This window comes from Aethalodelphis obliquidens, unplaced genomic scaffold (assembly GCF_003676395.1).
Source record: "Aethalodelphis obliquidens isolate GAN/ISIS:26980383/991018 unplaced genomic scaffold, ASM367639v1 scaffold9, whole genome shotgun sequence".
Classification (NCBI taxonomy): domain Eukaryota; kingdom Metazoa; phylum Chordata; class Mammalia; order Artiodactyla; family Delphinidae; genus Aethalodelphis; species Aethalodelphis obliquidens.
The window spans coordinates 31,607,803-31,721,018 of NW_020837953.1; the positions used below are offsets into that span (position 1 = coordinate 31,607,803).

At 43.7% G+C, this 113,216-nt stretch overlaps 1 protein-coding gene across 6 annotated transcripts; it reads right to left on the reverse strand.

The window, feature by feature from the left end:
• Positions 1-391: 391 nt before the first annotated feature.
• On the reverse strand, positions 392-73,425 carry WDTC1 (WD and tetratricopeptide repeats 1). 6 transcript variants are annotated; one of them, XM_027109548.1, is made up of 16 exons: positions 73,404-73,425; positions 53,967-54,114; positions 52,489-52,572; positions 20,864-20,910; positions 20,309-20,420; positions 17,354-17,544; positions 14,729-14,911; positions 13,416-13,510; positions 12,968-13,083; positions 11,580-11,655; positions 10,884-10,992; positions 9,915-10,088; positions 6,590-6,825; positions 4,977-5,157; positions 3,844-4,036; positions 392-2,414 (listed from the first exon to the last, which is right to left on the reverse strand). In XM_027109548.1, the coding sequence occupies exons 2-16, from the start codon at positions 54,012-54,014 to the stop codon at positions 2,217-2,219; spliced, it is 2,043 nt and encodes a 680-aa protein (XP_026965349.1). In that variant the 5' UTR covers positions 54,015-54,114; positions 73,404-73,425; the 3' UTR covers positions 392-2,216. The 6 variants fall into 6 exon arrangements, with proteins under 6 accessions (XP_026965349.1, XP_026965352.1, XP_026965350.1 ...); XM_027109551.1 differs by lacking the exon at positions 73,404-73,425 and adding an exon at positions 72,558-72,987 and having other exon boundaries at positions 10,884-10,989; positions 17,354-17,541; XM_027109549.1 differs by lacking the exon at positions 73,404-73,425 and adding an exon at positions 72,558-72,987 and having other exon boundaries at positions 17,354-17,541.
• Between the last annotated feature and the right edge of the window lie 39,791 nt (positions 73,426-113,216).

Genomic DNA, 113,216 nt, shown 5'->3' on the forward strand with positions numbered 1-113,216 from the left:
AACAGAACACATTGCATGTAGCAAGCGTATTATTGTGTAAAACTTATGTTCAGTATATACATACAAATTAGCGTGGGTGTCTTGGGTCACAATGTAAAATGTGTATTTCTTGTTTGGGTTGTGATTTTAAAAGTTTGAAAAACCGCTAAGACTTCAACCTCCTTATTTTACAGATGAGAAAACAGCCCAGAGAGTGAAAGCTGATTATTATTGCAAATCACAGCCACCAGTGCCGGGCTCTGCACTTGGCCCTGCTAGGCTGGTGACCCTCCAAGGCAGGCCCTATTCTACCCAGTAGAGGTGTGGTTACTCAAAGTCACAGAGCTACAGAGGTGAGATACTCTCACTTTGATCCCAAGACGCATTTGCACCCCACAAATGCCACCAGCCACACCTAGAACAAAATGGTTTTAATCAATTGCGTCACCCTCACTCTCCTGGGAGCGGAGCAACAAAAAGGCTCGGCTCCTGCCCCCAGAGGACAGTAAGGCTTATGTGTCTCTCCACACGGCAGGGCCCAGGCTGGGCAGGCAGGAGGCAGGGACAGAGGAAATGGCGGGTGGCTCGAACACAGGAAAGCAAAGGGGCCCCTGCTAGTCCTTGGGCCCCAGGGCCCAGCCCCAGTACTCCCGCTCTCCCCTCCCGGCTGGAGAAAGGTCGTGGAGAAGAGACAGGGGAGCAAGTCCCAGCAGCAGGAGAAGCAGCAGCAGCTGTTTCCTTCACCAATAAATATACTTCATTACCAAGCTAGAAGAGAGGGGTGGGAAGAGGGACGGGGGCGGGGGGGGGGGGGGGGGGGAGAGGAAGGGGGAGAGGCTGCCACCTGTGTTGCTGGGATTAAAGCAATGACGAGATGGTGCCAGACCCCCACCACTATCCTCACCACCCCCCACTCCCACCCCTCATCTTCTCAAAACTGTGAAAAAGCTTTTAACATGGCCCTGCTGTCTACAGGGCTTTTCTGAAGGCTGGCCGAGAGGAGGCACCTGGCAGAGTCAGGGCGGAGGGAGGGAGGGAGGGAGGGAGCGAGGGAGGCTGCTTCTCCCCAGAGGCTGCAGCTGGAGGGCTGGAGCCAAGTGAGCCCTGAGGGGAGTGAAGAGGGAGAGGGGAGGAAGGATGAACCAACTGCGGGAGCAGCTCCTGAGCTGAGAGCCAAGGGGGCAGAGAGGGAGGTCTGGTGAGTGGTGGGGTGACCGCTGCATCCAGTGTAAAGCTCAGGCTGCTGAGGAGGGAGGGGCTGAGTTAGGGGCTTCCCCACCCGAGTGGCTCAGGAGACCCACCCCCTCCCCCCAGAGCAGCAGGGGACAGAGAAAAGCCATCACTTCTTTGGTCTTTGTGGCGGCTCAGCATGTGGGATGGGAGGGAGGGCACGGAGGGCCTGGAAGGCTCCTAGCAGGGAGTGCCATCTCAGCAAGAGGAGGCCTGGCTGGGAGCTCTGGCAGGAAGGTCACAGTGAGGCTGAAGAGCGCCCGAAGGAAGAGTGGCCTCCAGGGTGCACAAGGGCTGGCACGGATGGGTGGGAAATGGTGGGGCGCCCCACACTGCCAGGGCCCTTGGGAAAGGCTAAGCCCCCGGGGTGGCCAGCGAGGGCAGGCGCAGGACCCAGAGCCAGTGCCTGGGAGGAGGGCAGGGACGCTGTACTGCAAGGAAGCGGTGGCTTGACCTTGCCCCTCCAGGGCTCCCATCCTTACTTCTGTTTCCACCCTGACAGAGTGGCTCTGCAAGGAAGGGGGCACCCTATGCTTTTTCAGAACCTTCCCTGAAGACCAGGAGGGAGCTAGCCTTGCCTACCAGAAGCGAGAATGGTAACAGGTCAAGGCTAGCCCTTATGGACTGGGAATTCCACTCCCCTTTCTGCTGCCAACTGAAGGGTAGGGCAGTCCTTGAAGACAGCTTCAGCCCTTGCCTCCCCACCCGAGGCAGGCCGGAGCCCTCCAGGGACACGGAAGTGCAAGGTGGTGGTGGGCATGTGGAGGGGCTTCTCCTCCTGCTCTTCTGCTCAGGGCTGGGGCCAGTCGAGGGGCAATTGCCCTAAAGTCCAAAAGCCAGCAAGTTGTAGCAATCCCCACCCCCAATGCCAAACTAACAAACAAAAACAGTGAAAAGGAAAAAATGGGGGGAAGGGGAAGACAAACCAAAACAGAACCCCCTGACCTCCTGCCCAGGGGCGGAGGACCCAGCCGGTAGCAGGGGCTGGGGACCAGGGCTAGGAGGGCCTAGCTGGGCCGGCACTGCACCTGGCCCTCGGAGCTGTCCTCATCGTCAGAGGCCCCAGCACCCGCACTGCTCAGGCCTGTGATCCGATAGCCCATGTTGAGCAGCATCACCTCCAACGGGTCCGCATTCATGCGCCGCTGGTTGGCCTGGGAAGCACCCTCCATGTCCTCCACAACTCGGCCTGTGAGGTCTTCACTCTGTGGGGGGGAGGCACACATACTACTGGGATATATGTGCAGGGGAGACACACACACAGACTGAGCTATACGTATGGAGAGGGTATGTACATACCAGGAGATGTATATGGGTATATCCACGTGTGTCCATGCATAGAGGGGAATGCATCCTGGGATATGTATGGGACAAACACACACACACGTGCCTACACACACACACACACACACACACACACACACACACACACACACCCCAGGACACCCCAGGCTGTATGTGAGGGAGATGACACACCACACGGGGTTGTACATACTGGGGTTGGGGGGCACGTGGTAATATACACTTGGAGGAGACACAACACACTGGGATATAAACTGGGGGGAATACACATAGCAGGGTATACACTGGAGACCCCACGCTGGAAAATGATGAGGACATACCACATCAAGACATATGCGGGGAGCACACCACGTAGGGTTATATATACGGGGGTGGCATACATGGACATAAATGAGGGAGGATTCACACCAGGATATGCTGGGCACACAAACTCTATACCTGAGGTGGGAGCACAGATATAACTCCCCCCACCCCACTCCCAAAGAGGATTCCTTTATCCTCCTTTTCCTCTCCCCCCAAGGAAGGGTCCTATAGGGTTTCTCTCTTTAAAATTCATAGAAAATTAGACACAGCTCTTGACTTCTGTTTTGCCAGCTGGGAAGGGGGAGGAGGTGGGGCAGAGGGCAGGGGGCCAGGCCACCTGACTACCCACACTGACTACCACACCGTCCTAAGTGTCCCTGTGGGCCGGACACACCACAGGCATCACTTCTTTAATCCTCAGAGCAACCTTCTGAGGTGGTAATGTCATTCCCATTCCAATGTACAGATGGTGAAAACCTGGATCAGAGATGGTTGAGTCCCTCAGGCAGTAAGTGGAGGGACCAGGATTCAAACTGAGGCCCATCAGACTCTAAAACCTACGTACTTCTCGTGTGACTGAGGGACAGGCCTCCGCACAGCTTCTGGGGGACACAAGGCAGTGGTATACGAGGGGCAGGGTACCTAGGGAGCCTCTGAGGTACCGTTCTCATCAAGTGGTGTTGGAGCTGATCTGGTTCCCTCCCTGCCCTCCCGCACCCAGTCCTCGGTTGCTGTTTCCCATATGTGAGTCTCACCTGTGCCAGCTGGCTCGAGGATATGCCCCTGGAAGGCAGGAGACAAGTCTTGCCCCTGGAATTGCCCACTTCATGTGGAGCTTTCAGAGCTTGCTGGCTCCCACCCTGATGCAGCCTGGGGCCCTGGGGTGAGAGCTCACTCATCCTAGCAGCTCCTAGCCTCTGTGTGACTCACTGCCCTTCCCAACCCTCATGGGCTCAGCTGGAGGCCTCACGTAGGGTCCATCCCTACCTTCCTCCCTGTCTGGCATCTGCCACCTTGCCGCACCCTCACCTCTGGCCGGGGGTTCCACAGCCGCACAACGGGGTCGATGCCGCTGGTGGCCAAGAAGCAGTAGCTGGGGTGCGGCTGCAGGCAGTTGACGATGGACTCGTCCCCCTGGAGCACGCGGACCAGGTTGGTGGTCTCCTTTTCCCAGATGAAGAAGGAGCCGTCATCAGAGCCACTGACGATGTATTGAGCGTTGCTGGCGGGGGGGCAAAGGGCAGGGAGGTCAGGTGGGGTACTGCCCTGTGGCCTCAGGCAGAGGCTGCATGGCTTAGGGAAAGGGAGAGCAGGGAAGTCTGGAGCCACTCGGCCCCCCGAACTCTGGGGTCTTTACCTGACTCGGAACTCCCATGCACACGGTAATTCTCTCCACACTGCAGAGCGGTGTCACAGCTCAACTGTTCTCTTAAACTCAGGGTCAGGGACTGCCTAGGTCTCTCCTACTTACTCTCCCCCGAAGTACATTATAAGCACCCTGGGTGCCAGGACCAGATGGTGCATCTCTTAGGTCTCTGGGAACACTCCTGCCTAAGCCTTCCCTCAGTAGTCCTAGCCTTCCTGGATCCAGACCCTGAAATCCTACAGCACATCTGCCCCTGATACACCATTGACGTTTAGAAGGGATCTTGACGGAGACTCTTAATTCACATTCGTGTATCTCGCCTACCCAAAGAAAGTACAGCATCTACAAAGGAGGGCTGGGGGTGATGGTGTCTGAGACATGGGCTAGGTCCCTCAGTACTGGGGGCACAGTTCTAGGCACAAAAGATTGCCAAGACTGACAGCCTATGAGGGTGCCTGCCCAAGGCTCCAAGCAACCAGATAAAGAACCCAAGCTCTGGCACGTGGGCGCACGGGGAGCAGGAGGTGCGGGTAAGGAAGAGTCCAGGTGCTGCACTGGATGCTTCCTGGGTCACCTCATTAGTCCTTGTTATGGCCCCTTGAGTGGGGAGGGCTGGTTTCATTTCATAGGTGAAGAAACTAAGACCCACTGAGATGAAGCCATTTGCCCAAGGGTACAAAGGCAGAGCTGGGATGTGAGCCTTTTCCGAAAGCATTGTGTCCCCATGCCCCCCACCCCCACCCCAACCCCCTGCTGCCAACTGGGCTGTGCCCTCCTCCTCTTCAGGGCCTCAGACCTGCCAAAGAAATTGGCTTCCTTGATGTCTGTGGTGGTATTGCAGTGGCCACAGTAGCGGAACTGATAGTCGTAGCTTCGCTCCCGCAGCACCATCTCGTCCTCTGAGATGGAGTCCTTGCGGCTCGTGCTGCGGAGGCGGACGGGGCCGCTGCCACCACCACCAGCTCCCTTCTTCTCGTCTGAGGGCAGAGAACAAGGAAAGGTGAGAGTCCTGTCCCTCTCTCGCCTCCCCCACTTTTTCCCCACCCTTGACCCGGTTTTCGGTCCAAGCAGTAAGCAATGTAGGGCTACCCGTCTCTAGCTCTTCCCTGGAAAACTGGGAACAACTATGAGAAAGAAGCATCTTTGGATCCTGGCCTTGAGGGTGTTCAAGAGGAGACCTCTGATGCCAAGAGGGCCTTGGCTTAGGTCCCTGAATAACGTCTGGAAGCCCCAAGGATGCACAGACCCAAGGTCTGTTTCTGTGGATGTGAGAGGCAGGGAGGGGAGGGTAAAGCACTGCCAAGAGAGCCTCGAGGGGGTGATTTTTCTAAATAGATCCATAGCTCTGAAGGCATAAGGTCCAAGCCCTCCCTCTCTCGCAGACAAGTTGTCATGGATCCAAATGAGGTACTAACCGGTTAAAATCATACCTGTATTCTTAGTGCCCTGTTCCTGCCTGCTTCAGGGACTTGGCACGTGCTGGTCCCTCTGCCAGGAACTCTTCACCTCCCACAGCTACACTCTGCATCTAGTTAACTCTTCCTCTGCATCCTCAAGGTCTCAGCCTGAATGTCTCTTCCCCAAGAACCCCAGGATGCCATCAAGCCCTCCCCGCCACACCTGCACCCTAGCAGGGCCGCAGGGCATTCTTTATTCCTCCATCGCTTGGTTCCTTCACTAGGCTACAGACTCATGAACACAGAAATTCCATCTGACTTGTTGCCAGATATATTCCCAGGACCCAGCACAGTGCCTGGCACTGTTCAGACTAATGAATCAGCCCATGGTTAGTAAACTGCAAAGGAGACAGGGAGGATCCATGTCTGCCCTCAGTGAGCTTCCCTCTCGTGTTTGTAGACCACACAACTACCTAGTTTACTCTCCAGTGCTACCCAGGTGACCTGGGCAGGGCCTCGAATGCTCTCTGCAAATAGGCAGCAGGTTCGGATAGGCTGTGCTTTGCCCAAGGTCACATGGTTTCACATGGCAGAGCTGAGATTGGAACTGAGGCTCCACACCTGCGCCCAAGGCATTTCTGCTGCCCTGTGCTGCTGTTTCTTTTGCACCCAGGCAAACTGGAGCAAGTGCACCCCAGCCAGTTACCCTGAACTCAGATCCCAATGGAATGGCCAAGGCCCTGTCTGTGAGCAGAAGAGAATGACCTGCGAGGCACACTGGGCTCAGCTGACTCCTATCCTGAGTCCCAGGGGGAATACACCAGGTGCCTTAAACATGTTATTGCTAATCGTTGTCTCAAAGAGACCAAGTGACTGTCTCAAAGTCACGTGGCTTCTCAATCAGTACGCAAGCCTAGGCCTCTCCTGTCTCAGAACTATGTCCTCTCCAGAATGTCACTGTAGCACCGCAAATAGATAGAGTGACAGCAACCCCGCCTCAGTGCCGACTCACCACCATCATTTTTGGAGAAGAGGGCGGCCGTGATGTCGCGTCCCAGTGCATCACAAGCGCTGCTATGGGCCTGCTCCGGGAACTTCCCTTTGAAATCATCCAGGCACTCCAGGGCCTCAGCCACGTACTTGAGCTCAAAGAGGCATCGGGCCAGGCGGAAGTGCGCCTTCAGGTGGCATGGGTTTAGGGAGATGGCCTTGAGGCAGTCCCTCAGGGCATCGTAGTGGTCACCATCCCTGGGAAGGCAGGGGAATGTGGCTTGGAGGTGGGGCCACGCAGCAAGCAGGGAGTCCCCATTCCGTCTCCTGCGCTTCCTGCGTCCACCCCAGCCCACCTTTGAGAGATCTCAGGGAAAGGGTACTTGGGGATGAAGAGAATCCTGGCTCAGCCCAGGCCTTGCTCCCCAGGAGACAGACTACGTTAAGAAGGCAAGCCAGGAGCCCCGAGGTCTTGGCAGGGTAGGTAGAGGGTGGGAGGTGGGTGTGAGGCAAAAACCAGTGTCCGGCTGCCCTCTGCTGGACACAGCGTGCAACTGCGCACCCACTCACCCCAGGCACCCGCAGCTCTGCAGCAGAAGGCCTGGCATCTTGCCCGCCTCAGGCTCCCCAAGCTCTCCTTCTCCCTTCCTCTATCCACCTCCTCAAATGCCCCCGGCTGGCCTTCAAAGCCATGTCCAAGGCGGGGGGCCCTCAAGGACAGTTCTGTGCTCCGGGGAAGCCAGAAGGGCCAGGCTGGGGACTCAGGGTCTGACCAGCAGGCAGCAAGCCCTCAGCCAGACCCCCCTCTGTCCTGGCTGACTGATCCACAGCAGCTGTGGCCTCTACCTCCCAGGGCTGGAGGATGGGGCCTGACAGTCTGGCAGAGTCAGTCCTCTGGAAGCTGATGGCGGGGGTGGGGTGGGGGGCGGGCAAACACCAGGAGCTCCAAATCACCCACACTGACTTCTCCAAACTCCCGAAGCATGGATACGGGGAAGTGGGAATGGTTTTGGGGGGGTGGGGAGGGGCCAAAGAAAAAGCCCCCCCTTCTCCCACCCTGTGCCGGAATATAAAATACACCTTCCCCCAGCTCCACAGACCAGTTCCCACCTCTTATCTGGAGAGCCAGGCGGGTCACAGGAGCCACTTCTCCTTTGGGAGCTGTGGGGGTTTTTTTTGTTTTCCTGCTGGGTTGAGGTGGGCCTAGGACCCAACTGTGCTACGCAGCACTCCCTAGAGCTGACGTTCCCTCCACCAAGGAAGGCACAGCTCACAGCTCCCCTGCACGAGGCCAGAGCAGGCCCAACATGGGAGCTATCCTCCTGACCCTCCTTCTGCTACAGCGCTCAGAGGAAGCAGCCGGTCCTTGGAGCGGCCATGCTCAGACCAGGAGCAAGCAGTGCAGCCAGGGTGGGGGCAGGCAGGAGACAGAGTGCTTCAACGGCACGGCCTGCGTCAGAACGGGTGGCTGTGACGAAGGAGCAGGCGCTGTTTGGAAAGCCAATTACTGCCTGCAAGGTGGCCCTCAGAGCTCCTGGAGAGAGCCAGACCAGAGAGCAGCCAGGTGCCAGAGGGTGACCGCTCCCACTGCATCCAGGAGCAGATGGCAGCCCTGGGGAGACTGGCCCGGGACAGAATGTGACATTCTGGGGGTCACTGGCAGGCATGTGGGGCTGGGGAGAGAGCAGGCTGGGCCCAGGGCTCACCCACCCAGACTTACTGCCAGATCAAGCTCCCTGAAAAGACAGCCCTCAGCACAGCCTCTCCTGCTCAAAACTCTTCAGAAGCTGCCCATCGTCCACGGAATCAAGGCCAAAACGCCACTGCTCTGCATTCCAAGTCCTTCCCAGGCTGGCCCCAGGCTACCTCACAGACTCATCTCCTGCCAGTCCCAGCCCAAACCCTCTGCTCCAGCCAAATGGATTTGTTGTTCTGCAAACAAGCTCTTCAGTCAGCCCCCCACCCCCACGCCTTTGTTCACACCATTTCATCTCCCTGGGAATGTCCTTCCCCCACAGTCCCCTCCTCCTTGCGTCTCCGTCTAAGCCTGCTGACGCGGAAAGCCCATTCAGACATCACATCTTCCTGGTGCTTCCCTGATCCCCAGTTAAAGTGACCTAACTTTTCTTGATGCCCACAGCACTTCACCTGATCATTCAAAGACTTACTGCTTCCTGCCTCTTTGGTGATGAAGCATGTCCACATCTTTATCCCCTGTCCAGAGACTGGGCACTCCGGAGCACAAGAACTCAGAGTGACAGAACTTTGTGTCCCTAGTTCCTAGTGCATAGTAGGAATTCAGAGAACATGGTGAGGATACCCATGGATTGGGAAATCATCAGTCTCTCTTAGCAAGAATGCAGGAATGAGGCAGCTCTTAGCCTAGAGCCTGATTGAACACCACTGCATTCTACCCACCTGCTGGGAAAGAGGGGCAACACACCTCAGGATGGCCCCAAAGCTGTTGTCTCCTGGGGTTGGCTGCCATCTGAGCCCTTGGCAAGCTCCTGATGCCTGAGCTAAGGCCCGTGGGGGCAGCATCGTTCCGAACCCCCATCCACCATCCTGCTGACTTGGGTGGGTTTCTTAAGCTTCCCTCTCTGGCCTGACTAGTTGCAGCCAGACGATGGCACACCAGCTGGCCTGTCTGTCTGGGCAGAGCCAAGGGATGCCAGACGGAGCAGAAATGGCTGTGGGCCCAGCTTTATCCATCTCCCATCCTGGCCCTGGCTGGGGGACGGGGTCTGCCTGCCTGCTTGCCTGCTGGTGCTGCAGGCAGAAGGGCCAGGGGCCCTGGTGGTCTCCAAAGATAAAGGGTTCTTCAGGATGTGGACCTACTACTCCCTTACCACCAGCCACTACAACTCAGCAAGACCCACAGACAGCTTTGGATGTCTAGGATCTTGTTCGTGTTTGGTCCAAACGGTCCAAGAGCATAGGAAAGCAAGCCCCAAGGTCAAGGAGCTGCAGAATCATTTCAAACAGATACCAACTGAATTCACCAAATGCCTTATTTCCATCTAGCAAGATTCTACTGCTCCTTCAAAGTCCAATTCAAGGCGCAATTCTCCAAGAGTGGGGATTAACCATTCTCCCAATTCCTACTTCCAGTGGTCACAGCACTTCCTAACAAAGCACCATGTTGAAGCTACTTGTGAACATGTTCCACTTAACTGTGAGCTTTCTTGGTGTTTGAGGCTTCCTGATTAATGAGTCAGGCACTTGCCCACCACTAACCTGGAGGTGGGGAGGAGAAGCCTGGGCCTAAGCAGCCCTAAGAGGCAGCAGGATGTCACTGCTACCTTCCATGGATGCCTCAGCAGCTTGTTCCCATCAGGCCCACTCACCACTTGCGCTTCATGTAGGCAGCAGCTCGGTTCCCGTAGAGCATGGCGTTGTGAGGGGCCCTCTGCACGGCCTTGCTGTAAAGCTGGATGGCCTGGGTCCACTGCTGGCAGGCAAAAGCCTCATTGGCTTGCTGTTTCACACGCTCCAGGTATGGGGGCAGCTCTACCTGGGGGCTGTGAGGGAACAGAGCCAAGTCAGGCCAACCAAGGAAGGCCAGAGGAGCCTCTCAGTAAGTCTGTAGCCCTGCCTGAAGGCCACTCAGGTTTTCCCGGTCCCTGGGATCTGCACTGTCATCTAAAAGAGGGTACCACTCCTATCCTTGGCCTGGGTTATTGTGATAGGTAATGGTCACAATTCCAGATGCTCTGAGCCAGTGGCGGGGGGGCGGGGTGGAAACAGGGAGAAATGAAGCTGTCCTGGACAGGTTTAATGGAATTCTTAATCAAACTCCTGGGCATGAAAGTAGCTGACACCTACAGCCTCCATGCTGAGCCGAACCTCGTTACCATCCAAGTGCCTCTCATGGATCTCTCTATAGATAATTACGTTTCTCTCAAGGGCTAGAGGATCTGGACACCTCTGTATCCAAAGCCCAGCACAGGGCCTGGAAGTGAACAGAGGCTAGAAGATGCTATGAATGGAGAAAATATAATGGGGGAGGCCCGTCTGTGTGGGACCCCTTTATAGGAGGGAGCCCAGTGCTAAGAGGAGCTAGCCCCTGGGTCCTGGCGCCAGCTACTGGTATCAAGGGACCAGAGCTTCAGATTGAGCATGACTGGAGTCCTACCAGGAAGAAGTGGCACTGGGACCACTAGCCACAGTCCAGAAGCCTCTTTGCCCCAGTCCCCTGACTCTGGGGTGTATGCCTGGGTGGGGGTCAGGAGGAAGGTTTACAGGACATGCCCTCCCTCCAGTCCAGTGGGGTGTAACTGGGGCTGGGAAGGTTGGGAAAGTCAGGCTGGCCTCACCTGACATGTCCTCTACTCTCTGGCAGCCGGAAGCCGTTGCTGTGAAGGTGCAGGCCATTGGACACACCGTTGGACACACCATTGGTGGACATCTTGCCATTCTGAACTTCTGGGAGGGGGTGGGCAGAAAGGAACAGCAACAACTTAGGAGGAGGTTCTCATTTCTCCTCAGCAGCCCTCCAGCTTCCACCACAGGGTCTGATGGTTCCATTGTGGGGCTATCCCCCCAGGGTAGGTCTAGTCCCAGAAAGCAGGCAAGGACATAAAGAAAAGCCTGTGCGCCCTCTGCTGGCTGAAGCGGGACACAACTTCAACTTGGCATTAGCTGGGGGTGGGGATGGAGTGGGGGGTGAGGAGGTGCCTAAAACAACTGTAGGTCCCAGGAAGAAATCAATGAGGAGACTGGTCCAGGACGAGAAGGGAAAGACAATTACTTCAGGCCCTCAAGAGCCAAGCCACGGAAAGAACCTGCTTTTTCGGAGGGAAGTGAAAAGGGCTGTGACGCAAACCCCTTTGACAGACCTCTCTGACCTAATATTACCTTCCTTCTTACTGTACAGGGTTATTTCAGAGAATCTACTCCTTTTGCAGGATCACAGCCAGCACAAGGTAAGTGGCAGGCTTCTCAGCAGAGGCACTGTACACTCATGCTCCCCAGCAGAGATGCCCTAAAGGATACCCGAAGGGAGAACTTACCCCCTGAGGAGTGGCATTTTCTAGGCAAGAGGAAGGTGTACGGCCGCTGCTTGTAAGTCAGGTCAAACAAATAGACCTAGAGTGCAGGGGTCAAGAAAAGAATGGAGACTGTGAGGCAAGAATGTGGCTGGACTGTGAGTGAGGCCTGGGTGGCTCCCAGGAACACAGCTGAGTGTTGAGCAGGGAACCATCAAGTGAGGGAGAAGGGGTGTTTCTACGGAGCAAACCTCAGGCAGGAAAATCTCGCCAGTTCCTGGCCCTTAGGGTGGATGGCCTGAAATACTGTCATTACTTCGAATCACATGTTTATTAGGTCGACAAGGTCCTCAGAGGTCTCATGTTATAGATGGGAAAACTGAAGCCTCAGAGCAGAGAAGCAATTTGCCCAAAGTAACACTGCTAGTTACTTCCCTCAGTAAATAATAGCTATTATTACTTACTATTTATTGAATTCTTACTTTGCTCCAGGACCTCTGCTAAGTGTTTTATATGGCTTTTTTTCATTTCATCCTAGAACTGCCCCCCCACCCCACGAAAAGGTACTATTATCATCACCCCCTGAACAGATGAAGAAATGTAGGCTCAGTGTTTAATTAATTTATCCAGGGCCATAAAAGCAGAAGGTGGCACAGTCAGGACCCAAAACCGAGTCTGTCTGGCTCCGAACCACTCTGCTAGACTGCCTCGCCAACTCATCTTTATGCTACCTTTAAGCCAGGTGACAGCTAAGCAACCTGAAGCCAGAGCCCTCTTCTGAACTCAAGGGCTCACCTAGTCTCCATCCCATTTCTCTTGTGTCACACCTTGACTTTAAATGTCATCAACGGTTTCACTTGCCATGTCGCTCCCATCAGCCTAGGATGGATCATATTTCACGTTTGTTTCCCTCATGTTCATGATAATGCTACCCCCAGAGTAAGTACTCAGTGACTTTGTAGAGTAAATGAATTTTTGCAAGGCTTACTAAATATCCTGACTGAGAGATTGTAAACAGAAGGGTTAGCAACCTGCCGTTATCAAAGAACACTTCCCAAAGCTGGCCCCAAACTGCAGCCTGGCTGCATGCTCTGAGCCCCAGGATTTCCTCCTAGGAAGATAGAAGATGAGGAAACCAAGGTTCAGGAAAATGAAGAGAGTTGTTCAAAGTCACAGTACACAGCTAGTAAACAAAAGGCCAGCATCTGGAGACAAGTCTGTCAGTTCTAAGCCTGACGCCTCTCTGGGAATATTGCAAAGATGCCATGGCACTTCCACATTTCACAGTAACGTCATTTACAATGAGGCTTCTTGTCTGCCTCATGGTAGGGGGTGTGGGGTACACAGCCCTGGCTGCTGGGTACGAGGGTGGGAGGGGGAAGGGCAGGGCCACGTTGGGCAGCCATCCATACCTGCTCTCCTCCCATGTTGACCAGCAGCTCTGTGCCATTGGGGCTGAAGGTCACATAGGTGGCGACCAGCACTCTCAGACGGTTGTTGTAGTCGGGCAGCTTCACTGGCAGGTGACCTGCAGGGAACAGCCCTGTTACCCTAGTGTGAGGCTTCCAATCCCTCCCAATGTTGAGCCCTTACTATATGAACTGGGCCAACTGTGTTATATGCTTTATCTCATTGAGTCATTACAACCCCATTTTACAGAAAAGAAATTAAGACTCCTCAAGGGTAAGTAATTTACCAAAGGTTGTAGGATAGCTGGTCACTGACAGTCATCAAAGCCCAGGTCTGTCTGATTCTAAACCCCTTGCTCTTGGTCACCATGCCATGCCGCCTCCTTGCACTGCCCCACAGACAATCAGCACCCTGCCAAGAGTTTAGGGCCCGAGTTGGGCTGAGCCCTACCTGCTACGTAATACTGGGCTGCACCATCCGGAAGGGGCTTCTGCCGGTCACAGAAGGTGTGCACACCTGCTGAAGGGCTCTGCTTCATGCTCTTTCTGGTGGGAAGGCAAACCATATAGGTTATAAGGCCTAACAGTACTCCTGGCTAGACCATACCACACTTCCTGGAGAAAAACCCAAGTGTATATCCCTGGAGAGATACAGGAGGAGGTACCTTTCTTCCTTATCTCAGCACCCCCAAAGGTCCACCAACTAGACAGCTGTGGACACATATATTACAGTGCTTTATAAGTAGGTCCCGCCTACTTGTCTTGGTTCATGGCCACCCTATTACTCCCATTTTACAGATGAGGAAGCTAAAAGCTCAAGGCCCGCCCTAAGTCATGCAGTGTGTGCAGAGCAATAGTGGTCACCCAAATCCACAAATGAAAGTAATGCAGGCCAGAAGTTTCTGCACTTGTCCCAGGAGTCCACTGAAAACCCAGGCTGGCGGAGCCGCTCAGGTCTGGGACTTCTGTGGAGATTCTGAGTATATTCTACTTTTGTTTAAAAAAAAAAAAAGAATAAAAAAAAAAAAAAAAAAAAAAAAAAAAAAAAAAAAAAAAAAAAAAAAGAATAAAGTAGAATTATATGTACAAATAAAGGAATTACATGTATAAGATTATAACTCTGTACACACACTCATAGTGAAAGAACAAGCAGAAAATACTATATACAGTGATTTCTTTCAGGTAATGGAGTATGGGTAATTTCTTTAATATACTTTTCATATTTTCCAAAATAAGCATGGATTAAATTTTTTAAAAAAGAATCACAAAATTACAAAAACCCACCTCAGGGCTTCCCTGGTGGCACAGTGGTTAAGAATCTGCCTGCCAATGCAGGGGACATGGGTTGGAGCCCTGGTCCGGGAAGATCCCACATGCCGCGAAGCAACTAAGCCCGTGCGCCACAACTACTGAGCCTGTGCTCTAGAGCCCGCGAGCCGCAACTACTGAGCCCACGTGCCACAACTACTGAAGCCCACGCGCCTAGAGCCTGTGCTCCGCAACAAGAGAAGCCACCGCAATAAGCCCGCGTGCCGCAACGAAGAGTAGCCCCCGCTCGTCGCAACTAGAGAAAGCCCGCACGCAGCGACGAAGACCCAATGCAGCCACAAGTAAATAAATAAAATAGATACAACATTAAAGAAATAAAAAATGTAAAACAAAAAGCAAAAACAACCCACCTCAAAAAGAAGAGGGCATGGCAATGAGGGAAAGGGGCAGCAGGTTCCGGGTCCCCTTGCCCACGGGAGGCCGCGCTATTCATACCTGTGGTTATGGATCATGCGAATGTCATAGAGCCTCACAAAGGGCCCACTGGCCCCCACTGCCAGGCAGTTGTTGTCCTGGGGGTTGACGGTGAGGCACTTGGCCTCTACCAGCTGGCCACAGTACTCTGTCAGGTCAATCAGCACCTCCGAGTGTTTGCTGTTCTCCCGAAGGTCATACTGGCTGTGAGAGAGGACACAGGGGGTTGGGGGTTGTGTCCATGGGTGGAAGGCAGGGGAGAAGCCAAGGCCCAAATGCAAAGGAATTGGGAGTGGCTTTGAACCTGTTTGTAAATAATGTCAAAAACTACTCCCATTTCTTGAGTGCCCACTGTGTGCCAGGCACCTGTAGTAGGCTTCACACACATTCTGTTTTATTCTAACATAACTCTTTAAGGTAGATACTACTAACCCCCTTTTTTTTTTTAACAGATATCAATATTATTGTTACTAAGTACTATTACTACTGACTACTAACACTTAGTGAGAAATTGCTTTGTGTCCAGTATTGTTCCCAAGTGTTATACATGTATTATCTAATTAAATTCTCACACCATCCCTAGGTACCACTAGAAGTTCAAAGAAGCTAAATAACTTGCCTGGACGACACTGCAGTAAGTGCAGCACTGAGATAGTGCAGAGCTGGAAAGATTGCATTTTAACCCCTCTGCTCTGATCCTTGATTAAGAATAATTCTATTCTTAACCTAGTTTCTTGCAGGAGATGAAAGAAGTATAGAGGTGACAGAAAAGAAAATCTGGAGATCATCTAAGAGCTACCTAGAAACACCAACTGCCAGGACAAGCCCAAGTCCCATCCGGGTGGTAAAGTCAGGCCAAAACATCCACCCAGCGTCAGCACACTCCTACTGGGGAACTGCTTTGATGCTGGGACACAGGCACATCCAGAGAATGGCGAGGGCATCATTCATGTGCTCACCCACCTCCGCCTAAACATCTCCAATAATTTCTTCATTGTTCACTTATCTTTCTAAGCCATCCTCACCAGACTGCTCTTCCTAAAATATTGTTTTTGTTGCATCACTTTCTTGCTCAAAAAATTGCAGAGATTCCTCAATACTTTTAGCATGAGTTTACTCTTTGTTTACTTCTATCAAACTACTCAGTCTGGTTTTCAAGACATGATTTCACATACCTCTCCAACCTTGCTCCTCAGTTTTCTAAGTGTGGGTCAGTTACAGCCTCAGAACTGTGTCCTGTATGTGGCACGTTTACCCATGCCTTCACAAACTCTGCTCAAGCTGGGGAGTCCACTCTGCTTTTCCTTGCCCATCCAAATCCTGTCTATTCTGGAAGGCCAGCTTGTGTTCACCTTCTGCTAGGACTCCTCCCCTGACTGTGCCTGCCCCTAAGTGCTTAGGCTCCTGCCCCATGCCCTAGGTTCTTAGCCTCTACCTGCTGCCCTGGCACAGTCTAGTCAGTCAGGGTCAACCAGCGCAACAGAGAGTTGGACCCGCCACCGACCAAATGCATTGTGTCTGCTAAGTACTATGGCTAAAGTTTTACGGGCACTATCTCAATTTTAATGCTCAGGCCAACAAAAGAGATATTATGATAATTCCCATTTTATAGATGAGGAAACTGAGGTCCGGGGGGTGAAGTGATTTGCCCCAGACACTGAATGACAGAGGGAGGACTTGACTTGATCTGTCTGAGTTCTAGTTCATGTATGACTAGACACCCCTCTTCCTCTGTAACAGGGAAGAGGGCACAAAGTCCCATAGCATCTCAAGGAAGGATATTAAAGCAGATTGTGGAGATAAGGAAAAAGTTCTAAGGTTATATGTGAAGAAAGGAGCTAAAGAAAGGCAATGAGACCATTTTAAGAAGAAGGGAAGTAGAGGCAAAGGTGTGACGATATAGGCCAGTGAAAAGGGGGAGAGTCCACTTAACCATTTCTGGCTGGCTATGCCCCTCCCAGGAATATGCCCATTGAGCGACTGTTCAAGGGAAATGTATCAAGTGCCTCTATGTGCCAGGTATTGTGCTGGGCTCTAGGAACACAACCAAGGACAAGAAAGACATGAACAAGATGGACAAGACAGACAAAATGCTGAGGGAGTTTACTACTCAGTGAGGGACACAGACAAAAAAGTAAACCATCAAGTAAATAAAATAAAAGAACTATAGAGGGTGATTAGAGTTATAGAGGATACAATTAGGGCACGGAGACAAAGGACAATGGTGGGGGATCTATTTTAGATAGGATGGTCAGAGAAGGTGCTTCTCGGGAGGTGACCCTTAAGCTGTCTCCTTAGGGTAAGAAAGAGTTGAGAAAGAGCTGGGACTGAGAAAACCAGTTAGAGGGAACAGCAAGTATGAAGGCCCAGAGGAGGCAGATGGTGCATCTGAGATGGTGAGAAAGCCAGTGGGCTTGAATGTTGCTCAGGAGAGGGTAAGAAGTGGGGAAGGTGAAGAATAGGGTAAGTAAATCAGTGGAGTTTGTTCACTGCTAACTGTGCTGGGCAGACAAATGAGTCTGGAACTCTGTTGGAGGGAAGGAGCCAGGCCTGTGGAAGGAAGCAGTAGGGCAGATAGGATGGGGGAACCGACATGGAGTGGGAGCCGGGGAGGCACAGGCCCCACTCCCTGCCTCAGGCCCTCACCGGATAAGCCCATCCTCAGCAGCGCTCCAGAATGTGTTGGGCCACATGGGCGCCGTGGCGATGCGTTTCACCCGGTTTGTGTGGTCTCCAAACATGTGGATCGTCTCCTTTACTGTCAGGTCGTGGACATGCACCTTGGAGTCAGCTGCCCCTGTGATCAAGATGCGGTCCCCAGCGTGAGGCAGGAACTGCTTGGGAGAGATTGAAGAAGAGGTTGGCAGGTGGTGGGGCTAGGCCACAGAAGGAGACCAGCCTGGATGTTAGCACCTTTTTTTCCCTCTCCACATCAGATAAGAAAACGAGCCCATCCAAGACAATCCGCCAAGAAAACTTTGGATCTCGAGCATCAGCCTGTAGGCCCAAAGGTCAAAATCAGGATGTACACCTTTATTTCGCCAGAGCGGTCCTGACCTAGGCCAAGCTGGACTACCTAAGGAACCCTCTTCCTCTGATTCTTCCCCAGGTAAGAGCTGAATGGATGATAATCATAGCTGTTACCACTTACTAAGCATTTACCATGTGCTAGACATCGAGCAGGTAATTTATCTTGTTAATACTTACAATAACCCCATTAAAAATTAAGGTTCGGTACTAGCATTCAGGAGGACTGTCAATTCAAACTCAAGTCTGTCTGACTCCTATATGCCTCATGATGGCTACTTAATAACCTGGGGGTTAAGAAATAAATTAGTCTTGAAATGAAAAGGACTTTCAGTGTTATAAGGGAGTGGGTGTTTTAAATTGGTTCAAATATTTCTGGAGAACAATCTGGCAATAGGTAAGAAACATAAAAACTATTTCTATCTTTTGACCTAAAACTTCCACTTCTGAGAAATAATTCTAAAAGAAAAAAGGGGCCTATGCAGAAATGCTCCAAGTAGCGCTCCTTATAATGGCAAGTGCTGGAAATGGCTCAAAAGTCAGAACTTGGGGAAGGGCTGAGCATCAGAAGAATACATCTTTATGTGGCCATTATTCAAAAGGACAACCCCATCATTCTGGTGAAGTTGAGAACAAAATATTCCAGATCACATATGGCAAGGTCAAAATAGCCACAAACATAACTTTGATTAATAATTTTTAAAACGTATACAGTTCTATCACCTAGTGTTTAGGAAGAAAAATATTCGGGTGTGGTGTTAGTTGAGTTATTCTCTTCTTTCTTAAGTTTGAAAGATTGAATTATCTTTTTTTCTTAGTTGAAAAGTTTCTCCCAGCCCACAACAAGGCAGAATGGGTGCTGGGGTCTGGGGGGGTGGGGGAGAGGGTGTTGACATTTTCCTGCATTTAAGTAGCTAAAGCCCCACTTGACTTTAACAATTCACTCTTTCCACATGCACTTCTCTAATAGCTCACCAGCATAAGGGCTAGATGACACAGATGGAATTTGATCATTTTTAGGGACAACTAGTAGTCTTTAATCTTGGCTGGAGACAACATATACCCCACGCGCAATAGAAATAAACAGGAGAACCCTTGGGAAGAGCTTGTGGCCACTGCCATACTCGTTCCACACTATAGATGCCACCAGGGGGAGCTCGTCGGTTAAATAAATAGATCTGTGGTGTTTTATTACCAGAAGAGAGAGGAACCCTTTTCTATACCTTTTTATAACAGAAGAGAAGGCTGAGAGTCTGTGAATATAAGTGCCTTGCCCAAGGTCTTACTATTAGGGAGTATCAAGGTCATTGTCCAATTCTGGTCTCTGAACTCAACATTTTGTTTTCTATGATGCCAAACTGATAGCTTAGGTCCCTTCCCCAGATCTGACCCCACAGATTTAAACTGGACCTAACACTTTTCAGGGGAGGAAAGCAGTCTCTGTTCATCATGCAAGAGGTGAATCAGCATTGTTCTGTCTCTCAAATCACAGAAATTCATCTAGGATTGGTCCCTGGAACAGGAGATGAGAATCAGAGCTTAGGAAAGAAGCTCTGATGAGTGAAATAAGTTGGTTTTGAGCTCTTGAATCTTCTTCTTCAGGTATCTTGTAATTCATCTTGATATTAATTAGGAAAACATTTCTTAGATTAGTGAGGCTTTCCAAAGGACAGCCTCACTCTCACATACATCCATTACAGAATTTCAGAGCTGGAAAGACTTAAAGGTCATTTCCTTCAGCCTTCAACCTAGCAGATGGAAGTGCCCAGTGAGGAATACCTCAGTGCTAGGACATTTACTACATCCTCAGAAGGCCCATTTTACCTTTTTCAAATATCTCTAAGCATTAGACAATCCTTTCCTTCATCAGGCCTACACTGGCTTCTGAAAACTTAAGTCACTATTCCTAGGTCTGTTTTCTGGGACCGAGAGGCACAAGTTTCATGTCACTTCCCCGTAACAGGTCTTCAGAGGTCTGAAGTCCTTTAAGTCCCCTGCCTCCCCTCTTCTCAGCTCAACTCCCCTAGACCAACAATCAGAGACTCATTTCCTATGAAAAGTAGAACAGCTAAAATCACCTGTGACAGGTGCTTTTTAAATCAATCATCTCATTGAACTGTAACATCAGCGCTGTGGATTGCTACTTCCTTTTTTAGTTAAATTATTTATTTACTCATTTATTCATTAACGTGGGGGATTTTCCTTAGCTACTTCCTTTTTACAGATGGGTAAACAGGCCCAGAGGGGTCAGGTGATTTTCCCAGTTCACACAGCTTCCAAGGAGCAGATGAGGGAGTCAAACACAGGTCTGCCTGCTACTGAAGTTCATGCTCAGAACCATACCTCCCATCATCACCACTCACATAAGTATAAATTTATTTGGAGCTGGCCTCTTGGCTCTAAGAGAAGAAGCAGAGCATGGAAAAGAGACGGAATTTCAGGAATCACCAGCAGATGCTCAGATCACAAAGATGTCTGTGACCCCAGGGTATACATGGGACACACACATGCAAACACAACCACGTGCACAGCCCAGTCACACTGTCCACTTGCTTTGTGGCTTATCCTGCTCACCTTGACAGAAAAGATATTTGCAGTGTGTCCTGTGTGCATGGAAAGCAGCTTCTTGTGGTGCAGCGGGTCCCACACAATCGTGTGCTGGTCATCAGAACCAGAGGCCAGCAAGCTGCAAGTAGAGAGAAAGAACAGTTCTGACCTCTCCTCAAGTTCCTGCCCCCACTTCCTCTATCCCATGTTTCCCAGTTGATAAGGACTTAGGCTACACAGAACTTGAAGAACAGTAGATGTCACAGAATATAAGGTTATCTTGTAAACAGTGATTGATTCTCTTCTATTTTGTCCTGAGAATTTCTCATCATTCCTTAAATACAATAGCTTATCAAAAAAACAGGGTTTGGAAGGTCATTCAACTTTCCATCTATCTGGAATTCATTGTTTAACTGTGTATTGATAATGATGAACTAAACTTAAGTACATAGCACAGAGCAGCAGTCTCCACTCTTGGGTCCACTCTTTTCCTTAGATCTACAAAGAGGAAGGAAAGTCCCCTTCTCCCAACCTCCCCATACCATTCTCCAGCACCCCCTAGGTGTCAGAGCTCATACTTACTCTCCTTTCTCATTCCACTCCAGACAGTTGACACATCCTGAGTGACCCTGGGGGAGCAAATGGAGAGGGACAAGAAGAGAGTCAATTAGAGGTTCTCCTGGATCACTCAACATCAAGAAGTGGAAGTGAACAGGTAAAACAGCCTTTCTGTCATCAGTGTTTTCCAGGCGTATGTGAGTGACCAGGATTGAATTAAACTGCCTGGCATTTTACAATATATAAACTACCTTCATATTCATGATCTCACTTGATACTGAACCCCTCTGAGCCATAAAGGGCAGATTTCATTGATCCTATTCTGCAGAAAAGTAAACTGAAGTTCAGATAATAGTAGTAGAAGTTATATCCAAACAAATTTCTGCTCCTACCACTAGAGGGGACATGTCAACAGTCCCTTCAAGGGACACCCCCTCAGCCACAGAAAATCTGGCAGAGGGCAACTGACTGAAAGGCAGCCGATTAGCTAGAAGGCGGTTCTTCCATTCATTTGGCACATATTTAATTCATCGAGCACTTACTGCATGCCAGGTACTGTTCAGATGCTGGGGGCAGAGCAGTATACAAAATAAATCTTGTATTTAGATCTTCTGCAGCTTACTTCCAAGTAGGTGGAGCCTGGTATAGTGAGGTAAATTAAGCTTGGGGATTTGAATTGAGAGACATGGAGAAGTGAGGCAGTTAATGACAGATACTGAAGTTGAAAGCATGTGCGGAGAGAAGTCATGGCAAAGCTAGAAATAAGAGGAAACAGAATCCATGGAAAGCAGAAGGTATGAAGTGGCAGAAACTAGTCTTACATGGGAGAAGGAGAGAACAAGTCACTTCCATTCCTACACTCTGTTCTTTCTTTCCTTCACCCTCCCTCATTCCTAATGGCACCTTGATTTTCATTTCATTATCTGCCCAGCCCAAATCAGACCATGTGTAAGTTCACTGTCCTTTCCACACTGATAGGTTCAGGAACTTAGATCTAAGCCAAATTGGACACAGCATTCACTTGGACACAGGTATTGGCTCAGAAATGAGCCTGTGACCCCAATCGGATGCAAGGGGACCAGTTGCTGGGAGTGTGTGGAAAAGGAGTTTTCTCATTTTCAGGAGAGAGTCTATGAAAGGGATGCCTTTCTTCCTCTGGATGCTGGGTGTCCTAATGTGACTCCGGGACTTGGGACCACGAGGGTAGCCAGCCTGAGAGTGAAATAAACAGAGAGAGGAAAGCCCAGCCAAGGGAATCACAGAAAAATGGAGCCAAAGTGACCAGAGTAACCAACCCTGATGCCTACCCTACTCCTGGGCTTCCAGTCATTATTGTTTAAGGTCACTTGAGTTGGGCTGTTACCTGTGGCCCAGAGCATCCTGATTAACTCATTCTTCAGGTCGCAGTTTATCAGCACTTCCCTCAAGATGCCTTTCCCACCCTGTAAATCTGGGAAGGAGGCACATCCTTCCTGTGGGCTCCTACTGCCACACTGTATTATGGCTCTGTGTTGACATGGTTATTTTGCTTCACCACACTGAGCTGCAGGGAAGTGGCCTCTGTGTACTGTGTTCACTATATCCTCTAGGCCAGGTACAGTGCCTGGCACATATCTGCTGCATAATGAACAAGTGAGTCCAGGGGGACTAGTGGGAAGAATCAAGAGACAAGAACAAATCTAATTCCCTGACTCTCTAGGCAGAAGGGGCTTTTCCTCTGCCTTCTCCTTCCTTCTTACCCATTGTCCCAAAAAGATTCTCATTTGAGTTGATCCTCATTTCTTTCTGGGTTCTGCACTTAAATACATTATTGACACATTCATTCTGTTCAAACTCGCCAGACCACTTACTGACCTGAGGCTTCTCACTTTCCCACAGCACTTGGTGGACACCCCACACGACTCTGTTCACTCTTTCTGGATCAGAATCATTTCTGGCCTCACCCCTCTCATTTTCCTACCAGGCTTTAAATTACTTGTGCCCAGGGCTCAGTCTTCAGTTTGCAACTTCCCAGAGTACCGAGGGCCTTGAACGAGTGCCACTTACTGAGGGTTTACAAAGAGCGAGGCACAGTACCTTGCACTTGGGGTAGGGAGAACAACGGCCCCCCTACAAACGTCCATGTCCTGATCCTCTGGAACCCATGAATATGTTATGGTAGGTGGCAAAAGGGACTTTGCAGATATGATTAAGGTTAAAATCCTCGAGGTGGGAAATTAGCCTAGATTATCCAGGTGAGCCCAATATAATCACACGAGTCCTTAAAATCAGTGAACGTTGGGACTTCCCTGGCATCCCAGTGGTTAAGACTTCGCCTTCCAATGCAGGGGGTGCAGGTTCGATCCTCGGTCAGGGAGCTAAGATCCCACATACCTCGGGGCCAAAAAACCAAAACATAAAACGGAAGCAATATTGTAACAAATTCAATCAAGACTTTAAAAATGGTCCACATAAAAAAAAAAAAAAAATCAGTGAACCTCTCCTGGCTGCAGAGAGTAGAGAGATGTAGGTGTGAAAGGGACTTGACCTGCTATTGCCGGTTCTGAAGATGGAAGAAGGGGGTCACGAGCGAAGAAATACAGCAATCTCTAGAAAGCGGGAATTACAAGAAAACGGATTCTACTCTATAGCCTCCAGAAGGAGAATAGCTCTGTCAAGGGTTTAGCCTGGTGAGACCCACGGCAGACTTCCAACCTACAGAACTGTAAGATAATAAATTTGTGTTGTTTTAAGCCACTAAGTTTGTGGTAATTTGTTGTGGTAGCAATAGAAAACTAATACAGCATTCTACATCCATTATCTTAAGAAACAGGTATCGATTCACAGAAAGATAGACAAGATCAAAAGGCAGAGGGCTATGTACCAGATGAAGGAACAAGATAAAACCCCAGAAAAACAACTAAATGAAGTGGAGATAGGCAACCTTCCAGAAAAAGAATTCAGAATAATGATAGTGAAGATGATCCAGGACCTCGGAAAAAGAATGGAGGCAAAGATCGAGAAGATGCAAGAAATGTTCAACAAAGATCCAGAAGAATTAAAGAACAAACAAACAGAGATGAACAATACAATAATTGAAATGAAAAACACACTAGAAGGAATCAATACCAGAATAACTGAGGCAGAAGAACAGATAAGTGACCTGGAAGACAGAATGGTGGAATTCACTGCTGTGGAACAGAATAAAGAAAAAAGAATGAAAAGAAATGAAGACAGCCTAAGAGACCTCTGGGACAACATTAAATGCAACAACATTCGCATTATAGGGCTCTCAGAGGGAGAAGAGAGAGAGAAAGGACCATAGAAAATATTGGAAGAGATTATAATCGAAAACTTCCCTAACATAGGAAAGGAAATAGCCACGCAAGTCCAGGAAGCGCAGAGTCCCAGGCAGGATAAACCCAAGGAGACACATAGTAATCAAATTGGCAAAAATTAAAGACAAAGAAAAATTATTGAAAGCAGCAAGGGAAAAAACGACTCCCCTAGGAGTTCCCAAGGGAACTCCCATAAGGTTAACAGCTGATTTCTCAGCAGAAACTCTACAAGCCAGAAGGGAGTGGCATGATATACTTAAAGTGATGAAAGGGAAGAACCTACAACCAAGATTACTCTACCCAGCAAGGATCTCATTCAGATTCGATGGAGAAATCAAATGCTTTACAGACAAGCAAAAGTTAAGAGAATTCAGCACCACCAAACCAGCTCTACAACAAATGCTAAAGGAACTTCTCTAAGTGGGAAACATGAGAGAAGAAAAGGACCTACAAAAACAAACCCAAAACAATTAAGAAAATGATAATAGGAACATACATATTGATAATTACCTTAAACATGAATGGATTAAATGCTCCAACCAAAAGATACAGGCTTGCTGAATGGATACAAAAACAAGACCCATATATGTGCTGTCTACAAGAGACCCACTTCAGACCTAGGCACACATACAGACTGAAAGTGAGGGGATGGAAAAAGATAGTCCATGCAAATGGAAATCAAAAGAAAGCTGGGGTAGCAATACTCATATCAGATAAAATAGACTTTAAAATAAAGAATGTTACAAGAGACAAGGAAGAACAGTACACAATGATCAAGGGATCAATCCAAGAAGAAGATATAATAATTATAAATATATATGCACCCAACATAGGAGCACCTCAATACATAAGGTAACTGCTAATAGCTATAAAAGAGGAAATTGGGGCTTCCCTGGTGGCTCAGTGGTTGAGAGTCCGCCTGCCGATGTGGGAGATGCGGGTTCGTGCCCCAGTGCCCCAGTCTGGATCCCACATGCCGCGGAGCGGCTGTGCCCGTGAGCCATGGTCGCTGGGCCTGCGCGTCTGGAGCCTGTGCTCCGCAACGGGAGAGGCCACAGCAGTGAGAGTCCCGCATACCGCAAAAAAAAAAAAGAGGAAATCGACAGTAACACAATAATAGTGGGGGACTTTAACACCTCACTTACACCAATGGACAGATCATCCAGACAGAAAATTAATAAGGAAACGCAAGCTTTAAATGACACAATAGACCAGATAGATTTAATTGATATTTATAGAACATTCCATCCAAAAACAGATTACACTTTCTTCTCAAGTGCGCACGGAACATTCTCCAGGAGAGATCACATCTTGAGTCACAAATCAAGCCTCAGTAAATTTAAGAAAATTGAAATCATATCAAGCATCTTTTCTGACCACAATGCTATGAGATTAGAAATCAATTTCAGGGAAAAAAAATGTAAAAAACACAAACACATGGAGGCTAAACAATATATGACTAAATAACCAAGAGATCACTGAAGAAATCAAAGAGGAAATCAGAAAATACCTGGAGACAAATGACAATGAAAACAGGACAATCCAAAACCTATGCGATATGGCAAAAGCAGTTCTAAGAGGGAAGTTTATAGCTATACAAGCCTACCTCAAGAAACAAGAAAAATCTCAAATAAACAATCTAACCTTACACCTAAAGGAACTAGAGAAAGAAGAACAAACAAAACCCAAAGTTAGCAGAAGGAAAGAAATTATCAAGATCAGAGCAGAAATAAATGAACTAGAAACAATAGCAAAGATCAATAAAACTAAGAGCTGGTTCGTTGAGAAGATAAGCAAAATTGATAAACCATTAGCCAGACTCATCAAGAAAAAGAGGGAGAGGACTCAAATCAATAAAATCAGAAATGAAAAAGGAGAAGTTACAACAGACACCACAGAAATACAAAGCATCCTAAGAGACTACTATAGGCAACTCTATGCCAATAAAATGGACAACCTGGAAGAAATGGACAAATTCTTAGAAAGGTATAACGTTCCAAGACTGAACCAGGAAGAAACAGAAAATATGAACAGACCAATCACAAGTAATGAAATTGCAACTGTCATTAAAAATCTTCCAACAAACAAAAGTCCAGGACCAGATGGCTTCACAGGTGAATTCTATCAAACATTTAGAGAAGAGCTAACACCCATCCCTCTCAAGCTCTTCCAAAAAATTGCAGAGGAAGGAACACTCCCAAACTCATTCTATGAGGCCACCATCACCCCGATACCAAAACCAGACAAAGATACTACAAAAAAAGAAAATTACAGACCAATATCACTGATGAATATAGATGCAAAAATCCTCAACAAAATACTAGCAAACAGAATCCAACAACACATTAAAAGGATCATACACCATGATCAGGTGGGATTTATCCCAGGGACGCAAGGATTCTTCAATATATGCAAATCAATCAATGTGATACACCATATTAACAAACTGAAGAATAAAAACCACATGATCATCTCAATAGATGCAGAAAAAACTTTTGACAAAATTCAACACCCAGTTATAATAAAAACTCTCCAGAAAGTGGGCATAGAGGGAACCTATCTCAACATAATAAAGGCCATATACGACAAACTCACAGCAAACATTATTCTCAATGGTGAAAAACTGAAAGCATTTCCTCTAAGATCAGGAACAAGACAAGGGTGTCCACTCTCACCACTATTATTCAACATAGTTTTGGAAGTCCTAGCCATGGCAATCAGAGAAGAAAAAGAAATAAAAGGAATACAAATTGGAAAAGAAGTAAAACTGTCACTGTTTGCAGATGACATGATACTATACATAGAGAATCCTCAAGATGTCACCAGAAAACTACTAGAGCTAATCAATGAATTTTGTAAAGTTGCAGGATACAAAATTAATGCACAGAAATCTCTTGCATTCCTATACACTAATGATGAAAAATCTGAAAGAGAAATTAAGGAAACACTCCCATTTACCACTGCAACAAAAAGAATAAAATACCTAGGAATAAACCTACCTAAGGAGACAAAAGACCTGTATGCAGAAAACTATAACACTGATGAAAGAAATTAAAGATGATACCAACAGATGGAGAGATATACCATGTTCTTGGATGGGAAGAATCAATATTGTGAAAATGACTATACTAACCACAGCAATCTACAGATTCAATGCAATCCCTATCAAATTATTAATGGCATTTTTCACAGAACTAGAACAAAAAATCTTAAAATTTGTATGGAGACACAAAAGACTCCAAATAGCCAAAGCAGTCTAGAGGGAAAAAAACAGAGCTGGAGGAATCAGACTCCCTGACTTCAGACTATACTACAAAGCTACAATAATCAAGACAATATGGTACTGACACAAAACCAGAAATATAGACCAATGGAACAAGATAGAAAGCCCAGAGATAAACCCACGCACCTATGGTCAACTAATCTATGACAAAGGAGGCAAGGACATACAATGGAGAAAAGACAGTCTCTTCAATAAATGGCGCTGGGAAAACTGGACAGCTACATGTAAAAGAATGAAATTAGAACACTCCCTAACACCATACTCAAAAATAAACTTAAAATGGATTAGAGACCTAAATGTAAGACTGGACACTATAAAACTCTTAGAGGAAAACTTAGGAAGAACACTCTTTGACATAAATCACAGCAAGATCTTTTTTGATCCACCTCCTAGAATAATGGAAATAAAAACAAAAATAAACAATGGGACCTAATGAAACTTAAAAGCTTTTGTACAGCAAAGGAAAACATAAACGAGACGAAAAGAGAACCCTCAAAATGGGAGAAAATATTTGCAAACGAATCAACAGACAAAGGATTAATCTCCAAAATATGTAAACAGCTCATGCAGCTCAATATTAAAACCTAAATAGATATTTCTCCAAAGAAGACATACAGGTGGACAAGAAGCACATGAAAAGCTGCTCAACATCACTAATTATTAGAGAAATGCAAATCGGAACTACAATGAGGTATCACCTCACACCAGTTAGGATGGGCATCATCAGAAAATGTACAAACAACAAATGCTGGAGAGGGTGTGGAGAAAAGGGAACCCTCTCGCACTGTTGGTGGGAATGTAAATTAATACAGCCACTATGGAGAACAGTTTGGAGGTTCCTTAAAAAACTAAAAATAGAATTACATATGACCCAGAAATCCCACTACTGGGCATATACCCAGAGAAAACCATAATTCAAAAAGACACATGCACCCCAATGTTCATTGCAGCACTATTTACAATAGCCAGGTCATGGAAGCAACCTAAATGCCCATCGACAGACAAATGGATAAAGAAGATGTGGTACATATATACAATGGAATATTACCCGGCCATAAAAAGGAACGAAATTGGGTCATTTGTAGAGACATGGATGGATCTAGAGACTGTCATACAGAGTGAAGTAAGTCAGAGGAGAAAAACGAATATCATATATTAACACATATATGTGGAACCTAGAAAAATGGTACAGATGAACTGGTTTGCAGGGCAGAAATAGACACACAGATGTAGAGAACAAATGTATGGCCACCAACAGGAGAAAATGGCGGGGAGGTGGAGTGATGAATTGGGAGAACAAACATATGGACACCAAGGGGGGAAAGCGGCAGGGGGTGGTGGTGGTGGTGTGCTGAATTGGGCGATTGGTTGACATGTATACACTAATGTGTATAAAATGGATGACTAATAAGGACCTGCTGTATAAAAAAATAAAATTAAATTAAAAAATTAACTAACTTCTAACTTGAATGATCATCTATATTCTAGAAATACAATGTGAATGTCAAAAAAAAAGAAACAGGTATCATTACTCATTTCATGGATAAGAAAAACAACGCTCAGAGAGGTTAGGTAATCTGCTGCGATACTGTGATTTATATATATATTTATACTTAAGAAAGATATATTTAGTCTTCATTCTTACTTCTGGCACAGAGTTCCTAAAACCCTTGGAATTTCCTAAGTAATAAGAGTGATAAAGGTTTCGTGATATTCATAACAAACCTCTTTCAACTAACACCTGAGGTTTATGTTAATGAAGTGATTTTTGGAAAGCACCTAAGGATGGAGAACCAAACATATGATTGGAGGGCGGGAACTTTCAGTCCCACCTCCCTGACTTCCAGGGAGGGGAGAGGGACTGGAGGTTGAACTGATCACCAATGGTCAATGATTTAATCAACCATGCCAATGTGAAGAAAAAGCAAAAAGGACAGGGTTCAGAGAGTTTCTGTGTTGGTACACATGTGAAGATTTGGGGAGAGCGGCATATACCTTGCCCTATGCAGCTCTTTTATCTGGCTGTTCCTCAATTATATCCTTTTATAATAAATCGGTAATCTAGTAAGTAAAATGTTTCTGAGTTCTGTGAGTCACTTTAGCAAATTAATTGAACCAAAGGAGAAGGTGTTTGGAACCTCTAATCTATAGCCAGTTGGTCCAAAGCCCAGGTGACAACCTGGATTTGCCACTGCCGTCTGAAGTAGGTGTTGGGGGTAGGGAACAGCAGGGCAGTCTTGTAGGACTGAACCCTTAACCTGTGGGATCTGATGCTATCTCCAGGTAGATCCTGTCAGAATTGAGTTACATCGTAGGGAACCCAGCTGGTAGCAGCGAGTTGCTTGGTGGTGTAAACAAACAAACAAACACCCCCCCCCCCCACATGTTAGACATGGCTAATGTGGCACAGCTAGTAGTGGTATCAGGAAGCATTTTAACTCAAGAGCTCAGGCTCTTAAGCACTGTCTGAGATGTACTAATGCTTCCAGAATTACTGTATTTGTCCTCAAATCAGTAGCCCATCCAAAGTATAGAAGACAGGCCACAGTAGACAAATATGATATTTATGATTCATTTTTACATAGTAAAAAAATAGCTCAGAGGCAGGTAAGTTGGAGAAAGTGTAGAGAGAAAGCCCAAACCAGATTCTACATAAATGCAAAGTAACTATTGACAAAAAACATTAATAAAGGGCTCCATAAGTTAGAATGTATGTTTGGGAAGCTAATTAACAAGGCACAGCCTGTTTAAGAGGATTTGTTTTGGACTTGATAAATAAGGCTGGCTTAGATTAGGTACACGATCTATAATTACGTTGACAAATACAATGGAAGAAAATATGCCTATGACATATCAGAATTAAACACTGGGTAAAAAGGGGAGAAAACCTCAAACTTTAAAGGAACAGAGAGGAGGGACTGTTTACAGATGGCTCCTAAAGAGGAATAGACCTCTGTGTGCCTCCCTGGAACCCAGGAAATGTTTCTACTTAGGGTGAGCCTTCCACACCAGGGATCTGGAGAAAACAGAAAGTGCACAGAGAAAGTACCTGGAATAAAAGCTACAAATCTCACTTAAGTTAAAAATTACAACCCCTTACTTCCTACTTAACTTTATTAAATATTGATTATAGTTACTATTTATTATAAGTTCCTATACATTTCTAGGTAGCATGGTATACAGGAGGAAAAGGAGGCAGGGAGAAGCGTTTTACCACTGACACTGCTTAGAATTGTAGGTGCATAATGATAAAAAGCAAATGGACTTTTAGGTGGTTTTCTTACTGCTTTTAAATTCCTTACAGACCATGCACCCCCTTACAAGCCTGCACTACTGCCCCCAATTTGGCATGCCACTGCTAGGTAGAATACTAGCTATTAATATACCTGATCTCATTATCACTCCCTTTTTACAGGTGAGACCAAGTCTCAGAGATATTAAATAACTTAGCCAGGGTCACACAAATTGTAAACACCAGAGCCCGGATAGGAACGCAGGTCCATATGACTCCAAAGTATTTCTCTGGCTGTGCTGGATTACCTCAAATGTCACCCTTATTCCCACCTGTACTAAAAAGAGATCTCACTGCTGCCATCACTTTAGAGAACTGTTTGTCAGTCTGATATAAAGTTAAGCTTATATCCACTCTATGACCCAGCAATTCCATTCCTTAGGTATTCACTTAAGGGAAATGAAAACATTTGTCCATCTAAAGACTGGTATAAGAATATCCATAGATGTTTTAATTTTTAAAGCCCCACACTGGAAATAACCCAAATGATCATCAACAGGAGAATGAATACACGAAAGTAGTGTATTCCTACAGTGTAATCCTACTCAGAAATAAAAAGGAACTACCCATAGATACATGCAACCACATGGATGAAACTCAAAAAACGTCATGATAAGCAAAAGAAGCCAAACACAAAAATATGTATACTATATAATTCCATTTACAGAAAGTATATGAACAGGCAAAACTAATCTATGGCGACAGAAGCCAAAATGTGGTTGCTCTGAGGTAGGAGTGTTGACTGGAAAGGGCACCATGGGAACTTCCAGGGTGATGGAAGTATTCTCTATCTTGTCGTGGGTGGTAGTTACTCAAGTGCCAAAACTCATCTAACTCAACGCTTGAGACCTACGCACTTTATTTTTATGTAAATCATACCTCAATAAAGAGAGGGAAGAAACAAGGTAGTAATAATAATAGTGATAGTGGTAGCTGATATATAATAAGCGCTATCTCACCATCTACCAGGAACAATACTGTGCCCTTCATTTATGCTCTGAGTTAAACTTTACAACTACCTTGTGATGGAAACACCACTACTATTCTCATTTTTCAGATGAGGAAAAGGTTAATACCCCATACTGTATAAACAGTATAGTAAGAATGTGAATTCATGTCTGACAGATTCCAGAACTTGGCTCTTAACCATGGTGTCATATTGCCTTTTTAATTAATTAATTTTAAAATATTATTTTACAATCTACTTTAAAAAAATTTTTATTTATTTATTTTTATTTTTGGCTGCATTGTTGGGTCTTCATTGCTGCGCGGGCTTTCTCTGGTTGTGGCGAGCAGGGGCTATTCTTCTTTGCAGTGCGTGGGCTTCTCATTGTGGTGGCTTCTATTTTGCAGAGCATGGGCTCTAGGCGTGCAGGCTTCAGTAGTTGTGGCACATGGGCTCTAGAGCACAGGCTAAGTAGTTGTGGCGCATGTGGGATCTTCCTGGACCAGGGCTCGAACCCGTGTTCCCTGCATTGGCAGGCAGATCCTTAACCACTGTGCCACCAGGGAAGCTCCATTTTGGCTTTTTAAATTTCGGGGTATTTCCCTCAAAACTTAAACGCCTGCTATGTGTCTGCCAGTACTGTACTGGATCAGAGAGATATAACTGAGTCAGACAGACACATCTCCTGTCCTCTGGAGGAGCTGATGAGGTTTTGTTTTCTCCTCCTCTTCTCCAAACTTATAACATTAGCCTTTCCCCATGTTATTATGATCTCATAAGCATGACTTCAAATGGTTATAGAATATTCCTCCAAAGTTTAAACTATATTCATCTCTACCTTAGTATTGTACACTTAGATCAGTTCCAATTTTGGTGAGTTGATGTATTTTAATTAATTAATTTATTTATTTATTTACTGGCTGTGCCATGCAGTATGTGGGATCTTAGTTTCTTGACCAGAGATCAAACCCGTGCCCCTTGCATTGGAAGTGCAGATTCTTAACCACTGGACTGCCAGGGAAGTCCTGAGTTAAAAGTCCAGTGGGGGCTTCCCTGGTGGCGCAGTGGTTGAGAGTCCGCCTGCCGATGCAGGGGACACGGGTTCGTGCCCCGGTCCGGGAAGATCCCACATGCCGTGGAGCGGCTGGGCCCATGAGCCGTGGTCACTGAGCCTGCGCGTCCGGAGCCTGTGCTCCGCAACGGGAGAAGCCACAACAGTGAGAGGCCCGCGTACCAAAAAAAAAAAAAAAAAAAGTCCAGTGGGAAAAGACCATTTACAGGTGACTGGGCAACCCAGACTAGGCACAAAGTCATGATTTTTTGCATTTGACTGGAAATATATACAATCTGTGTTGTAACGTTAGGTATAGCCAATGCTACTCAGGAGCTCTGCTGTGCAGTCACGGTGTGGAGAAGTATATTAAAATAAGAAACATTATTAATTAATACAATTTAGGAGACAACAATCTATCAAAATGTAGGACCTACAGGGAAAAAAATAATAAAGGTCATTCTTGATAGGGGAAAAAGTTGGGACACACTGCATTAAGGGAATAAGAAAAGAGAAGCAAAGAGCTAGGAAGTCTGCCAACCAATGTGTATCCTGGCATAACCCAAAGGACTGGAGATCCTTTTGTCCAGATTTATTCTTTTACAAGAGGAAGCTGGGTCACACATATGAGGCATATGAGGCAGAATTGTAACAGCAATTCTTTTACAAGAGGAAGCTGGGTCACACATATGAGGCAGAATTGTAAAGTGAAAGAACGGTCTGGGTTCAGCTCTAGCTTGGCCTCTTTCTAGGTATATGGGCAGTCACTTAAGATTTCCAGAGCCTCAGATATTTCACTGGGAAATGGAGATGATGATAATGTCATCCTGACAAGATCACTGTGGAGATCAAATGATGTAATATATGCAAGGTGCCTATAGCACACTTTGGTAAATGCTGGCTCCCATTCGTGGAACTCATCTTCAGGTATCTTCTCTTGCCAACCTCTGTGTGTTCTTCCAGATCCGACTCTCAAAGACCCCTCCACATGGCCAAAATACTCACAAAGGGTATACATCTTGAACAACTGGACTCCTTCCTATTTACTAACTTTTTCTAAAGGGTTATTTCTGCAGCTATTAAATTGTTACCCTAAGCTCTGACCAAACGGACAATTCATTTATTCCACACCCATTAGGTATAAGGCACTGGGAGAAAAGGGAATAGACAGTAGAATAAACAAAGACAGGTCCATGTCTATGGTGACATGAGACTAAGGTCTACAATAAAAGAAGAAGGAGAGAGGTACCAAAAAAACCCAGAAGACAGGAGCATCAGGCTTTAAGAGCAAGCTTAAATGATCTTTGAGGACATAGTCTAGCTTGGAGATAACTGTGGCCCAGTTTGCATGGATACATGTAAGGGCCCTCTCTTAACTGCAACCCAAACCACATACATGTTTAACATACCCACTGACTTCAGACCTAAACGTTTGTATAATGAAGTTCCACTGAAAAGATCAATGCCAAAGAGCATGAGAGTTAGAGATGTTCAGTGGACCCTCCACAGGAAATGCCAACTCGGAAAGAGAGGAAACAGATGGCCATGTGCTTCTCTATAACTCCTTGACAGTGTGAATATGAGTCTGAGCAAGGAAGATTTAGATGAAAATCCAGCAAACATTAATTAAGCATCTACTAAATGCCAGGGTAAGTGCTAAGCTGTTGCGTATATCAATTCATTTAAACTTCACAATACACGTGTTTATTAGCATGTATTGAGATTACATAGTTGTAATATGACAGAATGGAGTGAGTCCTGAAGGCAAATAAAACTCGACAATTCTTCACTTGCTCTCCATTCACTTAATGATTTGATAGTTATCTTAAAGGCAGAATGATCAGACTACCCAGACATCTCCATAACATCCTTTTGTTGTTTCTTTAACTTAGTTCAATGGTTTCTCAAATTTTAGTGTGCCTCAGAATTACTAAATGGAGCAGTAAGAGTAACAAGAATAACTAAAACTTAGCTTACTATGTGTCAGGCCCTGTCCTAATTGCTTCACATAATTACCCTTCAAAATCCATTAAACTGTCCATAAAGGACAGTTAATGTGTTTTCATGTTCACAAGCTGTGTTTCCTTGAGCAAGTTCTTTTTTTTTTTTTTTTAACATCTTTATTGGGGTATAATTACTTTACAATGGTGTGTTAGTTTCTGCTTTATAACAAAGTGAATCAGTTATACATATACATATGTTCCCATATCTCTTCCCTCTTGCGTCTCCCTCCCTCCCACCCTCCCTATCCCACCCCTCCAGGCTGTCACAAAGCACCGAGCCAATATCCCTGTGCCATGCGGCTGCTTCCCACTAGCTATCTACCTTACTACGTTTGTTAGTGTGTATATGTCCATGACTCTCTCTCGCCCCGTCACAGCTCACCCTTCCCCCTCCCCATAACCTCAAGTCCGTTCTCTAGGAGGTCTGCGTCTTTATTCCTGCCTTACCCCTAGGTTCTTCATGACATTTTTTTTTCTTAAATTCCATATATATGTGTTAGCATACTGTATTTGCCTTTTTCTTTCTGACTTACTTCACTGTGTATGACAGACTTGAGCAAGTTCTTTAACCTCTCTGTGCTTCAGGTTTTATATCTCTAAAAAAGGAGATAATATACATAACCTCATAGGGTTGTTGTGGGAACCAATTCAATAGTCATAAAGCACTGTGATAGCTGAGTAGCAAAACTGGAAATCAAATCCAAGTATGTTCTTTCCCTTGCACCATGATAATTCAAGACTTATAGTATAGCCTGATGTGAACTATAATTACTGGGGAAGGAAAAATCCTCCTACAAGTCATGAAAAGGAATGATTTAAAATATATTTCAACTTCTATATGTTCTAGCTAAAAATCTAAGTATAAATATAGTGGGGCAAGTCAACAACCATAACTCATGTCAGAAAGTTTTTCCTTATGCTGACCTATATCTGCGGTCTATCCCTGCAAATTCTCTTTATTCATTCAATCTTTTTATTTGATTGATTGATCTTATTTTTATTTTTTATGTGCTAGGCACTCTTATACATGCAAAGGCTACAGTGCTAAATAAGATAGAGAACTCTAGTGGTGGGGGAGAGAAAAAAAAATAAGCACAGGAATCAATAAAATGAGTTCAGATAGTGATAAACGCTATGTAGAAAATAAAACATGGTGACAGGTTATACTTTAGATATACTTTAGAGGCTTTCAGGGAAAGCCTCTCTGATATAGCTATGTTTGAGGAGAAATTTTAATGCTGAGAAGGAAAAGCATGCCAGGCACAGGAAAGAAGAAGTACAAAGGTAGGAATGGGCTTGGTATGCTGTAGATACAGAATGAAGGTCAGTGTGGCTAGAACATAGTGATAAAAGGGACAGAGTAAGGCAAGATAAGCTCAGGGAGGTGACTAGAGGCAATATTCTAAGGGTGTCATACAGGCCATAGCAAGAAGCTTCATGAGGCCAGGAAATGTGTTGTCTTATTTTCTGCTATATTCATCTCCCAGAGTCTAGAACATTTCTGGCATATTGTAGGCACTCAATATACGCTTGAACATATGACTGAATTAATGAATGACTCCCAGGTTCTGCCCTCTGGTGCTTCAGAGCATAAGTTTACTCCATCATCTCAAGCAGAGGTTGGCACTTTTTCTGTAAAGAGCCAGACAGTAAATATTTTGGGTTTTGCAGGCCATATGGTCTCTGTTATAAATACTCAATTCTGCTGTTGAATTACTAAGGCAGCCATAGACAATACATAAATGAATGAGTGTGGCTGTGTTCCAATAAAATTTTATTTATAAAAATAAGCGGCTATAGATTCAACCCAATCCCTATCAAAATCCCATCTGCCTTCTCTGAAGAAATTCACAAGCTGAACATAAACCTCATATGTAAATACAAGGGACCCAAAATAGCCAAAACAATCTTGAAAAAGAAAACAGAGTTAGAAAACTCACTTCCCAATTTCAAAAATTACTACAAAGCTACAGTAATCAAAACAATGTGGTACTGACATAAAGCACAGAAATTTAGATCAATGGGATAGAGTAACGAGTTCACAAATAAACCCTTACATTTATATAAGGTTAACTGATTTCCGACAAGAGTGCCAAGACAATTCAATGAAAGAAAGAATAGTCTTTTCAACAAATGGTGCTGTAATAACAACATGCACATGCAAAAGAATGAAGCTGGGCCTCTACATGACACCATATATAAAAATTAACCCAAAATGGATCAAAGATGTACACATAAGATCTAAAACTATAAAACTTTTAGAAGAAAACACAGGTGTAAATTTTTGTGACCTTGTATTAGGCAATGGTTTCTTAAATATGACACCAAAAGCATAAGTGACAAAAGAAAAAAAATAATTTGAACTTCATGAAAATTAAATATTTGTGTGTCAAAAGCACTCTCAAGAAACTGAAAAAAACCCAGAGAATGAGAGAGAAAATTTCAAATCACATATCTGATAAGTGTTTATTATCTAGAACATACAAAGAACTCTTATGACTCAATGATAAAATGATAAATAACAATTTAAAAATGGGCAAAGGATCTGAATACATTCCTCCAGAGAAGAAGATATACAAATTGGCCAATAAGCACATGAAAAGAAGCTCAACATCATTAGTCATTAGGGAAATGCAAATCAAGACCACAATGAAATACCACATCACACCCACTAGGATGACTATAATAAAAAAAGACAGATAATAAGTATTGGTAAGGGTATGGAGAAACTGGAACCCTTGTACATTTCTGGTGGGAATGTAAAATGGTGGTGCCACTTTGAAAAACAGTTTGGCAGTTCCTCAAAAAATTAAACCTAGAGTTGCCATATGACACAGCAATTCCACTCTTAGGTATATAACTAAGAGAACTGACAACATATGTCCATACAAAATTTTTTACACAAATTGTTCATAGCAGCAGTATTCATAATAGCCAAAAAGTGGAAACAAGCAAAATGTCCACTAACTGATGAGTGGATAAACAAAATGTGGTATAGCTATAGAATGGAATGTTATTTGGCCATAAAAAGGAATGAAGTATGATTCATGCTACAACATAGATAAATCTTGAAATTATCATACTAAGTGAAGGAAGTCAGATACAAAAAGCTACATATTGTATGATTCCATTTATATGAAATGTCCAGAATAGGAAAATCCATAGAGACAGAAAATAGATTAGTGGTTGCCAGGGGTGGAGCCAGGGGTAGGGGATGGGGAGTAACTGCTAAAAGGGTTTCAATTTTGGGGTGATGAAAATGTCAGGAGTTAGGTAATGGTGATAGTTGTACAACTTCGTGAATATACTAAAACAAAACAAAAAACAAAAAAATGCTGAATTGTACACTTACATAAAATAAAAATGATCTTAAAAAACTAAGTCAACAAACAGGTGGCAAGCTGGATTTGGCCTGCAAGTCATAATTTGCTGACCCCTGATCTAAAGGATAGTTCTTGAAATCTCTCACAAAGTCAGATCTCTGCTCCATCTGTTTCTTACAGGCTATTTGATGAACTTGTTATCTAATTTACTTCTCTCAACTGATATTGTAATAAAACTCTGACAAGTCTTTGTTAGAATCAGGTTACACTGTGAAACTGCCCTGGTCTACCATACTAATTATATTAAAAAAGAAAACCAATCTAGTTTGATATGACTTGTTTCTAGTGAATTTATGCTCAAATTATACAAGAAACAAAAAAGCCATCAAGCCAGTTGTGAAGGTGGGACATATAATGTTTTCAGCTTGTTTAAGGACAATATTAAGAAAACTAATAAGGCAAGAGAATAAACCCACCAAGCCAAGAACTATTTGCTAAGCCCTTTAAAAAAGTAGACACATGGTTGAGGTGGAAAGAACGTGAACTCTAAAGCCAGACAGGCCTGAAATAAATCTTTTTTCTTTTCTTTTCTTTTTTTTTTTTGCTGTACGCGGGCCTCTCACTGTTGTGGCCTCTCCTGCTGCGGAGCACAGGCTCCGGACGCGCATGCTCAGCGGCCATGGCTCACGGGCTCAGCCGCTCCGCGGCATGTGGGATCTTCCTGGACCGGGGCACGAACCCGTGTCCCCTGTATCAGCAGGCGGACTCGCAACCACTGCGCCACCAGGGAAGTCCCCCCTGAAATAAATCTTATTAATCTTATTTCTACCACTTATGTGACCTTGCAAGTGCTGTTTTACTCTCCTTATTTGTAAAGTGAGGTTACTTTCCTCTCCCTCTCTCTACCTCTCAGTGTTAATGCCTAACACTATGCCAAGAAATCCACAAGTGGAAGAAGTAGAATGGATCAAAGTGAGATTAGAACTTTAAGGTGGACTTTGAAAACCCTAGGGATGTTGAAAGCAAGTACCACCTGCCTCCGAAGTGAGGACTGCAGGCCACAAACTGAAATCCCAGGATATTTCGCTCCTGTCTGGTTATGACAATAAAACTCACTGAGACAAGATGAGCTAGCGCATATAACTAAAGGGGATGTGAAATGCTCAGCAAAGATGTCCAAGGAATACAGAGAAGTGGTTTGGTCTATATACCAGAACACCTTAGAATTACCCTAATCAACATGAAACTTAAATCCTCTAATCTCAACCTCCCTTCAGGCCCTCTTACTCAGTTGCTGCCACTACAACACTTCTTTATATTTTCTTAATGAACATTTTTAACTCTCTATTTTGAAACAATTTCAAACATATAAAAAGGTACAAGAATAGTACAAAAACACCCATATATACCTTTCCCCTATTTCATTAACTGCTAACATTTCTTTCTCTCCCCCCTCTCCTCTTTCTTTCTCTCTCTCTCTCTCTCTCTACACACACACACACACACACACACACACACACACATACACACACACTTTTTTCTTGAACCATCTGAGAATAAGTTACAGACCTCAAGACCCTTTACATACTTAAATTTCCGTGTCAGGAAATTTGACACTGACACAATTATTATTCAATATACAGTCTATATTCACATTTCACCAACTGTCCCAATATTATCCCTTTGATTTTGCTGATCTAGGATCCAATCCAGGATCGCACACTGCATTTAGCTGCCATTTTCTTTTTAGTCTCCTTTAATCTGGAACAGTTCCTCAGTCCTTTGTTTTTTACGACATTGACATTTCTCAAGAATATGTCAGCTGTTCTGGAGAAATGTCTCTCAGTTTGGATTTGTCTGATTATTTCCTCGTGATTAGTTTTAGATAATGCATTTTGACAGAAATACCACCTAGGTGATTTTTTGTCCTCCTCAGTGCACACTATCAGGTGTCACCTGATGTTAAGGTGGTATCTACCAGGTTTCTCCACTCTAATGTTACTATTTTCCCCTTTGCTATCTGTGAGGAAATACTTCTACATTGTGCAAACATCCTGTCCACCATCAAATTTTCACCCAATGGTTCAATCATTCATTGATTATTCTTGCCTGAATCAATTACTGGTATGATGTGGTGTGACAGTTATAAAATGGTGATTTTTTCCAACTTTATCATTTCTTCATTTAGTGGTCAGCAATCTACTAGAATGAAGTGCTTTTCTCTCTCCCCACCCCTTCTTTCTCTCCCTCTCTTTCTTACCAGTGCAAAATCAGGTATTTTTTAATTCAGTGGGTTTTAATTCATTATTGTCATTATTCATCCTGATGCTCAAATTGTCATGGGTTTGGCCAGTAGCATGCCTTTCAAGCTGGCTTCTGTGTCCTTATGATATGTTCCTGTCATTTTTCTTTCTTTACTTTCTGTTGATCTTCTGCCACAAGATGTTGTAGGCTCATCTCGTACACTCGCTGTCCCAGACCTGAATCAGTTATTCCTCCAAGGACCCTTGGTTCTTTCTAGTGGGGAATGGTATTTAGAAACCAGTAACTCATGGCTATTGAGGTATCATTGCTTCTGGACCCTTTCAGAAGACAGAGCTGGAAATAATATATAAATTTATATTAAAATATATGTATTTTTAAACCATGAATTCAGGAATCCCCTGGCGGTCCATTGGTTAGGACTCGGCGCTTTCACTGCTGGGGCCCATGTTCAATCCCTGGTCGGGGAACTAAGATCCCACAAGCCACGTGGCACAGCCAAAACAAACAAACAACCATGAATTCACAGAGATACTGCTAATTCCAATCCAATACCTCAGAGTTCTTCTGTTGCCTATTCCATACTTGAATTTCCCTTCTCCCATAGTGAGAAGGGAACATCATTGGTATATTATATCAATATTATAAATATATTTATTATATATTAACTGATAAATTTATCCCAACAACACTGATATATTTACTCATTTGCTCAATCCTACAATACACACAAAATACTGATAGTTACAGAATTGCTATAGGAATACCTCTACAAATGACAAATTTACTAACTAGAGTTCAATCAAGATGTCTTTAGCTTGTCTTTAAAATACATACAAAGAATATTTATAGTCAAAGTACTGTGTCGAAAATTACTTGAGTTAGTTGGCAGCCCTTTCCCCATCTCTGCTGACTTAATTTTACTTTTTGAATGTGTAAAACCTCAAAGTGGTTATAAAATGAAAAACTCTACAAAAAGGTCCAGAAGGGTTATTCCCTTTTCTTTACCTCTCCACTTTATGCCTTCCGTCCCCTAGAGGTGACCAACTTCATTAGTTTCTGCTTATCCATACTATGCTTGTGTTTGTAAAAATATGCAGGTACATATAAAAATCCTTACTCTCCCTCCTTTGTTACACCAAACTTGGCAAAATTATATTAAAACAGCCCTTAAATATATGAAAAAGATATTCTATTTCACTCATAAGAGAAATGTAATTTAAAACTCTACTGAGATACCATTTTTCATCTTTTAGAATGGTAAAAAAATTCAAAAGCTTAACCCCCTAGTCTGTCGGTGAGCTGTGGAGAAACAGGCACTCTCAGGCATTGCTACCAGGAAGGCAAAATGGTGCAACTCCCATGGAGGGAAATTTGGCAATATCTAACAAAACCACATATATACATTTACTCTTTGGCCAGCACTCCCACTTCTAGGTTTTTACGCTGAAGATATATCTCTAGCAATACTAAAATACATATGTACAAGGTTATTCATTATGACATTGTAATTACAAACTATTAGAAATAACTCTAAGAGCCCATACATGGGAAATTCACTGATTAATCTTGTTTTATTAACACACGAGACTACTATGCAGCTGTGAAAAAGAACCCTGTGGAGAATTCCCTGGCGGTCCAGTGGTTAGGACTCAGCTCTTTCACTGCTGTGGGCCTGGGTTCTATCCCTGGTCAGGGAACTAAGATCCCACAAGCTGTGCAGTGAGGCCAAAAAAAAAAAAAAGGAACTCTATGAACTGATGAGTGATTTTCAAGATATATTAGTTAAGTGAAAAAAGAGAATATATATCATTCCTCAATGATTCTTATCCTCAACAAGTCCTCCAAGTCCAGTCAGTCACTCTGTTCTCTCCTTACATGGCTACCTCATGTCTTTACTTCCTTCTCATCCACCTAAAAATCCATGATTCATTACTACACTCATTCTCTTGCAACCTTCATCTGACAAAATCCGAACCCCACATGATCTTTTAGCTTTCCTGTATCTTCAACTTTCCCTTTCTCTACTGATTCTTTCCCCTTGGGATTAAACATGCTCAAGTTTCTCTAATCTAAAAAGTCCTCCCTTGATGCCAAATCCACATCTAGCTGTGGCCTTCCAGTTCTCTTCCCCTTCATAGCCATACTGAAAGAGTAGTCTATATTGGGTATTTTTACTTCCTCACTTCCCAATAATTCCTCAACCCACTTCTATCTATACCACAAAACTGGCCCTTGCCAAGGTGACCATGATGGCTTCCTTGCTCTAAATCAAAGGGACACTTCTCAGTCCTTATCTTACTTGGTCCCCAGCGGTACTCGATAGTGCTGACCACTTCGTCTTCAATGAAACTTTCTTCTTCTGGGTTCTGTGGCATCACCCTCTCTGTTTTCCTTCCTACTCCTCTAGTTGCTCTTTCTTGATACCCTTTGCAAACTCTCTGTCCACCTGGCCCTTATACTGTTGTTCCTTATGGCTCTATCCTAGGCTTTCTTCCTACTATACACACCCCTCGAAGGCAATCACAACTCACTTTCATTGTTCCAATGTATATGCTGCTCACTGCTCCCAAATCAACATCTCCAGTGTGTACCTCATTCCTAAGCTCAGACCCAAGTATTCCAACTACCTGCCTAGAAAGCACTAGACAACAACGCATGGGCCTATGGCTCCAGGACATCCATAACCAAGCGTATCGTCTTTTCCTTCAAACGTATTCCTTCTCCAGCGCTCCCTAACTCTGTGAATGATACTACCATTTGCCCCGCCAAACAGAAACTTAACTTTCATCCTTGACTCCTCTCTTTTCCTAACTTTCCACATTCAGTCACTAAGAATTCTGTTAATTCTACCTCTTAAATGTCTTTCAAATTCACTGACTTCTCTCCATCCAAATTACCATTATCTAGGTTCAAGTAACCAATCACCTCTTCCGGAATCACTGACACCATCTCTTAAGTGGTCTAGCTGTCCACATTTTAAACTTCTGCAATCTTCATTTTGAAGCCAATTTTAATTAAAAAAACAAAAAACAAAAACCTTAACTGTGATCATATTGCTCACATGGTAAAGACCGCTTGATAGCTCTCCACTGCCCTTAGGATAAAATCAACAGTCTTCAACACAGCTTACAACATCCTTCATTATGAACATCCCAACCTCATCAACCTCACTTATCATCTTTCTTCCACTTGTATCCTGGGACCATCTGTTCTCTTGAACCAAGTACCCTCTACTCTCTCTTGCATCACTCATATGCTATTCCCCCAGCCTAGGATTTTTTTCTCTCCCTATCTCCCCCAAATCTACCTAGCTCCTCCCATCATCTTTCAGGTATCAGCCTAGACTACATTTCTCTTAGGAAGCCAAGTTGAGATCTCTCTGGCACATTACATTTCACTCATTTGTGAAATTTCTCAGAATAATGATGGACATGTGAGGGAGAAGAGTTGGGGCTGGGGAGAGAACAAATGTTTATTGAACACTATGTTTAAGATTGAAGAAGTGTGATGAGAGTATAAATTGGTACAAACTCCATGAAAGACAATTTTGTTAATATTTATTAAAATCACAGATGGATATACTCTCTGACTACTAATTCCATTTGTAGGTATTTATTCTAAAAATATACACCCACATATGCCAAATGATGTTGCAAGGAATAACACTGTACATACAAAAGACTGTAAGTAATCTACATATCCATCAACAGGGAAAATTTAAATAAATTATGGTACACTCATACAACATAATGCTCTGAAGCCATGAAAGGATTAGATATTAGAAACATCTTGGGCTTCCCTGAAGGTGCAGTGGTTAAGGATCTGCCTGCCAATGCAGGGGACACGGGTTTGAGCCCTGGTCCGGGAAGATCCCACATGCCACGGAGCAACTAAGCCCGTGCGCCACAGCTACTAAGCCTGCGCTCTAGAGCCCATGAGCCACAACTACTGAGCCCGTGTGCCACAACTACTGAGGCCCACGCACCTAGAACCCGTGCTCCGCAACAAGAGAAGCCACTGCAATGAGAAGCCCGCGCACCGCAACGGGAGTAGCCCCCACTCGCTGCAACTAGAGAAAGCCAGCATGCAGCAAGGAAGACCTGACGCAGGAAAGAAAGAAGGAAAGAAAGAAAGGAAAGAAAAGAAAGAAAGAGAGGAAGGAAGGACGAAAGAAACATCTTTATGTACTGATGTGGTAAAATCATGAAAGTATATTTTTAAATTCAAAAGTAAGGTACAAAGCAGTAAATATGTTAGGCTAACATTTGTGAGAAAAGGTGAGAATTTTTACATAAAATTTTGCATAAAAATGCATAAAATTTCTCTGGAAGGATACTGAAATTGAATATGTTAGTTGATTCCAGGAAAGTGAATTTGGTGGCTGGGAAAAAGAGTGGAAAGTAGACAATCTTTTTAAACTTTTAAGCTAACTTTAATATAGAAAATTTTAAAAGCCAATCACACCAACAGGCTTTTAGTGAGCCTCTACTAAATGTTCAGTACTGTATTCTAGGAGTTCTCTTTAAGTTTCATGTTGCATTTTTCAAAACTATACAAAGTAGTAAATTAGGAAAACCAGGGAAAAAATTCCCCCAGATAAAATAGAGGAAAACATTATAATCAATAACCACAAAAAGGCAGGAGTTTTTACTGTTGATTTTACCTCTTTTATCCCACCCCCCCAACCCTTATTATATAACCTCATCTTAATTCCAAAAGTCAACTCTTGTTAACCGAAATGGGGTCCATATGTGACAATGCGTGGGAAATAAAACAAGGGAAGAAAATGACTGTAAAGCATTTTAAAAAGCTGGACGCCATCAAATCAGCATCTCAGGAAACTTTAAAAGCTTTCTATAAATAACAACAACAATAACCGTAGCTAATATTTGAGTACCATGAATTTTACAATATACTGAGCTCCGTGCTAAGTACCTTACATACATAAAATAACTTATTTATTCCTCCTCTTAAAACTAAGAGACAAACAGGATGTGTACATTATTTTACAGATGAGAAAATGGATCCTAGAAGTTAAAGGGCTTATCCATGGTGATATGGCTTATAATGGCATTTTTATTACTATAGTGGGGGGGGTGAGGGTGTCAAAAAAAGGTGTCCCCTCCAACTTCCAACTAGGAAAGAGGGAAATAAGATAGCCTTTTGAGATCAGGATTGTAAGAAATCAGTATCGTTGAATTTTCCTCCTCCTTGGCTTCCATAATACCATGTTTTTCCACCTCTATGCTATTCTTTCTGTCTCCTCTGGGTAGAGGAAGAGAGGAAACAGATAATCTCTAAATGCTGAAACACCTTGGTTCTTGGTCTTGGGCCACCTTCTCTCTCCTCCTACTTTTTTCCCCAGTGATATTATCCAGTCATCCAGTTTCATGGCTCTATAGACCACTGGTTCACAAACTTTAACCTCAAGACCCCTTTACACTTTTAAAAATTACTGAGGGGGTTTCCCTGGTGGCGCAGTGGTTGAGAGTTCGCCTGCCGATGCAGGGGACACGGGTTCGTGCCACGGTCCGGGAAGATCCCACATGCCGCGGAGCGGCTGGGCCCGTGAGCCATGGCCGCTGAGCCTGCGCGTCCGGAGCCTGTGCTCCGCAACGGAAGAGGCCACAACAGTGAGAGGCCCGCGTACCACAAAAAAAAAAAAAAAAAATTACTGAGGATCCCAAAGAATTTTTAATATAGGTTATCAGTATCTGCCGTATTAGAAATAAAAACTGAAATATTAACTTCATTTAAAATTAACATTATTAATTATAACTTTAATTTAATGAAAATAAAATTAATTTCATTTAAAAAATAATAAAAAGATAAGCTAACACATTTTAAATAAAAACTAACTATATTTTCCAAGACAAAAGAATTTAATGAGAAGAATGGCATTGCTTTACATTTTTGCAAAACTCTTTTGTCTAGCTTAATGGAAGATGACTGGGTTCTCATATCTACTTTTGTATTCAGTTTGTTGCAAGATGTTATTTTGGTTGAAGTACATGAAGAAAATCCACCCTCATAAAGATAAGTATTATAGTTGGACTAGGGAGCAGTATTTTAACAGCCTTTTTAGATCACTGTAGGTATCCTTCTTTGATACTACACCAAAACTGGAGAAATAACGGTTTCTTAATGTTACAATGTGGAATCAGAAACCACATGAATGAGCTGTTGGTATCCTGCTACATTAAAACACATTGGTTGCGGACTTCCCTGGTGGTGCAGTGGTTAAGAATCCGCCTGCTAATGTAGGGGACATGGGTTTGAGCCCTGGTCCGGGAAGATCCCACATGCCATGGAGCGACTAAGCCTGTGCGCCACAACTACTGAGCCTGCGCTCTAGAGCCCGTGAGCCACAACTACCGAGCAAATGTGCCACAACTACTGGAGCCCGCGCGCCTTGAGCCCGTGCTCTGCAACAAGAGAAGCCACCGCAATGAGAAGCCTGAGCACCGCAATGTGCAGCAACGAGGACCCAACGCAGCCAAAAATTAAAAAAAAAAGAAAAAACAAAAAACAAACATTAGTTGATTTTACATTAGGCCTGGGTCTTTTACAGATGTATGACTTTGTTTTCAAAACAGTGACTTACGGGGCTTCCCTCGTTGCACAGTGGTTAAGAAGCCAGCTGCCAATGCAGGGGACATGGGTTCGAGCCCTGGTCCGGGAAGATCCCACATGCTGCGGAGCAACTAAGCCCGTGTGCCACAACTACTGAGCCTGTGCGTCTGGAGCCTGTGCTCCGCAACAAGAGAGGCCGTGACAGTGAGAGGCCCGCACACCGCGATGAAGAGTGGCCCTCGCTCACCGCAACTGGAGAAAGCCCTTGCACAGAAACGAGGACCCAACACAGCCAAAAATAAATAAATAAATAAATAAAATTAAAAAAAAAAAAAAAAAGACTTTTAAGAAGTACTGAGAGGCTATCAAGCTCATGGTGGCAGATACAAGTTTTCCTATATTCTTTTTTTTTTTTTTTCCTTTGCTTTAAAGCTCAAATTTTATCCTTGGCAACAAATACTGTCAGTTGTTCTTCTTGAAGTGATAGTTTACTTCATTCATTTCAAAGAAAATGTCTGCCAAATACCCATAATTGAATAACCAGTTTTCATCTGCTAGCCATTCTTTCAGATGGTGTTCCATGAAAAAAATGTCCAGTTGAGCTTGCAACTCAAAACAATTGAACAACTGCTTTTCCTCAAGACAAATGCCAGAGTTCAGTACGCAGCAGCAGTACTTTATGGATTCTTCCCACCTCATAATAAAGAATACTGAAGAGATCTGTATTTAACGGTTGAAATTTTAAATTAATAAGTTTTATTGTATTATTTTATTGATGTAAAAATCAAGGACATTTTAAGTAAGACTGGCTTTTTTTTGGGGGGGTCACTGCAAATGCATGGGGTAAATAATTCAATGACTTTGATGCTACTTGCCTTGATTCACGCTAAAATGACAGTAGTTTTACCACTTCTTTTTGCAAATTTTTAAATGAATTAGTTGTTTTTTTTTTTTTAGTTTTGTTTTGCAAATAATGTCTTAGTATTACTATGAAAGTAGTTTTGACCTCATGAATTCCCTTGAAGAGGTCATGGGGATCCCCAGGGGTCTGCAGACCACACTTTGAGAACTGCTACTATAGACTATTACAATGACTTTCCAGTTTTTATCCCAGTCTATGCTTCTTTTTTTGCCAAACCCACCCTGTAACAATGATAGAAATGTTTTCGCACTTATCAAAGGTCAAGCCCTCTGCTTCAACTCTAAATCCTATCCCCTCCAACCTTCCCTAGGACGTGGCTCCTTCAGTTATTCTGTCCTAATCCTTTATCAGCAACCACCTTCTCTCTCATCAACATACAAACAACCTCTAGTATTTCTTCCCGTTGTTTTTTTTTTTTTTGCGGTACCCGGGCCTCTCACGGGCCCAGCCGCTGTGGCATATGGGATCTTCCCGGACCGGGCACGAACCCGTGTCCCCTGTATTGGCAGGCGAACTCTCAACCACTGCACCACCAGGGAAGCCCTCTTCCCATTCTTACAAATCCCTCCTTTGATCCCGAAGGCCCCTCCAGCTACTTCCCCATTTCTCTGCTTCCTTTTGTAAACGAGGTCTTTTAAGAACTGTCTACACAACTCAATAAAGCTGGAAAACAAAAACAAAAACAAAATAAAGTGATTCTGAAGGATGGCAGCGAGGGGAATAAAAAAAGCTGTCCTTCTTCCTCCAATCTCCTGAAATGATTCCTCATTGGTTAAAGCCAACAAGAAGATAGATGACAAGAGTGACTATTGATACATCTGTGCAAGTCAGCTGCCCAGGTAGTTAGCTGAAGAAAGAAAGGTGAGAAGAAGATGTAGAAAAGCAAGAGAAGGTATCTTTTACAGTTTTGTTACGGGAATCACTGACCAAAACCACCCACCCTGGCCAGGGGCAATAGTAACCAGCTGCATGAGTTATCTTACAGCAGGAGATCCTGGTAAATAACATGGAACAAGCTACCACCAACCAGAAGAATTCAGGAGAAGTCAAAAGGAGAGAGGAGACGCCAGTCCATATGTCCTACCAACCTCCCAGAATCCTTCACACTGGAACCCATCTTGGCTGAGTGATGCTCACACCACCAGGAAGGACCCTGAGTCAGAATGATTGGCCAGAGACAACCTGGAAACTAACCCAACACCATAAAACCTGAGACTGTGAGCCACGTGGCAGAGCCGTTCTCCTGGGTTCCCTTACCCTCCTGCTCTCCACCCAGGCATCCCTTCCCAATACAAAGTCTCTTGCTTTGTCAGCATGTGTGTCTCCTTGGACAATTCATTCCTGAGTGTTAGATAAGACCCCAATCTCGGGCCCTGGAAAGGGGTCCCCCTTCCTGCAACAGTTTACCCTTTTTACTGCTTACATCCTATCTTTCCTTTCATCTAGGGGAAAAGTTTGTAATAACTGACTAAATAGATAAATAAATTTTCATCACCCTCTTTAAAAATTTTTTTATTTTTTTCCTGCACAGTGTGGCTTGTGGGATCTTAGTTTCCCGACCAGGGATCAAACCCAGGCCCATGCAGTGAAAGCGCCGAGTCTTAAACACTGGACTGCCAGGGAATTCTCTAAAAAAATTTTTTTAAATAGAGAGTTGTCTACTTGCTGTTGTACTCCTTCACCTCCAATTCACTTCTCTACACCTCCAATTTAGTATCTATTCTCACCACTCCAATAAAACTGCTCTAGTCAAGACCACAGTCACTGTTTTGTCCTCACTTATTCAACCTTTCAGAAGCATTGAGTAGAACTGACCACTCCTTTCTTGAAATACTCTCCTTACACTCCTGGTTTTGTTTCCGTTCTACTTCACTGACTCTCTTTCGTGGTTAACTTTTTTTATCTCCTTAGCTTGTAATCAATTTCTGAAAGCTGGAGTATCTCCAGAGCTAGGTCTTGGACCCTGTTCTCTAAGGCTCCATGGATCGCTGAAGTCTCCGGATTTCTCCCTATATTCCAGAGCTCTCCCCTGATTAGGACCATCAACTGCCCACCTGACATCTCCACAAAGCTATCCAACAGGCTTTCAAACTTTACAGGTCCAACCCCGATTCCCTCACAAACCTATTTTTCTCCCAGTCTTCTTTCCATCTGCTCTCACTTCTCTAAGCCTCACAGGTGGCAAAGTTGGGATTTAAACTAGGTCTCTGTTGGGTCTTTGTTGCTGCACGCGGGCTTTCTCTAGTTGTGGCGAGTGGGGGTTACTCTTCATACTGGTGCGCAGGCTTCTCAATGCAGTGGCTTCTCTTATTGCGGAGCGTGGGCTCTACGTGCATGGGCTCAGTAGTTGTGGCTCGTGGGCTCTAAAACATAGGCTCAGTAGTTGTGGCACATGGGCTTAGATGCTCCACGGCATGTGGGATCTTCCTAGACCAGGGCTCGAACCTGGGTCCTGTGCATTGGTAGGCGGATTCTTAACCACTGCGACACTAAGGAAGTCCAAACTAGGTCTTTGCTTTAACACCTAAACCTGTGGGCATTCCTTCATATTGTGCACTGTTACTATAGGTCCCGGCTAAGGTGGCCTTCAGCCAAGTGCAAATTCAGACAGTGCATCCACCTTAACATATTTTTGTATTTGAGTGCCAAATCTTTGGAAATAATAGCTAGAATCCTGTTTTGTGTTCACAGAGGTTTCCAAGTCTGTTGTGGACAAAGTTATAAAACCAGGAAGAGATAGTAGAGACAATATGGGTTGGGTGGAGGCACAGCTAAAAGGAGAAGACCGGCCTTCAACTGTCCACTCAGCATCCACCAGAGCAGGGTTTCTCAACCTCGGCGTTATTGGCATTGGGCGCTGCATAATTCTTTGTTGCACATTCTTTGTTGTACTATGACTGTAGAATGTTTGGCAGCATCCCTATACTCTATTCATTATATGCCAGTAGTACCCTTTCAGTTTTCATAGCCAAAACTGTTTGGACATTGCCAAATGTCCCCTTGGAGGTAAAACCTTGCATGCCCCACCTCCAGCTGCACTAAAGGGATGTACTTTATGTTTCAAGGAAATATGGAAAGAAATTCAAAAAAATAGAGTAAAGGATAAATAATACAATATATTTACAAAATCATGTTTTCAAAGACTTTTTAGAGGTATGGGGAAACAATAATGACATAAAAGTATAAAAGGGTTTAGCAAACTGTGTAAATGGTATGAGCTCCACTTTGCAGAAAAAAATTACATAAGCATGAAAAAACACTGGAAGACATAATAATAATTGTTATTTACTGAACTAGCTTATATGATCCAGGCATTGTATTAAGCACTTCAAAAATCATCTCATTTAATCATCACAACAATTCTCAGTTATTGATCCATTTTACAGATCAGGAAACTAAGGGTAACTTGAACAAGGCTATATAGCTGTAGAGAAGATAGGTGTTGAAACTAAATTTATTCAGCTCTAATGCCCATCTCTTAACTAGCATTCTGCTTCATAATACATGAAAGTAATATACCAAACATTAACAATGTTTATCTCTGGATGGTAGAATTAAAACTGATTTTGTTTTCTTCTCTATATTTTTCTGTTGATTCCATATTTTCTACTATGATATTTACTACTTATATAATCAGAAAAAAAATTTTAAGTGAAAGTTGTGAATACCACTTGGTAACATGGAGAAGAGGATTATTATAAAAAAGATACAAAATTCAATGTAAAGTATGATTACAATTATGTAAAAATATGCAAAAGATAAAAGGAAGTATATACATAGTAATTATACTAGGGAGGGGGGAATAACAAGTAATTTTTACTTATCTTTTCCATATTACTATTAATGTAATTATATTTTATAACGGATAAAAGTTTATAATGAAAAGAAAGCAATAACAATCATCTATAATTTCATTAACTCGAGATAACACTGTTAGTAGGCAATGAATTTCTTTCTAGTCTTTTTCTAAGATCAACACAATTACTTACAAACATTAACGTGAAGGAACCAAAGAGAATTCTTATTCAACCTGCAGATGACACTTAGTTGGAGAGGACAGCTAAAAGTTGGATTCAAAACACAGTTCTGAGGAAGGAAAGGGAATGGAGCTAACATTGGGGAGTGTTTCTGTGTCAGACAGAAAAAGCTGAACATTTGGACTGTAGGCCTGACTCCCCCTGGATTGGACAGGACAACATTGGACAAGGTGCTTGGTTTTTCTAAACCTTTTTTTAAATACCTATTTCCTATATACCACCCACAGCATTTCTTTGACGCTAAAATGCAAGTGTGTGTGTATGTGTGTGTGTGTGTGTGCGTGTGCGTGTGTGTGTGTGTGTGTGAAAACACTCTGTAAACTCTAAATTCCTATACAAAGGTAAGAATCTTTACTGTCCAAGCCAATAGTAAAAACTGTGGTATGAAATTCAATAGTCTTTTTCCAAGCACAAAGGAAATAATATGACGATAAAACAATTTCTCTGTGACCATGTCAATCACTAATCTTGATTCAGATTTATGTGCCTAATAAAACCGCTGTAAAGGAGAAGTAACCTTCAGGTATGACCTGCAGAGAAAAACTGTTTATGCCTTGAATAGTGCAAAGAGGATTCTCTGCAGGCAGAGAATGGAGAGCCAGTCATCTGCATCTAGGGTGCAAATTGGATCTCTTACCTGCAGCTCTGCTTCCAGGCCCAGCCGTCTGATAAAGGGGTCAGTGACATGGTAGCGCCGCTCAAAGCTCAGGGCACCCCGCTCCTGGGGAAGAGAAACAAACTCATAGATTCATTGATTCGATTTAACATGATTTACTATGTTCCTATTACATATGCAGCATTGTGCTGGGCCCCACAGGAGATAGAAAAGAGAACAAGAAATTGGCCTGCAGGAGCTTACAATATACTTGGGCAGGGATTAGAGAATAATATCGATAGAAGAGAGGATATAATTAAGCACTAAGTTGTAATTGTTGGGTTACCAAAAAAAAAAAAATTGAAACAACAAATAGGGAATGTTTCCATACTTAGGTTAGAGAAGGTGGGCATCATCTTTAGGACACATATTGTGGGGTATATATAAAGGAGAAAAATAACTTGAGTGGTCCCTCCAATTCTATGATTCTGTGCCTCTAGGAATTGGTCCTTGCCCTTGGGGCCACCCAGTCTAATGAAATCACACACAAACCCCCCCACAAATGGACAAAGCTGCAAAAGGATTCAGGGATGCAGGGGAAAATATACAAAACACAGACTAACGTGCACCAGGTACACGGCTCATGTAAAGGCATAAGTGTCACCAATCCTTCTGGATGGTGACCACAGCTTATGCTGCATGCCACTTAATTTTTAAAAGATTTTTGGCGCTTAACCTTTACAAAGAACTTTCTCAGGTTCTTTCGGATTTCATTCTCAAGATAAGCCTGCAGGCAGACAGACATTATTATCATTTAACAACAGAAAACTGAGGCACAGAAAGGCAAAGTGACTAAAGTCTTATAGGTAGTTAATTAGGGCAGTGGTGAGATTAAGCCCCTGACCCCAGCCTGGGCTTCTTACTTCAAAAGCACATCTTGTCTTGGTTGAATCTCCTCCATTAAACCCCCATGCTCCTTTACTGAGGGCTTCCCTGACAAAGCCTGGGCTACCTCGCTAAATGAGCTTGACTGCCCAGTCATCTATTCATCTCACAGTATTGGAGTGTCTTCCAGGTACAAACTGCAGAGAAAAGGTGCAGGCTTTGGTATAGGAGACCCTCGAAGAAGAGAAGAAAGAGTCTAAGCTAAACTGGGATTAAGACTCCCCCAGGTTCTGTTATATGTACAGCTGAGCAGCCAGAGCAACGTGAAGAAGCTCTATTTACTTCTGCTGCACACCCCGCCTCCTCCACAGGTGTGCACATACATGCTCCCCTCCTCCACCAGACTCCATCAATCTCAGCAGCCCAGGTACAAGTGCTTGGATAGGGGAGTCTCCATGATTCCATGTTCTTGGATAAAAGAAGACCAGAGTCAAGAGACCTTGGTTCTAGTCCTGTGTCTGCCATTAATTAGTTAATGGCAAGTCACAGCCTCTAGTCCTCAGTTTATTCAGCATAACATGAATCTGTGGGGAAAAAGGACCTCATGCTCTGGTTCATAGGTCTGGGTTGCTTACCTTTATCTGCCTACAGATGAGGTCTCTAGTTATGTTGACTTTTGCCATCTTCTCTTAATGGATTCAACAGAAGGAAGCTATAGAAGGATCTTCAGGACCCTTGAGCATTCCAGCCAAGCCCAGGTCCACAAGACACACATTTAATTACCTGGGGGAAAAAAAATAATCAAACCTTGGAGGATGGAGTAAGGTGGCTTCAGGGCCCTGATTCCACCCCTAAAATAGCCCACCAGCCCACCCAGTAAACTGGCTATTGCCTGTGATTTATGACATGGTGTGCTGGCCCTGCTCCATAGTGTTGAAGAACCTCTGGAGGGTGAAGGGGGTTGGGGGGTGGAGAGACAAAGATTCACAGCCACAGGAAGTACTGGAACAAACACTGAAGGAGTCAGTCATGTGTGCTTCTCTAGAAAATGGGTGTGTGTGTGTGGATATGAGTATGAAGGAAGATGGAAGCACATCCCAAAGTAAGAACAAGGCATACAGCAAGAAAGATGTCAAGTTTCACTTGCTCAGTATGCATCTGTGGCAACCAGTCTGAAACTTTTAATTATGCTTCAAAATCCTTGACCTTCAGCCTGGCCCTCCCCAAAGCCAAATCAGTATCACAAACAGAACATTCAACCCTCTAACAGATTCACAGAATCAAAGAGCAGACAGGAAATGTAATGGTGACCACGTCCAACATAAAGAAATCCTTCTTCAATACCCTGATATGTAGGCTTTCAGACTCCGAACTTCTTAAGCAAACTATTCCTTTATTATACAACTCTGTTAGAAAGACCTAGTCATCTCATTTCTGATAATTTGCCATAAGAAAGCACAAAATATGAGAAATAAAAAAGTTCCATACTGAAACATATTCATCACCGAGTTTGTAAAAGCAAAAAAAATAAAACCACCCAAGTTTCCAATGATAGAGGAATGGCTAAATAATGTATAGTCATATGATATTATGTAGCATTAGAAATGCTACTTATGAAGGAAAAATGCTTACATCATGTCAAATGTTTATATTTTGCTTTTGCAGTAAACACTATTGTCACAGCTATGTTTAAAAAAGGAAATATAAAAAATAACAATTGCCATCTTTGGATAATAAATAGTATGACTGATTTTTTCCTTCTACTTTTTGATGTTTTCAAATTTTTTCTATAAAAGCACATTAATTTTATTTTACAATCAGAAAAAAAAACCACTAGAGAAAAAAATAAACCACTGTTTTTGGGGTTGTTTTTTGAACATCTTTATTGGAGTATAATTGCTTTACAATGGTGTGTTAGTTTCTGCTTTATAACAAAGTGAATCAGTTATACATATACATATATCCCCATATCTCTTCCCTCTTGCGTCTCCCTCCTTCCCACCCTCCCTATCCCTCTAGGTGGTCACAAAGCACTGCTGATCTCCCTGTACTATGCGGCTGCTTCCCACTAGCTATCTATTTTACATTTTAAACCACTATGTTTTAAAAGAAAGTTCTGCCTCCTGTTATGTCCACCTTTTGGTCCTGTTTCTATCTCTGAAGTCACACAGGAGGTCTAGTCTTCCTTCTCCATGATGGCCCTCTAATGATGGCTCGTAAGGCTCATCAGGCCTCTCTGCTAACCCTCCCAAGTCAACAGGACCTCCCGAGGCCACTTCTGGATCTCCTGGCCCTGGCTTTCCTCCAGCTGGCCTCCTGCAGATTCCTAGCACACCCTCCGAAAACCAAACCTTCTCCACCTGAGCTGTGAGCAGACTCCTTCCTTTCCTTTTGGCATTTAACCACAAAAGGAGACTCTATTTATAAACACTATGTTATCGCAGATTTTTTTTTCCTTTAGTGCTAGGCACACAGTGGGACTATAAAAAACTTGCTGCCTGATTAGATGTTCCCATTCAGCTTGAGTTCTTTGGGGCTTATGCCTCCATGGTCTATTTTGGGATTAAAAGCTCTTAAAAGGGCAAGAACCTTCCCTTACAGTGTGGAAGTCACCCAGCATTGCATCTTAGGGAGCATTAACAGGGATATATGGAAGTCACTGGCACTACTTAGGCTCACAAAACCTACAAGCACCAAGAACATCCAGGGATGCCATCTGAAAACTACAATTCCACAATAGCTTTTCCAGAGGCCCTTGGCCATCAAATTAAAATTATGAATTTGAACAAACTGACATAAATTAAGCGTTGGCCTGCAATTGTGTTTATGGCTCTGATTTGTGATATAATGGTCAAAGCCAAAACAATAACAGTAATTGCCCCACCATCACCAATAATATGGGGTGAGGCTTATTACAATGGAAAACACCAAAGTCAGTGAGTATATCTGATATAAAGTAAGACCAGTGGGCTTCCCTGGTGGTGCAGTGGTTGAGGGTTCGCCTGCTGATGCAGGGGACATGGGTTTGTGCCCCGGTCCGGGAAGATCCCACATGCCACGGACTGGCTGGGCCCATGAGCCATGGCCGCTGAGCCTGCGCGTCCGGAGCCTGTGCTGCGCAACGGGAGAGGCCACAACAGTGAGAGGCCCGCGTACCGCAAAAAAAAAAAAAAAAAAAAAAGTAAGGCCAGTGATGTGGCCTTGGTCAAGTCTCTTAATCTCTCTAAGTAGGCCCTCATTCCTGTGACTCACAGGCACAGGAAGCATTGGTACAAACACTGAATGGGCCATGCATGCTTCACCAGAAAAAGGCTCATTTTTTACTCCCAACACCTTTTCCTTGGAAGATTACTGGGAAGGTCAAATAAAATAATGTAAGTATAAAGTTTTTTCTTTAATTTTATTTTGAAAAGAATATAAATACTTTTATCTGCTAAGAAATAGTAAGTTGCCAAATATTATGTACTTACTATGTACCAGGAATTGTGCTAAGTGCTTTATATTTATTCATTCATTAATTTATTCATTTAACAGGTGAACACAAGAAGCTTCTACTATATGCCAGGTACTATTCCGGGCCCAGGAGATACAGCAGTGAACAAAATAGGCAAGTTCCTTACTCTCATGGTACCTATATTCTAGCAGGAGGGGATAGATAACAAATAATAATACAAATAAAATAAGAAGATATCCAGTAGTGAAAAGAGCTATGATGAAAATAAAACAAGTTGATCAGAGAGTGATTGATGGGCTACTTTTAGACTTGAGGTCAAAGAAGATATAGTGTATTTTGGAGTTTTCTGGCTGCTCAGCATGTGAACTCCCTTCCTGTATTTTGGGAACTCCCCATCTAACGAGTCTGGCGGGAGGCAGAGCGCCCTCTCACTATGAAGTGAGAATGGTGGAGTCAAGATTCTCTTTCTGAGGCTCCCTTACACCTACAGTGTGTGCATATGGCCCAGGCTATGCCAACAGACACATGAGCCCCAGACCTTAATTGGGATCTGCTGTCAACGAATCAGAGGATCATGGAAAGTCCATGCTGGCAGGAAGAGGTGCTATAATTGCCATTAAGGTCCAGTCAGCTGGTGGTGGTGTAAGCTATATAAGTGGCAGCAGTGACCTCATGGACTGGTTCCGTGAATGATTCTGGCTGTCGGTCCTGGATGCTAACCAGTTTCCCTTGTTCCAGCCCATTCTTCAAGCCTGCTCTGCGGCCTTCCCTGATATTTTGTGAGTTTCCCTAATATCCTTTCAAGAATCAGCTAGAATTGGTTTCTGTTGCTTACAACTACAAATCCTGCCGATACAGAGGGGCCCTCTGAGAAGATGACATTTAAGCTGAACCGCGAATGACAAGAAATCGCAAAGAACTAGGGGGATACACTTCTGAGGAGAGAGACAACTAGTGCTAAGATTAGTTCAAAAAGCTTGTATGGTAGATGCTACTATCATTTTATAGATGAAGAAACAGAGTCATAGATGTGAGACAATTTTCACAATGTCACACAGCTAGTAAACTGGAGGTGGAGCTGGGACTCAAACCTAGAACTGTATGGATACTCTTAGTTACTAAGTATATATGAATAAATTACTACAGTATGTAATTTCCTAGAGTAATGATCACTACGAGAATCCCCAAAAGAGCCAACTAATTTGTCACTACTCATTCATTATTTTTCTTAAAACATAAACTGAGTTTTTAGCAAGCACCAAGCACTGTGCTTGACACAAGGGAATAATGAGATGAAAGATATAGTACCTATACTAAGAAAGCAAAGAATCAAAGGCAAGGGACTTTTGGGAATTCCTTGGCAGTCCAGCGGTTATGACTCGGCGCTTTCACTGCCGAGGGCATGGGTTCAATCCCTGGTGGGAGGACTAAGATCCCACAAGCCGCATGGCGAGGCCAAACAAAAAAGAAAAAAATAAAAAAACAAAGGCAAGGGACTTTAGCTAATATTGGTGTGTGGCTTGGAAATACTAAAAGGAACAAGGGAGGTAAAAGCAGAGAAACCAGGCAAGCAAAAACCACTACAATTCAAGTAAATGATAAAATGGAAACTGGGATTTAAAACAATATCAGACTGGTAGGCAGAGGTTTAAAACCCAAAATGTCAAATTTAACACAACTACTGCTCAGTTGGTATTTTGGTAAACATTTTCATTCCCATCCTGAGAAGAAATGATAGCACACTGGCAGATAGCTCATTCTGGAGCACAGCCCACCCTCTCCTCTCTTAAGGGCAACAGTGCCTTTCCACAAACCTTTAGAGGCGGACAAGCATAACTGGAAACACTTCTAAGCAGAGATTATTTAAAAGGCTCACCTCAGGAGAGAAATACGCTCAAATATACAGGGGGCATAACTAGTTCCATACTTCAGTCCAAAGTCTCTCAAATACAAATGATCAGAGCAATAAATTAAAGTTATTTGAATATTAGGAGATTTAATCATGGTCAAAAAAAAATTTTTTTTTTTTGTGGTACTTGGGCCTCTTACTGTTGTGGCCTCTCCCTCTGCGGAGCAGAGGCTGTGGACGCGCAGGCTCAGTGGCCATGGCTCACGGGCCCAACCGCTCCGCGGCATGTGGGATCCTCCTGGACCGGGGCACGAACCCATGTCCCCTGCATCGGCAGGCGGACTCTCAACCACTGCGCCACCAGGGAAGCCCCATGGTCAAATTTTAAAAGCATTAAGAAAGGTTAGGAAATAGTCAATTCTATAAAGAACTCATAAATATGAAATGATACGAATGAAAGACTGGAATTGGCAAAAGGAAGTTATATATATTATATATGATTAAACACTGGAAAAGACTACATCAAGGGGATTTCCATCTCTGATGCAGTATGCAAATTACATAATGCTCGTTCTGCTGAGGGGCAAAAAGACAGAAATAAGTGACTTCAAGAATCCATAAGGTGGGGACTTCCCTGGTGGTCCAGTGGCCAAGACTCTGTGCTCCCAATGCGGGGGGCCCGGGTTCAATCCCTGGTCAGGGAACTGGATCCCACATGCCGCAACTGAAAGTTCGCATGCCACAAGGAAGAGTTCGCATGCCTCAACTAAGACCTGATGCAGCCAAATTAAAAAAAAAAAAAAAAAAAAGGAATCCATAAGGTAAAAATTTCAATGCCTATTTTGCCAGGCACTATGCTAAACTTTGAAAATACAGCAAAGAACAAGCCGAACACAGACCCGTCTCTTCAAGAGCACACAATATAGTTGTCATCAATTGTATATCAATGGCACCAAGGCTACTGTAATCAGAGCTCCAAAGAGGGACTGAAAAAGTCTAATTTAACCAAACGACCAAAATGAATAGCTAGGACAGTAAATTCAGAAGGAACAACATGGAATAATAAATTAAATTTTATTTATACTCATTTATTCACACATCTTAGAAGAGAGCACAAAAATGACAGTAGGGGAAACAAACTAAACATATAACAGTAGAGCTAGACAGACAACTGGGAAATCAATAATGAAGAATAAGGACTTTAACAGACCACAAGCAACTTTTTTTTTTGGCTGAGTCACATGGCTTGCGGGATCTTAGTTTCCCAACCAGGAATTGAACCCTGGCCACCACAGTGAAAGTGCCGAGTCCTAACCACTGGAGCACCAGGGAATTCCCAGACAACAAGCAACTTTTAATGTATCTTCTTCATCCTAAGCATAGCACAGTTAATGAATAAACCCTGATTTTCACACTTAAAGCTCTAATAACACTGAGGGCTAATTTGTTGGCAGAACGTGAAAGCTCAATAAAAACTTCCTCTAGCTAGAATACAAAGGTTTAGGAATGGCATTTACTTGTAATTCAGGATATTGCAGGCAAACTCTAGCCGATATTAAATGGAAAAGAGGAAGAAGGAAGCCAGCTTCTAGGAGTCAGGAATATGAGAAATATAAAAATACCTAAGGCACAAAGGAAAAGATATGATTTAATGTTTTGCGGAGCACAGGCTCCGGACGCGCAGGCTCAGCGGCCATGGCTCACGGGCCCGGCTGCTCCGCGGCATGTGGGATCTTCCCAGACCGAGGCATGAACCCGTGCCCCCTGCATCGGCAGGCGCACTCTCAACCACTGCGCCACCAGGGAAGCCCTGATTTAATGTTATAAAGAAAATATGAGCTGCTATGCAGATGTTACACCTTCTAAAAGGTATTCTATTCCCAGAGCTCTAAAATGCCTAGAACTTAACACCATCCCTTCCACAAACTTTTTTTTTTAACATCTTTATTGGAGTATAATTGCTTTACAATGGTGTGTTAGTTTCTGCTTTATAACAAAGTGAATCAGTTATACATATGTTCCCATATCTCTTCCCTCTTGCGTCTCCCTCCCTCCCACCCTCCCTATCCCACCCCTCCAGGTGGTCACAAAGCACCGAGCTGATCTCCCTGTGCTATGCGGCTACCTCCCACGAGCTATCTATTTTAGTTGTGTATATATGTCCATGCCACTCTCTCACTTTGTCACAGCCCACCCTTCCCCCTCCCCATATCCTCAAGTCCATTCTCTAGTAGGTCTGGTCTTTATTCCCATCTTGCCGCTAGGTTCTTCATGACCTTTCTTTTTCTTTCTTTCTTAGATTCCATATATATGTGTTAGCATATGGTAGTTTTTCTCTTTCTGACTTACTTCACTCTGTATGACAGACTCTAGGTCCACCCATCTTACTACAAATAACTCAATTTCATTTCTTTTTATGGCTGAGTAATATTCCATTGTATATATGTGCCACATCTTCTTTATCCATTCATCTGTTGATGGCCACTTAGGTTGCTTCCATGTCCTGGCTACTGTAAACAGAGCTGCAATGAACATTTTGATACACAACTCTTTGAATTATGGTTTTCTCAGGGAATATGCCCAGTAGTGGGATTGCTGGGTCGTATGGTAGTTATATTTTTAGTTTTTTAAGGAACCTCCATACTGTTCTCCATTCAATTTACATTCCCACCAACAGTGCAAGAATGTTCCCTTTTCTCCACACCCTCTTCAGCATTTATTGTTTCTAGATTTTTTTATGATGGCCATTCTGACCGGTATGAGATGATGCCTCATTGTAGTTTTAATTTGCATTTCTCTAATGATTAACCACAAACTTAGGCTACTGGGAAACTTTCTTCAATGGGCACATCTTTGTATAGTTACAAAGGAAGCTAATAAAATTCAACTAACAGTTAAATGTGGAGGAATTAATCTCGTACTTCAAAATGAAAAGGGTACCAGTAATATAAGAGCCTAAGGTTACCAAACCCTAGAAGAAAGTACATCTGGAGAAGATTACTCATCTGGAACCAAGGATTGAATTGGTAATATCCAAACAAACATGAGGAACCACCCATTTGCAGGTGTGCCATAGTCCTTGTTTAGGCTCTGGTTAGCGCAGCAGAAAGAGAAGCAGACTTGAAATACTTAGGCACCTGGGCCTGAATTTCAGCCCCGTAGTTGTGCAAGTTACTTAATGTTTCTGAGTTTCAATTTCCTCATTTGTAAAATAGGGATACTAACCTACTTCAATGGATCTTTGTGAGGAATAAATGATGAAATATATATGAAAGTACAAAATATATACCTGGATCGTGGTAGGTGCTTAATAGACTTCCGCCAAACCTGAATTCTACTAAGACCTGATAACTCCTGTTATCTATACTCACTGGCATGGTTACAACATTTCTTCCATATTTCATTCCCTACCAGAGAAACAAAGCTGACACTGAGGATTCCACTGCAGATGGTGGGGCACAGAGAATAGGATGTCTTTATCACCTCTGCTAGCTTTGAAATGCAAGGTCAGGAGGAAAAAAAAGTGACTTTGTTAAAAACAAAGAAACTCGGGCGTCCCTGGTGGCGCAGTGGTTGAGAGTCCGCCTGCCGATGCAGGGCACACGGGTTCGTACCCCCGTCTGGGAAGATCCCACATGCCACAGAGCGGATGGGCCCGTGAGCTGTGGCTGCTGAGCCTGCGCGTCCGGAGCCTGTGCTCCGCAACGGGAGAGGCCACAACAGTGAGAGGCCCGCGTACCAGTAAAAAAAACAAAACAAAACAAAGAAACTCCATAAGAAAACGTGTACAAGAATGCACATAGTAACATTATTCACAATAGGTAACAGGTAGAAACCACCGAAATGTCCATCAACTGATCAATGGATAAACAAAAGGTGGTTTATCCATACAATCGAATGTTATTTGGCCAGAAAAAGGAATGAAGTACTGAGACATGTCTACAACATGGATGAAGCTTGAAGACATTATGCTAAGTGAAAGAAGCCCACATATCATATAAGTCCATTTATATAAAAAGTCCAGAATAGGCAAATCTATAGAAATAGAAAGTACATTTGTGATTTCTTGGGGCTGGAGGGGACAGGAGGTAGAGGGGTGATAACTAAAGGATATGTTTCCTTTTTTTTTAATTGAATTGAAACTCACGTAACATAAAATTAATCATTTAAAGTGTACAATTCAGTGGTATTTAGTACATTCACAATGTTGTGGGACCGCTCCCTCTAGCTAATTCCAAAACATTTCCATCAGCCCCAAAGAAAACCTCATACCCATTAAGCAGTCATTCCCTATTCCCTCCTCCCCCCAGCACCTGGCAACTACTAATTTACTTTCTGTATCTATGGATTTATCTATTCTAGGTTTTTCATATAAATGGAATCCTACAATTTGTGGCCTTTTTGTGTCTGGCCTCTTTCACGTATTATAATGTTTTGAGGTTCATCCATGTTGCAGCACGTATCAGTACTTCGTTCCTTTTTATGGCTGAGTACTATTCCATTGCACTGTTATGCCACATTGTGTTTATCCCTTCATCCACTGTGAATAGTGCTGCTATAAACATTCATGTACAAGTCTCTGTTTGAGTACTTGTTTGCAATTCTTTGGGGTATATACCTAGGAGTGGAATTGCTGGGTCATATGGTAATTCTATGTTTAACTATCTGAGGAATCGCCAAACTGTTTTCCATAGTAGCTGCACCATTTTACAGTCTCACCAGCCAATGTATAAGGGTCCCACTTTCTCCACACCCTCACCAACACTTTTTTTTTTTTTAATTATAGCCATCTTCGTGGATGTGAAGTGGTATTTCACTGTGGTTTGGAGTTTCTTCTTGAGGTGATAAGTATGTTCTAAAATTGACTGTGGTGATCGTTGCACATCTGTGAGTCTACTAAAAACCAATGAATTGTATACTTTAAATGCATGAATTATATGGCATATGGATTATATCCCAACAAAGTTATTATATAAAAGAAAAAAGGAGGGATTCCCTGGTGGCGCAGAGGTTGACAGCCCGCCTGCTGATGCAGGGGACACAGGTTCATGCCCCGGTCCGGGAAGATTCCACATGCCGCGGAGCGGCTAGGTCCGTGAGCCATGGCCACTGAGCCTGCGCGTCTGGAGCCTGTGCTCCGCAACGGGAAAGGCCACAACAGTGAGACGCCCGCGTACAGAAAAAAAAAAAAAAAAGGAACTACTAATACAGGCGACAACATGGAAGAATCTCTTAGATTCTGAGCAACAGAAGCCAGACGTAAAGTACATACTGTATGATTCCATCTATATGAAGTTCTAAAACAGGCAAAGTATAGTTAAAAAAAAAATCAGAAATGTTGCCTGGGTGTGTGGAGATTGGCAAGAAAAGGACACCAGAGAACTTTCTAGAGTGACAGAAGGCTCTCTATATATTGATGGGAGTATGATTTCACGGATATTGGAGGTATGTTCACATGGGTATATCCATTTGTTAAAATTATACAATCAAGATTAGTGTGTTTTCATGTTTCTAAATTTCACCTAAAAAATAGAATGAGTGGGTGGAAAGCAGGGGAGGTATAGGTGAAACAAGAATGGCAGGATGGGGGGCTTCCCTGGTGGCGCAGTGGTTGAGAGTCCGCCTGCCGATTCAAGGGACAATGGGTTCGTGCCCCGGTCCGGGAAGATCCCACATGCCGTGGAGTGGCTGGGCCCGTGAGCCATGGCCGCTGAGCCTGTGTGTCCGGAGCCTGTGCTCCGCAACGGGAGAGGCCACAACAGTGAGAGGCCCGCATACTGCAAAAAAAAAAAAAAAAAAAAAAAGAATGGCAGGATGTTGACAGTTATTGAGATAGGATGATGAGTACATGGCGGTTTATTATACTCTTCTACTTTGTATACATTTGGAATTCTCTCTAATAAAGCCCTTTTAAAAATCTTTCTTTCTGGGAATTCCCTGGCCATCCAGTGGTTAGAATTTCGCGCTTCTACTGCCGGGGCACCGGGTTCGATTCCTGGTTGGGGAACGAAGTTTCCAGGAGCCTCATGATGCGGCAAAAAACCCCCAAAAAACCCACTTTTTTTCCTATTATAGAGTCATTCAAAACATGGAAGACTGCTTAATGAAATGGAAAAACCATTAATCATTTTAGTTTAAAAATTAGGTTTAAGACATATATATAGCTATCCCAGCCTTGGGGGAAAAAATACAAACCAAAACATGTACATATGTAATGCTATAACAAGAAGGATATGCACCAAAATTGTTAGCCAGTGGTCATGTCTCTGGTAGGACAACAGGTGATATATTTTTCTTTCTGTTCCTATGTATTTTCCAAGTATTCTACTGTTAACTTTTATTGTTTTGTGTTAATGTGGAAATAGCATTAGAAACTAGCTTTGGATGGAAAGAAACTTGAGTTTGAATCTGGCTCTACCACAAACTAGGTTGCGTTCTTGGGCAAAACTGTTTACTTTTTTTTTTTTTTTTTGCGGTACGCGGGCCTCTCACTGTTGTGGCCTCTCCCGTTGCGGAGCACAGGCTCCGGAAGCGCAGGCTCAGCGGCCATGGCTCACGGGCCCAGCCGCTCCGCGGCATGTGGGATCTTCCCAGACCGGGGCACGAACCCGTGTCCCCTGCATCAGCAGGCGGACTCTCAACCACTGCGCCACCAGGGAAGCCCCCAAAACTGGTTACTTTTAAGCTCCTGGGTTTTTTGTTTTATTTTTGTTTTTACCTGCTATATAGGTATATGTAATAATATCTATCTCACAGGGTTATTGGGAGCATTAATGAGGTAATGCATTGTAAAACACTTAGCACAATACCTGGCATGTGATAATGCAAGAAACACTGGCTGTTTTTTCAACTGTTACACAGAGATGATTGTACCTACCTCAGGGCTGTTGTGAGGATTACATGGGATAACTGGCACACTGTAAATACTAAGTGTGAGTGACAGTATTATTTTCAATAAGAAAAAATCGTTTAAGAAAAGCCTCCTCTCAAAAAGTTAAACTTAGAGTGACCATATGACCCAGAAATTTTACTCCTAGGTATCTACTCCAAGAGAAATGAAAACCTATGTTCACATGAAAACTTGTACATGAACACTCATAGCAGCATTGTTTATAATACCCCCAAAGTAGAAACAACAGAAATGTCCATCAATGGATAAATAAAATGTGGTATATCCATATATGGAATATTATTCTTCCATAAAAAGGAATGAAGTACTGATTCATCCATAACATGGATGAAACTTGAAAACACTGTGTTAAGGGAAAGAAGCCAGTCCCAAAAGGCCACATATTGTATGAATCCATTTATATGAAATGTCAAGAATAGAAAAAGCTATAGAGACAGAAAGTAGATTAGTGGTTGTCTAGTGTTGAGGGAGAAGATGGGATGATTGGGGGTAGGCAGTGATAGCTAAAGGGTATGGGTTTCTTTTGGGGGGTGATGAAAATGTTCCAGAATTAGATATTGGTGATGGTTGCACAACTTTGTGAATATATTAAAAAGCGCAGATTTGCACACATTAAGAGGGTAGGTTTTATGGTAAGTAAATTATATCTCAATTGTAAAGGAGGAAAAGTCCCAAAACACTTTCTTCTTTTCTCTACCTCAAAATGACAACTTATGAAAAGAAAATTTAGTTCTCACCCTTTCCTTCATCTGTCTCCTAACTTGAACAGTAGTTATTTATGTGGCTTCTCTTCCTTAAAAGACTAAAAGCATCCTGAGGGCCAGCTCTTTATCTGATTCACCTATTGATCCTCCTGGGTCCCCAAGGAGTGATGTGGGCTTACCAGGTACCAATAAATACTTGCTGAATGAATAACAGCATGACTACCTTGCATACAAACAGTATTTTATACCTATCAGAATGCTTTTGTTCATGCTTTTCATTTGAACCTCACAACAATCTTGTGAGGAAGCTAGAAAGTTATTATCATCCCCATTTAACAGAGGAGAACTGAAGCACAATGCTATGTGGTACTGAGGAAGAAGCACTAAACCGGGATTAGGGTCTTGTGCTCCAGGCCAAGATCTGCCTCTAACTGGCTGTGTGACTCTGAGTATGACATTTCATTCCCTCAGCCTATTTACCCATCTGTAAAATGAGAGGTAGACTCTGAGATGAGCTGCAAAACCCGTTCCAATGCCCTTATCCCATAATTCTAAGGACACATTGCTAGGTAGCAGTAGAGTGGAGATGGAACCCAAGTCATCTGTATTCTCTTTCCTCTGGACTTGCTGCCTACCACTGCAGGGAGGTGCTCCCATTGAGTGACAGCTGACCCCCTTTCAACATTCTGAATTATGCAAAAGATGTATGCAAGTTTCCTTTCACTCTATTTGCGATGGTTTTCCTACTGAAGCAATCCTATAGGAAAAAAAAAAAAGCACTTCCAATGCATAAAGGTAATTGGAACTAGTATAATAAAATAAAAAGAGTTGGGCTGTGGAGTCCGACAGACCTAAAGTTCAATCCAGTTCTGCCACCTACTTTCTGTGTGACAGCATTTCTAAACCTCAGTTTTCCAATCTATGAAACAGAGATGATGGGACTTCCCTGGTGGTCCAGTGGGTAAGACTCCATGCTGCCAATGCAGGGGGCCCAGGTTTGATCCCTGGTCGGGGAACTAGATCCCACATGTATGCCTCAACTAAGAGTCTGCATGCCAGAACTAAAGATCCCGCATGCCTCAACTAAACATGCTGCAACGAAGATCTCGCACGCCACAACTAAGACCTGGAGCAGCCAAAAATAAATAAATTAATTAATTAATTAAAAGAAAAACAGGGATTGGGCTTCCCTGGTGGCGCAGTGGTTGAGAGTCCACCTGCCGATGCAGGGGACATGGGTTCGTGCCCTGGTCCGGGAAAATCCCACATGCCGCGGAGTGGCTGGGCCCCTGAGCCATGGCCACTGAGCCTGCGCATCCGGAGCCTGTGCTCCGCAACGGGAGAGGCCACAACAGTGAGAGGCCCTTGTACCGAAAAAAAAAAAAAAACCAGGGATGATAAAGCCTACCTTCACAGACTGATGAGGAATGGAAGAGCCACATATGTAAAATGCCTGACACTGAGCATAGTAATAATATTTATTGAACATTCTAAACATTTTACAAGTGTTATCTGACAGACTCCTCATAACAGCCCTGTGAGACAGGTACTACTATTATCCTCATTTTATAGATGAAGGATCTGAGGCATGGAGAAGTTAACTTGCCCAAAGTTACAGTAATTAAATGAAGAGTCAAACTAGATAGCTTAACTCCAGGACCCAGGCTGTTGGCCACTAAAAAAGAGTTACTACTATTATCTTTAATCAGACCACATCCAAGCAGTCTTCCCCAATAGAAACTTTGTCTCTTACCGTTTCTTAGGGTTAGGCTAAGGAATCAAAATCACCTTGACTCTGCTGGTCTTAAACACAAATTTAAAGATTGCATTTCAGGGTCATGGACTAAGTTGGCACAAGGACATCATCTGAGAAAGGTGTGGATGGTAGGACAAGCCCATCGGCAAAGCATCTTTGGAAAAGTTCTCTGCCATCTTTGAGGCTCCTGGCTTAAATGATTCCATATGGGGCTGACTGAAGCTTTCTCTGTGGAAGGCCATCCTAAGAAATGCTTCACTTGTGGGAGGCTCTGGATGAAAACTCACCTGGATGTCTTCTCTGCCTGTATGGTTCTGTATCACGATTTGGGTTTTGTGAAAAATTTTCCTGATGTTTTCAGAGCTTTGCTTTTCAGTGATCATAGATAATTTATCTGCCTTCTCCTAGGGCCACAACTACCTTAAGGTAATGGAAGGGAACAGAAAGAGAAATGGAAGCATATTCTGATAATGCTAGCCTTTCTCATTGTATTCAAGAGCATCCACAGTCTTGCATTTTGCCTTTAACTTGCATCTTTCCAAATCCTGCCACAACTCAAAGTACCTTTTCACAGGGGAGCCTTTTAAGTTTTGCCCCCTAACTTTACTCCTAGCAGAAAGGTCAAGGAAAACTAAGCCAGTCAATTTGGAAATGCTTCCTTTCTGATTCATTTGCAGCTGTGTTACATCCAGATGTCTGACTCAAGAGGGAACCAGGTAAGCCACTGGCACCCAAACACTCAGGCCTCAACTGATGAAGCTCCCTGACCAGAAACGCCTGCCTCCCATTCTGATAAAGGCTCTCTAAAAGGTTCAGGAATAAGCACAGTTTTATGCTTTCTGAAAACAGAATCTGGGGGTTATGAACAAGGACAAAATTTTACCAAGGTCCTGACCCTAACACTGTCTCTAGAGAGCTTGTAGATAGCTACCTGGGCAAGGACTGATCCTGCTCTGCTCCCTTCCCCAAGAAAATGGGGTTAATACCTCCCCAGATGGCTACAGGGAGGATTAAGGGTTATTATTCTTGGCATCCCGCTCTGTCACAGCTCTAGCAGTTGTGACCTTGTTCACCCTAAAATAAGACATTAAATATAAAAATGCAAACAGTGATCCCTGAATCTGATTCTACAATAGGGTGAGAATTTTCTTTCCACACAGCTTCTGACACTGCCTCCAATACTCCAACCTGTTGGCTGAATACTCCTCTTATTCAGGCCTCAAGTTTTTAAGGTATTAGTTACTAATGCCACAAAGCCCTTTGTGGAGTCAGCAGCTGTTACTAATAGCACCAAGAATGAACCCCAGGACTCTCAGGGTTTCAGTCAGGCCTGAATTCAACCTGAAGAAACCAAAGTGGCAGCCCTTTACCCCCAAACCCAGGCTCTTGGGGGCAAAAGATGAGATCTAGTGAAAAGCATGTATTACATCATTTAGTCCTTATATACCCACTGTAATGTAGGTGCTCATTTCACATATGACGAAAGTATAGCTCAGAGAGAACATGTGCTTTACTCTAGGTTACACAGCTAAGAAGGTGCAGACATAGGTTCAAATATCAGCCCTACTACTACTAGCTGTGTAACCTCCAGCATATTTTTCAACTTTCTGGACCCTCAGTTTCCTCATTTGTAAAGTGGAAATAGTGATAATACTTACCTCAGGGGACTTCTGAAGATTAAATGAAATATTGTAGGAAAAGTGTTCAGCAAGTGCCAGGCACAAAGTAAGTATTCAATACATATTAGATTTTTACAGATCAAAATGACAGGAATTTGATATAATAACAGAGTTTAAAATACTGAAAAAAAAACTCAGTCCAATTTAACTACATAAGTATGAACTACTCTACCATATCCTTGATAAGAAGTGGCAAAGCCTCTGCTTGAATACCTCCAATGATGGGTAACTCACTCCCCCACAAGGCAGCCCATTGTGTTTTTAGAAAGCCAAATTCTCTCCTGTCAAGCCAACATCTACCCTCTTGGAATTTCCATCCTTTGATCCTAGTGCTGCCTTGCAGAATCACACAGAGAAAGTCCAGCTCCTTTTCCAAAGACAGTTCTTCAAGTATGTGTTCCCCCAGGCTCTTAGTTTTGGTCCTTTCAGCCCTTGCTCAAGTGTCACAGTCCCTGAGGAGACAGACCTGGGTCTGAATTCTGATCCTTTCACTTACTAGCTGTGTGACCTTAAGCAAGTTATTTTACCTCTCTGAACCTGTGTCTTCATATGTATAATAGGAAAAACTTTCACTTCACACGGTAGTCATGAAGGTTAAATTAGATAAAGTAAGAACACTACCTAGCACAGAGCGTGACATATACCAGGCCCTCAATAAATGTCAGTCACTTTTTAGGATGTATTCCAGTTAGTAAATATCCCTCAAAGTAAATTAGCCAGAATTAAACATAACACCAAGGGACTGGTTTCTGATGGCAATTGTCAGGGCTTGGGTTTTTGAAGAGCTTATTAGACAGCTGAGAAGAAAGCACAGCCTAAGAATTATATGGGTTTGGCAGCCCAAAGATGCAGTGGAGAATCTGGAAAGGTGAGGATAAAAGAAGAAAGGAAACAGAATGGATCATTAAACCAGTGGCCCAAATGAAAAGGTTAAGTATCACCACATTACACGTTGTCTATGACTCCCTCTCTGAGACCCAGGACTGCACACGTGGGCTATACGCCTTAATTCAAAAAGGAGAGAAGAAAAATAAAAATAATTGAAGAATAATTAAAGTCACACTTTTGGGTCTTCCCAGCAGTTGGCCCCTCAAGAGCCACAGATTTTAGCAGAGGGCTTCTTCAGTTGTATCCTTCCAGATTCTGAAGCCCACATGCGTGAAAATACCCTCCATAGGATGTCCCATGAGTTCTTACCAGCTAGAAAAACTGTCAGCTGTTTCACAACTTTAAAACACAAAACTGGCAAATCATCAATGTTAACACCATCACCACAATCACTACACATATTCTCTTTCCTTCAGTGACCCCAAGGGAAGGAGTCCCAGGCAGAAATATGAATTGTTGTTCAGTTACTCTTCAGAGTTGACCCAAAGCACTGCTTCTACAAAGTGGGATGTGACCTGAACGTAAGTGTCCCCAAAGAGGTTAAGAGGGAAGGACAGCTGGACTCCAGAATTAAGCAGCATGATCACAAACTATGGCAGAAAAGGTTGTTTCCCACCTGCCGATGAAATACAACAAACTGCAATGAAAAAATCCATTGTTAGTCTTAGACTCGGCCCAAAGGAGCCCTACTAATTACTCCTTGGCCTGTGATAGAGGATCTGGTTATCACTATGCTCAATAGCCAAGATTCAATTCAATCCCTTTAAAAATATAATTACAAAGAAGCAGCAGCCAGAATTCAAACCAAAAATATCCTTTAGTAGTTCCTTCAACTTAGTGAACACAGACTGGCCACTCAAGGAGGACTGCAATGTACAGAAAAGCTTAGTGAGGCCACGGGGCATACCTGTGCCCTAGGTGGGGATTTCATAATGCCTTTGAGTCAGGAGGTGACCTCAGAATAATAATCTTCTTCTCAAAACTGTTTCAGGCTTTATTAAAAGGGAAGACTTAACTGCCACTTTGCCCTGATCATCTACCCCATCTTTGGGAAGAATGGGGAAGCTACATCCACCCTACCATGCTTTTAAACTCACTAACTTGAGAGGAAAACTTTTTAAAGTTGCTTTACCACTACATCAGGAAGTTAAAGAAAGTCATAGAAGGAAAGGCCTTTGGAGGAAATAGTCAAATTAGGTTGTTAGACATTAGTCATAAATCCCGATGCCTCTTTTCTAGAGACCCTAGTAGTACACCTGCAGAAGAGAGAGCCAGAGGGCACTATGCGAATTCAACCTGGCTGGCAAGGGGGCGTCTCACTGCAGCTTTCAGCAACGAGAATTGGATCCTGCTGGGTCGCAGTCTCTCTCCTACTCCACACTTCCCATTTGCCCTTTGAAGTGGGTACTGAATAGCCAGTTCCCAAGTAAAGGCCCTTTGTACGGGCGCTACAGTCGCCTGGTGGAAACACCTCGGCAGAGTTCAGTTTGGTGCCAGGATGGGCCACTGAAGGCATCTGCGGCTGCCAGAAGCCTGGACTGGACACGGGGACGGACACACACACACACACAGATGGAAACTAAGAGAGAGCAGGTCAGGTCAACGTTGCCCTCCCGACACTTCCACCTGCCCCCTTCTTCCTGAGACCCGCGCCAGATCAGATGTCAAACAAAAACTCCGCAAAAAAGTCCCGTGATGGGACGACTTCCACCTCTCCCTCGGAAGAGCCTCCCCAAACTCCCAGAGCCTTCCCTCCACGTCCCTGCCAGCCCTCCGTCCCCACCCCGCCCCCGGCCCACTCTGCCCTCCGACCCGGCGAGGCCTGCCCCTTCTCGGGACACCCCGGAACCCTCAGGCGTACGGGTCCAGGCCCCCGGGCCGGCAGGGCTGGGGCCGGCCCAGAGCTGGCGGCCCGTGTGCCGAGGCTGCCGGAGCCGGTCCTCGCCTCGGCGCCCGCGGAGAGCAGGGGGCGGCGGCTACCCGTACCTGTCAGGCCTCTTCCCAGGACCGGTGGCGGCGCAACTTCAGGAGCCCATGTCCGTCCGGGGGGCCCGGCCCCTCTCCCCGGAGGGGGGGCGCGGATCCCGGGGAGGGGGCTGGAGGGCCCGGGCAGCTCTAGCCCCTTCCCATGCTCCCCGCCTGGCGCCTGGCCGGGGCCGGACAGCGCCTCCGCCCGCCCCTGCGCACCGCCTCACACCCGCGCTCACACACACTCACACTCCCTCGCGCGCTCTCACACACGCACTCCCCTCCCTCCTCCTCCTCTGTTTATCTCCTCCAGCTGTCTGGGGACCCAGGAGAAGCCCAGCACCGCGCCTGCGCCACGCAGTCTCCGCCCCCGCCCCGCGCCTCACAGCCAGCGGCTACGCTACAGAGACAGCGCCCGGCCGTTTCCAGAATGGCGATCAGGGGCCCCTCCACCCCCCGCTCCTGGTCAACGTCTGCTGCCGGTGGCGCCTACTAACCTGCTAGTTGGGGAGCCCCGCATGGCCGCGGCCAATCCGCTTCGCTGCTCGCCAGACCGGCAGCCAGTGGGCGGGCGGAAAAGCCGGGCTAAGCCTGGAGCAACCTGGGAGTCGTAGTTTTTCTCCGTCGAAGAGCTCCCGCAACGCGGGCTCACCCCGCCCAGTTGCCATTAGTTACCCGGACGCACCTTCCACCCTATATGAGCGTAAAATGCTCCCTCCTGTCGCTTCTGGGACACTCCCCTCACCCATTGCCCCCAGAGCCCGACACAGTCTCCTAAGAGCCTCCTCAAGACTCCCTCAGAGCCCCTTAATTGGGGGACTCTTCAGGCTGGGGCCCCAGGGTCACCCCAGAGCCAAGTCTCACCTTACTTCTTCCTGCTCTGGGGGGCTGCTGAAGTGGTACATTCCTCACTCTTGGCTTCCCGGCCTGAAGGAAGAGCATAAAAGATAATCAGTCTACACCGGTGGCCTGGAGGGGAGCCAGCCACACACACACTCTGGGAACACTCAGTTTGTTGGGAGAAAGTTCCATCTGAGACTGCTGGTCCCACCTCTGAAAAAGAGAGGCCGTTCCAGCCTTGTGCAGTCCCAAGTCTGATGCAGGAAACAATTCCTCTCTAAGGAAGTTCCCAAGGTCACAAGGGAGTTATCATGCCTAACTTCTGTAGGTAGAGACCAGGCCCCACCCATGAGGAGCCTTGAGTCAGAAAAGGAAGACATGGTCATCTTTTGAGAATGGAAACTTGTCGCTCACCCACAGGGTGTCATCCGTCAGATAATCATAATTTGCTTTTGTTGAGCGTGTACTTACTATGTCAGCACTGTACTGAGTACAGTTCCTTAGATAGGTACTCTAATATTACTATGTCTATTTTTGCTGTAGAGGAAGCTGAGGCATAAAAGAATTAAAAAGCAACTTGCCCAGGGTCACATAGCTGATAAGGAACCAATTTGAGATTCAAACCCACATCTGTCTGACTCTAGGGTCTGAGCTTTTTTTTTTTTTTTTGCGGTACGGGGGCCGGACACGCAGGCTTCGGACGCGCAGGCTCAGCGGCCATGGCTCACGGGCCTAGCCGCTCCGCGACATGTGGGATCTTCCCGGACTGGACCGGGGCACGAACCCGTGTCCCCTGCATCGGTAGGCGGACTCCCAACCACTGCGCCACCAGGGTAGCCCTAGAGTCTGAGCTTTTGAACATTACCTGTCCCTCCAGTGAGAACCAGGCAGCACCTACCCTCAGGAAGAACTGTATACACATACTTAGCATTTATAGTGTTTGTCCCATGTTTATCACTCCATGAGTTGCTTGTTTTTTCCTGCTTCTGCTTACATCAAGAGTTGAATTAGTGGGACTTTCCTGGTGGCACAGTGGTTAAGAATCTGTCTGCCAGTGCAGGGGACACGGGTTCAATCCCTGGTCAGGGAAGATCCCACATGCCACGGAGCAACTAAGCCCGTGTGCCACAACTACTGAAGCTCATACGCCTAGAGCCTGTGTTCCACAACAAGAGAAGCCACCGCAATAAGAAGCCCATGCACCGCAACAAAGAGTGATCCCCACAGGCAGCAACGAAGACCCAATGCAGCCAAAAATAAATAAGTAAATTTATAAAGAAAACAAAACACAATCTTATTTTAAAAAAAAAAAAGAGTTGAATTGTGTGTAAGCTCCCTACGTGTGATTTCTCCCCATTTGGAGGAGTTAGGGCCTACACTTGTAAATTCAGCTTTGTGAAATGCGTTTCTCCTAAAAATGTTATGGTTTATTTCTCCTGATCTCTCTCCTACAGATATATGTTCCACCAAATTTAAAAAACTATAAACTTTGGGACTGGAAGAAAGCTTTGAGATCATCTATCCATGGCTCCCCAGGTTCAGGCTGAAATATTGGGTCAATTCAACCGAATAATTGCTAACATTTATTGAACATTTACCATGGGAGATAAGTGCTTATCAGTGAATTAAGCAATACTCTCACAAATCACATAGCTAGTACAGTTGGGATTAAAACCCAGATTATTTGAATCCAGAATCCCCATTTTAAACCTTTGTTCTATGCTGGCAATATCACAGATGATCTTAGAAATACCGACAGGGAAGTGTGGTTGATGTTTCTGTGACTCTTAGCACAGTCTTTGGCACATAGCAGACACTCAGTAAGTATTTGTTGTCAGAAAGAAATTTTGTTGGTAGAGAGTGGATGACAGCAAGAAGAAGAATATTAATAATAGCTACATCTATTAGTTATTATTTTCTACAAGGAGCTCACTTGTTCTCTCATGTACTCTTTTTCTTTTCTACATCTATGAATATATATGTATATATGACATGTTTATATATTGCATATGTATACATGCATATACATATATCTATGTACACGTATGTATATGCATACATATATGTGTATATATATGCATTTTTCTGTGTACACACACATATATACATTCAAACACACACTAACTTATTTGATTCTCACCGCTACCTTATGAGATAAGTATTATTCTTACTCTCGTTTTACATAGAAGAAACAGAGAATCACAAGGGGTTTAATTCAGAATGAGACTCCCTCCCAGCCATAGGTGTTTTCAGATCAGTTCAAGAGAGAACTTTCTAACCATTAAAGCTGAGCTACTTGGGAAGTTTTGAGCTCTCTGTCTTTGGTAGTGTTCATGTATAGGATGTATAATCATCTGTCCAGGACACTCTAGAAGAAATTATTGTATTATATAGATATTTTATTAAATGACCAATTCTAATATTCTCTGATTTGGGTTTCGGAAGTAGACAAAGATTATTCAAATAAGTCTTGTGGCAGTGAATGCAGCTTTTTTCCCCCCCCTCTCCTAAAAGCATCAGTTGATGCTCCAGCTGATGAGCTCTGCAGAGGTACTCACTGACCCCACTATTTTCACCTCCTGATTGGACTCCTGGACAGAAGGGGGTATATTCGAGCTGAAATCGAAGATGCTCATGTTTTACAACCCAGAAACTTAACTCCTGATATTTTAGAGGAATTGTTGCCCATGTGCACAAGAAAACATGGGCAAGGGTATGTCTTCCAACTCTTGTCACAATAGCAAAAAGAGTCAGAACAACCCAACTGTCCTCTGTAGGGGAATGGATGGGTGAATTGTGGTTTGTTTGTACCATGAAGTACTACACAACCAATTCAGTGATTTACATGCTATCAAGATAGATAAATCTTAAAAACATAATAAGAAGTGGAAAAAAGGAAGTTGAAAAATGATCTATTCAGTATGATATTGATGTAAAACAACAGAAAAATACCACATATTATAAATGCTTTTATATGAAATAAAAGTACAAAAACTTAAATGGGAAAAGCACATAGCAATTTGGGAAAGTGGTTACCTCTGAGAAAAAAGAGATGAGTGATGGGGTTTTAGTTATAGTGGTAACATAGTTCTTTAAAAAGAGATCAATAGTAAACATAGCAAAATATTAAACATCATCTTTTATCTTCGTGGTTATATTATTATCATACTTTTTGGAAGGTTTGAAGTAGTTTGTAATTAAATAATTTTTTAAAATGTATTCCCTCACTGTATTTTCTTTAGGACTTGTGGTCGCAAAGCCTTTGGGAGTACACTCTAGTTCACTGTGAGAAAAGTTGAGACCAACTGATTTTAGTTAGTCCCTTCATTTTACCAAAGAGAAAACTGGTTTAGAACAGTCTGGTGACTTGCCTAAAGTCACAAATCCTCAAGGGCCCAAACTGTCCACTCCTGTCCAACTGGTTCATCAAGAGTATCCCGACTCTTAGGGAATCTGCCTTCCAATACAGGGGACACGGGTTTGAGCCCTGGTCCGGGAAGATCCCACATGCCAAGGAGCAACTAAGCCCGTGAGCCACAACTACTGAGCCCGTGTGCCACAACTACTGAAGCCAGCATGCCTAGAGCCCATGCTCTGCAACAAAAGAAGCCACCGCAATGAGAAGCCCACGGATCGCAACGAAGAGTAACCTGTTTGCCGCAACTCGAGAAAGCCCGCACGCAGCAATGAAGACCCAATGTAGTCAAAAAAAAAAAAAAAAAAAAAGACTATCCCAAGTCGTCTTGAGCACACTGCACCTGTGTTCAAACTATTCCTTCCACTTGGAATCATTCTTCTCCCATTTATCTTATTGATCTTCTGTTCCTTCTTTAAAACCCTGCTTAGCTAGACTAAGAAAGAATTAGCCAATCTTATGCCCCAAGTTTGTGTCTGAATCTTAGAGTCAAGAGAGCCCTAATCTGCTTCCCTGCTCAGCATCCTCAACTTTCTGCTCAGCCCTTCCCAGGAGAGCAATTCTCCCTCTCACAGGGCAACACATTTCCTTGTTTGCATTATTCTGATCATTAGAAAGTTTTTCTTTGTAATAAAGTTCTTACTTCCACTTACTTGTCTCAATTCTGTTCTCTGTGGCAACATAGATTTTGTGTATTAAATGAGGTGATACTTGTGTAAATTGTAAAGGCTTGGGTCAATTTGGTAAGAGCAGGAGTGACCGTCAAAATGATCTCTTTTGTTCTTAAAAAAGCTTTAGATAATGAATACAGCTCTCATGTCCCCACTTTCCTAAATGAGATATCTCCATTTTTTTCTAATCCAGCCAAAAAAGGGACAGAGATTGCCACTAAAGGGGACATTCAAGAGACTATGTCAAAGAATCCTATGACATTTCCAAAAGAAGCATCCAAAAGAAATGTACAGGCAATGATGGCCCCACAAGAATAGTTAGCAGATTGATTGAGACTGTTTTAGCAGCCAGTAATAAATAACTTGACCAGCAGTGGCTTTAACACATGAAGTCGAGTTTTCTCACATAACAAGAAGTCCTGAGGTAGGTGACTGTTGTAATTAGTTCAGCTGTTCAACATAATTTATTTCTATTTTTTCCGCTCCAGCATCCTCGGTTTTAGTTTTTCAATGTAGTAACAAAATGGCTGCTGCAGCACCAAGCATCATATCTATGTTCAAGGCAAGAGGAATAGGGGAAAAGGAAACAGCACTGACTGTCTTTTATTAAAAAAGCAAAAGCTTTTTAGAAGCTCCCAAAAGATTTCTGCTTATATCTCACTTGCCAGAACTATGTCTTATGACTACCTACAAGGTAGGTTTGGAAAATTCCAGAAGACAATTATTTAGCATGTCCAGCCTCTGTATTGCAAGAAGAGGCAAAGAAAAAGAGATTAATGAATGGATTTTGGGCTAGTCAGCCAGGAGAATCTGCTGTAGAAACTTTCAAGGTGATAGTTTTGGGCAGAATTCAGAGTCCAGGGGCCAAGCCCAGTTCTATACAGTTAGACTCTCAGTGGTGCCAGGGTGCCTGGTATCAGTCAAAATTAGGGCGATGACTTTTGCTAATCAAACTCACAAAAGACAGATCAAATAGAATTCCAGTGTTTTAATGTATAACGAGGAGTAGTTGTTAACCTTGTAGAGAGTAGAGAAGGTTTTTCCCCCCAGGGAGCAGGTTAGTGCACCCAGGCACTGAAAAGCCAAGGCTGTGTGACCTGTTGGATGAACAGGTTACTTAGGCTCTTTATGCCTCTGTAAATAGAGTATATGAAATGCCACCATCTACTTGACAAGAGTTTCAAGTTGAACTTAACTGTATACATGTGGAATACATTGAAATTATGAAATTCAAATTTTAAACACCAAAAGTGGTGATCATTTTGTAATGTATGAAAATATTTAATTACTAAATTGTACACCTAAAACTAATATAATATAAGTCAATTATACTTCAACTAAAAGAAATAAAATGTAAATGTAAAAAGTAAAAAAAAATTTTTAACTCCAATGAATCAGAGGATTGATGCTACCAAACTTCAAGATTTATTATAAAGCTACAATAATCAAAAGAGTGTGGTATTAATGAAAGAAGAGACAAATAGATCAATGGAACAGAATAGAGAACTCAGAAATAGACCTGCACAAATATAGTCGACTGATCGTTGACAAAGGAGTAAAGACTATTCAATGGAGAAAAGGTAATATTTTCAATATATCTTGCTGGAATAGCTGGACATCCACATAAAAAAAAAATCTAGACACTGCCCTTACATCTTTCATAAATATTAACTTATAATGGATCATAGGCCTAAATATAAAACATGAAACTATAAAACTTCTAGAAGATAACAAAGGAGAAAATTTAGGTGACCCTGAATTGGGTGATGAGTTTTCAGATCCATGAAAGAAAAAATTGGTAACCTGGACTTCATTAAAACCATCTGGTGTGGGTTTCCCTGGTGGCGCAGTGGTTGAGAGTCCGCCTGCCGACGCAGGGGATACGGGTTCGTGTCCCGGTCTGGGAGGATCCCACATGCCGCGGAGGGGCTAGGCCCGTGAGCTATGGCCGCTGAGCCTGTGCGTCCGGAGCCTGTGCTCCGCAGCAGGAGAGGCCACAGCAGTGAGAGGCCCGCATACCGCAAAAAAAAAAACCCCAAAAAACCAAAAAACATCTGGTGGGACTTCCCTGGCAGTCCAGTGGTTAAGATTTCACCTTCCAATGCAGGGGGTGCAGGTTAGATCCCTGGTCGGGGAGCTAAGATCCCACGTGCCTTGGGGCCAAAAAACCCAAAACATAAAACAGAAGCAATATTGTAACAAATTCGATAAAGACTTTAAAAATGGTCCACATCAAAAAAATAAAAACTTAAAAAAAAACCAAAAACCGTCTGGGGACTTCCCTGGCAGTCCAGTGGTTAAGACTCCATGCTCCCACTGCAGGGGGCACTGGTTCGAACCCTGATAGGGGAACCAAGATCCCACATGCTGCATGGTGCGGACAAAAAATTAAAAAACAACAACAAAATCTGCTCTACAAAGACACTTGAGGATAAAAAGATAAGCCACAGACTGGGGAAAAATATTTGCAAAACATATCAGGTAATGGACTTGTATTCAAAATATACAATGATCTCTTAAAACTCAACAATAAGAAAACAAACAACCCAATTTAAAAATGGACAAAGAGGGCTTCCCTGGTGGCGCAGTGGTTGAAAGTCTGCCTGCCGATGCAGGGGATGCGGCTTCGTGCCCCGGTCCGGGAAGATCCCACATGCCGCCGAGCGGCTGGGCCCGTGAGCCATGGCCGCTGAGCCTGCGCGTCCGGAGCCTGTGCTCCGCAACGGGAGAGGCCACAACAGTGAGAGGCCCGCATACCCCCCCACCAAAAAAAAAAAGGACAAAGACATGGACATCTTGCCAAGGAAGATATATAGGTATCAAAGAAGTATATGAAAAGATGCTCAAGTAATAATTAGATGTTATTAGATAAATGCAACTTAAAACAACAAGATACCGCTACGTACCTATTAGAATGGCTAAAATCCAAAAAACTAACAGTACCAAATGCTGGTAAGGATATGGATGGAGCAACAGTAACTCTCATTCATTGTTGATGGGAATGTAAAATGGCACAGCCACTTTGGAAGACAGTCTGGTGGTTTCTTACAAAGCTAAACTGTCTTACCATATGATCCTGTGACTGTACTCCTAGGTATTCACCTAAATGAGTTGAAAACGTATGTCCACACAAAAACCTGCACACAGATATTTACAGCAATGTAATTCATAATTGCCAAGAACTAGAAGTAACTAAGATGTCCTTCAAAAGGTGAGTAAAGGAACTTCCCTGGTGGTACAGTGGTTAAGAATCCACCTGCCAATGCAGGGGACAGGGGTTCAAGCCTTGGTCTGGGAAGATCCCACATGCCGCGGAGCACCTAAACCCATGTGCCACAACTACCGAGCCTGCGCTCTAGAGCCCGCGAGCCACAACTACTGAAGCCTGTGCACCTAGAGACTGTGCTCCACAACAAGAGAAGCCACCACAATGAGAAGCCTGTGCACCACAACGAAGACTCAACGCAGCCAAAAATAAATAAATTTATTAAAAAAATAAGTAAATAAATACAACAGGTGAGTGGATAAACAAGCTGTGGTAAATCCGTACAATGGAATATTACTCAGTGATAAAAGAAAGGAACTATCAAGCCACAAAAATACATGAAGGAAACTTAAATGCATATTACTTAGTGAAAGAAGCCAGGCTACATATTATATGATTCCAACTATATGATATGCTAAAAGAAGCAAAACTACAGCAACAATAAAAAGATCAGTTGTTAGCAGGAATTTGAGGAGGAAGGAGGAAGGGAGGGATGAAATAGGGTTTGTAGAGCAGTGAAACCATTCTATATGATACTGTAAAGGTGGATATATGACATTATGTATTTTTTAAATGTAATTTATTTATTTTTGGCTGCATTGGGTCTTTGTTGCTGCACGTGGGGTTTCTCTAGTTGTGGGGGCTACTCTTTGTTGCGGTGCACGGTCTTCTCATTGTGGTGGCTTCTCTCGTTGTGGAGCACAGTCTCTAGGCGCACAGGCTTCAGTAGTTGTGGCTCGCAGGCTCTAGAGCGCAGGCTCGGTAGTTGTGGCCAGCGGGCTTAGTTGCTCCGTGGCATGTGGGATCTTCCAGGACCAGGACTCGAACCCTTGTCCCCTGCATTGGCAGGCAGATTCTTAGCCACTGCGTCACCAGGGAAATCTGACATTATGTATTTATCAAAACCCCTATTGCTATACAACACAAAGAATGCATCTTATGTAAACTATGGGCTTTAGTTAATGTATCAATATTGGTTCATTTGTAACAAATGTACTACACTAATGCAAGATGTTAATAATAGGCGAATGGGGGGGATGTTAATGGGGTTTATGGGCCTCTCTGTACTATCTGCTCAATTTTCTATAAACCTAAAACTGCTCTAAAAAATAAAGTCCATTTATTAAAAATAACAATGAGATACCTTTGGACAAAAGTTTGTGTTTTTTTCAAATTGCATTTTGATGCTGACAAAGGTGGGGAAGCATGGGCAAAGTCACATACTACTAAAATTAAATGGCAAACTACAAAGAGGGAGAAGATATATGCAACATATATAAATGAAAAGGGCTTGGTTCAGATATATAAAAAATTATTATAAACTAATAAGAAAGGACAGATGACCTTTAAAATAATGGGTAAGGTAAAAATAGACAAGATGTGGGACTACCCTGGAGGTCCAGTGGTTAGGACTCTGCGCTTCCACAGCAGGGACCACAAGCCATGTGGCATAGTTAAAAAAAAAACAAAAAACAAGATGGTTGAAGAGACGCATACTGAAAGAGAAAACTCACATGACCATTAAACATGAAAAGTTGCTGAACCTCAGTCATCAGGGAAATGAAAATAAAAACTTCATGAGCTCTCACTACTTACCCACAAAAATGGTTAAAACTTAAAATACTGACATTACCAAGGTTTTTTACTTCTTAACAAATTTTATTTTATTTTATTTATTTATTTTTTGCTGCACCACACTGCTTGTGGGATCTTAGTTCCGAACCAGGGATCAAACCCATGCCCCCTGCAGTGGAAGGGCGGAGTCCTAACCACTGGACAGCCAGGGAATTCCCAACATTACCAAGTTTTGGTGAGGGTGTGAATCAGCTGGAAAGTTTATTCATTATTGGTAGGAATGTAAAATGGTACAACCACTCTGGAAATCGATTTGACAGTATTGAGTAAAGCTGAACATACATGCACATCCTCCACTCTGGGTGGATTGTGAACATATGTGCATAAGTTATGCTCAAGAATATTCATAACAGCCAACAAAATCATAGCAATGGAAAAATGGAAACAACCCAGTCATCAATAGTAAATTGTATGTATTCATACAGTGGAATACTATATAGCAAGGAGAAGGAGCAAACTACTGCCATAAGCAACAACCTAGATGAACGTCAGGAACATAACGCTGTAGAAAGAAACCTGGCATGCAGTAAGATTCTATCTAAAATTTATTCAGATTAACATATCTAGATCTAGCTCATTTAACAGCTGTATAGTATGTCACTGAGTAACCATTCCTATATTGATAAACATTTAGGGTATTTACAAAGTCTTTTGCTGTTTTTTTAAATTTTTAAAAATTCTTTAAAAAATTTTTTATGTTATATTGGACTATAGTTGATTTACAATGTTGTGTTACTTTCAGGTGTACAGCAAAGTGATTCAGTTATACATATGCATGTACCTATTCTTTTTCAAATTCTTTTCCCATTTAGGTTATTACAAAATATTGAGCTGAGTTCCATGTGCTAATAGTAGGTCCTTGTTGGTTATCAATTTTAAATATAGTAGTGTGTATATGTCAGTCCCAAACTCCCAATTTATCCCTCCCTCCCACCTTTCCCCTTTGGTAACCATAAGTTTGTTTTCTATGTCTGTGAGTCTGTTTTGTAAATAAGTTCATTTATATCATTTTTTTTAGATTCCACTTATAAGTGATATCACATGATATTTGTCTTTGTCTGACTTACTTCACTTAGTGTGATAATCTCCAGGTCCATCCATGTTGCTGAAAATGGCATTATTTCATTCTTTTTAATGGCTGAGTAATATTCCACTGTATATATGTACATTTTCTTTACCCATTCATCTGTTGATGGACATTTAGGGTGCTTCCATGCCTTGTCTATTGTAAACAGCGATGCAATAAACATTGGCATCCTTTCAGATCATGGTTTTCTCCCAGGAGGGGAATACTTTTGCTGTTTTTAAACAATGCTGCAATAAGACTGATACCATGCAACTTTCCAAACGAGACAATTTCTTGTGAGAAATATTAAACATTTACATATTGAGTAAGTAAATAGATATATTTCTTTTTTTTTAATTAATTAATTTATTTTATTTATTTATTTTTGGGTGTATTGGGTCTTCGTTGCTGCACACGGGCCCTCTATAGTTGCAGCCAGCGGGGGCTACTCTTCATTGCAGTGCACAGGCCTCTCATTTTGGTGGCTTCTCTTGTTGCGGAGCATGGGCTCTAGGTGCACGGGCTTCAGTAGTTATGGCTTGTGGGCTCCAGAGTGCAGGCTCAGTAGTTGTGGCACATGGGCTTAGTTGCTCCACGGCATGTGGGATCTTCCTGGGCCAGGGCCCGAACCCATGTCCCGTGCATTGGCAGGAGGATTCCCAACCACTGTGCCACCAGGGAAGCCCTAGATATATTTCTTGTTCCTAGAAAATATATATTTGATTTCAGAATTTCAGCTGATGGTCAACAGCACAAACAAAGCCCTGGCAGTAGGACAGACTCGCTCTAATTAGGAGACTATCTTGGCTACAGCCACATTTCCTAGGGGACAAGTTTGGATTGGGAAATCGAGATCTAATGGAGAAAATCGGAAAGTCCATATGAGGAGGTTAGCCTACATCCCCACAGGCACTGCGGAGTCTTTGAAAATTCTTGATCAGGGGAAATACACTAAGTCATCAGAGATTCACTGAACACTCATACTGCATTAAGCATTGAACTGGGTAGACATCAGGCTTACAAAGGCAAAAGGGATTGTTCTATTCACTCAAAATACAGTGAGAAAGATAAATGTGTCTATGTTCAAAGCAATACATTTGGTAAGTTTGTAGAGGTTTATGCAGAGTTTGCCAACAGGAAAGCTCCTTCCAATTTTGTTTTGTTGGGGGAGTGTCAAGGAGGGGTTCAAGGTGAGCCTGGAATTTGACAGACAGAAAAATTAAGGGATGACATGAAATTAGAAACTCTGAGAGCTGATATTCAAGCAGTGGCTACCTCCAAGGTGAGGGAGAAGATGGCTCTGGGACAGGGGAGGGAAGGAGGTTTACTTTTTATTCTCTATCTTTTAGTAATTCTGAATTTTGCACATGCGTGAGTAACTTGCCCGAAGTTCTACAGCAAGGTCTGTGTAACTGCAACCTGTGATCTTAATCATTACACTACCTCCCAAATAATAATTCCAGGTTCACCTGGAAGAGAGAAGAGAGGTAGATGTCTGATGGATGAAGAAAACAGAGCTCAAACAGAATCCTTAAGGAACTCCCTGGTGGTCCAATGGTTAGGACACCACGCTTTCACTGTCGAGAACCGGGGTTTGATGTCTGGTCCGGGAACTAAAATCCCACAAGCCACGAGGCATGGCAAGAACAAACAAACAAAAAACAACAACAAACCCCAAAAAACCGGAATCTTTAGTTTGAATCCTGGATCACTAAAAGAGAGTAGTGCCAATGACTAAACAGTCACCCTGGGAAGATCTATTGATTAAACAATGAGTGTGTTTTGGAAAGGGTGAGTTAGAATTTGGCAGAAACATTTAAACATATATCTTGTAGACCAGTCCTCATGACCCTTTCATGGGGTCTGCAAATTCAAAACAATATCCATAACAGTGCAAAAAATTTACCTGCCTTTTCCACTGTGTGTTCCTGTGATTTATATTTTTCTCAGTTTTATTTTCTAATATGGTAAATATCAATAGATATAACCTACAAAAACAAGATTTTTCTGAGGTTCTCAATAATTTTTAAGGTTGTAAAGGAGTCCTAGGATCAAAAAGTTTGAGATCCTCTGTTGGTCAATGGCTTTCAAACTTTTTAAACAAGGTCTCACAGAGGAAACTCCACTTTTCATCATAGTCCATTATCCACATATATATGCAGATGTGTAATTGAATGAGAGTTTCACAAACTCTGGCTCACTCTTTGGGATGCGCTCAGTGTTTTCTATTTCACTTTAAAAATTAAAATGCTGGTAACAGTTCACTAAATTGATTTCATGACCCACTAATGGATAATAGCTACAACTTGAAAAACACTTCTCTTCATTGTAAATACAGAAGAAAGCTGGAGCATTAGGAGAGGTCCCTCTCAACAGAACGTGGTGTACACTTAATATTTGCTGAGGAAGTGAATGGAGTGATGTGTTGTTCTTCAAGCTTCCAGTTCTCCAACTATGAAACATCTGTACAGGGCAAACAGGTTATTGTGACGATCAAGTAAGAAAAATGTAAGTGAAGTCTCTTTGTATACTGTAAAATACTACAGAGATAAGAGGGTTTGCTGTTATAAAAAACTGATTGAAATGTATAAAGATCAGTAGCCTTTAAAATCAGAAAATATAGGTGTAATTCCCAGCTCTATCATTACTAACTCTGTGACATGGGTATTATTAATAATAACTAATATTTATTCAGTGCTTACTGTATGACTAGTATGGTGCTAAGCTTTATTAAACGTTTATGTCGTTTAATCCTTACCATGACTTTATTCTGAGGGAATTTTTTTTTTTTTTTTTTTTTAATTGCTGTGCTGCGAGGCTTGTGGGATCTTAGTTCCCCGACCAGGGATTGAACCCAAGCTCGGCAGTGAAAGTGCTGAGTCCTAACCACTGGACTGCCAGGGAATTCCCAGTGGGCAGTGTCTTATATTGTACTCATTTGACATACATGGAAACTGAAGCCTGGCAACTTTAATTTACAAGCTAACTTAGTATGGAAGAGTTTTTGTTTGCTTGTTTGCCCTTCCAGTATCTAATCCCTTCTCTTCTCTGAAGAACACTGGATTTTCCTTAGAGAACCACCCCTCCCACACATTTAGTCCAAGGTTTTGGGGAAACTCGCTCCATCTCTTGGGGTCAGGGCTGCATTTGTAATTAAACTGGCCCAAGTAGTCCTCCCTATGGGCCACAGTGATCAGTTGAGGTGTGGTCATGTGACCCAAGGAGGACCAGTCAGAACTAATAAAGGGGCTTTTCCTACAGCAGCGGAAAGGAGGTGGCTCTTTCCTCTGGACTGGTAGCTGTTAGCTATGTCAGGCTCCTCTAACCCTGGAGCTGCCGGTGGTTACCTTGCCAAAACTGGGTGGGAGGTCATCCGGAGATGAGTCAAGACAGAGCACAGTAGAGCTGAGATGTGGAGCAAGAGGGAGGAGTAAGGGAGGGAGAGGGAGAAAGAGAGAGAGGGAGTGAGCGAGAGAGAGAACCAATGATACACTTTGAGCCCCTGGATCCAGACTGAAGACAAACAGACACCAAAGAACTCTTTGGTTACAAGAGCCAATACATTCCCTTTTATGCTTAAATAAGTTGATTTAATTTAGTTATTTAATAATTACTCATATAGCACTTACTAAATGCCAGGAATTCTTCTAAGCACTTTACAAATATTAACTAATTTACTCTTCATGACATTCTTATGAAGAGAAGTCATATGATTATTTTCATTTTTAAAATGAGAAAACTGAGGCACAGGGACGCTGCATAATTTACCCGGCTCTCTCTTGGGACTTTTTTTTTTTTGCTCTTGGAGTTGGCCAGGATTTGATCTGACTCCAGACAGATCCAACACACCTACTCCTTTGCTGGTATTTCTCAAACTCTCCTCATTTACCTTCCATCTTTATCGTTATTACCATATTCACAAACCTTCTATACTGTTATTCATTTAAAAGTTTCCCTTAAATCCACTTTAAATCAATTCCCTTCTTTAATTTGTCCCAAGCTATATCAGTGAAATGATGAGTTTGATGTCTTAGACATATTTTTCTATGAAAATGGATGTTAGCTACTAACATCTAAAATGTTTATCCATGTGTCAACTAAAATCACTGAGTATCCCTGACCCTCCTGTGTTGCCTTCCACTTCACCTCAACTGATGCTTAGTTTCTCCATCTGTACAATAGGGCTAATAATATATCCCTCACAGGATGGTTGATTGAAACAAATGAGGAAATAACTGAGGTGCTGCTTTGTTGATTTTAAAGCACTAAACAGAAGGGAGGCACTATGGCTGTTAAGATGACAAACTCCTCAAGGGCAAGGATGAGGAGTTTGGTTTTTGACCGCTTAGACCTCATACTAGCTTCCTTCTCTTGGCTACATGCCAGGCTTTTTTTGTCCTCAGATGGACTCTGCCTTCTCCCACCGGAAGATTTTTTTTTTTTTTTTTTTTTTTTGCTGTACACGGGCCTCTCACCGCTGCGGCCTCTCCCGTTGCAGAGCACAGGCTCCGGACACGCAGGCCCATAGGCCGCGGCACGCGGGATCCTCCCGGACCGGGGCACAAACCCGTGTCCCCTAGCATTGGCAGGCGGACTCCCAACCACTGCACCACCAGGGAAGCCCCTCCCACCGGAAGATTTTTGTTCAAGGATTCTCTCAAGTGAAGCACTCTTCCCACCGGGGCAGACTGTGTTTTTCAAAAACGTCCATAGCAATATTTCTTGTCCCACATGCTCTTCTAGAACTTTGCCATCCCCCATCAAGAAATGGGAGTCTATTTCCCCTTCCCTTGAAGTGGAGTGGGATTTTTTTGACCGCTTCAACAAATAAAACATAGTAGAAGTGACGCTGAGTGACTTCTGAAGTTGGATCATAAAAGATGGTGTTGCCTTTGCCTGGCTCTCTTTCTTGGGATGTTTGCCCTTGGAACCTGAGGAAGCCCAAACTGGCCCATGTGGAGAGACCACTTGATGAGGCCCATGTGGAGGGGAGCTGAGGCCTCTGGCCTATAGCCTGCATCCACCACCAGACAAGTGAGTAATCAAACTTTTAGGTGATTACAGGCCTCAGCCTTTAAGTCTTCCAACTGAAGCCCCAGACACCGGTGTAGAGACAGGCCATCCTATGGTGCCTTGTCTGAACTCCTGACACAGGGAACTTGCGATCATAATAAATGCCAATAAGATTTGGGGGAATTGATATGCACCCACAGTAACTAGAATACCTCCTCTCTTTGCCTGGCTAACTTCTACTGCCCCTCCAGCCCTCATCTGAAATGCTTCCCTGGACAGGACTACGTTAGATCACTGGTCATGATCTCCCATAGCATCCTCTACTTCCTCTTTTGTGGCACTTACCACACCTGCCATGATTTTTTTTCAGTATCGACTTTCACTATACTGTGAGCCCTATGAAGGCCAGGACCAGGATTCTGCAGAATCTCCGTTAAGTAGCCTAGTGGATACCTGTCCACAGGATGCTCTCAGTAAATACTTATTGAATGAATCAACAGATATTTTGCTCCACAGTGCCTGGCACAAACACTGGGCATGCAGCAAAGATGGACCCACCCTTAAGGGTTTGGGAATTAATTTTGGCAACATTCCTGTGTGGGGTACTGCATTGTCACCAGAGTAGTCTCGATTTACTATGTAAATCCTTTACTGTTGCCAGTGTTGTTCAGTAACAAAAGGTAGGTTTCAAGAAATTCCACAGGCATTTTTTTTTTGTTTTTTTTTTTGCGGTACGCGGGCCTCTTCCGTTGCGGAGCACAGGCTCCGGACGCGCAGGCTCCGGACGCGCAGGCTCAGCGGCAGGCTCAGCGGCCATGACCCACGGGCCCAGTCTCTCCACCGCATGCGGGATCTTCCCAGACCGGGGCACGAACTCGTGTTCCCTGCATTGGCAGGCAGACTCTCAACAACTGCGCCACCAGGGAAGCCCAATTCCACAGGCTTTTACTTCTACGTTGGATGAAGAACGTGGCAAAGACCATCACTCTCACCTTAATAAGGAGAAAAAGGCAGGTTATCTACAATGTCATGATTTTTCTCCAGCCCATCAGAGAGCTCAGGCTGTAAAGTAACCAAGTCAACTGAATTCCAAAGAGCGAGAAGCCTCTCAAAGGTGAGCTAGGACACAGAGAGTGTGTCACCTTTGTCAAAGCACACGAGAAAGAGGTGGCTGCCAGAGAAGCTGGTAAGAAGAAATTAGATAAAATTTTGACAAAGTTTTAAAGACCATATGTGGGCTAGTATATCAGTGTGGTATGGATTGGGGCCCAGACACAAGAGGAGTTTGCACTCACTCTAGGTTCTTTTCCACGGGCCTCCAGTGGGTGCTCACAAGAAAGATTGGAGGCACAGCAGGAGACCAGAGAGTCCCCTCATTGCATAGGTGTGTAGGAGGTAATCGGCTGCTGCTGAAGGATGGACATAAAGTCCCTCCCAGTTTTCCAGACGCTTCCTTCTTTTCAATAAAGCAAATCCTTAAGCCTCTGGGGTAGGGGAAGCAGACCTCTCATGCCCGTGTTTCTCCCAGCAAAGATCTATTGCTTCTGCAGGAGGAGTAGCAGCAAAGCCCATCTGCCTGGAGTGGTGGGGATGTAGGAAACACTCTCATTCCATGACACAAGCAAGGCCCCACTGCAGCTGGGGGAAGAGTAGAAGCAGAAACCCTCTATCTTTCCAGGAGGGGCTAGAAACCAGCTCAGGCTCAGGATCCTACCAGCAATACCAATCTGAGGTCTGCTGACATGGCAGACCAACCAAAAACACAAGGCAGAATTTGAGTGCCACAAGGAGGAGGGACAGGGATGGTGAGAAGTCTCCAGCCTGAGGCCCAGATGCATAGAGCTTGCCTAAGACTGAGGATGGATCAGGACAACAGAGAAACCCACACCACGTCTTGCCACCATGATCAGCATAGCATCAAGTAACAAGCACCAGCAGGCTGCCGCAAGGAGAGGGGTGAGAGCATGGAGAAGAACCCTCGCTGTGTTGCAGGGATGCAGGGGTGGCTGAAAGCTGAGGGGGCAACAAACAGAAGCTGGGGAAATCCATAGTCAGCAGACCTAACAATGAGAAAAGATAATGGAAATTCTTCAGGCAGGAAGAGTATGATACCAGAGAGAAACTGGATCTTCACAAAGAAATGAGGAGTATTGAAAATGGTAAAAAAAAAAAAAAAAAAAAAAGAAAGAAAATGGTAAAAATAAACAGAAAAGACATTTTCCTTATTTTCAATCCCTTTAAAAAATAATTGCAGGACTTCCCTGGTGGTCCAGTTGTTAAGAATCCGCCTTCCAATGCAGGGGACGTGGGTTCCATCCTGGTCGGGGAACTAAGATCCCACATGTCGCTGGGCAACTAAGCCCACCGCCGCAACTACTGAGCCCACGTGCCACAACTAGAGAGAATCCCGTGTGCTGCAACTAGAGAAGCCCGTGCACCACAATGAAAGATCCCACATACTGCCATGAAGATCCCATGTGCTGCAACTAAGACCCGACGCAGCCAAATAAATAAATAAAATTTTCTTAAAAATTGGCTGACTAAAGCAAAAATAGTCAATAATGGCATTCATAGCATATTTAAAAGTAAAATACATGACGATAACAGCATAAAAGGCGCTCAGAAGGAACTGGAAGTTTACTGTTGTAAGGTTCTTACTGTATAAGAGAAATGGTAGAATATTATTTGGAGGTAAACGGTGATGAATTGAATATATATATTATAAATCCTGGAGTAACCACTAAATTTTTTAAAGAGGTATAACTAATAAACCAATAATGGAGATAAAATGGAGTCATTAAAAAAATACTCAACTGGGGCTTCCCTGGTGGCGCAGTGATTGAGAGTCCGCCTGCCGATGCAGGGGACACGGGTTCGTGCCCCGGTCCGGGAAGATCCCACATGCTGCGGAGCGGCTAGACCTGTGAGCCACGGCAGCTGAGCCTGCGCATCCGGAGCCTATGCTCCGCAATGGGAGAGGCCGCAACAGTGAGAGGCCCGCGTACCGGGAAAAAAAAAAAAAAAAATCTCAGGCTGGACTTCCCTGGTGGTGCAGTGGTTAAGAATCCGCCTGCCAATGCAGGGGACATGGGTTTGAGCCACCACAATGAGAATTCCACTCACCGCAAAGAAGAGTAGCCCCCGCTCACCGCAACTAGAGAAAGCCCGCGCGCAGCAGCGAAGACCCAACACAGCCAAAAGTAAATAATAAATAAGTAAATTTAATAAATAAATAAAAACTCAGGCTGAGAGCTGGGAAACCTTATGCATTTACTCCTATACCCTCCAATGCTCTCACAGAGGATCCATAGGTTACTAAATCTGGAAGGACCTTAAATACCAGCCAATGCTGTCTATTAGAACTATCTGCAATAATGGAAATATTCTATATCTACGCTGTCCAATATGATAGCCACTATCCACATTGTCTATTGAGCACTTGAAATATGGCTAGTGTGACTAAGAATTGAATTTTAAGTTTTAATTAATTTAAATTCAAATAGCCACGTGTGGCTATTGACATCATGAATCTAGACTAATACTCTATTCTATGCACAGATGACTGAGACTCAGAAAAACATCAGTGACTTGAGTAAGATCACAACATGAGTAGGTGGACATCTAGATGTGTTTTGATGAGCGTTAAAGATGAAATGCATCGAACTTAGAAAGAGGCAGACTTGGGTCTCTGGTACTGCCTCAGCCATAAAGCTGGGAAACATAGATAACTTCTCTGGATCTCACATGCCTTCTGTGAAAGGAGATGTTTACTTTATGGTTTGCTTGCTGTAAAATCCCTTCTAATTATTCATGTTGAAAAGTTGTAATTGGATAATTTTTGTGCCCTCCTCACACAGTGCCACCTAGTGGTGCACTATGAACCCTGCATTTCCTCCTCTTGGATCAAATTCTTGGACAGGGAAGATGGAAACCCTCGTGAGTTGATCACCCCCTCGATGTGAGTGATTTGGCCATCAGATCCCACTCTCTACTCTCCGCACGTAGATGTGGGCAGCTGTCCAGTGCTGACACTCCTAGATGTCCCAGGGTTTTTCCTGACCACTTCTCACCCCCTGCATCCACAGGAACAAGACTTTGTGACTGCTTTTGGTGCAGTCGTACCTAACTTACTTGTCAGAAGTCTTCTGTCCCTGTGTCTGGTCCATGACATGGCAGCCACCTCCTCTGACAAGCCTCTAGTTTGATATTTTTTTCTCTTTCTCCAGACACAGCTCAGCTGATGGTCAAGGGAAGAGCGAGTAGGTGAAAAGCCACAAGCCCCTTAACATCAGTCTGGCGACAGTGCCAGACTCTCAAGGCTCCTGCCCCCGTGGTCCTAACAGCTCTGTGACCTTGGACAAGTTATTTAATTTTTCTGAGCCTCAGTTTGCATAATGGAGATAAAAATACCTATCTCTAAGGTAGTTCTGAGAAATAAAATATAGAGTATTTAGTGCATAATAGGCGTAGCTGGCTAATAAATGGTAGCTGGTTACAATCACAGTCATAAGTAATAAAATACACCTTTTGTTAGCTAGGCACTGATCTCTGAACTCTAGGGGATGCAGAAGAGCTGTAAGAGACATGATCCCAGTTGGCCTCTGCACGTAAACAGCAGGCTACCACACAGGAGCAAGAGTACATAATTGGAGGCATGGTATTAATAAGTGAAAAATGATGGGCTTCCCTGGTGGTGCAATGGTTAAGAATCCGCCTGCCAATGCAGGGGATGTGGGTTCGAGCCCTGGTCCGGGAAGATCCCACATGCCGTGGAGCAACTAAGCCGGTGCACCACAACTACTGAAACCCGCATGCCTAGAGCCCGTGCTCCTCAACAAGAGAAGCCACCTCAGTGAGAAGCCCGCGCACCGCAACGAAGAGTAGCCCCCACTCCCTACAACTAGAGAAAGCCCGTGTGCAGCAACAAAGACCCAATGCAGCCAAAAATAAAATAAATAAATGTATTAAAAAAAAAAAAAAAGAGAAAGAAATGGGGCTAGGTATCCTGCAAGAAATTTGGATTTTTCCATAAAACCATTTCCTCTACCCTGAAAGGTAAAATTCCCCAAGATCATTTTCAGGCCCGTGCTTCTGAAGACTTGAACTGGTTTTGCTCTCTTCCAGCTCTGCCACTGATTAGCTGCATAACCTTGGGCATGTCACTTACCTTCTCTGAGCCTCAGCTTTCTCACCTATAAAATGGGTATACTGGGACTTCCCTGGTGGCACAGTGGTTAAGAATCTGCCTGCCAATGCAGGTGACACAGGTTCAAGCCCTGGTTCGGGAAGATCCCACGTGCCACAGAGCAACTAAGCCTGTGCGCCACAACTATTGAGCCTGCGCTCTAGAGCTCGTGAGCCACAACTACTGAGCCCACATGCTACAACTACTGAAACCCGTGTGCCTAGAGCCCATGCTCAGCAACAAGAGAAGTCACCGCAATGAGAAGCCCACGCACCAAAACGAAGAGTAGCCCTCACTTGCCGCAACTAGAGAAAGCCCACGAGCAGCAACGAAGACCCAATGCAGCTAAAAATAAATAAATAAAAATAAAATAACATTTAAAAATAAATAAATAAATAAAATGGGTATACTAATAGAGTTGCCGTGAGGACCGAATGAAGTTATGCGTAGTGCCTAGCACAGAACAGGTTGCTGAATAATGTTAGCCTTTTGTTTTCTTTTTTTCCATGGAGGGATAAAAGATAAAGGATGAGAAAACTGGCTTAATTTTTAAAAATTAATTAATTAATTTATTTTGGCTGCATTGGGTCTTCATTGTTGCACGTGGGCTTTCTTTAGTTGCGGTGAGTGGGGGCTACTCTTCATTGCCGTGCATGGGCTTCTCATTGCAATGGTTTCTCTTGTTGCAAAGCATGGGCTCTAGGCATGCAAGCTTCAGTAGTTGTGGCACTCGGGCTTCAGTAGTTGTGGCTTGCAGGCTGTAGAGCGCAGGCTCAGTAGTTGTGGTGCATGGGTTTATGCGCTCTGCGGCATGTGGGATCTTCCCGGACCAGGGCTCTAACCCCTGCCTCCTGCATTGGCAGGCAGATTCTTAACCACTGCACCACCAGGGAAGTCCAAACTGGCTTAATTGATGTGTGGAAATCTGATAAATTCTAGCATTGAACTCTCACTGCTACAACTGCTGGCAGGAAAAGTGTACAAGTCATCCCTCAGTATCTGTGAGGGATTGGTTCTAGGACCTCCTGCCGATACCAAAATCTGCGGATCCTCAAGTCCCTTATAAAATGGCATAGTATTTGCATATAACCTACCCGTACCCTCAGCCCACCCTCCGCCTGTATACTTTAAATCAGTGGTCCCCAACCTTTTTGGCACCAGGGACTGGTTTCGTGGAAGACAATTGTTCTACAGACGGTGGGGGGCGAGGGGGGGCAGGGGTTGGGGATCCCTGCTTTAAATCATCTCTAGGGGCTTCCCTGGTGATGCAGTGGTTAAGAATCTGCCTGCCATTGCAGGGGACACAGGTTCGAGCCCTGGTCCGGGAAGATCCCACATGCCGTGGAGCAACTAAGCCAGTGAGCCACAACTACTGAGCCCGTGCGCCACAACTACTGAAGCCCGTGTGCCACAACTACTGAAGCCCGCACGCCTAGAGCCCGTGCTCTGCAACAAGAGAGGGCACCACAATAAGAAGCCCACGCACTGCAACAAAAGAGTAGACCCCGCTCACCGCAACTAGAGAAAGCCCGCGTGCAGCAACGAAGACCCAACACAGCCAAAAATAAATAAATAAATAAATTTTTAAAAAAGAGTGAATCTGCATAAAAACATAAATCTACCATAAAACAAGATTTAAATCATCTCTAGGTTACTTATGATACCTAATACAATGTAAATGCTATGTAAATATTTGTAAATACAATGTAAATCATTGCCAGTGCTCAACGAATTCAAGTTTTGCTTTTTGGAACTTTCTGGAGTTTTCTTTTTCTGAATATTTTCAATCTGCAGTTGGTTGAATCCGTGGATATGGAGGGCAGACTGTACACTGACAATTTTCCTCTCCTCTTTTCTTCCCCCCCAGCTTCTGACCTGGACATACTTGTGTTTCCAAGCAGGCCACGGAAGAAAGACTGATAACAGACAATTTTCCTGATGTCGGTCTTGAAGGTTCAGTCTTGAAGCTGCCTCTTCTTCTGCCCTTGAGCTCCCTTCCCCCACTGCTGGACTAGTTTCCTTTCACTATGGGAGGAGAGAGGAGAGAGAGCAAGGAGGGTATGGTAGAAATGACTCCACCTAGAGCTTGTGGGATTTTTACAGGAGGCCCTGCCCTGCACCTCCCTGCCCAGGGGTCTCTGCTGGGAAGGTTGAAAGGTGGCTCTGGTCCTTACCAGGTGTGGCAATGTTGAGCCTCTAAAGACCACTGAACTAGGATAGGGTGGGGGCGGGAGGGTGGGCAGTGGAGGTGATCATCTCTGTGCTAGTGACTTAGATTCCTGCCAGAGCTTGGCTTCTGCAGGCAAAGAATAAAGAGCACGTGGAAGGAAGGGGCCTGGGGAAGCTGAAACTGTGTGACTTTGGCTGAGTCATTCTATAATCAGCCACACCCTTGCTCAGTAACCTTCAATGGTTCCCACTGCCACGGGATAAAGTCCCAAAGGCTTAACCCTGACCCAACTTATAGTAACCACTGGACCTGCTACTCCACCTTCCTTCCTTTCTTCTTTCTTCCTTCCTTCCTTGCTTCCCTTCCTTCCTTCCTTCCTTCTTTCTTTCTCTCTCTCTCTTTCTTTCTTTCTCCTTTCTCCCCCTGCTTTCATATATGATATACATATATACATATCATATATATGTGATATATTTTAAAAATTAAACCTTTTCTTTAGAATAATTTTAGATTTACAGAAAAGTTGCAAAGATAGTCAAAAGGCTTCCCGTATACCCCTCAACCAGTTTCCCCTAATAGTAATGTTACAGGAAGGGGGACCCATTCCAGGGCTCAAGAGTGGGCTCTTGTCTAACACTCGGAAATGAATTGTCTGAGGAGACACACGTGCTGACAAAGCAAGAGACTTTATTGGAAAGGGGCGCCTGGGCAGAGAGCAGGAGGGTAAGGGAACCCAGGAGAACTGCTCTGCCACGCGGCTCACAGTCTCGGGTTTTATGGTAATGGGGTTAGTTTCCGGGTTGTCTCTGGCCAATCATCTTGCTTGGCCCATATCTGGTGACTCAGGGTCCTTCCTGGTGGCTCATGCATCTCTCAGCCAAGATGGATTCCAGAGTGAAGGTTTCTGGGGGGTTAGGGCAGGACATATCGTCTCCTCCCTCCTTTCGGCCCTTCTCGAATTCTCCCGGTTAGTTTTCAGCGGAGGCACCATGTTCCTTATCGGGACCCCTGTTGTGAGACAACTCAAGCAACCAGGCCTGGCCAAGGCAGATGGTTTCAGTCAACAGTTCCCTAACATTAACATCTTATGTTATCAAGGTGTATTTGTCAAAACTAAGGAGTCAACATTGATATACGTATTATCAATAGCTAAACACCAGACTTTAATCAGATTTCACCAATGTACTTTTTCTGTTCCAGGATCCCATCCAGGATACCACACTGCATTTCGTCCTCCTGTCTCCTTAGTCTGCTCCTGTCTGCGACAACTTACCAGTTTTTCCTTGTTCCTATGACCTTGTCAGTCTTGAGGAACACTGGTTAGGTATTTTGCAGAATGTCCCTTAATTTGGACTTACTTGATGTTTTCCTCATGACTAGACTGAAGTTTTGGGTTTGGGGGAAAAAATAGCCCAGAGATGAAGTGCCCTTCTCATCACACCCTGTCATGGATTGCATGCTACCCACATGACTTATTACTGGTGATGTTAACCACCATCACTTGGTGATATTGGCCAGGCCTCTCCACTGTAAAGTTACTGCATCCACTCCCTAACCCCCACCCCTACCTTTCTATTCTTTAGCAAGTCACTAAATCCAGCTGATACTCAACGGGTGGAGAGTGGGATTAAGTTCCACCTCCTAGAAGGAGAAGCACCTACGTAAATTCTTTGGAATACTTCTTTAAAGAAGATTTGTCTCTTCTCCCCTATTTATTTATTTATTCAATCATTTAGTTTTATCAGTAGGGACTCTGTGACATTGATTTTACACTTTGGGTTATAATCCAATACTATGTCACTTCTTTTGTTTTTCAAATTGTCCAGCTTTGCCCATTGGGCCCTCTTTCAGGTCGTCAGGTTGACTCCCGAGCGTTTGCCATGTCCCCCCAACCTTTGGTGTTTGAACACTTCCTTACTTTCTGGCACTGCAAGATGCTCTAAGCTCATCTTGTCTTTTCTCTACCCCAGCCCTAAAATCATCTGCTTCTCCAAAGATCCCTGGTTCTTTCTATCGGAGAATGGTTTTTAGAAGACAAACTCTGGATGCTGGATCATAGCTCATTGCTACTGGGGAGTAGACCTATGTTTTTAAATTGTGAAATGTACAATATACAGAAGAGTACATCAAACATGTAAGTATGATTTAAAGAATAATTATAAGCTGAATATAATCAAATCTGTTTTTTAACATTAATTATGTCCATTCCTGTGTATCTTCCTCTTGAAACCTTCCCCTGACCTACAAGGCCAGGATGGGGTGCCCCTCATATGAGCAACCATAACACCTAGTACTTATTCCTATGCTGATTCTATATTAATACATGTCTATGGTAAACAAGTTGAAGATGCAGATGTTTAAAGAAGAAACCAAGCCAGCATTATTCTACCATCCAAGGGAAAATTTCTAACCACCAAGAGTGGTCCAAGGATATAATGGTTTCCGTCTAGATCTGTGCTTCATTCCCTAGCCACATGGGGCAACTGAGCACATGAAATGTGGCTGGTCTGAATTGGGATGATTTAGTACAGAAAAAAAGAATGTAAAATATCTCATTAACAGTTTTTTATATTGATTGCTTGTTGAAAGGATAATATTTTGGATGTGTTGAGTTAAATAAAACATTATTAAAGTTAATTGCTCCTGTACATGTGACAAAACTTATACATTTTAAATTGGTTAATGTAAATCAATAATGGGGATTTAAAAAGTCTGAGAAGACAAAAAAATTTAATTTCACCTGTTTCTTTTTTTTTCCCCTTTGGTAGTTACCAGAAGAATTTAAATTATATATGTGGCTCGCCTTATATTTCCACTGGACGGGGTATTCTATAAAGAGAGAGCTCCTGGTGACTAGATGTTTTGGAGCACTGAGTGGATTTTGGTGCAGTGCTGGTGGTAATTGTGGAGGTTGGATTAGGTGATTCTTAAGATTTTAGGCTTGAGAGTTTTTGATTCTATGTCTCTGCCTTTTCTCCCACTCTTTGCCTCTGTCTACACTCTGCTTATTCCCCAAACATGCCCTATGGCTTCCTTTTTTTTTTTTTTTTCCCTATGGCTTCTCTCTGAGCCTTTGTTTATCCAGTGCGGTCCATTTGGAATGTCCTCTCCACTATCTCTTCTGTCAAAATCCTACCCGACCTGAAAAGCAGCTGACATGCCACCTCACCCATGAAGCCTTTCCCACAGCGGGAAGTAAACTCCCTGAATACCTCCATCACTACTCACCAACCCCTCAGTGCATTTTGTACTTTGGCAATTTGCTAACTTCTCTCCACTACTAGATTGGAAGTACGTTGAAGGCAAGGGTGTGTGGCACAGATACTTTGAAGAACTGACCTGCAGATCCTCAAACTCTATTCATGCTCTTTCCTAAGACACATTTTCTGGAGAAGATACTCTGAAGTCCAAGTCCACCTTTTTCTTTCCCACCCACCCTGGTCATACTTTACAAAAGGCTCTCAGCCCTGATTTTCACCCACAACCTTACCCCAGGGGGTTGGGGTGGGTGGTTAAACACCTTCAGGGCACCAACCAAAGGTGAAGAACTGTGATGACTGGATAATAAGGAATTTTGTAAGTGGGACAGTTGCTGGTACTTTGCTTTCAATAGAGTTGAAGGAGATTCTGACTTTCTTGTCATTAAAAATAACTTTTGATGATAGGTCACTATGTAATTTTTTGGCTTGTAACACCAAGAATTCAAATAATTAAGTGATATTATTGTAACAGAACTCCCTCTGCTTTCAGCTACTTATTTATTTGAACAAGGTTTCTCAGAGTTTCTATTTATAAAAGTTAAAAATAGATATAAAGTTGATGCTGAACCCAGCTTCATTCCAGCAATAAGTAACATTTATTCATAAATACATAAACTAATTGAAAAAAATCTATTTCAGTAAGAGATACATTTCCAATATCATTTTACTCTTTGTTTAATAATCATTTTTCAAAAGATATATGTTATGTTGCTTTGATCAATTGTGTACTAATACAATAAAAAGTGATATTTCAATCCAGAAGAAATTTTAAAACGTAGAGCTTTAGAGTCAAAGGAAATTTTAAATTATTTAAATTTCAAAATTTCTTAAAGTGCAATCATATATATAAATTTCTGTTGGGAGTATGAATTAGGTAATCAATAACAGACTTTCCAGCAGAAAATATATTACCCTAGGAGAACATTCTGTGAGAGGAAGCAAAATGTAACTATACATTGAAGAAGAAAACAAATAATGATGTAGCATTTCTGCCTGCTAATGTACAGCTTGTTCTGATATTTTCTTGACATGAATAACAGTGAGTAGCAAACCATGATGATACTTACATTCAACTGATGATGGAACAGTTTTATTTAAAATATTTTCAATATGCTAGCAAGTATATCCTTTGCAATGCCTTACATTTAAGATGAATATTTTATTGTTTTTTTTAAAAGTTTGATCTATATCCATTCCTTCATTTTATTTTCCTTTTTTTTAAACTGCAGTATCTTTAATTTTATTTATTTATTTTTTGGCTGCATTTAGTGCTCGTTGCGGTGCACGGGCTTCTCATTGTGGTGGCTTCTCTTACGGAGCACAGGCTCTAGGTACGCGGGCTTCAGTATTTGCAACACGTGGCTCAGTAGTTGTGGCGCACAGGCTTAGTTGCTCCGCAGCACGTGGGATCTTCCTGGATCAGGGCTCGAACCTGTGTCCCCTGCATCGGCAGGTGGATTCTTAACCACTGTGCCACGAGGGAAGTCCCTAAGATGAACGTTTCAGTTGTCAATTTTAAAACGTGCCAGATAGCCTGCATGTGGACCAGCAGGTCCATTCTTCGACCTACTCCTTCCTTCCTCTCCCCTGGTTGGCTGACTTGGATGGGGGTCATCAACGGCTCTATGCCTTCTAGCCTTGGCTTGGATTTGGTCAATGGGAAGTCCTGGCAGGAGACAGGAGGGAGGGAAGAGAGTGAGATTAGGGTCTCTATTCCCCTTGTTCCCACCTCTGGACATCTAGTCAGTCTGGCCCTGTCCCTGGACAGAAAGTTAGTGCTCCTCTTAAGGAAGAGAAATTGCCCTTTAGACCTCAGGTGGTAACAGCCTGGCTGCTGCCCTTCCCAGCTTCCTGCATAATCCCTTGTCATTTCCCTACACCTTGACCACACCTCCTACATTAGCTTCTTTGCATATATGACCTTCTTGAATTGTCTTACTTTGAGTGCATTGTTTCCTGTTGGAATCCTCACAAATGCGGAATTAAAAAAAATCTTTAAGGGGGCACAAGAGCAAAAAGTCTGAAGACCACTGATCCAGGTTATAGCCTCATTCATTCATTCAATAAACATTGACTGCATCATGCCCAGTGTTCGGTTACAAAGATGAATTAGTTGGCCACCTCACACCCATTAGGATGGTTACTATCAAAAATACAAAAAACAATAAATGCTGGAGAGGGTGTGGAGAAAAGGGAACCTTCTTGCAATGTTGGTGAGAATGTAAATTGATACAACCACTATGGAGAACAGTATGGAGGTTCCTTAAAAAACTAAAAATAGAACTCCCGTACAACCCAGCAATCCCACTAATGGGCATATACCCTGAGAAAACCATAGTTCAAAAAGAGTCATGTACCAAAATGTTCATTGCAGCTCTTTTTACAATAGCCAGGACATGGAAGCAACCGAACTGTCCATCAACAGACGAATGGATAAAGAAGATGTGGCACATATATACAATGGAATATTACTCAGCCATAAAAAGGAACGAAACTGAGTTATTTGTAGCGAGGTGGATGGACCTAGAGACCGTCATACAGAGTGAAGTAAGTCAGAAAGAGAAAAACAAATACTGTATGCTAACACATATATATGGAATCTAAAAAAAAAAAGGTCATGAAGTACCTAGGGGCAAGATGGGATTAAAGATGCAGACTTACTACAGAATGGACTTGAGGATACAGGGAGGGGGAAGGGTAAGTTGGGACAAAGTGAGAGAGTGGCATGGACATATATATACGACCAAACGTAAAATAGATAGCTAGTGGGAAGCAGCCACATAGCACAGGGAGATCAGCTCGGTGCTTTGTGAGCACCTAGAGGGGTGGGATAGGGAGGGTGGGAGGGAGGGAGATGCAAGAGGGAAGAGATATGGGGACATATGTATATGTATAGCTGATTCACTTTGTTATAAAGCAGAAACTAACACACCATTGTAAAGCAATTATACTCCAATAAAGATGTTAAAAAAAAACACAAAAAACAAGTGTTGGCAAGGATGTGGAACAATTGGGACACTTGTGCACTGTTGGTAAGAATGCAAAATGATGCAGAAGCTGTGGGAAATAGTATGGAGTTTCCTCAAAAAAATTAAACAGAATTAACCTATGACCCAGCAATTCCACTTCTTGGTATATACTCAAAAAAATTGGAAGTAGGGTCTTGAAGACACACTACTGTGTACACCCATGTTCACAGCAGCATTATTCGTAATAGCTAAAACATGGAAGCAACCAAAGTGTCCATCAACTGTTGAACGGTTTACCAAAATGTAGTATATTCATACAATAATATATTATTCAGTCTTAAAAAAAAATTCTGACACATGATGCAACATGAATGAACCTTGAAGATGTTATGCTAAAGTGAAATAAGCCAGTCACAAAAAGACAGAAAAAGTATGATTCCATTTATATGAGGTACTTTATTATATTTTTAAATTATTAATTTTGGCTGTGTTGCGTCTTCATTGCTGTGTGTGGGCTTTCTCTAGTTGCAGCAAGCGGGGGCTACTCTTTGTTGCAGTGCACTGGCTTTTCATTGCAGTGGCTTCTCTCATTGCGGTGGCTCCTCTTGTTGTGGAGCACTGGCTTTAGGTGTGCGGGCTTCAGTAGTTGTGGCATGCAGGCTTCAGTAGTTGTGGCTCGCAGGCTCCAGAGCGCAGTCTCAGTAGTTGTGGTGCATGGGCTTAGCTGCTCCGCAGCATGTGGGATCTTCCTGGACCAGGGCTTGAACCCGTGTCCCCTGCATTGGCAAGTGGATTCTTAACCACTGCACTATCAGAGAAGTCCGCAATATGTACTTTAATAAAGGTGTGGACAAGTTGTGAGAGCATTGTGGAGAGAGCAACCAATTCTACCTGGGGGAATTGGGAGGGGCTTCCCACAGAAGGTTTTATTTGGTTTATGGCATTGAAGATAAGTAGGAGCTTGTTTGGCAGTGAAAAGGAGAAAGTGCATTCGAGGCAAAAGGGCAACATGAATCAAGTCAGGAGAACCAACGATTTTTTAGGGATTGCTGAGTCATGGCTGGGTGTTCAAAAGCTAGTTCAGCAAGCACAAAGATTAAAGGAAACCATTTGTAAATATGATTAAATTAAAATTAAAAACTTAAAAATGGCAGAAGACATTATGAACAAAATTAAAATACTAAATGACTCTCTGGAAAAAGATAATTGCAATTTATATATAAATAACACCTAGAAGCCGGTGAGAAGTAAAGACAAGCAAACAAGTTGAAACATAAGCAAAGGACGAAGAGGTAATTCTCCCAGGAACTCCCAACTGCAGAGGGAAATGCAAATGAGAATGATTAGATATCACTTCCAAAGAATAGAGTAGGGAAAGGGGGAAAATAGTAACTTTACAGTGGAGAAACACCAACTAAACCAAGTGATGAAAGGTAATAACATCACCAGTAATGTCATGTGGGTAGCATGTGACCTCCTATAGGGGGTGATAAGAAAGGTACTTCAGGGAGCTTCCCTGGTGGCACAGTGGTTAAGAATCCACCTGCCAGTGCAGGGGACATGTGCTCGAGCCCTGGCCCAGAAAGATTCCACATGTCGCAGAGCAACTAAGCCCATGCGCCACAACTACTGAGACTGCGCTCTAGAGCCCGTGAGCCACAACTACTAAGCCCACGTGCCACAATTACTGAAGCCTGTGCGCCACAACTACTGAAGCCCGAGCACCTAGAGCCCGTGCTCCACAACAAAAGAAGCCACCACAGTGAGAAGCCCACGCACTGCAACGAAGAATAGCCCCCACTCGCCGCAACTAGAGAAAGCCCGCGCGCAGCAATGAAGACCCAACACAGCCAAAAATAAAAAATAAATTAAATTAAATAAATAAAATATCTTATCTATAAAAAAATGATGAGATACTATTTTCTACCCATGAAATTAACAAAGAATAAAAAGTCTGACTCAAATAAACCAGGAGGATATGGGAAAAATGGTTCTCTCATACTTGCAGGCAGAAGGGCCAAAGGTACTTTAGGAAAACAATTTAGTCTAGGAAAGCAGTGAATGTACAAACCCTGCAATCCAGAAATTCCATTTTCAAGTATATAGAGAGAAGAATTCTTACACATGGACACCAAGAGATATTTATAAAGGCATTTGATACAAATTGTCCACGATAACATAAAATTGGAGCAACCTGAATGTCTATCAATAGGCGAACAGATATAAAAATTGAGATATATAAATGTGGTGGAATATTTACTATACAGCAGCTAAAAGGAAAGAATGAGATCTCTATATATCAATATGGCTAGATGTTACAAATATTGAGTGAAAAAGTAAAGATGAAGAAGGATATATATGATATGATACCATTGATATAAATTTAAAAGACACACAAAAATACTTTATATTGTTTATGTATACATGTATCCTAATTCATTCATCTAACAGATTTTTTTCTGGCTGTGCCACGCAGCTTGTGGGATCTTAGTTCCCTGACCAGGGATCTAACCTGGGGCTCTGGCAGTGAGAGCGCTGAGTCCTAACCACTGGACTGCCAGGGAATTCCCTAACATCTTTCTTGAATACCTTATTATGTGCCAAGTGCTATTCTCAGTTCTGAGGATATAGCAGTGAATAAGGGCTAACAACTGTATAGGACTTAATAAGAGCCAAGCATTCTGTAATAATAGTAGCAATAATAATAACAATAATAATAATAGCAAACACTGATGCAGCATTTACTATATAGTTATGCTATAGTTATATAGTTACTATTATAGAGGTAAAATTCTAAGCGCTTTACATGCATTAACTCATTTAATTCTCATAGTAACCTTATGACACAGGGTCTGTTATTACCCCCAACTTATGAAGACACTGAGGGGCAATGAAGTTAAGTAACTTGCTAGGGTCACACAGCTGGACAGTGGTAGAGACAGCAATCAAATCCTGGCATAATGGCTCCAAGTCTGTCCTACCAACCATCATGCTCTCTGCCTCAAATCCCCCGCTGTCATGGAGCTTACATTCTAGTGAAGGCAAGACAGACCATAAAAATGTGTAGTAAGTCAGACAGTGAAAGAGCTGTGGAAAAAAATAAAGAAGGGAAGGAGGGAATTCCCTGGTGGTCCAGCGGTTAGGACTCCGCACTTTCACTGCTGAGTGCCTGGGTTCAATCTGGTCGGGGAATTAAGACCTGCAAGTAGTCGGTGCGGCCAAATAAAAGAAAAAAGAAGGGAAGGAAAGGGCGAGTATGAGATAGGGTGTGGGGTGTGGTGGTCATGGATGGCCCCACTGAGAGATAACATCTGAGTGAGACCCCAAGGAAGCAAAGGAGGAAACCATGCCGATACCTGAGGGTAACTGCATTCCAGGCAGAGGAAATAACAAGGTCAAAGGCTCTGGGAAGGTGTAAACCTGGAGTGTTTGAAAAATAAATAGCAAGGAAGCCAGGGTGGCTAAAGCAGAGGGAATAAGGGCAAATAAGGGGAAAAGAGATGAGGCCAGAGAGAGGTGGGAGCTAGATTGGGTGGGTCCTTATAAGTCATGTGGACCTTGGAGGGGTCTGAGCAGGGGGTGACAGTATCTGACTTAAGCGTTACAGGGCTTAGACTTCTTTGTTGAAGCGAGATTGCCCAGAGGCGATTGTAATAATCTGGGCAAGAAATGGGTGGTGGCTTGCACTGGAGTGGTAGCAGTGGAGGTGGAAAGAAGTGATTGGATTCAGGAAAGGAGTCAAGAATGACTCAGGTTTTTGGCCTGTGTAAGTGGGAAGACAGAGTGATTGTTTCCTGGATGGGGAAGACATTGGGAGAAGCAGGTTTGGGGACGGGGTGGAAAGGCCTGGGGTTTCTTTCTGAACATGCTGAGTTTGAGATTTCTGTTGGACAACCAGGTGGACACGTTGAGCGTTCAGTTGGACGTAAAAGTCTAGAGTTTTGAGCAGAGGAGATGAAAATCTATGCATCGTCTGCATATAGATCTTACTTGAAACCACAAGAAAGGATGAGATCACCACAGAAATGAATACAGATATAGAGCAGTGAAAATGTGAGAACTGAATCCTGGGGCCCCAACATTCAGAGTTTGCAGCTGAGGAGGAGGAAAGGGAGAAGGGGCCGAATTCAGCAACAGGAGACTGAGAAGGAGCAGCCAGTGAGGCAGGAGAAAAACCAGGGAAAAGCCAGGAGAGAGAGCCAGCTAATTGAAGAAAGTGATCCAAGAAGGATCAGGTGATCAAAAGTGTTGAAGGCTGCTGATGGGTAAAGAAAGATGAGAACTGAGAAATGACCATTTGATCAAGCAACATGGAGGTACAGGGTGGCAGAATGTGCCATCCCAAAATATGCCACTTTGGCATAAGGATTATTATTATTATTATTTTTTGCAACTCACGTCAAATAAGGATTATTTGGAGGTAGAGGCAATTGAGAAGAAGGAGAGGCTTCTCTACCCCACCCTTATTTGCATAAAAGCAGGACACACATCTATAAAGGTGTCCCTCCTCCTGTCTCTACCAGGAAGGATAGAAGTCAATCACCAGAGACAACTTTAGACCCTTATCAGCCTGGAGACAGCTCTGGAGGAATCTATATATAAACTTTACTAACTAACCTTTATCTACCATCATTTCCCTTGATTTGCCTTCCCACGGTTTGCTGCCCCTAGAGTCAGATCCTTTTCCTTTCTCTTGTCACTTCTCTAGAAGTTTATCATTCCTTTGCTAAGATGCTATATCAGCCCAAGTTCTAACTAATCTTTGAGTCACTCATCTCTGGGTGTATGATGCACATGTTTATGAACTTCTGTTTGTTCTTCTCTTGTTAATCTGTCTTTTGCTAGTATAATTTACGCAGCCCCAGCTGGAGAAGCTAAGATGGGCAGAGGAAGAGATTTTCATTCTCCTACAGAAGTCATTAGTGACATTGACAAGAGTGGTTTTAGGTACAGCATATGGGGGTGAAAACCTAACGATCAGATTTGAGAGTCTGGGAGGAGAGAAACGACGCAGGCAGTACAGACAGTTCTCTCAAGTTTTTGGCAATAGCTGGAAGGGAGTGTGGGGTGAAGAGATGTGTGTTAAGGTGTCAAAATAATGCGGGCTATCCTGGTGGCGCAGTGGTTAAGAATCCGCCTGCCAATGCGGGGGACATGGGTTCAATCCCTGGTCTGGGAAGATCCCACATGCCGCGGAGCAACTAAGCCCGCGAGCCACAACTACTGAGCCCACGTGCCACAACTACTGAAGCCCGCATGCCACAACTACTGAAGCCTGCATGCCTAGAGCCCATGCTCCACAACAAGAGAAGCCACCGCAATGAGAAGCCCACGCAAAGCAACGAAGAGTAGCCCCCACTCACTGCAACTAGAGAAAGCCCATGCGCAGCAACAAAGACCCAAAGCAGCCAAAAATAAAATAATTTAATTTAATTTAATTTTTAATTTAATTAAATAATTAAAATAATTTTTAATTTAATTAAAAAAAAAAGCGGGCTTCCCTGGTGGCACAGTGGTTGGGAGTCCGCCTGCCAGTGCAGGGAATGCGGGTTCGTGACCCAGTCCAGGAGGATCCTGTGGGCCATGGCCGCTGAGCCTGTGCGTCCGGAGCCTGTGCTCCGCAACGGGAGAGGCCACAACAGTGAGAGACCCGCGTACCGCAAGAAAAATAAAAAAATTTTTTTAAAAATTTAAAAAATAAAGCATTACACTCATGATAGAGGTTGCCCTGTCGTTGATAGATGTTGATGTACATTACTTTTTTTTTTGGCCGTGTAGCATGTGGAATCTCAGTTCCCCGACCAGGGATCGAACCCTCACCCCCTGCACTGGAAGGGCAGAGTCTTAACCACTGGACCATCAGGGAAGTCCTACGTTACATTCTTGATAGAGGTTGATGTCAGTGAAGATTCAAAGAGACTTTAAAATTTGATAAAATAGTGCAGATATCTGTAAAAAAAAAAAATTGAAGGCAAATAGAACAAACTGTAACAGCTGATAATTCAGAAGGGTAAAAAGTTTGATGTTTGTTATATTATATTTATACTTTCAAATGTCTTTATAAATAATTAGAGGGCAAAAAAAGTTTGTGGCCCTGAATGTGTGAAGGCCCTTGAGTGCCATGTCAGGAATGGGGTCTGCAGCTGTCTAAACAGGGGGACCATGGCTCAGAATGTTCTCCCTGATAGCTGTGTATAGCACAGACTGGATGTGGGAACAATAAAAGGTTTACTTTAATAGTCCAGGCCAGAGTTTTCCAAAGTGTAGACAGGACCATCTGCATCAAAATCTCCCAAGGGCACTCAATAAAATTCAAACCCTGGGCCTTTCCCCTCCAGCCTACTAAATCCTAATGTTTCCAGCAGGGCCAAGCAATCTGTACCTGAGAAGGTGGAGTGGTAGCAAGTTCAGGGGAAGGTGGGGGGCTGCGTTTAGTACCTGTGGAGATGGAGGTGCCCACAGGACTTCCAGCCTGTGAGAAGATAAGAGTTTCAAGTTCACCAATGGATGTCGATCAGATTCATAGTCAAGTCTCCCACGGCAGGAAGCACAGGGACTTGCACACAGTAGGTGCTAAGTGTTTATTGAGTGAATTATGACTTTAGCTTAAAAGCCATTCACTGGATCACAAATTCTACCTCCTTACCAACTCTCTCCTAGTTGCCGAGGACATGCATGTTTTTTCATGCTGGCTGTCAGCCCAGAGAAGTGGGAAAAGCTTGGATTTCAGAGTCAGACAGACTTGGATTCTCACCTGGCTCCCCTTCTTCCCAGCTCTGTGGCCACAACTGACTCTCTCCTTGGAACCTTAGTTTTCTCATGTGCAAGTAATATACCCTGTCATTCATTCATTCATTAGGGCTCTCTTGCTCTCCTGGAGCTCACATCCTATGGGGGGGAATGGCAGTAAACAATAAACACAGTAAATAGGTTTATTATATCATATGTGAGAAGGTGGCTGGGCCTGAGTGGTAGTGGTAGTAGTGGTCAGGTAGGGGAAGTATCAGGAGTCACCACATAGTAGTGGTGAGAAGGAAGATTTGTGGAAAGACTTGAGGGATGTGATGGAGTAGGCCAAGTGGATATCTGGAGAAGAGTGTTCCAGGCAGAAGGAACAGCAAGTGCTAAGGCCCTGAGGTAGAAGCGTAGCTGTCAGTATTTGAGAAATAGCAAGGAGGCAGTGTGGTTGGAGTGAAGTGAGTGAAGGGGAGACTGAAAGAAGAGGGCCTTGGGACTTCCCTGGTGGTCCAGTGGGTAAGACTCCGCACTCACAATGCGGGAGGCCTGGGTTCGATCCCTGGTCGAGAAACTAGATCCCACATGCATTCTGCAGCTAAGAAGTTTGCATGCTGCAACTGAAGATCCCACATGCCACAACTAAACATGCTGCAACGGAGATCCCGCGTGCTGCAACGGAGACCCGGCGCAGCCAAAATACATACATACATACATACATACATAAATATTAAAAAAAAGACTATTAAAAAAAAGGAAGAGGGCCTTGCAGGGCTGTGATGTTATATAACAAAGGAAATAAGGAAATGAACTCAGTGACAGAGTGCCAATAATGTGTAAGGAACTGAGCTTGACATACGTCAGCCATTTAATCCTTGCACTAACCTTGAAGGCAGGTGTTCTGACCTCACCCACTTTTTTTACACATGAATAAACTGAGTGACATAAACAAAATATGACTCGCTCATGATGTACAGCTAGTAAGTGGCCCAGAGGATCCTTCCCAAGCACCACACATTGTTTGCTACGTATCTGTCATAGCTAGAGCCATTCCATAAAATTCCCATTACTTTTAGCAAAAGGATTCAATGAGGGGGACTGAGGAGCAGACATGGCCTAAGCAAGGGGGATTACCACCCAGGCCCAGGCATCCTGAGACTGTTCTGGATCTGCAGGAAGAAGAGTCTGCAGATATATGGCCCCTCTGAGTCAAGAGCAATGTGGGCCTGCAATGGTTAAAAAATGAGGACTTGCTAGACTTCCCCAGTGGTCCATTGGTTAAGACTCCGTGCTTCCACTGTAGGGAGCATGGGCTCGATCCCTGGTCAATCCCTGGTCCAGGAAATTCCACATGCTGCATGGGGTGGCCAGGGGGGGGAAAAAAAAAAAAGAGGACTTGCTAAAACAGGGTTACAAATATTGCAGCATATTTTAACTGATTACCTTCAACAAGATCATGCTTTTAACATGCAGAGGGACTTCCCTGGTGGTGCAGTGGTTAAGGATCCACCTGCCAATGCAGGGGACACGGGTTCGAGCCCTGGTCCGGGAAGATCCCACATGTCGCGGAGCAACTAAGCCCATGAGCCACAACTACTGAGCCCGTGTGCCACAACTACTGAAGCCCGCACGCCTAGAGCCCGTGCTCCACAACAAGTGAAGCCACCGCAGTGAGAAGCCCGCACACCGCAAAGAAGAGTAGCCCCTGCTCACTGCAACTAGAGAAAGCCCTCACGCAGCAATGAAGACCCAAAGCAGCCAAAAATAAATAAAATAAAATAAATAATAAAATTTAAAAAACATGCAGAATACACAACAATATAACTTATATAAAATTATTAAATTCATAGCGTACCACAGGGGGAGTAGTCTGATGATGGGACCAGTTTCACAGATGTGAGGGACTTCTTTCTAGCCTGTGTTTCTGTGTCTGAATGTATAACTTCATGTGGCCCTAACACAGAAAGTCTACATTTGAGGCCCTCAGTACATGTAAATAAAGATAAAGATGGTAAATATATGTGGTACTTGCTGGCTGCTGCCCTGAGTTCTATACGTACATTGGCTAAGACCCTTAGAACAGCCCCATGAGATTGGCATTACTGTTTCCATGTGATGGGGGAAGAAACAGTGAATCAGGGAGGTTGACTGATTTACCCAAGGTCTTCTAACTAGTGAGTGGTGGTGTGGGGATCTGAACCTAGACAATCTGGCTAGATTCTTAGTCTTAATTCTTATGCTATACTGCCTGGTCTAGGCCGGGCCTTGGCCCCGGGCTGTCCCAGGTGGTTTGTCCCAAGGGCTCTTTCCTGGCACTGTCATGTTGATACAACCTTCTCCAGGCTGTGGAGGATCTTAGGGCTGCTATGTCCTGGTTCTCATGGGATCTGCTACCTCCAAGGCTGGCACCCAAGGACTGACTGAGGACCAGAATGAGGGAGAGTCAGAGAGTGAGGAGGATCAGAGTGCATGGGTGAATGTTGACCTCAAGACTGGAAAGGACTGGGAGCTCCATGATGGTCTAGTGGTTAGGATTTGACACTTTCACTGCCGTGGCCTGAGTTCAATCCCTGGGAACTGAGATCCCGCAAGCCACGCGGCATGGCAAAAAAATGAAGACTGGAAAGGACTGTAGGTCTCGGGGTTCTGGCCCATGTCACCTGCATAAAGTCCCTCCACTAGCCCCACCTTTGCCTCCTTTTTTCTACACTGAACCTGTGGTGTTTTCAGAGAGCTCTGGATTAAGATGTTAGAAAACTGAGTTAAGTCCTGGATCTGTTACCTAATAGCTGTGTGATCTTGGACAAATGGCTTTATGTCTCTGAGTCCTCAGTTTTTTCATCTGTGAAATGGAAATGAGAATAATAGCTACTATTTATTGAGCACCAGGACTTGGATCATTGATAAACCTGGGGCACTTGGTTGTAAACTATAAAGGACCGAACCATGTGAGGCATATTGTCGTTGTTCTGATCCTTGTCCTAAATGCTTTTCCTCTCTTTGGTTATTTCCATTATAGCTGATGTTCTCCTTTCATCTGCTCCAGGTGACACAAGGCCCTTGGATTTCTCTGAAGGCTTTTCTAGGCTCTTCTGTCATCTCCCAAATGGCTGGACCTGTGCCATGAGAATGTGAAGTACAGAGAATTCAGTTTAATGTCGGCACCTTCAGTCACAATCACATCACTCTAGTAGCGTTTGAATATACTTTTATGTGAAGGGAGAGCATATCTCATGAAAAGTACACAGATCATGAGTGCTCAATGAGTTATCACAGAACAACTACATCTGTGTAACCTTTGTAACCACCACCCAGTAAAGAAAGAGAACATTATCAGCACCCTAGAAGCCCTTGTTGTGTCCACTTTGTGCCCCCTCCTAACCACTGCCACCTCCTTCCTCCCCATGTCTATGTCTGTGTTGCCAAAGCCCATCACAAAGCCTTGTCAAGAGGCCCATAAATAGTTGCTAAACTGAACTAAGCCCTTTGACATCATTTCGTGATCTCAAGCTAGTCACTTGGACTTCCTCTGCCTTGATTCACTCTTCTGCAAAACAAGGGTGGCATTTCAGTAATCTCAATAACCCTCAACCCTAGTTGAGAATCACCTGGGGAAACTTTTGAAAAACTATCCATCTTGCTTGGGCACTACCCTGGAGGAAGTGGATACAAACCTCTGAAGGTCTCAGGCAATGGTAGTGTTTAAAAGCTTTCCAAGGATTCCAGTGTAGGGTCAGGATCTCTCAAATCTTACAAATTTCAACCAACACTATATGTTCAAATCTCAGTTCCACTGCTGCTGTGGGTTGAATTGTGTCCTCCACAAAGATGTTGAAGTTCTAACCCCCAGCACCTGTGAATGTGGACTTATTTGGAAATAGGGTTATTGAAAATGATCAAGTTAAGATGAGGTCATTGGGGTGGGCCCCTAATCCAGTGTGACTGGAAACCTTATAAAAAGGGGAAATCTGGACCCAGAGACAGAGACACAGGGAGATCACCACGTGAAGACTGGAGTTATCAAGCAACACCAAAGATTGTTGGTAAACCACCAGAAGCTAGGAGAGACGCATGGAACAGATTCTTCCTCACAGCCCTCAGAAGGAACCAACTCTGCTGACACCTTGACTTCAGACTTCTAGCCTCCAGGATATGAGACAGTAAATTTCTGTTCTTTAAGCCACCCAGTTTGTGGTACTTTGTTACAGTAACCCTAGCAAACCGATATAACTATTTACATACTAGTTAAGGAACTCTCTTTACCTGTTTCCTCATCTGCAAAAGTGGAACCATAATAATTGTTCTATAGGCTGGGCTCCATTCTAAACACTTTACATAGATTATCTCATTTAGTCATCACATATACTATACTACAGCAGATCAGCAGATATAGGTACTCCCATTATCCCCACTTTTTCAGATGAGAAGACTGTGCAACAGAGAGGTTAAGTAA

Bases quoted from the DNA above. Each gene is read 5' to 3' on its own strand.
- WDTC1 (XM_027109548.1), bottom strand. From the start codon at position 54,014: ATGGCAAAAGTCAACATAACTAGAGACCTCATCTGTAGGCAGATAAAG. The intron at 14,912-17,353 runs GTGAGGGCCTGA...CCTCTCTCACAG, and splicing joins GCTGAGGATGGGCTTATCCG to CCAGTATGACCTTCGGGAGA. The intron at 5,158-6,589 runs GTGAGTCGGCAC...CTCTGCCCTCAG, and splicing joins CTTCTCCAAAAATGATGGTG to ACGAGAAGAAGGGAGCTGGT.